At 52.4% G+C, this 136,874-nt stretch overlaps 9 protein-coding genes across 28 annotated transcripts in view; 3 read left to right on the top strand and 6 right to left on the bottom strand.

Moving 5' to 3' along the window:
• The window catches only part of NTN5 (netrin 5), a 9,870-nt gene extending 9,160 nt beyond the window's left edge, over positions 1-710 (bottom strand). The window contains exon 1 of the mRNA XM_033223911.1: positions 2-710. Coding sequence (XP_033079802.1) covers positions 2-632 — 631 coding nt within the window. The 5' untranslated portion in view covers positions 633-710. The remainder of the gene's footprint in view (position 1) is intronic.
• The window catches only part of LOC117091518 (galactoside 2-alpha-L-fucosyltransferase 2-like), a 21,080-nt gene extending 9,040 nt beyond the window's left edge, over positions 1-12,040 (top strand). Inside the window, 3 exon segments of the mRNA XM_033223908.1 lie at positions 2,793-2,904; positions 10,451-11,044; positions 11,047-12,040. Coding sequence (XP_033079799.1) covers positions 2,793-2,904; positions 10,451-11,044; positions 11,047-11,474 — 1,134 coding nt within the window. The 3' untranslated portion in view covers positions 11,475-12,040.
• Positions 12,041-26,867: 14,827 nt separating this feature from the next.
• LOC117091519 (galactoside 2-alpha-L-fucosyltransferase 2) lies at positions 26,868-36,553 on the top strand. Of its 2 annotated transcripts, none has more exons than XM_033223910.1 (2): positions 26,868-27,284; positions 35,283-36,553. In XM_033223910.1, the coding sequence occupies exon 2, from the start codon at positions 35,285-35,287 to the stop codon at positions 36,314-36,316; it is 1,032 nt and encodes a 343-aa protein (XP_033079801.1). In that variant the 5' UTR covers positions 26,868-27,284; positions 35,283-35,284; the 3' UTR covers positions 36,317-36,553. The 2 variants fall into 2 exon arrangements, with proteins under 2 accessions (XP_033079801.1, XP_033079800.1); XM_033223909.1 differs by having other exon boundaries at positions 26,868-27,274.
• Positions 36,554-38,522: 1,969 nt separating this feature from the next.
• Positions 38,523-51,805, bottom strand: MAMSTR (MEF2 activating motif and SAP domain containing transcriptional regulator). 7 transcript variants are annotated; one of them, XM_033223915.1, is made up of 10 exons: positions 50,973-51,805; positions 50,269-50,347; positions 47,987-48,025; positions 46,906-47,201; positions 46,545-46,729; positions 46,089-46,191; positions 45,652-45,846; positions 45,144-45,329; positions 45,000-45,054; positions 38,523-38,635 (listed from the first exon to the last, which is right to left on the bottom strand). In XM_033223915.1, exons 2-10 carry the CDS (start codon positions 50,324-50,326, stop codon positions 38,529-38,531), a joined length of 1,224 nt encoding a protein of 407 aa, XP_033079806.1. In that variant the 5' UTR covers positions 50,327-50,347; positions 50,973-51,805; the 3' UTR covers positions 38,523-38,528. The 7 variants fall into 7 exon arrangements, with proteins under 7 accessions (XP_033079806.1, XP_033079808.1, XP_033079804.1 ...); XM_033223917.1 differs by lacking the exon at positions 38,523-38,635 and adding an exon at positions 44,020-44,697; XM_033223913.1 differs by lacking the exon at positions 38,523-38,635 and adding an exon at positions 44,020-44,833 and having other exon boundaries at positions 50,973-51,550.
• Positions 51,806-51,880: 75 nt separating this feature from the next.
• RASIP1 (Ras interacting protein 1) lies at positions 51,881-73,801 on the bottom strand. The gene is made up of 12 exons (XM_033223912.1): positions 73,608-73,801; positions 73,234-73,374; positions 72,013-72,698; positions 68,266-68,621; positions 61,503-62,156; positions 59,662-59,699; positions 59,276-59,427; positions 59,054-59,157; positions 56,990-57,233; positions 56,610-56,782; positions 53,449-53,596; positions 51,881-52,293 (listed from the first exon to the last, which is right to left on the bottom strand). The coding sequence occupies exons 2-12, from the start codon at positions 73,368-73,370 to the stop codon at positions 52,094-52,096; spliced, it is 2,892 nt and encodes a 963-aa protein (XP_033079803.1). The 5' UTR covers positions 73,371-73,374; positions 73,608-73,801; the 3' UTR covers positions 51,881-52,093.
• Positions 73,802-73,924: 123 nt separating this feature from the next.
• On the bottom strand, positions 73,925-80,018 carry IZUMO1 (izumo sperm-egg fusion 1). Of its 5 annotated transcripts, none has more exons than XM_033223921.1 (10): positions 79,817-80,018; positions 78,714-79,021; positions 78,297-78,371; positions 77,543-77,629; positions 77,271-77,291; positions 76,523-76,603; positions 75,295-75,395; positions 74,875-75,028; positions 74,387-74,564; positions 73,975-74,115 (listed from the first exon to the last, which is right to left on the bottom strand). In XM_033223921.1, exons 2-10 carry the CDS (start codon positions 78,946-78,948, stop codon positions 73,995-73,997), a joined length of 1,053 nt encoding a protein of 350 aa, XP_033079812.1. In that variant the 5' UTR covers positions 78,949-79,021; positions 79,817-80,018; the 3' UTR covers positions 73,975-73,994. The 5 variants fall into 5 exon arrangements, with proteins under 5 accessions (XP_033079813.1, XP_033079815.1, XP_033079812.1 ...); XM_033223920.1 differs by having other exon boundaries at positions 79,716-80,018; XM_033223923.1 differs by having other exon boundaries at positions 74,005-74,115; positions 74,350-74,564; positions 79,716-80,018.
• A 3,187-nt stretch (positions 80,019-83,205) lies between these two features.
• Positions 83,206-87,929, bottom strand: FUT1 (fucosyltransferase 1 (H blood group)). 3 transcript variants are annotated; one of them, XM_033223926.1, is made up of 4 exons: positions 87,254-87,929; positions 86,821-87,051; positions 86,419-86,654; positions 83,206-84,957 (listed from the first exon to the last, which is right to left on the bottom strand). In XM_033223926.1, exon 4 carries the CDS (start codon positions 84,953-84,955, stop codon positions 83,840-83,842), a length of 1,116 nt encoding a protein of 371 aa, XP_033079817.1. In that variant the 5' UTR covers positions 84,956-84,957; positions 86,419-86,654; positions 86,821-87,051; positions 87,254-87,929; the 3' UTR covers positions 83,206-83,839. The 3 variants fall into 3 exon arrangements, with proteins under 3 accessions (XP_033079817.1, XP_033079819.1, XP_033079818.1); XM_033223928.1 differs by lacking the exon at positions 86,419-86,654; XM_033223927.1 differs by lacking the exons at positions 86,821-87,051; positions 87,254-87,929 and having other exon boundaries at positions 86,419-86,810.
• Positions 87,930-91,300: 3,371 nt separating this feature from the next.
• FGF21 (fibroblast growth factor 21) lies at positions 91,301-93,641 on the top strand. The gene is made up of 3 exons (XM_033229280.1): positions 91,301-91,708; positions 92,246-92,349; positions 93,238-93,641. The coding sequence occupies exons 1-3, from the start codon at positions 91,474-91,476 to the stop codon at positions 93,526-93,528; spliced, it is 630 nt and encodes a 209-aa protein (XP_033085171.1). The 5' UTR covers positions 91,301-91,473; the 3' UTR covers positions 93,529-93,641.
• A 36,954-nt stretch (positions 93,642-130,595) lies between these two features.
• Positions 130,596-136,874, bottom strand: part of BCAT2 (branched chain amino acid transaminase 2) — a 16,884-nt gene continuing 10,605 nt past the window's right edge. For 4 of the 7 annotated variants that reach the window (XM_033223934.1, XM_033223931.1, XM_033223930.1 and 1 more), the window contains 8 exons: positions 136,389-136,499; positions 136,183-136,302; positions 135,878-136,041; positions 133,432-133,574; positions 133,178-133,263; positions 132,813-132,953; positions 132,664-132,738; positions 130,596-130,748 (listed from right to left, as the gene is read on the bottom strand). In XM_033223934.1, coding sequence (XP_033079825.1) covers positions 130,611-130,748; positions 132,664-132,738; positions 132,813-132,953; positions 133,178-133,263; positions 133,432-133,574; positions 135,878-136,041; positions 136,183-136,302; positions 136,389-136,499 — 978 coding nt within the window. In that variant the 3' untranslated portion in view covers positions 130,596-130,610. Of the gene's footprint in view, positions 130,749-131,074; positions 131,488-132,663; positions 132,739-132,812; positions 132,954-133,177; positions 133,264-133,431; positions 133,575-135,877; positions 136,042-136,182; positions 136,303-136,388; positions 136,500-136,874 lie in introns of those variants that run through there. The other 3 variants (XM_033223935.1, XM_033223933.1, XM_033223932.1) reach the window with 1 other exon arrangement.

Genomic DNA, 136,874 nt, shown 5'->3' on the forward strand with positions numbered 1-136,874 from the left:
CGTAGGCAAGGGTGGGGGTGCCGGGGCGTAGCAGGCCGCCAGGGCCAGTCTCGATGGGACGGCCGGCAGCTCTCGCACCCCAGGCCAGTGGTATGGTGGCGGCAGTGGCAGCGGGGGGGCCGGGCACGGGCAGCACAGCGGGCAGCATGGCCATGGCACTGGCAGCGGCCTCTCAGCCCAGCTGCCGCCAGCCCGGCCTGGACCCCGAACTCCACGCGGAGGTGGCTGGCCACCACAGTGGCCTTAGGATCTGGTGTGGAGTGGAAGGTCACCCTTTCAGGGCCCCCCAAGGCCCCAGGCCAGGCTGGTCTGTGCCACAGCAGCCTCCAAGGACCCCCTGAGGCCCAGGCAGCAGACAGGATGAGGGCTGGGGGTCCTGGGGTGCAGAAGCGCAGGCTGACAGATGTCAGGAGGAAGGAGCCACCCAGGGCCAAGGTCAGGCTGCCATTGCAGGTTTCCCCGGGGCCAAGGTGGTTTCCTGGGGACAGGGCACAGGCCTGAGGGCAGGAGGCCACCACGGCAGCCAGCTGTGTCACTGGTGGGAGGCAGAATTGGGGGCGGCCCTGTGGATCGTAGCATGGGTCCGCAGTGGCCTGGCCCAGGAGGAGCAGGATGGCAAAGGTCACGGGCATGGTCACAGCAGAGCCAGCACCTGGAGGGAAGAGAGGTGGCTGGGCTGGGGACCTCAGCCGCAGCCTCTACCCCTCCTGGAGGCGTCCTGTGGAACCAGAGCATTCCACCCCCAACCCATCCAGGCCCAGTCCCCTGCTGCATGGAAGCGAGGAAAATAGTTCCATCTGGGGAGAATTACTGTTTACATAACCCAAAGGGGAAAGAACGCAGACAAAATCGAGAATTTTGCCTGAACTAATCCGTAGCTTAACACCCCAGAGTTATCCGTCAGTGTCGAGGGGCAGGGGGCCCTGGGGAGCGGTGAGCGGCTGGAGCAGAGGGGCTGGCCAAGGCCAGCAGACGTGGAAACCTAGAGAGGGCCACAGAGAAAGCAGAGCTGGGCAGGAGAGGAGGCTTAGGGACAGATGAAGACTCAGTCACAAAGAAATAGAGGACAGGACAGAGGCAGAGAGAGGATAGCCAGCCCGGGGGAGGGGCTCAGCACAGAAGTTGCTGCAAAGACAAAGGAACAGACAGGAGGCCGAGAGGCCGAGACAGAGGCCGGGCACCCAGAGGCCACAGGGAGCCGGGAGACTGAGGCTCAGACAGCCTGGGGGCTGGGATAGGCAGGCAGGTGGTCTCAGAGACACCCAGCCCAGCAGGCCCTGGGGAGGGGAGGGAAGGGGACAGGCTAGGGTTGCCTGGCGGGGGATCAGAAGTGAGAGACCCAGGCCCAGGCTTGCGGGGATCAGAGCCATGGCCTTTCCCACATGGGGCCCTAACCTTGTTTTCCACACCCTGGGCACGGAAGGGGATTATCACCAAACAACCCAGCCTCTCTGCCACCCACCCACCCCCAGTGCCCCACCCTTAACCCTTTCCCACCCGAGTGCAAAGCCCAGAGAGCTGAGCTGAGGAAAGGGATGCTGGGAGCTGGAACCTGGGTGGCTCTGGGGCTTGGGAGCGGGACAGTGGGATCCCCATGGGATCAGGGGAAGCAGACACCTGGGTTCCCTTCAGAACTCAGGGTTGTGGGGACCGGAAGTTAGAGTTCTGGGACTTTCTGCTCACCTCAGCCCCCGCCCTCTGTCCTGGGCCTCAGGGCCTGGAGACCAGAGTCTCTGCCTTCTCCACCCATCCAGAGTTCCCCAGAGCAGATGGGGGAACAGATATTGGGGGTGGTGGGTAATGAGGAAGAGAGAGGCAGGAAAGCAGGAGCTGGGACAGGGTGGGGTGCCAGAAGCCAGGGAGTCCGTGGGGGCAGAAGCCCAGACCCCAGGAATGGCAGGAGCCGGGAAGGACTGGACTCTGAAATGCCCCCACTTTCCCCTTCCAGGGCCAGCAGCCTCTCATGAGGAGCTCACTGTGAACTGGGGGCCTCGGAGCCTTTCCAGGCCCTTGGCTCTGAATCTGCACCCAGGCATGCCCTTGGGCTGGGCATCCCTAGGGCACCCTGGGGGTAGGGGTAGGCCACACCTGCCCCAGCCTGGCCTCACAGCCCATGTCCCCACTGCTGTTGGCCACATGCAGACGCTGCCTCCCCTGACCCCAGATGACAGGCCTCACCGTCTGCCCTCCCAAGGAGCCTGGCGCCATTTTGCACCCACTCGGGTGACGGCCGCCCGCCTGGCCCTCAGCGGCATCCTGTTAAGGACCAGCCCCCCATGTCCCCTTTCTCTCTTGCTGGATAGTTCAGGGGGTGGCACTCTCTGGCCCTTAGCACCTTGAGGAACCAGGATGTGAGTTCCCTAGTGTTCCTGGGGGATCCAGAAACCAGTCGTGGCCCACAGAGAGCCCATACCCCCCTTTAAGAAACAGAGTCCAGCCTTGCTCCCAGCAGATCCATAGGAGGCCTGCCTGGGCGGCGTGGGGTCCATCTGAGACCCAGGCTTCCTTTCCCTGGCTCTTGGCATGCACCCCCTACCCGAGCCCTGAGGCCCCCACATTGGCCAAACCTGCACTCAAGAAGACAGCGTCCCGCAGCCAGTTCCCCACAGGCTCTTCCTCCAAGCTGTGGCGCGGTGGGCTCTCAGGAGGGAGTGGCGTGGCTGTTCTCAGGCCCCAGGCTAGTGGGGTTTCTGGGCTGGGCGGGGGCTCAGAGCAGAGCCCGCAGAATCTAACACCGCCACCCCCCTCCCGCCCCAATCCCCTCACCAACCGCAGCCACGCTATCCCCACAGGGACCCCTGCCAGCCAGGCCACCCGCAACGGTGTGGGACGTGAGCGCCGTTGCCCCTGGCGGTCCAGCAGCAGGACAGCCCCGAGCAGCCTGGCCTAGGAGGCTCACCGCAGGTAGGACGGGAGGCCGCCAGTCGGGGTTCCCGCTCCATCCCACTCCACCCCTGCCCACTGGCTCAGCCCCGCCTTGTGGTGGCCAATCGGGCAGGGGCTGACCTTTGGGAGATAGTCGCTGTTGGGAACTTTGCTCAGCCCCTGCCTCTGGCTGTGTGACCACAAGGCAGCCCCTCCTCCTCCCCCTCTGGAACCTTCGGTCAGCTGTGGGTTCACTGAGCCTTAAGGTCGGTCATTTTCAAGCCGTAAAAATCTGTGCTCTTGGAAGGTTCAGACCGGCCCCCGGAATTCAAAAGACCTCAGTCACTTTCTAAGGTGGCAGGAAGGTGACAAAGGAGCTGAGAACACCTGGGCCCGTGTTTCTCCTGCGGCAGAGGGAGAAGGCGGGGACTCCCGGGTGCTCAAAAGCACCTCCCCAGTGCCGGTGTCCTGTGAGGCCTCAGTGCTTTCATCGTAACATTTTCATGCAAATGTTGGTGTCTATTGTATTCCATCTCCCAATGGGTTGACTAGAAAAATAATGTTTTCAGGCCGGGCGCGGTGGCTCAAGCCTGTAATCCCAGCATTTTGGGAGGCCGAGACGGGCGGATCACGAGGTCAGGAGATGGAGACCATCCTGGCTAACACGGTGAAACCCCGTCTCTACTAAAAAATACAAAAAAATTAGCCGGGCGAGGTGGCGGGCGCCTGTAGTCCGAGCTACTTGGGAGGCTGAGGCAGGAGAAGGGCATAAACCCGGGAGGTGGAGCTTGCAGTGAGCTGAGATCCGGCCACTGTACTCGAGTCTGGGCAACAGAGCCAGACTCCGTCTCAAAAAAAAAAAAAAAAAAAGATAATGTTTTCTGTCACATCCCGCTGAGGAAAGCAAGGGCCTCGTGGGGTTGGGGCACGGCACCTGCTGCCCTGGGTGGCCCCAGCGTTTATCGTGCTGTAGTGTGGGCCCAATCCTGATAGGCTTGGGACCCACTGCCCCAGGCCTGCCCCAGGGGGTGCGAGGGCACAGCCAAGGCAACCCTTGATTCTGGACCCTTAGGTACCACGTTGGAGGGGGTCAGATTCGGCAGGAGCGGGATGGGGACATCGAATTTGAAAGAAGGGAGTCGGCCAGGTGCGGTGGCTCAAGCCTATAATCCCAGCACTTTGGGAGGCCGAGATGGGTGGATCACGAGGTCAGGAGATCGAGACCATCCTGGTCTACACGGTGAAACCCCGTCTCTACTAAAAAATACAAAAAACTAGCCGGGCGAGATGGCGGGCGCCTGTAGTCCCAGCTACTCGGGAGGCTGAGGCAGGAGAATGGCTTAAACCCGGGAGGTGGAGCTTGCAGTGAGCCGAGATCGCGCCACTGCACTCCAGCCCGGGTGACAGAGCGAGACTCCGTCTCAAAAAAAAAAAAAAAAAAAAAAAAAGAAAGAAGAAGGGAGTCACTCCGAAAGGTGGGAGGGGCATTAGCTGCAGGAGGACTGAATGGGGCTGAGACGCCCCCGTATCAGAGGGGGCGTGTCAGAACTGGGGGCCCAGGCTGTGCGAGTCAGAGTGGAACTTCAGGATTCAGGTGTGGGTCTTTCCACTGACCCTGCCTGAGCTCTCCCTGTATGGGACTTTGCCCGGGGTGTGCGCTCGGAACACAGACCCCGGCATCGTCAGGCTCAGCGTCCGGAGAGGGAGGGGGAGACCCCAGCAGTGCAGGTCCTTCCCTGCTCTAGATTGTTGGAAGGTGCCAAGTGCCTTGGAGCAAAGCAAGTGGGAAAGTGGCCACAGGGGCCCGGGGGCTGCAGATGTAAGTGGGGTGACATGGAGGGCGTTTCTGCTGAGGCCACGGCCAGCACAGAACCCAGCTTTGCTGCCACAGAAAACTCAGGAAGAAGGTTCAGGTCTTGCTGCGTCTTCCTCCCCACCTGGGCGAAGTCTCTTTAAGCTCCGGCTCCTGGAGGGACGCTTTTGTTCCTTGCAGCCTGAGCTGCCTGAGTTGATCTGTGCCCCTGCGGGTACCTGGGGACAGGCGGGGAAGAAGAGACAGAGTTGCCAGAGCCAAGCAAATAGTGCCCCAAGCTGGGAAGGAGACTGTGTTTTTGTCGGGGAGAGTTCTTTAAGGGCTGGAGACCTTCACCCTCAGCTTCCACAGAAGGCCGGGCCTGCCCAAGGCACAGCTCTGAGGTGGGTTCAACCCAGAGAGACCCCTAGTGCTGGGCTCGCACAGACCTCCAACCCCTGCCTCGGTGACCCAGACATAACAGAGGCCCCACGAGGCAGGGCAGGTCTGCCCGCAGGAGTTACTGGGCAGAGTGTGGCTGGGTAGGGCCTGCCCTCCCTGGACGTGTTCAAAAAGGCCAGGATGGTAACCCCAGCCACACTGCCTGGGTTCAAATCCACCTCTGTCCTAGCTGTGTGACCGAGAACAAGCTCCTTAACCTCTCTGTGCCTTAGTTTCCTCATCTGTTAAATGAGGATGAAAGAATGGACCTTCCTCATGGTGGGCACAGGGCGTCGTGCAGACTAAATGAGCTGACATGCCTACAGGTTCTTAGCTCTCTGGGACAGTCATGTTCCAGAACCTTCTGCATCTGGCCCCGTTGTCGGACGTGTAGTCTGTATGTGACATGGCACCCATGGCAGGTCTGGGCTGCATCACATTGTCAAACATGTTGTTTTAGGCAGCAAAGCACATGGGTGTTCACAGTAAGAGAAGTAAAGTCTGCAAATAGCCACATGACCCTCCTCCAAGCCAGGGTTGTCCCAGATGAGTTCAGGACAGGTTGGCGTTTGCCCCTCACCCTGAGGAAAATGGCTGACAAGGAATCGTGGGCCAGGACAGCGAGCCCCGAGATGGGCCTGGCCTGCCAGCACCCTCGCAGCCTCGGCCTTGGCCGGTGCTTTTCTGTGGCTTTCTGGTTGTCTAGGCTGAGAACAGCCACAAGAGGGAGCACCTGAGACTCCAGGAAAAGCCAGGGCAGCCGCGGTACCCAACTGCTTGATCTGCAGGGCCTGAGGCAAAATGCAGACACAAGATCCCTTGTTTAGATTTGATGAAGGACTTTAAGATGGCGACACCAGATCATTAAAGCAAGTGTGGGGCCTGTCTCAACGCAACTGCACGAATCACACAACATAAAGATGGACCCCGTGGGGGAGCACCCTTGTCTTGAGCTGGTTTCCCTTGGCCAGTAGCCCAGGCTCCGTCCCAGCCCTGCACCCCCCTGACCCCAGCCCTAGCCTTGGGACCTGCCCCTTCTCTGTGGGGCAGGACCCTGAGTTGAATGGGTGGCAAGATCATGTTTGGGACACAGTTTTCCCCAGCTCAGTGAAAAAGGGCTCAGGCAGATTTAATTCACTTTTTGGAAACTAAAGCAGTGGCAGAGGCATTTATCTTAGGCCTTAGGCCAGCTGGCCTTGTTGGGGACCCACACAAGGCTTTCAAGGAGGGCCCAGAGTGTTCAGGCTTCTCAAAAGGGTCAGAGGAACTAAGTGAGGAGCCCTGGAATAGAGGAGGATGAGAGCTGAGGAGGGTGAGAGCTGAGGAGGCCTGCAGGACCCCAATGTTTAAGGGGACAGATGGAGGGAGAGATGGGGAGCCGGAAGGGGTGAGGCAGAAGCCAGAAGTTTTAGGGGTGAGCCCATGCCAACCAGGGCTTCAGCAGGACTGAGGTGGGAGGGGTGAGGGGATGACTGCTGAGTTGTAGCCATTGGAGTGACCACAGGGGAACCACAGGACATTGGTCAGAGATGTGGACAAGGGGAAAAGAGAAGCCGATCAGGACATGGTAGAGGCTGGGAGCAGAGGACCTTCTGGGAGCCCTGGGGAGAGCTGGAGGAGACTCGGAAAGAGCAGCCCCCGGAGAAGGGACCATCCATCCCATTGCGACGACCAGGACCAAGGGCCCCATGGTGAGATGGCCCTGCACACCCACCACAACCAAACATGATGACGAGCAAGGCCGGGAAATGGGGCCTTCCCGTGCTGCTGGTGGAAACAGAAACTGGGGCAGCCACCTGGCAGCTCCCGAAACGATTCAATGTAGAGTTCACCCTGTGACCCAGCACGCAGGTTCATGGCGGCACTATTCACAACAGCTGAAAACTGGAAACAACTCCAGTGCCTGTCACCTGATGAGTGAATAAATTGTGGTCAACCCCAACAATGGGACTTTCAGCTTTGAAAGGAGTGAGGCAGTTATCTGGGCGTGGTGGCTGTACCTGTTAGTCCCAGCTACTCGGGAGGTTGACACAGGAGAATCACTTGAACGCAGGAGGTGGAAGTTATAGTGAGCCGAGATCGCACCACTGCACTCCAGCCTGAGCAACAGAGTGAGACACTGTCTCAAAAAAAAAAAAAAAAGAAAAGAAAAAGAAAAGATGTGAGGCTGTGACACGTGCTACAGCGTGGATGGACCTTGAAAACACGGTGCCGCCGGGCTCGGTGGCTCAAGCCTGTAATCCCAGCACTTTGGGAGGCCGAGACGGGCGGATCACGAGGTCAGGAGATCGAGACCATCCTGGCTAACAGGGTGAAACCCCGTCTCTACTAAAAATACAAAAAACTAGCCGGGCGAGGTGGCGGGCGCCTGTAGTCCCAGCTACTCCGGAGGCTGAGGCAGGAGAATGGCGTAAAACCCGGGAGGCGGAGCTTGCAGTGAGCTGAGATCCGGCCACTGCACTCCAGCCCGGGTGAAAGAGCAAGACTCCGTCTCAAAAAAAAAAAAAAAAAAGAAAACACGGTGCCAAGTGAGGAAGCCAGCCTCAGAAGACCATGGAGTGTGTGATTACAGTCACATGAAAAATAGAGAATGGGCAAATTCATAGAGACAGGAGATTAGTTGGTGGGGGGACAAGGGGCAAGGGAAGATTGTGGGGAGATGGCTAAAGGGTGTGGGGTTTTTTTTGTGGGAGCTTATGCAAATACTCAAAATTTTGCTGGTTGCATAGCTCTGTAAATATACTAAAAGCCATTAAATCGCACACTTGAAGTGGGTGAATGGTATGATATATGAATTATACTTTAAGTGGATGAATGGTATGATATATGAATTATATCTCAAAGTGGTTGCCCAAAAAAGAGCTGGCCAGGCGTGGTGGCTCACGCCTGTAATCTCAGCACTTTGGGAGGCTGAGGTGAGTAGATCACCTGAGGTCAAGTGTTCAAGACCAGCCTGGCCAACATGGTGAAACTTTGTCTCTACTAAAAGTACAAAAATTAGCTGGGCATGGTGGTGGGTGCCTGTAGTCCCAGCTACTTGGGAGGCTGATGCAGGAGAATCACTTGAACCCAGGAGGCAGAGGTTGCAATGAGCCGAGATTGCGCCATTGCAGTCCAGCCTGGGCAACAGAGCAAAAACTCCATCACAAAAAAAATAAAATAAAGTAAAATAAATAAATAAATAATCATAGCCCTACATACAAAAGCTAAAACTGGCCCATGTCTATAATCCCAGCACTTTGGGAGGCCAAGGCAGGAGGAGTGCTTGAGCCCAGGAGTTCAAGACCAGCCTGGGAAACATAGTGAGACCCCATCTCTACAAAAAATGAGAGCTGGGCATGGTGGCACATGCCTGTGGTCCCAGCTACTGGGGAGGCTGAGGTGGAAGGATCCCTTGAGCCCAGCTGTGATCAGACCACTGGCACTCCATCCTAGGTGACAGAGTGAGAACCTGTCTCAAAAAACAAAAGCTGAGCTCTCCAGCTTGACATGATAGCGCAGAGAGAACATTCTCAAGGCAAGAAGTAAAAGCTGTTAGTACCTTAAGTCCTGGGCCAGAAACAGACACAATTTCACTTGCACCATATTAAACTGGTCAAAGCAGTCATGAGCCTGCCCAGATTCAAGGGAAAGGGAGTCCAGGAGTCTGTGGTCGGCTTGAACCTACCACATCCACTAATAGTATCAGGAGACACTTAGCACTTACCAGTGCAGGAGTGTGGCAGCCCCATTCATGGAGGAGAGGAGGAGTTAAATAACACCTCCAGGTCACCAGCCTGCCGAAGGCAGAGCTTGTCCATTAACTTGGGCCCACCTGTGCTCTTTCCCTCGGCACGGGCACCAAAGATTCTTACCTGTTTTGTCCTCTGCTGGCTTCCTGGCCCCGAGCACCGTGCCTGGCATGTAATAGATACTCTGCAAGTATTGGTTTTATTTATGTTATTTTTTTGAGACAGCCTCGCTCTGTCACCCAGGCTGGAGTGCAGTGGCACAATCTCGGCTCACTACAATCTCCACCTCCTGGGTTCAAGTGATTCTCCTGCCTCAGCCTCCTGAGTAGCTGGGATTACAGGCACCCACCACCATGCCCGGCTAATTTTTGTATTTTTAGTAGAGATGGAGTTTTGCCATGTTGGCCAGGCTGGTCTCAAACTCCTGACCTCAGGTGATCCGTCTGCCTCGGCCTCCCAAAGTGCTGGGATTACAGGTGTGAGCCACTGCACCTGCCTGGCCACTGCAGACATTGATTTTCCAACATGTACAGGGCATTTCCTGCATGCGAGGCACTGCTTTACAAAATCATCACATTTAATCTTCATGCAACCCCATGAGGTAGTTCTGTGAGGTAGAACCATAGAAATGGCCATGAGTAGTCCGGGCACGATGGCTCACGCCTGTAATCCCACCACTTTGGGAGGCCGAGGTGGATGGATCACAAGGTCAAGAGTCCGAGACCAGCCTGGCCACCATGGTGAAACCCTGTCACTACTAAAAATACAAAAATTAGCCAGGCGTGGCGGTGCGTACATATAATCCCAGCTACTCGGGAGGCTGAGGCAGGAGAATCGCTTGAACCTGGGAGGTGGAGGTTGCAGTGAGCCGAGATCACACCACTGCACTTCAGCCTGGGTGACAGAGCAAGACTCCATCGCCAGAAAAAAAAAAAAGTGAAAGAAAAAGAAATGGCCGTGAGTGTAGGTAAAATCAGGTTGAATATTGGCACTTTCCAATGGTTCCGTATACTCATACGCATTTAATAGGTGAGGAAACAGACTCAGAGAGACTCAGTAACTTCTTCTTGTTATTGAGACAGGGTCTTGCTCTGTTGCCTAGGCTGGAGTGCAGGGGCACAATCACAGTTGACTGCAGCCTCAACCTCCTGGGCTCAAGCAAGCCTCCCATCTCAGCCTCCCAAGTAGCTGGGACCACAAGTGCATGCCATCACGCTTGATTAATTTAAAACACTTTTTTTTTTTTTTTTTGGTAAAGATAGGTTCTTACTTTTTTTGGCCAAGCTGGTCTTGAACTCGGGCTCAAGTGATCCTCCCATCGCAGCCTCCCAAAGTGCCAGGATTACAAGAACAAGCCACTGTGCTCAGCGAGGTGCAGTAACTTGACTTTGTAAGGTGCTGGTAAGTTGTAAGGTGCTGGTAAGCCTGGGAATTCCAGCTGGAACTCAGTCTCAGGTGGAAAGACCCCAGGGTCTGTGCTCTGAGGCCTCCCATGCACTGTGGCACTCAGAACAGAGGCTTGGATGGATTGAGTGAATGAATGACTTCGGCAGGGGGTGGGTGAAGAGGCTGCTGTCCCCCCAGCCCTCCCTCCTGACCATGTCCTCTCTCCTCCCCGCAGCCATCAAGGGATTCTGGGCCACCTGCCCTTCCTTCTCCACCTTCTACTTCCTCTTTGCCATTTTTGTGGTGTCCACCATCTTTCACTGCCACCAGCGCCTGGCTCTGGTGCCCGCGCCCTGGGAATACTCAGCCCATGTGGTCCTGGCCCCGAGACACCTCCCCCAAGAGGGGCTGTTCACTATCAACTCCAAGGGTCGCTTGGGGAACCAGATGGGTGAGTACGCCACGCTGTACGCCCTGGCCAAGATGAACGGGCGGCCTGCCTTCATCCCAGTCCAGATGCACAGCACCCTGGCCCCCATCTTCAAAATCACCCTTCCGGTGCCGCACAGTGCCACGGCCAGTAGGATCCCCTGGCAGAACTACCACCTGAACGACTGGATGGAGGAGGAGTACCGCCACATCCCTGGGCGCTATGTCCGCCTCACAGGCTACCCCTGCTCCTGGACCTTCTACCACCACCTCCGCCACGAGATCCTCCAGGAGTTCACCCTGCACGACCACGTGCGTGAGGAGGCCCAGAAGTTCCTGTGGGGCCTGCAGGCCAAGCGGGCAGGGCAGGCGACCTTCGTGGGGGTCCATGTGCACCGGGGAACTATGTCCATGTCATGCCACGTGTATGGAAGGGGGTGCTGGCCGACCGGGGCTACCTGCAGCGGGCTCTGGACTGGTTCCAGGCCCGCTCCCGCTTCCCGGTCTTTGTGGTCACCAGCGATGAGATGGCCTGGTGCCGGGACAGCATCAACAACTCCCTTGGGGACGTGGTGTTCGCTGGCAATGGCCTCCAGGGCTCACCTGCCAAGGACTTCGCGCTGCTCACACAGTGCAACCACACCATCATCACTGTGGGCACCTTCGGGGTCTGGGCCGCCTACCTCGCAGGTGGGGACACCGTCTACCTGGCCAACTTCACCCTGCCCAACTCCCCCTTCAACATGGTCTTTAGGCCGCAAGCAGTCTTCCTGCCAGAGTGGGTGGGCCTTGCGGCTGACCTTGGACAGGCTGGACAGAATGGCCTCTAGCTAGCCCTGCATGTGCCTAGCCCTCATCCTCTGACCCAAGGGGCAGTGAGTGGGGCGTGCTGGGCATGGACTCACGGTCCCTCACACAATTTGGATCCAGGCTTATCTACTTCATAGCTGAGTGAGTTTGGACAATTGACTCAAACTCTGTGCCTTAGTATGTCAACCACAAAATGCACAAACCTCAGAACTAAACACTGGTAGCAGCAGCTGGTGGGAGCTAAGCAAATTTGCTTAGAGCCAGTGCCTTGTGACCGCGTGGGAGGCGTCGGCTGCTAACATGTATGCAGCATGCCGAACATTAGCATCGCTTTACAATGGAAATGCAGTTTTGCCCTCTCCTTCCTGGCAGCACTGGTAGCACAGAGCCAAGATATTTTGCACTCACGTCCCGAGATGAAGCCATCCCTGCCCTAAAGGACAGGGGAACTCGATTTTCTGGGCAACTAGGAATTTTGGCTTTGGAATTAGTGGGCCTTATCACGAAAGAATGTGGGGGAAGGGCTGGGCGTGGTGGCTCACGCCTATAATCCCAGCACTTTGGGAGGCCGAGGCTGCTGGATCACTTGAGGTCAGGAGTTCGAGACCAGCCTGGCCAACATGGTGAAACCCCGTCTCTACTAAAAATACAAAAATTAGCCAGGCGTGGTGACACATGCCTGTAACCCCAGCTACTCGAGAGGCTGAGGCAGGAGAATTGCTTGAACCTGGGAGGTGGAGGTTGCAGTGAGCTGAGATCGTGCCATGGCACTCCAGCCTGGGCAACAAGAGAGAAACTCTGTCTCAAAAACAAAAAAGAAAAAGAAAACCCCTGAAGCTGGTGATGAGCAGCTTCCCAACAAGATCTCGGGAGTTGGGTGAATGGGTACAAGGATGTGCACTAAGAGGCAAAATACCAGTTTAACTGGGACATGATCTCCTGGGGACATTCAGTGGGTAAGGGAAGAGCGCCTCAAGTGACACAGTGAGACTCTGTCTCAAAGGAAAAAAAAAAAAACAAAAACGCAGGAGGAGGGCTGAGTGCGATGGCTCTTTCTCCCAGGCTGGAGTGCAGGGCGCCATCTCAGTTCACTGCAACCTCCGCCTCCTGGGTTCAAGCAATCCTCCCACCTCAGCCTCCCACGTGGGATTATCGGCACCTGCCGCCACATCCAGCTAATTTTTGTATTTTTAGTAGAGATGGGGTTTTGCCGTTTTGGCCAGGCTGGTCTGACCTCAAGTGATCCTTCCACCGCTGCCTCCCAAACTTCTGGGATTACAGGTGTGAGCCACTGTGCCCAGCCAACAGCTTTCACATTATAAAAGTCCAAGCAGAAGCTGGCAAGCTGCCAACAAGAATTTGCACTAATTCATTAATAAATATTTACTGAGTTTCTTCCTGTGTTTGCAAATTCCAAAGCAGAAGTTGGACAGACACCTAAAAGCCCTCTCTGTCCCTCACCCAAAGGGGACAAAAGGAAGCCGAGCAGAACAGGAGCCACTTAAGTCCCCTAAAGGAGGGGATTGCATACCCTGGCACCTCAGATAGCATCCAGTGGACGGCATGTGTTTCTTATGGGTTGATTTGTGACAAGTCCCTGGCCACGTTTCCTTGTTTTATTTTTTTGAGACGGAGACTCTATCACCCAGGCTAGAGAGCAGTGACACAATCTCAGCCCACTGCAACCTCCGCCTCTCGGGTTCAAGTGATTCTCCTGCCTCAGGCTCCTGAGTAGCTGGGATTACAGGCACCCACCACCACTCCCTACTAATTTTTGTATTTTTAGTAGAGACGGGGGTCTCACCACGTTGGCCAGGCTGGTCTTGAACTCCTGACCTTAGGTTATCTGCCCACCTCAGCCTCCCAAAGTGTTGGGATTACAGGTGTGAGTCACTGCACCCAGCCTCCCTTGGCCAGGTTCATATATTAAAGTCCTAGCCCCAAGCAGGACTTCACTCTGTCACCCAGGCTGGAGTGCAGTGGCGCGATCTCAGTTCACTGCAACCTCCGCCTCCCGGGTTCAAGTGATTATCCTGCCTCAGCCTCCTGAGTAGCTGAGATAACAGGAGCACACCACCATGCCTGGCTAATTTTTTGTATGTTTAGTAGAGACAGGGTTTCACCATATTGTCCAGGCTGCTCTGGAACTCCTGACCTCAAGTGATCCGCCCACCTCGGCCTCCCAAAGTGCGGGGATTATAGGCGTGAGCCACCACGCCCGGCCCTGGTCAGTCTTAAGGTCTGTGTTGATGTTAAACACTGGTCAGCTGTGCCTGAATTACAATGGCAGGAGGGTATAATGAGGCATGTCCAGCCACCCAGTCCCATCCTGGGCTGAACTAGTGTTTTAGGTTTACTTTAGAATGCCCTTGGTCTAGAGGGAGGGTCTATTCAGTTACTTGGGGGACAGAGAATTTTATTTGTGGTTGACAGTAATATAATTGCAGGTGTAATTGGTTAAGTCCAGGTTATACTGGAGTAGGGTGTGTTGTGTCCCTAATCCTTTATGATAGGTGACCACACAGATATGCAAGAAAGGAAAGCCATATGATGACGAAGGCAGAGATTAACTCTGGGCCTCCAGAACTAAGGGAGAATGGGCTGGGTGCGATGACTCACGCCTACAATCCCAGCACTGGGAGGCCGAGGCAGGTAGGTCACCTGAGGTAAGAAGTTTGAGGCCAGCCTGCCCAACACAGCAAAACCCCATCTCTACTAAAAACACAAAAATTGGCCAGGTAGGGTGGCTCACGCCTGTAATCCCAGTATTCTGGGAGGCCAAGATGGGCAGATCACGAGGTCAGGAGATTGAGACCATCCTGGCTAACAGGGTGAAACCCCATCTCTACTGAAAATACAAAAAATTAGCCAGGCATGGTGGCGGGCACCTGTAGTCCCAGCTACTCGGGAGGCTGAGGCAGAAGAATGGTGTGAACCTGGGAGGTGGAGCTTGCAGTGAGCCGAGATGGCGCCACTGCACTCCAGCCTGGGCAACAGAGCAAGACTCTGTCTCAAAAAAAAAAAAATCACAAAAATTATGGCCGGGCGCGGTGGCTCAAGCCTGTAATCCCAGCACTTTGGGAGGCCGAGACGGGCGGATCACGAGGTCAGGAGATCAAGACCATCCTGGCTAACACGGTGAAACCCCATCTCTACTAAAAAATACAAAAAAACTAGCTGGGCGAGGTGGCGGGCGCCTGTAGTCCCAGCTACTCAGGAGGCTGAGGCAGGAGAATGGCGTAAACCCGGGAGACGGAGCTTGCAGTGAGCTGAGATCCGGCCACTGCACTCCAGCCTGGGTGACAGAGCGAGACTCCGTCTCAAAAAAATAAATAAATAAAAATAAATAAATAAAAAATTAGCTGGGCATGATGGTGTATGCCTGTAATCGCAGCTGCTTGGGAGGCTGAGGTGGGAGAATTGCTTGAGCAGGAGGCGGAGGCTGCAGTGAGCCAAGATCACTCCAACCTGGGAGACAGAGCGAGACCCTGTCTCAAAAAAAAAAAAAAAGAAACTAAAGGAGCATGATTTTCTTTTGATTTGAGGGACACAGTTGTGTATTACCTTCTTAGAGCAACCCAGGAAACACATACAGTATCTAATGCATATTAATTGAATGGATTGCACAAACACGGAGCAAAAAGAGAACCCCATGGCTCAGCAGGAAAGCAGCTTAGAGACTAAAGGGTTCAGTGTCCTTGGCACAGGGCCAGTGGTCCTGGCGATTATTTCATGGACATTGTCCCAGTAAGTAAAATTCTGGAAATACTTTGATTCATTCAACAATATGGTCATGGGTCACTTAGCAATAGGGATGTGTTCTGAGAAATGTGTTATTAGGCAATTTTATGTTGTATGAACACCATAGAGTATATTTACACAAACCTAGATGGGATGTGTGTGTGTGTGTATATATTAATTGTATATATTTTTATATGGAAAAGCAAATCTCCCAGCACCATTACTGAGTATCAGTCATCTCCCGTACTTCATCTGCAATGCCGATACCGAGTGCCAGAGATGAGGTTTCTATATATGCACTATTATAATATTTATGTGTTTATTTTTGAGACAGTCTCGCTGTGTCACCCAGGTTGGAGTGCAGTGGTGCAAACACAACTCACTGCTACCTCTGCCTTCCGGACTCAAGTGATCCTCCCGCCTCAGCCTCCCAAGTAGCTGGGACCACAGGCACTCACCACCACACTTGGCTAATTTTTGTATTTTTTTGTGGAGACAGGGTCTCACTATGTTGCCCAGGCTGGTCTTGAACTCCTGGGTTTAAGGGATCCTCTTGCCTCAGCCTCCCAAAGTGCTGGGTTACAGGTGTGAGTCACTCCACCCAGCCTATTTATTTATTTTTGAGACAGAGTCTTGCTCTGTCACCCAAGCTTGAGTGCAATGGCTCGATCTCAGCTCACTGCAACCTCTGCCTCCCGGCCTCAAGAGATTCTTGTGCCTCAGCCATCTGAGTAGCTGGGATTTACAGGCGTGCTCCACCATGCCTGGCTAATTTTTGTGTTTTTAGTAGAGATGGGGTTCGCCATGTTTCCCAGGCTAGCCTCAAATTCCTGGCCTCAAGGGATCCGCCCTCCTCGGCCTCCCAAAGCGCTGGGATGACAGGCATGAGCCATCGGGCCCAGCCAAATTTTAAAGGAAACAGGATATCAATTTATATCTCAAAGCAGAAAGAAAGAATGTAAGTTCTTTTTTTGTTTTTGAGACTGGTTCTCCCTCTGTTGCCCAGTCTGATCTCAAACACCTGACCTCAAGAGATCCTCCCACCTCCAGCCCTCAAAGTGTTGCGATTATAGGCGTGCTGGCCTACTTTCTAGTTTGCTTTTGTTTTTTTGAGACGGAGTTTAGCTCTTGTCACCCAGGCTGCAGTGCAATGGCGTGATCTCGGCTCACCACAACCTCCGTCTCCGGGGTTCAAGTGATTCTCCTGCCTCAGCCTCCTGAGTAGCTAGGATTACAGTCGCCCGCCACCACACCTGGCTGATTTTGCATTTTTAGTAGAGATGGGGCGGTGGGGGGGGCGGGGGGTGTTTCTCTGTGTTGATCAGGCTGGTCTGGAACTCCAGACCTCAGGTGATCCGCCCGCCTCTGTCGGGGAGACCCCACCCTCTCCCAAAGTGCTGAAGATTACAGGCGTGAGCCACCGTGCCAGGTCCTACTTTCTGATTTTTAACTGGATTACTGAGTCCATTTACAGAAAAAGCCGAGAAAGCATGTGGAGTTTCTAGGACTGGCCTAAGCCTCACCTATATAAAAAGCAGGCACAGCTGGAAGGCGGAGCTCCTGGATCCCGGAAATCAAGGATCCCATTCCTAGGCTGAATCCCTGATCCCTTAGACCAGTGGCAAAGCCCAAGAGGGAAATGCCCCGGGGACAGTCTGTCCAAAGCTCCCACACTCAGCCTGGGCTGCAAGGCACACTTTACTGTCAGTTCTGCTTGGCTCAGTCAGAAATCTGAGTCTTTTCTTATCTAATACATGAAGAAATAAGGAGGATAGAATTTGCCCCCAGTGGTAATAACCATTAATTCCAACCTTGTCAATTATCTTCAAAATTTTAGCTATCGCCAGTAACTACTTAGTTATCCCATGACAAAAAGTCAAGTGTTTTCTTTCTTTAGAAAGTAACCCTTGTGGGCCCGGCGAGGTGCGGTCTGTAATCCCAGCACTTTGGGAGGCCGAGGCAGGTGGATCACCTGAGGTTGGGAGTTCGAGACCAGCCTGACCAACATGGAGAAACCCTGCCTCTACTAAAAATACAAAATTAGCCAGGCATGGTGGCGCATGCCTGTAATCCTAACTACTCGGTGGGCTGAGGTAGGAGAATCGCTTGAACCCAGGAGGCGGAGGTTGTGGTGAGCCGAGATCGCGGCATTGCACTCCAGCCTGGGCAACAAGAGCAAGACTCCCTCTCAAAAAAAAAAAGAGAAGAAAGTAACTCTTGGACCTTCAAAAGCCAAAGAGATCAGGGAGTTTAGTGCAAAAGAGAGCAGAGGATTAGACCCCACCCTTGACTCTTGGGGCTCCATGAGGAAGACCGAAGACCCCAAAAAGGAGGTCTGTGGTGCTTTGGCTGGACTCAGGGGATCTCAGAATCACTAAAAGTCTCTTTTAAGTCTCTTCATGTGCTATTGAAGGAGACAAAAGGAAGAAAGAGTAGAGGTAGATGGGGAAACAAGTCTTTTTTTTCTTTTTTTGAGATAAGATCTTGCTCTGTCCCTCAGGCTGGAGTGCAGTGGCACCATCGTGACTCACTGCAGCCTCTATCTCCTGGGCTCAAGTGATCTTCCCACCTTGGCCTCCAAAGTAGCTGGGACCACAGGCATACACCACCACGCCTGGCTATTTTCCAAATTTTTAGAAGGCTTGGTGTGGTGGCTCACGCCTGTAATCCCAGCACTTTGGGAGACCTGGACAGGAGGATCACATGAGGTCAGGAGTTCGAGACCAGCTTGACCAACTTGGTGAAACTCTGTCTCTACTAAAAATACAAAAATTTGCCAAGCGTGGTGGCACATGCCTGTAATCCCAGCTACTTGGGAGGCCGAGGCAGGAGAATCGCTAGAACCTGGTTAGCAGAGGTTGCGGTGAGCCAAGATCGTGCCATTGTATTCCAGCCTGGGCAACAAGAGTGAAACTCTGTCTTGGAATAAAAATAAATTAATTAATTAATAAATTAATAATAAAAAATAAAATTTTGGCAGAGATGGCTCTTGCTGTGTTGTTCAGGGTGCTCCTGAACTCCTGGTCTCAAGCAATCCTTCAGCCCCAGCCTCCTAAAGTGCTGGGATTACAGGCATGAGCCACCGTGCCCAGCCCACCAATTTATTTTATAAGCAAACTGGTTCACATACGTTTTTTCCCATTAATCCAATTTTGGAAAGGGAAAAAGACGAAGACTTTTACCACCTTTACTGGACTGGGTCACACAGGCAGAGACCCAAGGTGCTGACTTTTGGTAAGAAATCTTACCTTTTTCTGCTGGCTATTATTTGTCCCAGAAAACCATCTGTAGGCTCCGAAACAGAGTGATTTGATTTGCATCCTGCTCACTGTGCCAGAACTGCAGGGAAGTTAAAATGTTTCCCCTGGAGGTTAAAACATTTGCATCTATATAAATCAAACTAATAATAGCCAGATAGCAGGAGAAAGGAGTACACATTTTATTATGTGCATGTGAGACTCACAGAAAGTACACTAACGCAGAGAAAGGGCCAGATGGCTGAAGTTGGTTTTTGAGACGGAGTTTCGCTCTTGTTGCCCAGGCTGGCGTGCAATGGCACGATCTTGGCTCACTGCAACCTCTGCCTCCCAGGTTCAAGCGATTCTCCCGCCTCAGCCTCCTGAATAGCTGAGATTACAGGCATGCGCCACCATGCCCGGCTAATTTTGTATTTTTTAGTAGAGACGGGATTTCTCCATGTTGGTCAGGCTGGTTTCGAACTCCTGACCTCAAGTGATCTGCCCGCCTCAACCTCCCAAACTGCTGGGATTACAGGTGTGAACCATTGCTCCTGGCTGAGCCACCATGCCTGGCGAAATTTTTGTATCGCTTTGAGGTTAAGGAAGAATCAGGGCTTGGAGACTGGCGAGAGAGGTTATGCAAGAGAGAAAAAAGGCCTGGCTAAGGAGGGCAGTCTTTTAATGCAGATGAAACCCTCACGAGTAGGGGCTCTCAGAAAGAATAAATTTAAGTTTCTTTTCTTTTCTTTTTGTTGGAGATGGAGTTTCCCTCTTGTTGCCCAAGCTGAAGTACAGTGGCATGATTTCAGCTCACTACAGCCACCCCTCCTGAGTTCAAGCAATTCTCCTGCCTCACCCTCCCAAGTAGCTGGGATTACAGGTGCATGCCACCAAGCCCTGTTAATTTTTTGTATTTTTAGTAGAGACAGAGTTTCACCATATTAGCCAGGCTGGTCTCGAACTCCTGACCTCAGATGATCCTCCCGCCTCGGCCTCCCAAAGTGCCGGGATTACAGGCATGAACCACTGCGTCAGGCCTTTTAAAAAATTGTTTTGAGACAGAGTCTTGCTCTGTCACCCAGGCTGGAGTACAGTGGTGTGATCTCAGCTCACTGCAACCTCTGCCTCCTGGGCTCAAGTGATTCTCATTCCTCAGCCTCCTGAATAGATGGGATTACAGATGTGCACCACTATGCCTGGCTAATTTTTGCATTTTTTGTAGAGATGGGGTTTCACCATGTTGCCCAGGCTGCTCTCAAACTCCAGTCCTCAAATAATTCACTGCCTTGGCCTCCCAAAGTGCTGGGATTATAGGTGTGAGCCACCTCACCCCACCCATCCAGAAAAAGTAAGTTTCTTTTTCTTTTTCTTTTCTTTTTTTTTTTTTTTTGAGATGAGTCTCGCTCTGTCGCCCAGGCTGGAGTGCAGTGGCGCGATCTCGGCTCACTGCAAGCTCCACCTCCTGGGTTCACGCCTTTCTCCTGCCTCAGCCTCCCGAGTAGCTGGGACTACAGGTGTCCGCTACCACGCCTGGCTGATTTTTTGTATTTTTAGTAGAGACAGGGTTTCACTGTGTTAGCCAGGATGGTCTCGATCTCCTGACCTCGTGATCCGCCCACCTCTGCCTCTCAAAGTGCTGAGATTACAGGCGTGAGCCACTGTGCCCAGCACCAGAAAAACTAAGTTTCTCTCAGAGCCCCAAAGGTGTCAGACTCTCAGTCTGTCTCTCTCTTTCAAGCCAGTCCTTCCTACATCCAGACAAGTGTGGATGTACCACAGAAAGCCTGGCTGTTTATTTCACCAATGCAGAATTGCTCCATGATGCAGATCTCACCACAAGATCTTATTCAGCTATTCTGTTGTTTGCAGCTCCTCTGAATAGCTCTCTTGAAATATATCAAAGAGGCAGGATGCAGTGACTCTTGCCTGTAATCCTAGCACTCTGAGAGGCCAACACGGGTGGATCATGAGGTCAAGGGATCGAGATCATCCTGGCCAAAATGGTGAAACCCCGTCTCTACTAAAAATACAAAAATTAGTTGGGTGTGGTGGCACATGCCTGTAATCCCAGCTACTTGGGAGGCTGAGGCAGGAGAATCACTTGAACCCGGGAGGTGAAGGTTGCAGTGAGCCAAGATCGCACCACTGCACTCCAGCCTGGTGACAGAGTGTGACTCCATCTCACAAAAAAAAAAAAAAAAAAAAAAAAAAAAAGGCGGGGCGTGGTGACTCACACCTGTAATCCCAGCACTTTGGGAGGCCGAGGTAGGTGGATCACGAGGTCAGGAGGTCGAGACCATCCTGGCTAACACAGTGAAACTCCGTCTCTACTAAAAATAGGAAAAATTTGGCTGGGCGCGGTGGCTCAAGCTTGTAATCCCAGCACTTTGGGAGGCCGAGATGGGCCGATCACGAGGTTAGGAGTTTGAGACCATCCTGGCTAACATGGTGAAACCCCGTCTCTACTAAAAAACACACACAAAAAAAAAGGTCGCTGGGCGAGGTGGCTGGCGCCTGTAGTCTCAGCTACTCGGGAGGCTGAGGCAGGAGAATGGCATAAACCCGGGAGGCAGAGCTTGCAGTGAGCTGAGATCCGGCCACTGCACTCCAGCCCGGGCGACATAGCAAGACTCCGTCTCAAAAATATATATATACATATATATATATATATGTGTCAAAGTGTTATTTTGGGGTGAAATGTTTTGGCTTCCTCTAGGATCAAGGTTGTTGATATTTTATGGCCATAAATAACATCGTCAGGATTACTGCCCTTGGGCCAGGCACAGTAGTTCACACCTGTAATCCCAGCACTTTGGGAGGCTGAGGCGGGTGGATTACCTCAGGTCAGGAGTTCAAGACCAGCCTGGCCAACATGGCGAAATCCTGTCTCTACTAAAAAATACAAAAATTAGCCGGCTTGGTGGTGCACGCCTGTAATCCCAGCACTTTGGGAGGCGGAGGCGGGTGAATTACCTGAGGTCAGGAGATGGAGACCAGCCTGACTAACATGGTGAAACCCCATCTCTACTAAAGATACAAAAAATTAGCTGGGCGTGGTGGAGGGTGCCTGTAATCCCAGCTACTTGGGAGGCTGACGCAGGAGAATCCGGGAGGTGGAGGTTGCAGTGAGCTGAGATTGCGCCACTGCACTCCAGCCTGGACCGCAGAGCGAGATTGTGTCTCACAAAAACAAACAAAAACCTGCCTCTGTGTCACCTTCCCACCTTCTGCTTGTGACCTTGAGCCTCTCGTTTGCCTTCTGAGCCATGGTGTCTTAGGAGAGCAAAGTCAAGTCAAAGCAAGATGCAGAAATTGTGGCTTAGGGAAGTGCAGGACGGCATGAAAAGAAAAGAAAATTTCAGGACTTTCCAAATGCATTTTACCAAGGGAAAAAGTTAAGCTCTGGAAGCTGTTTATCAGTGTTCAGTGTTTATCTATCAGTGTTTATCTTTTTCACTTTCCTTTTTTTTTGAGACGGAGTCTCACACTGTCGCCCGGGCTGGAGTGCAATTGCATGATCTTGGCTCACTGCAAGCTCCGCCTCCCGGGTTCACGTGATTCTCCTGCGTCAGCCGAGTAGCTGGGACTGCAGGCACACACCATCACACCCGGCTAATTTTTTTTTTTTGGCACAGGGTCTGACTGTCACCCAGGCTGAAGTGCAGTGACACGATCACAGCTCACTGTAGCCCTGAGCTCCTAAACTCAAGTGATCCTCCAGCCTCAGCCTCCTAAGTAGCTGGGACCACAGGTGTGCAGCATTATGCTTGGCTGATTTTTTTTTGTAGTAGAGATGAGGTCTCACTAGGTTGCCCAGGCTAGACTTGCACTCTTTTTTTTTTTTTTTTTTGAGACGGAGTCTCGCTCTGTTGCCCGGGCTGGAGTGCAGTGGCCGGATCTTGGCTCACTGCAAGCTCCGCCTCCTGGGTTCACGCCATTCTCCTGCCTCAGCCTCCCCAGTAGCTGGGACTACAGGCGCCCGCCACCTCGCCCGGCTAGTTTTTTTTTTGTATTTTTTAGTAGAGACGGGGTTTCACCGTGTTAGCCAGGATGGTCTTGATTTCCTGACCTCGTGATCCGCCCGTCTCGGCCTCCCAAAGTGCTGGGATTACAGGCTTGAGCCACCGCGCCCGGCCTGGACTTGCACTCTTGAGCTCAAGTGTTCCTTCCATCTCAGCTTCCCAAAGCGGTGGGATTATAGGCATGAGGTGAGGCACCATGCCCAGCCACAGCGATTTTTTCTCTGGTGTATGACTGTTGCTTCCTGACCTTTGTATTGAGATGTTACACATTAATCAGATACTCTATTCTGCATTCAAACCTAGATTAAATGACATTGGAGGCCAACCCTTGTGATTATTACCTCTTTACAGTAGAATATTAAGAAATCCCCAGCCGGGCGCGGTGGCTCAAACCTGTAATCCCAGCACTTTGGGAGGCCGAGACGGGCGGATCACGAGGTCAGGAGATCGAGACCATCCTGGCTAACACGGTGAAACCCCATCTCTACTAAAAATACAAAAAAAAAACTAGCCGGGCGAGGTGGCGGGCGCCTGTAGTCCCAGCTACTCGGGAGGCTGAGGCAGGAGAATGGCGTAAACCCGGGAGGCGGAGCTTGCAGTGAGCTGAGATCCGGCCACTGCACTCCAGTCCGGGCGACAGAGTGAGACTCCACCTCAAAAAAAAAAAAAAAAAAAAGAAATCCCTTAGTAGTAGTCAGTAGTGAGCAATCTTTTTTTTTTTTTTTTAGACAGAGGCTCACTCTGTCACCCAGGCTAGAGTACAGTGGCGTGATCTCAGCTCACTGCAAGCTCCAACTCGTGAGTTCATGCCATTCTCCTGCCTCAGCCTCCCGAGTAGCTGGGACTGCAGGCGCCCACCACCACGCCCAGCTAATTTAAAAATTAAAAAAAAAAAATTTTAGTAGAGATGGGCTTTCACCGTGTTAGCCAGAATGGTCTCGATCTCCTGACCTCGTGATCCGCCCGCCTCAGCCTCCCAAAATACTGGGATTACAGGCGTATGTAATTCCTGTTCCTGTGTCCCTGGACAGCCACCCTCACATATTTGTGTTTGAATAAATTTTTTTATTTTTGTCTTGAGACAGAGTCTCATTGTGTCATCCAGGCTGGAGTGCAGTGGCATGATCTCGGCTCACTGCAACCTCCATCTCCCAGGTTCAAGTGATTCTCGTGCCTCAGCTTCCCGAGTAGCTGGGATTACAGGTGTGTACCACCACACCCAGGTAATTTTTGGAGACTGGGTTACAGCATGTTAGCCAGGCTGGTCTCAAACTTCTGGTCTCAACAGTCCGCCTGCCTCAGCTTCCCAAAGTGCTGGGATTACAGGCGTGAACCACTGTGCCCAGATTTATTTTTTAATTTTTCAGAAGCAGGGTCTTTCTCTGTCACTCGGGCTGGAGTGCAGTGTCAGGATTATAGCTGACTCTGGACCTCCTGGGCTTCTGTTGCCTCAGCCTCCCAAGCCGCTGGGACTACAGGCATGTGCCACCACGTCTGGCTAATTTTCTTTATTTTTTGTAGAGAGACAAGGTCTTGCTATGTTGCCAAGGCTGGTACTTAACTTCTGGCTTCAAGCTATGCTCCTGCCTCAGCCTCCTGAGTAGCTGGGATTACAGGTGCACGCCCCCATGCCTGGCCACCACGGCCAATTTCAAGCTACCAATATGAGATCATTGAACATGCAGTTGGAAGGAAATGCACAGTATTACATTGTTCTATAGTAAGTCTATTACACGGACATAATAAATGTAAATAGACCAGGCAAGTTGGTTCACACCTGTAATCCCAGCACTTTGGGAGGCTGAGGTAGGAGGATCACTGAGCTCAGGAGTTCAAGGCCAGCCTGGGTAACATAGTGAGACCTCATCTCTACCAAAAAAATACAAAATTAGGCCAGGCGCGGTGGCTCAAGCCTGTAATCCCAGCACTTTGGGAGGCCGAGACGGGCGGATCACGAGGTCAGGAGATCGAGACCATCCTGGCTAACACGGTGAAACCCCGTCTCTACTAAAAATACAAAAAATTAGCTGGGCGAGGTGGTGGGCGCCTGTAGTCCCAGCTACTCAGGAGGCTGAGGCAGGAGAATGGCGTAAACCCGGGAGGCGGAGCTTGCAGTGAGCCGAGATCCGGCCACTGCACTCCAGCCTGGGCGACAGAGTGAGACTCCGTCTCAAAAAAAAAAAAAAAAATACAAAATTAGCTGAGTGCAGTGGCGGGCATCTGTAGTCCCAGCTATTTAGGAAGCCAAGGCAGGAGAATCACTTGATCCCAGGAGGCGGAGGTTGCAGTGAGCGTATACATTGGCACACAAATTAGCAGATACTACCATGCAGTGTGTTTTTTTCTCCAGAGAACTGGCTGGTAAGTGTTTACCATAGTAAGAAGCCTTACTATAGAACAATGTAGTACTGTGCACTTCTTTCCACTTCCATGTTCAATGATCTCATATTGGTAGCTTGAAATTGGCCGTGGTGGCCAGGCATGGGGGCGTGCACCTGTAATGGAAAGCTGAAATGGAAAACAGAGGGTTTAGGGCAGCAGTCCTGAATTCTGGAGTGCTGTCCCCCTGGGGGAGTTTTGGGAATCTGTGGGGGTTGTTTTTAGTTGTCAAAGTGGAGGTCCTAGGATGCTACCAAAGCGTTTAGGCGGCTGGGGTCAGCGACAGTAAAAGTTATGCAATGAAGGTTTGTCCTGCATTCTCAGGACTTTGTTTTATTTTTGAGACAGAGTCTTTCTCTGTCACCCAGGCTGGAGTGCAGTGGCACCATCTAGGCTCACTGCAACCTCTGCCTCCCAGGTTCAAGGATTCTCCTCCCTTAGCCTCCTGAGTAGCTGGGATTACAGGCATGCATGACCATGCCCAGCTAATTTTGTATTTTCAGTAGAGATGGAGTTTCACTAAAAAAAAAAACAAAAAAATGTTGGCTAGGCTGGTCTCAAACTCCTGACCTCAGGTGATCCTCCTGCCTCGGCCTCCCGAAGTGTTGGGATTACAGGCGTGAGCCACCGCGCCCAGCTCATTCCCATGACTTTGGAACATCTGTGGGACATTCATGGAGGTGGAAAGTCTGTTTCTAAGCCTCTGAGCCCCAAATCTGTTTTGTGTATTTTATGACAGCTCACCTCCTCACTCCCCCGCTCCACCCTGTTTCTTTTTTCCTTGTTACTGAGTCACAGGGAAACAGGTCATTTGTCCTGTAGACGGGCTCACATTCTGGACTGGGCTGATTGCTGCCTCATGCTGTCGTTTCACTGGCAACTTTATCCTCCTGTTTTCTGCAAACCGGTGGTTCGAGTGGGAAGCTTGATGTGAATTTTTTTTTTTTTAAAGGGAGCTCCTTTAAATTTTAAACCTTTAAACTTTTAACTGGTAGTTAACCTCCTGCTGCTTAGCAGCTGGAGCTGGAGCTGAAGCTGGAGAGTGGCTGCTGGTTTTCCTTTCCTCCTATTAGGACTGCTGGGAGCTCTGGTGGTGCCTGCCTCTTCTCTCAGTAAAATTCCTCATCCATCTTTTTTTTTTGAGACAGAGTTTTGCTCTTTGTTTCCCAGGCTAGAGTGCAATGGTGTGATCTCAGCTTACTGCAACCTCTGCCTCCCAAGTTCAAGCGATTCTCCTGCCTCAGCCTCCCAAGTAGCTGACATTACAGGTGCACACCACCACACCCTGCTAATTTTTGCATTTTTAGTAGAGACGGGGTTTCACCATGTTGGCCAGACTGGTCTCGAACTCCTGACCTCAGTTGATCCGCCCGCCTCGGCCTCCCAAAGTGCTGGGATTACAGGCGTGAGTCACCACACTGGGCCCATTTCTATTTAAAAAATTTTTTAAATAGGCAGGGTGTGGTGGCTTATGCCTGTAATCCCAGCACTTTGGGAAGCTGAGGCAGGAGAATTGCTTGAACTTGTGAGGCAGCAGTTGCAGTGAGCTGAGATCACGCCATTGCACTCCAGCCTGGGCAACAAGAGCAAAACTCTCTCAAAAAGTAATACTAATAATTAATAAATATGGGACTCTGAGGGGACTCAGAGTCAGCGAGAGCCTGGCCTACCTGGACTCTGTCCCCCACCTCCATGCTGCCTTCCTGGAGGCCTTCCTGGCCGCCTGGAGGAGGGAAGCAGAGTGGGGACCCCTTTCTGTTCGGGGCATCCTACCACAGTTCCCCAAGGAAGACCCCCAGGGGACCCAGATGGGGGATGCGACCTTGACCTGCCTCTCTCCCCTACTCTTTTTTTTTTTTTTTTGAGACGGAGTCTCGCTCTGTCGCCCAGGGTGAAGTGCAGTGGCCAGATCTCAGCTCACTGCAAGCTCTGCCTCCCGGGTTCACACCATTCTTCTGGCTCAGCATCCCGAGTAGCTGGGACTACAGGCGCCTGCCACCTCGCCCGGCTAGTTTTTTGTATTTTTTTTTTTAGTAGACACAGGGTTTCACCGTGTTAGTCGGGATGGTCTCGATCTCCTGACCTCGCGATCCGCCTGTCTCGGCCTCCCAAAGTGCTAGGATTACAGGCTTGAGCCACTGTGCCCGGCCTCTCCCCCACTCTTATGGCCAGACTTGGGGTGCCTTGTGCAGGTGGAGCAGCTAAGGGCAGATAACAAGATGGACTGCCTGGCAGGCACTGAGGAAGGAGGAGGGACTGTGGGCTTACCTCCCTCCCGCAGCCCAGCCACACCTGCTCTGGAAAGCCTTGTAAATCCTGGGTGGGGTTTGCCAGTCACGGATGCTGGCAGGGTTTCTTTGGCCCTGAGTAAAGAGACCCAGAGGGAGCACTGAGCTGCCTGCCAAGCCACCCTGTCTCGGATTCCTTCAAAAGGACCAGGTGAGAGAAGGTGAGGGGGCTCCTCTCCCACCCTACAACACGCATACCTGTGCACACACGCCCTGGTGGAGAGCAGGGGATTTGGGAAGTGGACCCGCCGTGCCCTCGTGGGTCTCTGGTGCCCTCTGGGATGCACCCCCAACTCAGGACCTCCAGGAGAGGAGGGTCCCTCCCTCGGCAGCCAGGACCCCCTCCCCAGCCAGCCGCCCTCCTTAGCTCCCTCCCCACTTCCTTCCAGGTGGATCTGTTTCTAGAGCTCCAACCGCCACCATCTCCCTCCCCTACTCCACCCTGGGCCACCAGGTCCTTCCTTGCCTCCCTCCCCTCAGCAGTTTCTAGGAACCACCCTGGCAGTAAAGGTGCAGATGGCTCGCACACAGCCGGTGGCGACCCGACTTTCCTGTCTCCACCGTGGGGCATGCTCCCTCAGACCCGGGGGCTCCTCAGAGGCGTCACAGAACCCAAGCACCCAGTCTTACCTCCGAGCACTGCCCTGGCCCAGGGAGGCGGCTCCGTCCCTCCTGCACTCCCTAATCCTGCTCTGAATCACCACTTCTGTGCTGGGCAGAGAATAAAGGTGCGGTTTCCAAGGGATGGCCTTCTCCCTCCCAGAGTGGGAGTGATAATGTCGGGAATCTGGGAATCCTGGGGAGGTGCGGAAAGACAGCGGGCTCTAGCGGCGGGGTGCGACTGAGCAGGACGTGCTGAGCTGCCCGGGGCAGGGGGCGGTTAGGGGGAGAGAAAGGCTTTCAGAGCTGGGGGACGGGACGGGGCCCCGGGTGAGCGGAGAGCTGGGTTATTTCACAGGAACAACTGGTGACAAAGCCGGAGGGGTGTGCGGGGCCAGGCCAGAGGCTGGGATTCTGTCTTAAGGGGTATGGGGAGCCCTGCAGGTGCTCTGAGCTGGGGAGGGGCCGGGCCAGTGCTGGGTAAAGGGTACAGAGGGGAGAGGAGGAAGCCCAGCTGGAGTAGAAAGACGTGGATGGGGCTGGGCGTGGTGGCTGACGCACTCTGGGAGGCCAAGGCCAGGCGGACCGATCACCTGAGGTTGGGAGTCCACCAGCCTGACCAGTATGATAAAACCCTGTCTCTACTTAAAAAATACAAAAATTAGCCAGGTGTGGTGGCATGCGCCTGTAATCCCAGCTATTCGGGAGGCCGAGACAGGAGAATCGCTTGAACTCGGGAGGCGGAGATTGCAGTGAGCCGAGATCACCTGCCATTGTACTCCAACCTGGGCAACAACAGGGAAACTCCGTTTCAAAAAAAAAAAAAAAAAAAAAAAAAGACGTGGACGGGACAGAGAGAATCAAAAGAAGTGATCCAGGCTGGGCATGGTGGCTCACGCCTGTAATCCTGGCACTTTGGGAGGCTGAGACAGGCGGATCACTTGAGGTCAGGAGTTGGAGACCAGACTGACCAACATGGTGAAACCCCGTCTCTACTAAAAATACAAAAATTAGCTGGGCCTGATGGCACATGCCTGTAATCCCAGCTACTAGGGAGACTGAGGCACGAGAATTGCTTGAACCGGGGAAGCAGAGGTTGTTGTAAGCCAAGATCGCGCCACTGCACTCTAGCCTGGGCGACAGAGTGAGACTCCATCTCACAAAAAAAAAAAAAAAAAAAAAAGGAAGTGACCTGCAGATATTAGTGACCTCATTCCTCTGAGGGAATTGGAGGCCGGGCCTCTGCTTTGAAATTGGGGCCCCTTTCTGTTCTGGCATCCTAACCGCCATCTCCCAAGGGAAGACCCCCCCAGGGTGCCCGGATGGAGGAAGGGGCTTTGACCTCCCTCTCTCCTCTGCCCCTAGGGCCCCGCCTGAGGTGTGTGATGCCTCAGGGCAGATAATAAGATGGACTTCCTGACCTCAGAGGACTGGGGAATACCCAAGCTCCTCTATCAGAAACCGCACAGCCCTGGATCACAATCCAGCTGTTGGTATGTCTCAAGATTTCTGAGCCTCAGTTTCTTTTGCTGTGAAATGGACATAGTATCACCTACTTGCAAGGTTGTTGGGTTTTTTGTTGTTGTTGCTTTGGGGTTTTTTGGAAACAGGAGCTTGCTCTGTTGCCCAGACTGCAGTGTAGTGGCAGGATCTTGGCTTACTGCAGCCTCGACCTCCCCGATCTCAGGTGATCCTCTCCCCTTCTCAGCCTCCTGAGTAGCCGGTACTACAGATGCATGCCAGCACTCTCATCGAATTTTTGGTTTTAGTTTTTTGTAGAGACAGGGTTTCACCACGTTGTGCAGGCTGGTCTTGAACTCCTGAGCTTAAGTGATTTGCCCGCCTTGGCCTCCCAAAGGACTGGGATTACACATGTGAGCTACCACGCCTGGACAGGGCTGTTGTTAAAACTCAGTAAAGGCTGGGCGTAGTGGCTCACACCTGTAATCCCAACACTTTGGGAGGCCAAGGCGGGTGGATCACCTGAGGTCGGGAGTTCCAGACCAGCCTGACCAACATGGAGAAACCCCGTCTCTACTAAAAATACAAAATTAGCCAGGCATGGTGGTGCTTGCCTGTAATCCCAGCTACTCAGGAGGCTGAGGCAGGAGAATCACTTGAACCCAGGGAAGGAGATGTTGTGGTGAGCCGAGATCACACCATTGCACTCCAGCCTGGGGAACAAGAGCAAAACTCCATCTCAAAAAAAAAAAAAAGAAAAAAAAAATCTCAGTAAGATAGACCAGGTGTGGTGGCTCATGCCTGTAATCCCAGCACTTTGGGAGGCTGAGGAAGGACGACGGAGGACTTCTTTTTTTTTTTTTTTTTTGAGACGGAGTCTCACTCTGTCGCCCAGGCTGGAGTGCAGTGGCCGGATCTCAGCTCACTGCAAGCTCCACCTCCTGGGTTTACGCCATTCTCCTGCCTCAGCCTCCCGAGTAGCTGGGACTACAGGCGTCCGCCACCTTGCCCGGCTAGCTTTTTTGTATTTTTTAGTAGAGACGGGGTTTCACCGTGTTAGCCAGGATGGTCTCGATCTCCTGACCTCGTGATCCGCCCATCTCGGCCTCCCAAAGTGCTGGGATTACAGGCTTGAGCCACCGCGCCCGGCCAGACGGAGGACTTCTTAAGGCCAGGAGTTTGAGATCAGTGTGGGCCACATAGCAAGACCCCCCCGCCCCACCCACCATCCCTACAAAAAAAGCAACTCAAAAAATATGCCTTCAGGCAGAGTGGGAGTGGTGCTTGGTTCAAGGCTGACATAAGTGTGAGTTTGAGGCACCAGTTCTGCTCTGAATACCAGGGATAGCCCATGTCATACAGCATTTCCCTTTGTGCCCACACAGCCCTAAGGGAGGTGTGGTTTTGCTGTTGTTGTTTCTTTTTGAGATGGAGTTTCGCTCTTGTCGCCAAGGCTGGAGTGCAATGGCACAATCTCGGCTCACTGCAACCTCCACCTCCCAGGTTCAAGCGATCCTCCTTCCTCAGCCTCCCAAGTAGCTGGAATTACAGCCATGAGCCACCACGCCTGGCTAATTTTTTATATTTAGTAGAAACAGGGTTTCACCATATTAGTCAGGCTGGTCTCGAACTCCTGACCTCAGGTGATCCACCTGCCTCAGCCACCCAAAGTGCTGGGATTACAGGCAAGAGCCACTGTACCTGACTTTTTTTTTTTTTTTTTGAGACAGAGTCTCACTGTGTCACTCAGGCTGGAGTGCAGTGGTGCGATCTCAGCTCACTGCAACCTCCGAGGAGGTGTTGTTTTTATCCCTCCCCGCAACCCGCTGTTGATGGACAGACAAGGACAATGAAACACCTGCCTTGGCCTCCCAAGGTGTTGGGATGATAGGCTTTTTACCAGAGAGGTAAAAGCCCTGGGTTAAAGTCACACAGCGCATAAGAGGTGCCTGACCACGCCGTGCAGGGCATCTCGCCAAACCTCAAAAATTCACAATCTCACAGCGCAGCTTGCTCTGTGAGGCCTCCCTACCTCTTCCTTCTCTCCCTGCAGGCTCCCTCCCTCCCTCCCTCCCTCCCTTCCTTCCTTTGGTGAGAAAAAGTAGCATCTTTTCCTCACCTATCACAAAGTTTGCAGCTGGACACCTACAGTAAAAGGTTAACAAGACACAAGCATAACAAGTGTATTTAAGGCAAGTGTTACATGACATGGGAGCCTTCAGAAATGAAGGCCTAGGGCTGGGCGCGGTGGCTCAAGCCTGTAATCCCAGCACTTTGGGAGGCCGAGACGGGCGGATCACGAGGTCAGGAGATCGAGACCATCCTGGCTAACACGGTGAAACCCCGTCTCTACTAAAAAAAAAAATACAAAAAACTAGCCGGGCGAGGTGGCGGGCGCCTGTAGTCCCAGCTACTCAGGAGGCTGAGGCAGGAGAATGGCGTAAACCCAGGAGGCAGAGCTTGCAGTGAGCTGAGATCCGGCCACTACAGTCCAGCCTGGGCGGCAGAGCGAGACTCCGTCTCAAAAAAAAAAAAAAAAAACAGAAATGAAGGACTACAGAAACAGGGAAATCTGGGTGGGTTTTTTGTCTTGTTTTGTTTTGTTTTGTTTTGTTTTTAGATGGAGTTTCACTCTCTCGCCCAGGCTGGAGTGCAGTGGCGTGATCTTGGCTCACTGACTGCAATCTCTGCCTTCCATGATCAAGCGATTCTCCCGCCTCAACCTCCCCAGTAGCTGGGATTACAGGTGTGCGCCACCACGCCCAGCTAATTTCTCTATTTTTAGTAGAGACAGGGTTTCGCTATGTTGACCAGACTGGTCTCGAACTGCTAACCTCAGGTGATCCACCCACGTCGGCTTCCGAAAGTTCTGGGATTACAGGCCTGAGTCACTGTGCCCGGCTACCCTCCTGTTCTATGATCTATGATTTAAATGCTAAATTTGACCACTATCAATACACCCAATATGAAAAGTGGGAAACCCGGGTTCTTCACCCAGAGCCTATAATGAACAGCGTTCTTTGCTTTGTGGGTGACAATAGCAAACACTTAACTCCCTGTGTATATGTGCCAGACACTGTTTTAATACTCAGAGAGGTGATGTCACTTGCCCAAAATCACACAGCTCATGAGTGTGGGAGTCTGAAATTGGCCAGAGCTTGTGCACCTAGCCACTGGTGGTGATATGTCTTTGAGTCATCAAGTCCAGCATTCTGTGTTGGACTTAGTGAAAGGATATTCTTTTGTAGTGATGAGGAAGGAGCTTTATCTAGAATTTGTGTGATCGGCCGCAGTGGCTCACGCCTGTAATCCCAGCACTTTGGGAGACTGGGGCGAGTGGATCACTTGAGATCAGGAGTTCGAGACCAGCCTGACCAACATGGTGAAACCCCGTCTTGACTAAAAATACAAAAATTAGCGGGGCGTGGCTGTGCGCGCCTGTAATCCCAGCTATTCAGGAGGCTGAGGCAAAAGAATCACTTGAACCCAGGAGGCGGAGGTTGCAGTGAGCCGAGATGGTATCACTGCACTCCAGCCTGGGTGACAGAGTGAGACTCCACCAAAAAAAAAGAAAAAGAAAAAGAAAGAAAGAAGAGAAGTGAACGGGTTCGAAGACCATAATCATACGTATCACACAAGACTGGAAGTGGCCCAGCTCCAGGGTCAGTTAATTTGGCAGCTCCACAAAGTCATCAGTCACCTGAGCTCCATCCATCTTCCTATGCTGTGCTACCATTTCTTAGCTGGATCATCTCATGGTCCCAAAAGGACTGCTACACATCCAGCCTTCACATACAGATAATTCCTTTGAGAAACAGCAGAAAGAGGCTCGTTCTTATCTTGGTCCCTTTTGAAGAATGAATGAAACTTTCCTAAGCCTTCCAGCAACTTCTCCCAACTCCGATTGGTAGGAATCATCACATACCCATGTGGCCCAATAGGAGGCAAAAGAAATGAGACTTCTGGGATTAGTTTAACCTCAGATTCTGCAGCTGGGAAGTTGATCAGCCACCTTTGAAGGACATGCAGCTTGCAGAAAATTACGTGTTACCAAGGAGAAAAAGGGAAATGGCTTTAGGGTAGGTAACAGGGATGCCCTGAGGGGTTGTGTAGGTTGTTCACTGCACAAAGGCCCCTGGTCAAGAAGGCAAGTGGGGTTTAAACAGACCCACAGTCTACTCATCCAACCAGGTATCCTTGGCGTTGTGTCCACCCAGACATCCAGAGAGCCCTCCCCTCCCCTCCCCTCCCTTCCCCTCTCCTCTCCTCTCTTCTCCCTTTCTTTTCTTTTTGAGATGGAGTCTTGCTCTGTCCCCCAGTCTGGAGTGCAGTGGCATGATCTTGGCTCACTGCAACCTCCGCCTCCCGGGTTCAAGCGATTCTCCTGCCTCAGGCTCCTCAGTAGCTGGGATTACTGGCGTCTGCCACCATGCCCAGCTAATTTTTGTATTTTTAGTAGAGACGGGGCCCTATCATGTTGGCCACGTTGGTCTCCAGCTCCTGACCTCAGGTGATCTGCCCACCTTGGCCTCCCAAAGTGCTGGGATTACAGGTGTGAGCCACTGCGCCCGGCCACAACTCATCTTTTAGAGCCAGCCTACACTTGTCATACACTATGTCATGGCCAATGAATGGAAAATCCACAGTGGAGCTGGGTGTTCCTCTCAAGTTCAACTGACTGTGGCCAAGAGGGCAGGCAGGCCAGGTGGACAATTTCCCTCCAAAGTGGATACAGGCAGGACATGCAAAGATGAATATATCTGGCACTGGAGTCTGGCAAGTAGGAAAATAAAAACAAAAGATGAACATCTCTGGCCGGGCGCGGTGGCTCACGCCTGTAATCCCAGCACTTTGGGAGGCTGAGGCAGGTGGATCACGAGGTCAGGAGTTCGAGACTAGCCTGATGAACATGGTGAAACCCTGTCTCTACTAAAAATACAAAAGTTAGCCAGGCATGGTGGCACACGCCTGTAATCCCAGCTACTCAGGAAGCTGAGGCAGGAGAATAGCTTGAACCCAGGAGACAGAGGTTGCAGTGAGCAGAGATCGTGCATTGCACTCCAGCCTGGGTGACAGAGTGAGACTCCATTTCAGAAAAAAAAGAAAAAAATGAACATCTCTACAAACTGGATCACCAGTAAATAATAGCTACATATACTTGTACTCACAATATGTAGACATCCACATATGTACACTCAGTCGATAAACACCCACATTTAAACATTTAAACATACAGTGTGGAGCAGGTGCAGTGGCTCACACCTATAATCCCAGCACTTTGGGAGGCCAAGGTGGGAAGATCACTCAGGCCCAGGAGTTTGAGACCAGCCTGACCAACATACTGAGACCAGCCTGACCAACATACTGAGATCTTATCTCTACAAAAGAAAATTTGTTTTTAGTTAGCTGGGTGTGGTGATGTGCACCTGTAGTCCCAAGTACTCAGGAGGCTAAGGCAAGAGGATTGCTTGAGCCTATGAGGTCAAGACTACAGTGAGCCACATTCTCACCACTGCACTCCAGCCCAGGTGACAGAGCAAGATCCTGTCTCAAAAAATAAATGATAAATGAATAAATAAAACCAAACAAAAATGCATACAAGGTATAGATACACAAAGTATATATACATACTCCTATATATACACATTCACATATACTCACATGCTGTGTTCACAGCTACCTAGATGACGTATATACACACACACATATACCCTTATATGTATGCAATGTATCTACACCCATACACTACCATGTACACGTCCATTTGTACACAGCTGTATATGTACACACACAATTTTGCACATACCTGTATATGTATACAATGTATAGATCCCCAGATCCACATTACACACAATGTGTACACATCCATCTGTGTATACACACCCACCAGTGAACACAACGTAGACACATCTGTATAAACACACTTGAGATACATGCCTATGCACATAGGCAAGTACGTGCCAAGTATTTACACACCCGAAATAAAAGCACACTCACATGCATCCATGCAATGCCTGCGCACGACCGCATGGCCACATTCACCAGCGCCCCGGGCCTCCATCTCTCAGCTAACATGTCCTGTTTTCCTCCCCTGACAGCCATGCTGGTCATTCAGATGCCTTTCTCCTTTTCCACGGCCCACTTCATCCTCTTTGTCTTTACGGTTTCCACTATATTTCACATTCAGCAGCGGCTAGCGAAGATTCAAGCCGTGTGGGAGTTACCGGTGCAGATACCAGGACTGGCCTCAACATCAAAGGCACCGCAACCCAGCCAGCTCAGGGGGATGTGGACGATCAATGCTATAGGCCGCCTGGGGAACCAGATGGGTGAATACGCCACGCTGTACGCCCTGGCCAAGATGAACGGGCGGCCCGCCTTCATCCCGGCCCAGATGCACAGCACCCTGGCCCCCATCTTCAAAATCACCCTTCCGGTGCTGCACAGTGCCACGGCCAGCAGGATCCCCTGGCAGAACTACCACCTGAACGACTGGATGGAGGAGAAGTACCGCCACATCCCTGGGGAGTATGTCCGCCTCACGGGCTACCCCTGCTCCTGGACCTTCTACCACCACCTCCGCCACGAGATCCTCCAGGAGTTCACCCTGCACGACCACGTGCGCGAGGAGGCCCAGAAGTTCCTGCGGGGCCTGCAGGTGAACGGGAGCCGACCGAGTACCTTTGTAGGGGTCCATGTTCGCCGAGGGGACTATGTCCATGTCATGCCAAAAGTGTGGAAGGGGGTGGTGGCCGACCGACAATACCTACAGCAGGCCCTGGACATGTTCCGAGCTCGCTACAGCTCCCCTATCTTTGTGGTCACCAGTAATGGCATGGCCTGGTGTCGGGAGAACATTGACACCTCCCATGGTGATGTGGTGTTTGCTGGCGATGGCAATGAGGGCTCACCTGCCAAAGATTTTGCACTACTCACACAGTGTAACCACACCATCATGACCATCGGGACGTTCGGGATCTGGGCCGCCTACCTCGCGGGCGGAGATACCATCTACCTGGCCAATTACACCCTCCCCAACTCCCCTTTCCTCAAAGTCTTTAAACCAGAGGCAGCCTTCCTGCCAGAGTGGACGGGGATCACCGCAGACCTGTCCCCCTTACTCAAGCACTAATGCTGGCCAGTCCTTCGATACCCTTTCTCCTTCTCTGGCTCCCTCAAGGTGAGTGCCAGGGCATGAGAAGTACATGGTTCCATGAGGAGGACCCTTCTGTCTTCTGTGAAGATGCTTTGGGCTGCAAGTAACAGAAATCTCAATGAACAGTGGCCTGGCGTGGTGGCTCACACCTGTAATCCCAGCACTTTGGGAGGCTGAGGCGGGTGGGTCACTTGAGGTCAGGAGTTCAAGACCATCCTGGCCAACCTGGTGAAACCCTGTCTCAACTAAAAATACAAAAATTAGCCAGGCGTGGTGGTGCACACCTGTAATCCCAGCTACTCGGGAGGCTGAGGCAAGAGAATCACCTGAACCCAGGAGGTGGAAATTGCAGTGAGCCGAGATGGCGCCACTGCACTCCAGCCTGGGTGACAGAGCAAGATTCTATCAAAAAAAAAAGAAAGAAAGAAAGAAAGAAAAAATAAAGGAAAGGAGAAAGGAAAGGAAGGAAAAGAGAAAAGAAAAAGAAATGAACGGGTTCAAAGACCATAATCATATGTATCACACAAGACCGGAAGTGGTCCAGCTCCAGGGTCAGTTAATTTTGGCAGCTCATCATTACACAGTCATCAAAGGAATAATTTGTATTTAATCACCAGTGTGAACACAGTCATAGAGTGGAGTATTTCCAGCTACCAGGGAGGCTGAGGTGGGAGGACTGCTTGATGCCAGGGGTGTTCGGAACAATAGTGCACGGGAACAAAAGTCCAATAGTGATTGCATTTGCGAATAGCCACTGCACTGCGGCCTGGACAACCTAGTGAGACCCCGACTCTTAAATAAACAAACACAATTATGACTTTGGATGGGAGAAAAGGTTCTCTGAGAGTTTATTACATGAGTATCACATGAACTCCAAAGTACATCTCAGGCCAGTTATGGTGGCTGTAATCTCAGCACTTTGGGAGGGTAAGGCGGGCAGATCACCTGAGGTCAGGAGTTTGAGACTAGCCTGGGCAACACAGTGAAATTCTGTCTCTACTTAACATACAAAACATTAGCCAGGGGTGGTGGTGCACACCTGTAGTCCCAGCTACTTGGAAGGCTTAAGCAGGAGAATCATTTGAACCTGGGAGGCGGAGGTTGCAGTGAGCCGAGATTACACCGTTGCACTCCAGCCTGGGCAACAGAGTGAGACTCCATCTAAAAAAAAAAAAAAAAAAAAAAAAAATCTTAGGAGTAGGTGGAATCCTGTTACAAGTCTGAATCAAAAAGGCAACTTTAGCTGAGCGCAGTGGCTCACACCTGTAATCCCAGCACTCTGGGAGGCTGAGGCAGATGGATCACTTGAGGTTAGGAGTTCGAAACCAGCCTGGCCAACATAGTGAAACCCTGTCTCTACTAAAAATACAAAATTAGCCAGGCGTGGTGGTGCATGCCTGTAATCCCAGCTACTAGGGAGGCTGAGACAGGAGAATCGCTTGAACCTGGGAGATGGAGGTTGCAGTGAGCTGAGATCACACCATTGTATTGCAGCCTGGGCAACAAGTGCCAAACTTGGTCTAAAAAAAAAAAAAAAAGAAAAAGGCAACTTTTACAATGATTTTTTTTTTTTTTTTTTTTTTTGAGACGGAGTCTCGCTCTGTCGCCCAGGCTGGAGTGCAGTGGCCGGATCTCAGCTCACTGCAAGCTCTGCCTCCCGGGTTCACGCCATTCTCCTGCCTCAGCCTCCCGAGCAGCTGGGACTACAGGCACCCGCCACCTCCCCCGGCTAGTTTTTGTATTTTTTAGTAGAGACGGGGTTTCACCGTGTTAGCCAGGATGGTCTCGATCTCCTGACCTCGTGATCCGCCCGTCTCGGCCTCCCAAAGTGCTGGGATTACAGGCTTGAGCCACCGCGCCCGGCCTACAATGATTTTATAGATCCCAATATTATAGTATTTTCTCCAGATTACCCACAAATGTGTACTGTGCACCTATCATGTATCAGAAAGCAGTCTAGGAGACACGACCCCTGCTCCCAAGACAGCATTAACAAGTCACTTCAAAATATAATTGGTACAGGCCAGGTGTAGTGGCTCACGCCTGTAATCCCAGCACTTTGTGAGGCCGAGGCAGGTGGATCATGAGGTCAAGAGATCAAGACTATCCTGGCCAACATGGTGAAACCCCGTCTCTACTAAAAATACAAAAATTAGCCAGGCATGGTGGCACGCACCTATAGTCCCAGCTACTTGGGAGGCTGAGGCGGGAGTATTGCTTGAATCCAGGAGGCGGAGGTTGCAGTAAGCCGAGATTGCGCCACTGCACTCCAGCCTGCCAACAGTGAGACTCTGTCTAAAAAAAAAAAAAAAAAAAGAAAATTGAAAAGATACAATTAGATCCCGAGGCAAGCAGGTGCTATGACTCACACATGTAATCCCAGCACTTTGGGAGGCCGAGGCAGGTGGATCACTTCAGGTCAGGAGTTCGAGATCAGCCTGGCCGACATGGTGAAATTCTGTCTCTACTAAAAATACAAAAATTAGCCAGGAGTGGTGACGTGTACCTGTAATCCCAGCTACTTGGGAGGCTGAGGCAGGAGAATTGCTTGAACCCAGGAGTTGAAGGTTGCCGTGAGCTGAGATCTCACCACTGCACTTCAGCCAGGGCAACAGAGTGAAACTCAAAAGAGAGACAGAGAGGAGAGAAGAGAGAAAGAAAAGAGAGAAGGAAGGAAGGAAGGAGGAGGGAGGGAGGGAGGGAAGGAGGGAGGGAAGGAAGGAAGGAAGGGGAGAAAGAGAAAGAAAAGAAAAGAAAGAAAGGAAGAAGGAAAGAAAGGAAAGAAAGAGAAAGAAGGAAAGGAAAGAAAAAGAAGGAAGGAAGGAAGGAAGGAAGGAAGGAAGGAAAGAAAAAGAAAGAAAGAAAGAAAAGAAAGGAAAGAAAAGAAAGAAAAGAAAGAGCCGGGCGCGGTGGCTCAAGCCTGTAATCCCAGCACTTTGGAGGCCGAGACGGCGGATCACGAGGTCAGGAGATCGAGACCATCCTGGCTAACATGGTGAAACCCCGTCTCTACTAAAAAAAAAAAAAATACAAAAAACTAGCCGGGCGACATGGCGGCGCCTGTAGTCCCAGCTGCTTGGGAGGCTGAGGCAGGAGAATGGCGTAAACCCAGGAGGCGGAGCTTGCAGTGAGCTGAGACCCGGCCACTGCACTCCAGCCTGGGTGGCAGAGCGAGACTCCGTCTCAAAAAAAAAAAAAAAAAAAAAAAAAAAAAAAAAAAAAAAGAAAAGAAAAGAAAGGGGGAGAAAGGAAGGAGTCCGGGCGCGGTGGCTCACGCCCGTAATCCCAGGACTTTGGCAGGCCGAAACCAGTGGATCACCTGAGGTTGGGAGTTCAAGACTAGCCTGACCAACATGGAGAAACCCCATCTCTACTAAAAATACAAAATTAGCCAGGCGTGGTGTCAGGCGCCTGTAATCCCAGCTACTCCAGAGGCTGAGGCAGGAGAATCGCTTGAACCCGGGAGGTGGAGGTTGCAGTGAGCCGAGATCGCACCATTGCACTCCAGCCTGGGCAACAAGAGCCATACTCCATCTCAAATTTAAAAAAAAAAAAAAAAAAAAAAATGGAAGGGGAAGGAAGGAAGGAAAAAGAAAGGAAGGAGGAGGAGAAATTTTTTTTCATTCTACACAATGAATATGACTATACTCTTCTGGGGAGGGAATATGTTTATAAGATACATTAGTAATTTTGGTATTTTGATGTTAGTGGTCTTTTTCAGGCCTCACGATGTAAATATCCACCTTCTGTTGAGATCGGGGGAGAGCAGGAAGGTGCTCCTTGGAGTTCCCCATCTGATCCCCCTCGGTCCAGCCCTGGTTTTCCTGAGGCAGGAAGGAGGGATGAAGTCTTTGGTGAAGGGTTGGATGCCGGGCGGTCGGCAGTGCAGGAGGCAAGACTTTCCATTAGGCTTGAGGTTCAGACACGCACCCCACCAAGCCCGCTTCTTGGCCCCGACTCCTTGGGGCAGTGCAGAGACCAAGTGCACCCTCAGCTCAACACTGCCCCCTCTGGACGCAGGCGAGATGGGGAAAGTGCAATGGAGGCAGGCGGGGTGCCTGGCAGAAGCTGAAAGAGTGCCTGAGACACAGAGAGATGAGCGCGGAGACTGAAAAGGATGACGGATGCATCAGAGACAAAGGGCAGGAGGGAGTTGGAGACAGAGACAGGGAAGAGAGAACAGTCAGAGGGCAAATCAGACAGAGAACATAAGAGATATGAAGACAGAACCGGGACAGAGTGACCTGAGTCAGGCAGATATGGGGACAGATTAATATGGAGAGCGATACAGTCAGGAAAGTCTCTGGGCCAGGTGTGGTGGCTCACACCTGTAATCCCTGTACTTTGGGAGGCTGAGGTGGGAGGATCACTTGGGGTCAGGAGTTCAAGACCAGCCTGAGCAACATAGTGAAACCCTGTCCTCTATAAAAGATGCAAAAATGGCTGGGCATGGTGGCGCACGCCTGTAATTCCAGCACTTTGGGAGGCCGAGGCTGGGGGATCACCTGAGATCAGGAATTCGAGACCAGCCTCACTAACATAGTGAAACCCTGTTTCCACTAAATACAAAAAATTAGCCTGGTGTGGTGGTATGTGCCTGTCATCCCAGCTACTCGGGAGGCTGAGGCAGGAGAATAGCTGGAACCTGGGAGGTGGAGGTTGCAGTGAGCCAGGATCGTGCCACTGCTCTCCAGCCTGGGCAACAAGAGTGAAGTTCCGTCTCTAAATAAATAAATAAATACATTAGCTGAGCATGGTGGTGTGTGCCTATAGTCCCAGAAACTCCAGAGACTGAAGTGGGAGGATCACTTGAGCCCAGGAGGTAGAGGCCATGATTGTGCCACTGCACTCGAGCCTTGATGAAAGAGCAACACTTTGTTTCATAGACGGGGTCTCGCTATGTTGCCCAGGTTGTTCTGGGAATTTCTGGCGTCAAGCGATCCTCCTGCCTTGGCCTCCTAAAGTGCTGGGATTACAGGTGTGAGCCATAGTTCCCAGCCTAAATCTGATTTTTTTTTTTCCTTGTGGACTAAGTTATGACATACTAAATGTGATTTAAATCCCCATTCCAGCAACCCCAAATGCTAGAGATAGGTAACTACTCACCTTTCCTATGTAAACCAGCCAATCCAGAGCCCACATCCCATCCACACCTTTATGAGCACAGGCTCCCTGAGCCACCATCCACCTGTGCTAATTACCCCCGGGTCAGGTACCAAAAACTCAGGACAACCTTTATGCTCCAGAGCTTGCTGAAATTCAAACTAGGTAATCTCAAACCTGCTTACCTTGCCTCTTCTTGTTTGTTTTTTGGTTTTGTTTTGTTTAGATGGAGTCTCACTGTGTTGCCCAGGCTGGAGTGCAGGCATGATCTCATCTCACTGCAACCTCTGCCTCCCAGGTTCAAGTGATTCTCCTGCCTCAACCTCCCGAGTAGCTGGAACTACAGGTGTGCACCACCACGCTCGGCTAATTTGTGTGTGTGTGTGTGTGTGTTTTTAGTAGATATGGGGTTTCACCATGTTGGCCAGGCTGGTCTCAAACTTCTGATCTCAGGGTGATCCACCCGCCTCGGCCTCCCAAAGTGCTAGGATTACAGGTGTGAATCACCGCACCCAGCCTTTTTTTTTTTTTTTCTGAAAGACAGGGTCTTGATCTGTTGCCCAGGCTGGAGTGCAGTGGTGCAGTCATAGCTCACTGCAACCTCAAACTCCCAGGCTCAAGTGATCCTCCTGCCTCAGCCTCCAGAGTAGCTGGGACTACAGGTATGAACCACGGTGCCTGGCCCTGAAACCTATTTATTATTATTATATATATTTTTTTCTTTTTTTGAGATGAAGTCTCACTCTGTCACCCAGGCTGGAGTGCAGTGGCGCAATCTCGGCTCACTACAAGCTCTGCCTCCCGGGTTCACACCATTCTCCTGCCTCAGCCTCCTGAGTAGCTGGGATTAAAGGCGCACACTGCCATGCCTTGTTAATTTTTATATTTTTACTAGAGACTGGATTTCACCATATTGGTCAGGCTAGTCTCGAACTCCTGACCTCGTGATCCACACAACTCGGCCTCCCAAAGTGCTGGCATTACAGTAATCAGCCACCACGCCCGACCAAAACCTACATTTTAAAACATTTTGCTGTGAATAACTTACCCTATGACATTCTTCACAGGACTGCCCTTGGGCTAGAGGATCCTGGGAGTTTATTCCTCCCTCCCTCCGTGACCCATGGCTCATGACTGACTAGGGGTGGTGTAGTGGCAAGTCTCCAAATATAGCCCCTAGTGAGCACGTCCCTGATATTCAGATGTGTATAGTGCCCTCCCATATTTAACCTCGGGTTGCCTGACTTGCATTAATTATAAAATACAATGGAAGATAAATTGTGCCAGTTTCAAGCCTAATCTTTAAGAGACTGGTAGCTTGTGCTCCCCCCTCTTGGAGTACTCATTCTTGGGACCCCTGAGCTATCATGCAAGAAATCTAGTTACTCTGGTGGAGAGGCCACAGAGGGACAGTGCTGACACTGCATGGAGAATGAGAGAAGTCCAGATGTCCCCACAACCTAGCTGGGCCCAGCCCCATGCTATCCCCACCATGGTGCCACACACATCTAATGTACCATCTTGTATGTGCTGGCCCAGGTGGGCCCTGAGATGACTGCAACTCTAGCCAGCATAACATGGAACTGAAGAACTGCCCTGCTGAGCCCAGTCAACCCATGCATTTGTGAGCAATCATGTATAGTTATTGTTTTACAACTCTAAGTTTTGGGGTGGTGTGGGTTTTTGTTGTTTGTTTTTTGTTTGTTTTGAGATGGAGTATCACTCTGTTGCCCAGGCTGGAGTGAAGTGGCATGATCTCAGCTCACTGCAACCTCCACCTCCTTATTTCAAGCAATTCTCCTGCCTCAGCCTCTCAAGTAGCTGGGAATACAGGCTCCCACCACCATATCTGGCTAGTTTTTTTGTATTTTTAGTAGAGATGGGTTTCACCATGTTGGCCAGGCTGGTCTTGAATTCCTGGCCTCAAGTGATCTGCCTGCCTCAGCTTCCCAAAGTGCTGGGGTTACAGTCATTTGCCACTGAGGCTGGTTTGGGGGTGGTTTGTTGTTTGGCTATAATAAGCTCAAACAGGGAGATACAAAGGCCCAGTTCCATGTGTCCCAAGATGGGAAAGACTCCACAACTTAATTTGTGCTCTGGAGCTCCCTGCAGGATTAGGCTGAGGTTGGCACTTCACCTGAAGTCACCTCTTGCTCCTCTTCCCCTTTGCTGTCCTGTTTTCCCCACTCTTCTACTGGCTGCTCCTGGGAACATTTTTTTCTTTTTTTCTCTCTCTCTCTCTTTTTTTTTTTTCCTTTTTTTTTAAGATGGAGTTTCGCTCCTGTTGCCCAGGCTGGAGTGCAATGGAATGATCTTGGCTTACCGCAACCTCCGCCTCCCGGGTTCAAGAGATTCTCCTGCCTCAACCTCCAAGTAGCCGGGATTCCAGGCATGTGCCACCATGCCCAGCTAATTTTTTTTTTTTTTTTTTTTTTTTTTGTATTTTTGGTAGAGACAGGGTTTCACCATGTTGACCAGGCTGGTCTGGAACTCCTGACCTCAGGTCATCCACCTGCCTCGGCCTTCCAAAGTAATGGGATTGCAGGCATGAGCCACCGTGCCCGGCAGAACACTTCTTTAATAAATCACTGGCATTTATATCTTGTCTCAGACTCTGCTTCCAAGAGAAGCTGATCTTAGACCTGATGCTTCTAATTTTTTCATCTCCAACCACAACCCTGGGAGGTCAGGGTCTGGCTCCCCTATTCTCCCTCTCCACTCTTTCTTGCTCCTCTCCTGCATTCAAAAGGCATAACCACCTTCCAGGCTCCCCAAACAACAGGCAGCCATCTACTGGGGTCGGGAGCATGTAAAAACATCCATGAGGTCTCTGAAGGAAGCAGCAAGCAGCTTGTTTGCTGTGGCCAGCAGCAAAAGAAGCCCCCCAACCGTACCACCCCGGAGGGGGATCATAAGGAGGCCAGGTAGGCAAAGTTCAGGCAGTTGCATTGCATGTCAGCAGCACTTCAGGAGGCAGGTGGGGTTGGAGGTTGTCTCCCGTCCTGTGTCTGCGGTAGGAGGGGCTCTGCTGGTAGTTCCCTCTCCTCCCCCAAAGAGCTTCTCTCCACCCCCACCAGTTCTCTGTCTCTGTAAATCCCAGAATCCATCACCACGGATCCTCCAGCAGGTCCCACAGCCGGCTGCTGCTGGAGTCAGATAAGTCAGCAGAGAAGATGCTGGGGGGTGGGGGACCAGAACCCAGAGGAGGACCCCCGCTCAGGGCCTCCAGCCAGTCCAGGGAGTCCGTGGGGTCCCTGGGAGAAGGGGAGGAGGAGTTCGTGGGAGATGGGAGTGAAGAGGAGAAAACAGATGAGAGGCCTTCAGAGTCCGGGGAAGGGGACAGCACGTCGAAGGAGCCAGGGAAGTCCAGGGGAATGGGGGGCAGGGGGTCTGCGGGATAAAGAATGGTACGTGAGCTGGGAAAGTCAGGGGTCCGGGCGCCAGCCCCCCAAACCCCATTTCCAGGAGTCCAGCTCCCCAGCTCATGCCTCTCTTGGACGCAGGAGTCTGGAACCTCAGCCCCTACCTCCCCTAAACCTAAGAATTCGGATCCTACCATCAGGCTCCACCTGATCCTCCAGGATGTCATCGATGCCCCGGTTCGGAAGCAACTGCGGATGGAGAAATTTGGCGAGAACTCAGGACTCCGACCTGGACCTGACTAGAGAACCCTAGCCGGATTCAACCCACACCGTCTTACCTGCGCCCTCCGGATCGCTTCCTGCAGCTCCTCCTCCAGAGTCAGAGCCGCTGAGCCCGGCGCTGAGGAAGGGTTCAGGGCTGGAGCTGCAGCAGGAGCCGAAGTGGGAGTTGGAGCCGGAGCCGTCCCCGGGGTAGCCGCGGCACGTGGAAGAGGTGGCCTGTGAGATGCTGCGCTGGGCTTGACCTAGAACAGCCAAGATGGGTAGCTCCCATAAGCCACGCCCACCGGGCGCAACCCCACCCACTCGCAACGTGTGGCCCCACTCCTTGATCCTGTCGCGACCCCTTGCTCATCAACCCCTCCTTTGCTCTCGCCCCCTATTCTTTCATTGGCTCCTCTTCCCTAAAGATCCGCCCTCCGTTGCTCTGAACTACGCCCCCTCACCTTCAAGGCTTCCCACCCCTGGTCCACGCCCCCATACTTCATTGGCTAGTTTTTTCGACTCCCCGCCCCTCCCACTTTCCTTTCTCTTCATTGGTCCACACGCGCATAGCCCCGCCCTCACCGAGCCCTGACGCCGGGCGGCTGCCAGGGCCTTGGGCCTGAGGCGCGGCCAGGGAGCACCCGCGGGACTGTCCTCGCGCCGCGGCTTCGGCCGCTCGCGGGGCGGGGCGCCGCCGCGCATGCGCTCCAGGAGCATGGATTTGGTCCCCGACACTGGGAGGCCCCGCAGGCGCAGCTGCTGCCGGAGCTCTGAGACCTGGGGAGTGGGGGGTGGGAAGAGGCAGTGCTGGGCGGGCTCCGGGGCGCAGGCGGGAGCCGGACAGGATATTTGGAAGCCGAGAAAGGAGACACTGGGGGTTCGGACTCCTGGGACCCTAAAACACGATGGGACTGGGTACCCGATGTCCTGGATTTCCAGAGGGTAGAGGCTGCGGGGTTGGAATTCTGGGACCCCACCGAAGGAGAGAGCCAGCCTGGAAAGTTACCCCCCAAACTTACCGTCAGCTCCTCCAGTTTAAGGGTCTGAAGTTCCAACTTGTGTGGAGGGGGCGAGGGGCTAGGGACTCCTGGTGGGCAGGGAGTGAGGACAGAGGGCTTCATCCTGCTGATAATCGTGAGGGGTGAACAAAGGTTAGAGGGGTAGAGGGGGAAAAGGCGTTCTGGGGTCCTCAAAAACGGGGGGCTGGGGAAGATGCAGAAAAGTGAGGGCCCAGAATTCTGGGTCTCCGAGGGCGCAAACATGGGGCTAGATTTCTGTGCATGGGGGAGGAGGAACTAGGGGTTCAGACTCGGGTTGGAAGGGCAAAGGGAGGGGCTGGGATCCTGGACTCTTAAACCCTGGGGGAGGAGGGGGTTGGGGGCCCGAATCTCCTAATCGTGGACTCGAGATTTGAGAGAGGAGGATGCTGGGACCTGAATTTCTGGGTCCCGGGAGAACAGAAAGGGGCGTCATACCTAGGATGTGGCTGCTGCGAGTCTGTCCCTTCCCACAGAGGTGGCCCGGGAGGACCCAGGGCGGACCCCTCAGCTTGGGGGTCTGCCCTGGATCCCTGTCTCGGCTCTGGGGGCATGTACTGGTGGTATGTCAAGTTCCCCCTGGGCTTGGACTCCCTCCAGCGTTGGGAGATCTTGGGAGACTCCTGAAAGAGTAGATATGATGTGCTAGGCTTCAGCGCGGCTCCCACCTTCCTGCCCAGAGGCTACATGCAAAGTAGAGTCAGCTCGGTGCCACCAAAGAGGAGCAAAAATGGCAGCAGCAGCAAGGGAGACAAAGGCTGGGCTCTCATAGGGAACTCTCCCTCCGGTCGAGACTCACCTTCTTTGGGGACCTCCAAGGAGGACAATATTCTGGCTCGGGGAGCAGGACCCCAGGGCTGAAGAGGAAAGGGGCCGTGCCCGAGGGCAAGGCCGGGGCCAGAGGAGGACCTGAGGCTGAGATCCACGGGTCTGGATCCGAGACTGGAGAGACGGTGAAGGACCCTGAGAGGCCTGCAGGCAGCAAGCCAGGCCGGGAGGAGCAAGGCTGTGTGGAAAGCGGGGCCCCGGGGTGCAGGAGGGCAGGCCAGGGAGCAAGACTTGAGTGCTGGGAGCTGGGCGCCTGAACTCCTGGATCTGAGGGCGGAGGTGTCGGGGGCCGGTTGTTACATTCTCAAGTAAAGCAGGAATTTTCTATCACAAAGGGGTGTGGTAGCTGAGGATCACAGATGTCTGAGGTTTTGCTAGGACAGGGGTGGGGCCTGCACTCCTGGTTCTTGGGGAGAGGGAGAGGCTGAAAGCTACATGCAGGCCAACTGCGGTGGCTCATGCCTGTAATCCCAGCACTTTGGGAGACTGAGGCGGATGGATCACTTGAGGTCAGGAGTTCGAGACCCACCTGGCCAACACGGTGAAACCCCGCCTCTACAAAAAATACAAAAATTAGCCGGGTGTGGTGGCGCCTGCCTGTAATCCCAGCTACTCAGGAGGCTGAGGCAGGAGAATCGCTTCAACCTGGGAGGTAGAGATTGCAGTGGGCTTAGATTGAGCCATGACACTCCAGTCTGGCGACAGAGCAAGACTCCATCTCAAAAACAAAAACAAAAACAAAAACTACATCCAGAGCTTCTCATGTATACCAAATGTGGAGACCGGGATGCGCATCTTCTCCAAAGAAGCAGGATCCAAACTCATGCATCTCATTGGGGTGGAGAAGCAGGAAGCAGAGCTCCCAGGGGTGGGGTGGCCCAGAGACCTGGACTCCTGGATCCTTGGGAAAGGACAGGCTGGGATTTTGGTCTGTCCCGGAGGATGGGGACTGAGCTGCAGGAACCAATGAAGGCTATCTGGCAGCTGTATTCCAGGATATCCCAATCGGCGGGGGAGGTCACCATCCCCTCCCTTTTGGGGCCCACACTTACTCTGCTCCTGATTCCGTCTGTGGATCCGAAGCTGGAGGACTGTGGAGGGAGGAGGGAGGTGGGAGGAGGAAGGCGGGAAGGGAGTGTCCAGAAGCCTGGCCTGGCAGGCGGGTGGGAGCTGCAGTTGTTGGCGGGACACGCGTGCCCAGCCCCCTTACACAGCCTGTGCAGGCGGGTGGGCGGGCAGCAGGCTCCCTTCCTCGGGCCTCCCGCCTGCTCTCTGCCAGCGCAGCGCTGCGGGCCAGCGCCATTCTGGGGCTACGAGCCAGCCAGCGTGCAGGCAGGAGGCAGCCCTGCCCCTGGCTCCACCTGCCCCCTCCATGAGCACGCGTGTGCCCACCCCACCCCGTGCGCAATCGCCATCTTGGCAGCCTGGCCCCTTTGCACCTCGCCTCCCTTTATCCATGCGCTCCTGCTACTTTCTGTGCTATCTGGGGGCCTTCCTACAGTTAACACTCTCCGCATATCCACATTTTAAGTATGCATCTCTTTGTGCTCTAGTTTTGCACACATGCCATTTTTGTGCACTTGCATGTTTTTGCACACTCTTCATCCTTGACCCACTGTGCCTCAGCATCTATGTTAACACTCTTTTTTCCTTTTTTTAAATTTGTTTTATTTTTTTAGAGACAAAGTGTCGCTCAGTATCCCAGGCTGGAGTGCAGGGGTGCGATCACAGCTCACTGCAGCCTTGAACTCCCAGGCTCAACCCAGCCTCCCACCTCAGTCTCCTGAGTACCTGGGGCTACAGGCATGCACCACTACACCTAGCTAAATTTTTTTGTTTTGTTTTTATTTTTTGTAGAGACAGGTCTTGCTGTGTTGCCCAGATGAATGTTAACTATCTTTTTCTTTTTTTTTTTTTTTTTTTTTGAGACAGAGTCTCGCTCTGTCACCCAGGCTTGAGGGCAATGTCATGATCTCGGCTTACTGCAACTTCTGCCTCCCAGGTTCAAGCGATTCTCCTGCCTTAGCCTCCCAAGTAGCTGGGATTACAGGTGCCCACCATCACACCCGGCTAATTTTTTTTTTTTTTTTTTTTTGAGACAGAGTATTGCTCTGTCACCCAGGCTGGAGTGCAGTGGTGTGATCTAGACTCACTGCAACCTCCACCTCCCGAGTTCAAGCAGTTCTCCTGCCTCAGCCTCCCCAGTAGCTGGGACTACAGGCACATGCCGCCATGCCCGGCTAATTTTTTGTATTCTAGTAGAGATGGGGTTTCACCGTGTTGCCCAGGCTGGTTTTGAACTCCTGAGCTCAGGCAATCTGCCCACCTCAGCCTCCCAAAGTGCTAGGACTACAAGCGTGAGCCACCTCGTTTGGCGTCAATTTTTTGTATTTTTAGTAGAGACAGGGTTTCGCCATGTTGGCCAGGCTGGTCTTGAACTCCTGACCTCAGGTGATCCACCTGCCTCGGCCTCCCAAAGTGCTGGGATTACAGGCATGAGCCACCACACCTGGCCAGGATGAATGTTAACTATCTTATGTGCACACTCAGGGTTTGCTCAGTTTGGGAGCAAGGATCTCTCTTTGCACATTTCTGCTCTTCTCTGGATATATGCGCCTTTTTGTACACTCCTTGCTCTTTGGTTTCTGGTGTCTTTATACCCATCCAATCACACAGACATGCTCATGTGCACACTGAAGCACCCTTTGCCTTCTCAGGAACTGATCTATAGTTTGAAACACTTGCACACTTTTTTTTTTTTTTTTTTTTTGAGATGGAGTTTTGCTCTTGCTTTCCAGGCTGGAGTGAAATGGCACCATCTCGGCTCACCACAACCTCCACCTCCCAGGTTCAAACTATTCTCCTGCCTCAGCCTTCTAAGTAGCTGGGATTACAGGCATGCGCCACCATGCCCGGCTATACTTGCAGACTTTTTGCCTGCCCTGGGACCTAAAACAAGACCTTTGACACTCACAGCTTGACAGCTCATTGTCCCCTCACCCAAACTCCCACATTGGTCCCCTGAAGTCCCTCCTCTGCTCTTCTGCGTCTGCATGTGCACCATTGTAAGCCCTTGTTTCTTTGCAGTGCTCGAACACTCTGCATGCCTACCCCTGGCCTCCAATCCCCATTGCTCCCCCTGTGAGGGTGGTACTAGCCATTTGCACACTTGATCCACCACAGCTGGACCCCTGTGCTGGGGCCTACTTTATGCAAAGTGACCTTTTGCACAAAAAACGCAGGCCTCATGGGTCCTACCACCCCTCCCTTCCCACCCCAGAGTACAGCATTCTCAGGATCCCATCCCCCACACATGAAGACAGCCCTCTCTCACCAGATCGGAACTTGGAGCGAATGATTTGGGAACGCTGGGAGGAAGCCGCCAGGGTCATTGCCAAGGCCGGGATGGGGACCTGGACGGAGAGGGGGCAGGGCAGGGGCCGCATAGTGGGCTGGCTCAGAGTGGAGGTCAGAAGGCTGCCACTGTGAGTGAATTCAGCAGGGAAAGGGCCCGAGGGAGGTGGGAACAGGAGCAGCCTTGGGCCATAACTTCTGGATCCCAGGGGCTGTAGAGGAGGGGGCTGCAGACCCGGACACCTTGCTCCCAGGTAGGAGGAAGCTGGGAACCCAGACCCTGGTCTGAAAGGCAGGGACTGAGGGCCTCAACTCCGGTATCCTGGGAGGGGAGGGACCTGGGATCTGGGAATCCTAGGTCCTGAGAAGGAAGGGATTGTGGGTTGGGACCCCTGCATCAAGGAAAGGGAGGAAGCAGTGGGGCCTGGACTCTGGAATCTTGAAGGAGAAGGAGGTTAAGGGCTGGAACTCAATACTCTAAGGAGATGAGAATCCAAGATCCTGGGTGGAGAGGGGAACCCGGCCCTGACAGGTTTCTGAGGAACAGAAGGGTCCCTGTGACCTGTATCTGAGACGGAGTGAGTGGGGTGTCAGCCACCACGGTCTCTGGGGAAGGGACTGGGACCAGAGAGGGGACAGGACCGTTGAGGAGTGCGCCCCCCGTCCACCCCAGGGGCTTCTCACCAGGTGGGCTCGGCGAAGCTGCGCTCTGGGGCGGGTTGAGTCTAGAGGCCGAGGCTGGACACCGCAGGCTCCGCCCCACCAGCCTGGGACCGCCTCCAACCCACCTTCCTGGGGTGTGCCAGGAGCCCCGCTGGGGACCCTGAGAAGGGGTGGGAGCACCCGCTGGGAGGGCCTGAGCGGGCCTGGGGGGATGCTGGAGGGTAGGAGGGGGGACGCCAGGGTTCCCTGGCTCGCTCCCCCTGCGCGTCCTGGGGCTGTGGGGTGGGGTGGAGCGGTGGCAGGCGGACTGACAGAAGCAGGTGCCCGGAGAGGGGCGCCGGGTGAGCAGCAGCGGCAGGTGGTCGTGTCCCGGCCCTGCCGGCAGGTGCCACCTGTCGCCTACTTTTTCCCTGACGCAGCAACTGGAGTCAAGTTCAGGGGAGTGAAAAGTTCAAACTGGGGTCCCAGATTCCTGGATCCAAGAAAGGAGAGGGATGGGGACCTCGACTCCTGGGTTTGAAGAAAAAGAGGCAGGGGCCTCTGGGGTGCTGGGAACGGGGACAGAGGTGTTGGGATTCGGCGGTGTGCCCGGCAGGCAAAGGTCCACAGGGGGCTGGGGACTCAGATTCCTGGGTCTGAGGGAGGAGGGGGCTGGAGTATGGATTTGCGGGTGGGGGGTCGAAGGGAGACATCGCTGGTTCCCACTGGCAGGACTGAGGGCCTTATAATCGGCAGAGCAAGCTTAGGGCCGTGTTCTGAGGGGTGTGGGAGGCTCCTGTGCTCTTGGATTGGATTACATGCAAAAGGGCGAGCCAAGGCCGTGGCTATAAATACCTACTCAGACTCGGCAGGGACCCAGACAAGGGCCCTGCAAACTTGTTCTGCAGAAAACCATCATTAGCGCCCCCAAGTCTTAACAATTGAGGCGCTGCCGATACCACAGATACCTTTATTTGTCCTTGGCATTCACATCCTAAGCCCATGCTCCCACCGTCCCATCCGCTACTTCCCGAAAACTCAATCTCCCAACATTCCACGCGGGATAAGAACTACAACTCCCATAAAGCTCTGCGCTCAGGCGGGCTCCTGTCAGTGGAAGCCTGCGACATTTCAAGGTGCGCGCTCTCGTTTGGTATTGGTTCTCATGGAGACGCGGCCACGGGAGGCCCATGGCGATAATTGGCAGGCAGCTCCTGCTGCTCAAGATCCCAGAGGAGGCGGCGTAGCCTGCGGAGTTCACGGTGCAAGGCGTCGTTAGTCACTGGACCAGTGAGGCGCAAGCGCGAGCTCCCCAGGGGCAGAATGAGGGGCGGGTGCGAGGAGAAGCTTTCGAAGATGTCACCTGTGAGACCGAAGTAGGCGGGGTTAGAGTCTGAAAGTGGGAGTGAGGTAGTTGCATCGGGGAGAGGCTGCGTCACACCCAAAGGAAGAAAAAAACTTCAAACCCCAGCAACTCCTGGAGAGGGGTCCGTTCACACGCTACTCTAGGAGCCCCTGGGCATGATGGAAGTTGTAATTCAGAGGATGGAAAGCCACCGTTGCCTGGGAAACGGCTTCCCAAATCCCTGAGAAGGGGCTGGAAACTTGCCTTACAGATTCCTAAAGGTGGAGGAGTCAAGTTCAGGGGAGCAAAAGTCCCGAGACCAGGACTCCTGGGGTGGTGGGTGGGTGGCTGGTGGAGGGAATGGACTAGGGATGCGAACCACTGAGAATAAAGGGAGCTGGGGGCTTGAACTCCTGTATCTTGAGGGGGGAAGGGGCTGGGTCCTGCACTTATGTCCTGGTGGAGAGGGACAGGGGTCCAGAATCGGTTTAGAAGGAGACTGGGGATCTGGACTCCAAGATCCTGAGAAAAGAAGAAAGGTGCGGTGGTTCACGCCTGTAATCCCAGTACTTTGGGAGGCCGAGGCGGGGGGATCACGAGGTCAGGCGTTCGAGACCAGCCTGGCCAATATGGTGAAACCCCGTCTCTACTAAAGATACAAAAAATTGGCCGAGCGCAGTGGCTCAAGCCTGTAATCCCAGCACTTTGGGAGGCCGAGACGGGCGGATCACGAGGTCAGAAGATCGAGACCATGCTGGCTAACATGGTGAAACCCCGTCTCTACTAAAAAATACAAAAAAAAAAAAACTAGCGGGCGCCTGTAGTCCGGGCTACTCGGGAGGCTGAGGCAGAAGAATGGCGTAAACCCGGGAGGCGGAGCTTGCAGTGAGCTGAGATCCGGCCACTGCACTCCAGCCCGGGCGACAGAGCGAGACTCCGTCTCAAAAAAAAAAAAAAAAAAATACAAAAAATTAGCCAGGCGTGGTGGCGCGCGCCTGTAATCCCAGCTACTCAGGAGGCTGAGGCAGGAGAATCGCTTGAACCTGAGAGGCAGAGGTTGCAGTGAGCCGAGATTGCGCACTGCACTCCAGCCTGAGTGACAGGGTGAGACTCCATCTCAGAAGAAGAAGAAGAAAGCTGACAGCCCCAATGCTGTATCCCATTGCTCCTCACCTGTGTCCACAGCCTCCCGCTCTGCAGGGGGAGGGTCCCACGCGGCTGGCGGCCCGAGGCCAGGGCCCAGCTGGTAGTGGCTGAGCAGATGGTGCAGCTGGGCGGGGGTCAAGGTGGGGTGGTCCATTCTTAGGCTGCTCCATGAAGCCTGGTGGGAAGATCAGGTGAGAGGTTGATGGTCATTACAGGGCAGCTGAGAAGTGAAATGGAAGGGCTTCCATAACGGGAGTGGGTGTGGCGGGAAGATAATGGCATCTCTGCAGTGTCTTCTGGGCACTGTTAAGTCTGTTTATCACCAAAGTGATGGTGGGGAAGGGTGTGCTCCCAGCAATTTTTTAAAATGTGATTTGCCTCAGGATAAATGAGGATACAGGAAATGAGTGGGGTGGAAATAAATAAGATCGGCCATTTGTTTATATTATTGAATCTGGCGATGGTACTTGGGGATTTCTTTTTTTTTTTTTTTTTTTGTCCTTAAAGAGACAGGGTCTCACTCTGTCACCCAGGCTGTAGTGCAATGGTGCGATCATGGCTTGCTGCAGCCTTAAACTCCTGGGCTCAAGTGATCCTTGGCCCCAGCCTCCAGAGCAGCTGGGACTACAAGCACATGCCACCACACCTCGTTAATTTTTTGTAGAGACAGGATCTCACTATGCTGCCCAGGCTGGTCTCAAGCTTCCCAAAGTGCTAGGATTACAGGCATGAGCCACTGCGCCTAGCTGGGATTCATTATTCATATTCTGCGCCTAGCTGGGATTCAGAATATTCATTATTCTGTGAATTCTGGGATTCATCACTCATACAAAAAGTGGTGGCCACTCTTTGTATCTGTTTGACAATGTCTGCACCTGATGTAGCTGACATCAGAACCATCAATGACTCCACCTAGACTGCCTGAGTTCAAAAATCCCAGTGGGGGCCGGGCGCGGTGGCTCAAGCCTGTAATCTCAGCACTTTGGGAGGCCGAGACAGGCGGATCACGAGGTCAGGAGATCGAGACCATCCTGGCTAACACGGTGAAACCCCGTCTCTACTAAAAACACACACAAAAAAAACTAGCCGGGCGAGGTGGCGGGCGCCTGTAGTCCCAGCTACTGGGGAGGCTGAGGCAGGAGAATGGCATAAACCCGGGAGGCGGAGCTTGCAGTGAGCTGAGATCCAGCCACTGCACTCCAGCCTGGGCGACAGAGCGAGACTCCGTCTCAAAAAAAAAAAAAAAAAAAAAAAAAATCCCAGTGGGTCACTTATTACCTTCTGGCAGGTCACCATCCCCTAGTCTCCTCATCCATAAATTTGGAGAACAGGAACTATCTAATAGAGTTGGTATGAGGATGCAATATGGCAAAATTGTAAAGTACTTGGAATGCTGCCTGGGGTTTATTAAATGCATAGTAAACTTCCTTATTGTTTTGAGGCAGGGTCTTGCTTTGTCACCTATGCTGGAGTGTAGTGGCATGATTGTGGCTCACTGCAGCCTCAACCACCTGGACTCAAGCAGTCCTTCCACCTCTGCTTCTGGCGTGGCTGGGACCACAGATGTGTGCCACCACATCTGGCTAATTTTTAAAATTTTTGGTAGAGATGGTGTCTCCCCTGTGTTGCCTGCAGGTCTCAAACTCCTGGGCTCAAGTGGTCCTCCCACCTTGGCCTCCCAAAGTGCTGGCATTACAGGCATGAGCCACTATACCCAGCCCATTATAAACATTTGATATAAATAAATAAATGTCTATGGGGAACAGTTTTGTAAGATATTTAAAAAGAAAGGAAAATAAAAATAATTGACATTGGCCAGGCATGGTGGCTTATGCTTGTAATCCCAGCACTTTGGGAGGCCAAGGCAGGTGAATCCCCTGAGGTCAGGAGTTCAAGACCAGTCTGCCCAACAAGGTGAAACCCTGTCTCTACTAAAATTACAAAAATTAGCCGGGTGTGGTGGCGTGTGCCTGTTATCCCAGCTACTCAGGAGGCTGTGGTTGGAGAATCGCTTGAACCCAGGAGGCGGAGGTTGGAGTAAGCCGAGATCACGCCATTGCACTCCAGCCTGGGTGACAGAGTGAGACTCTGTCTCAAAATAAATAAATAAATAAATAAGGAAAAATAAATGAAATCAAGTGACCTGTCCTACCTGATTCTGTTTCCTCATCTGAAAAATAGTCAGTCACCTACTTCGATGGGGCTTTGTCAGCATTAAACTCAAGTGCTAAACAGTGTGCCTGGCAGGTAGTTCATGTTCAATGAATGTTTTGACCAACATGTTCCTTGGTCTCATACCAGACTTTCTGACTCAGCATGTCTGAGTGAGGGACCCTGGAAACTTTTTTTTTTTTTTTTTTTTTTTCCTGGAGACAAGATCTTGCTCTGTTGCCCAGGCTAGAGTGCAATGGTGCAGTCTTGGCTCACTGCAGCTTCTGCCTCACAGGTTCCAGCGATTCTCCTGCTTCAGCCTCCAGAGTAACTTGGATTACAGGCATGTGCCACCATGCCTGGCTAATTTTTGTATTTTTAGTAGAGACAGGGTTTCGCCATGTTGGCCAGGCTGGTCTCAAACTCCTGGCCTCAAGTGATCTACCTGCCTAGGCTTCCCAAAGTGTTGGGATTATAGGCATGAGCCACCACGCCAGGCCTGTAAACTATTTTTTTTTTTTTTTTTGAGACAGAGTCTTGCTCTGTTGCCCAGGCTGGAGTGCAGTGGCGCAATCTCGGCTCATTACAAGCTCCGCCTCCCGGGTTCACGCTATTCTGCTGCCTCAGCCTCCCAAGGAGCTGGGACTATAGGAGCCCGCCACTACGCCTGGCTAATTTTTTGTATTTTTTTTAGTAGATACCGGGTTTCACTGTGTTAGCCAGGATGGTCTCGATCTCCTGACCTCGTGATCCGCCTGCCTCAGACTCTCAAAGTGCTGGGATTACAGGCGTGAGCCACCGTGCCTGGCCCAGGCCTGGAAGCCATTTTTAATAAGTTCCACCAGGATTCAGACACAGCCGAGTTTGGTCATTGTTGGTGTTGGCTTCCTTCTACCTGCCAATGTGTTACCCACAGTGTCTGAGCTGGGGATGGCATGGGGTTCAAGGAGAGCTCCAACGGTGAGCTGAATACAGAAGGTGGCTGAGGGGGGTTGAGGAGTCAGAGGTCAGGTCAGGTACAGCTGACCAGCAGTCACCTTGAGCAGGGAAGTGCGGGGCACACAGAGCAGGTTCACAGCCATGGAGAGTTTCCGGAAGAACTCAGTGGCAATGTCGCCCAGCCCAGCTCCCTGTAGCCAGTCTAAGACAAGGTCCAGGTTGGTTCGGATTTGAACAGCTCGGGACCACTGATAGAAAGGCCGGCCTTGACCTGTGGGCATTAAAGGTATGAGAGGAAATTGGTTAGCTGGACTCTGTCCTCCTGCCTCCCAGACTGTTCCTATCCTTCAGCCTGGGATCTGGAGCTTGTTCTCCAGGGTACCCAAAGGTAAGACTTGAGCCCGTGGTGTGTCTAATTTGACCTGAGTCTCAGTGGCTCCCGTCTTTGCCTCCCTGACAGCTCCCAGCCAACCTTCACCTCGTTCCATCAGCGAGTTGAGAAGGGATGCGTTGGAGAAGAAGAACAAGTAGCCAAAAGTCTGAGACACGAGGTCAGGGTGCAGCTCGCACTGGCTGGTCAGCTCCAAGGCAGCCTGGAACACGCCCAGGGTAGGTCTCAACCCTGGAGGCATGGCCTCCAGCTCCGCGCCAGGCCCCGGCAGCTCTGCCCCAGCTGTGAAAGGGTTACTATCCAGGAGAGCAGGCAGTGTTGAATACAGAGTCTGAGGAAAGAGAGAAGGGTAAACAAGTGATTAGACTACAACTCCCAGGAAGCTTCAGGGTAATAGAGCATGAAGATAATGGGGAGCTCCACCAAAGTCTTCTGGGAGTTGTAGTCCATTCTACAGTCAACACCCAAAGGGTCTCCATGAGCAAATCCCTACTTGGTGGAAGGGTATATAAGTTTCTTGAGTATTTTACAATCACCTCTTGTGCATTGTGGGACTTGTAGTTCTCAGCAGAGACAGCTCAAGGAGGACAAAGGATACTGGACAAAGAGTTCCCTTTCAGTCAAAGAATTATTCATCCCAAATTCCCCAAAGAAAGAAAAAGAATGGAGAGTCAGGAAGTGGGAGTGGGATGGCAGTTTGCCAGTGGAAAGTGAGATCAGGCCAAGGACAGGAAATGAGGTCAGAAACAGAAGAAATAAAAGCACACTAGGCAGGAATGTACAGGAAGTGAGGGAGGAAAGGGCTTCACAATCTAGGCTGCTAGAGGAACTCAGAGACTGATAGTCATCTGTCCCAAAAGATCCTCTCTCATTCTTGCAGATAGGGCATCAGGCACATCATAAGCCAGACACCCTAAGAATGCCAAGAAGCGGTATTAAGGTCAAGGGTAGTGGTGGGGAAACTGGGGCAGAAAGCAGGCCCTTCCAGGAAGGGCACTCAAAGACAAAGATCTGTGGTTCTGAAAGGGAAGTGAATTCAGAACTGTAGGAAGTGAGATCAGCAAGTGAAGGAAGTGGGGCCTGATGAAAGAGGATCTTCAGTTTAAATCAGTTCCTGGCACTATTTGATCTCTAGCTATCTATCAATCATTTATCTATTTATTATATATAAAACTTAACAGTGACTGAAGAGTAGACTTAGAAAGTGGGAGATTCAGAAGGTGGTAATGGTGATGTTACCAAGTAGTGAGGTCAGCCTGTCAAAAGTGGTGATTACTACTTTTTATTTTTTTATTTTGTTTTATTTTGTTTTTTTTTTTTTTGAGATGGAGTCTCGCTCTGTCGCCCAGGCTGGAGTGCAGTGGTGCAATCTCGGCTCGCTGCAACCTCCGCCTCCTGGGTTCAAGCAATTCTCCTGCCTCAGTCTCCTGAGTAGCTGGGATTACAGGCATCACCCAGCTAATTTTTGTATTTTTAGTAGAAACGGGGTTTCACCATGTTGGTCAGTCTGGTCTCAAACTTCTGACCTCGTGATCTGCCCGCCTTGGCCTCCCAAAGTGCTGGGATTACACGCGTGAGCCACTGCACCTAGCTTTATTTTATTTTTTTTGAGACAGAGTCTTGCTCCATCTGCCAGGCTGGAGTGCAGTGGCGTGAAGTAATCTTGGCTCACTGCAACATCCGCCTCCCAGGTTCAAGTGATGGTTGTGCCTCAGCCTCTCCAATAGCTGGAATTACAGGCGCAGGCCACCACACGTGGCTAATTTTGTATTTTTAGTAGAGATGGAGTTTCACCATGTTGGCCAGGCTGGTCTCAAACTCCTGACCTCAAGTGATCCACACACCTCGACCTCCCAAAGTGCCGGGATTACAGATGTGAACCACCATGTTTGCCCAGGTGATGATTACAAAGGAAAAGAAGCCAGAAAGGCAGGAAGTGATGTAAGCTCAAACAAGTGGTGTCAGAACAGCAAAGTCCTTGGGTGAGATGGGATGTCATGTCAAAGAAGCAGAAAATCTTGGTCAAATAGTGACATCAGAGCCACACAGTGTAGTTCAAACAAGAAGTGATGTTACCACAAACAAGAAGTGGTGTTACGTGAAACAGGAAGTGATACTATGTCAAACAGGAAGTAAGAGGCAAGGGCCAACCTTGGTGAGGTAGTAGACAGACTGCTGGAAGGTACACATGATGACCTCATCCAGGAGGGCCATGGCCTCATCACATAATTCCAAGTCATTGCAGAGCTGTGGGTCTGAGGACAGGCTTGGGGTTAAGAGGGAGAACCAGAAGTTGGCAGCCAGGAGCCCAGGTTCCCAGGTGCAGGGCATGATGGGAGACTTGGACAAGTCTGAGCCTGGGTCAGAGCTCACCCTCTTGGTCAGCCTCCTTCTCCATTTCCAGCACCTTCTCCTGCACAAAGCTAAGCAACTCCGTGGTGTTGGCCATCCACAGCATGAGTGGCCGCAGCTCCACAGACACAGCTTCAGGAGTCAGGGGCACCTCGGGGACCCCCTCAGGGTGGCTTGAAAAAGAGGAAGGAATTTGTGATCCCTGCCCAACCCTCATATTTTACAAACCCCAAGATATCTAAGTCTACGTGGGAGACCAAGACCAACCCCCATTGCACAGCTGGAAAAGTTGAGTGCCAGGGAGAAGCAGAAACTTGGACTGAGACATGCATGGGGTGAACACAGAACTGGATGCAAAACCCAACCCCTGCATCCCTCCAGACCACTCTGCTCAGAATTTCTCTTACTTTTCTGGCTGACGGTCTCCAATTTCCTTAATCTTTTCCTGTGGAACAGTAAGATCAGAATCAAGGTGAGGGGGATCCACTGAGGAGCTTATGAGTTAATACTCTGTTTTTTCTAGAAGCACAATTCTCATAGAGACTGATCCTACTTTTCTTAGAGATGGAGTCTCACTATGTTGCCCCGGATGGTCTCCAACTCCTGAGCTCAAATGATCCTCCTACCTTGGCCTTCTAAAGCAGTAGGATTATAGTGTGAGCCACTGCAACCGGCCTTTACTCCTCATACGGATTCTTTTTTTCTTTTTTTGAGATGGAGTTTCCCTGTTGTTGCCCAGGCTGGGGTGCAATGGCTTAATTTCGGCTCACTGCAACCTCTGCCTCCTAGGTTCAAGCGATTCTCCTGCCTCAGCCTCCTAAGTTGCTGGGATTACAGGCATGTGCCACCATGCCTGGCTAATTTTTTGTATTTTTTTTTTTTTTGAGACGGAGTCTCGCTCTGTCGCCCAGGCTGGAGTGCAGTGGCCAGATCTCAGCTCACTGCAAGCTCCGCCTCCCGGGTTCACGCCATTCTCCTGCCTCAGCCTCCCGTGTAACTGAGACTACAGGCGCCCGCCACCACGCCCGGCTAGTTTTTTGTATTTTTTAGTAAAGACGGGGTTTCACCGTGTTAGCCAGGATGGTCTCGATCTCCTGACCTCGTGATCCGCCCGTCTCGGCCTCCCAAAGTGCTGGGATTACAAGCTTGAGCCACCGCGTCCGGCCAATTTTTTGCATTTTTAATAGAGACAGGGTTTCACCATGTTAACCAGGATGGTCTCGATCTCCCAACTTCAGGTGATCTGCCCGCCTGGGCCTCCCAATAGTGCTGGGATTACAGGCATGAGCCACCACGCCCAGCTCTTCAGACAAATTCTAATCCCACAAGCTTTAGAATGGTCTCTCCTTACTTTTTAAAACACACACACTCTATGATTATGAGTAGTGTAGCTCCTTCAGGTCCTCTTCTCCAATTTTTACCCTCAAGAAACTCCTTAAACCTCTCTGGTTAGGCCCTAGCTCAATAGGATGGAACGTTCCCCAACTCTGAATGGTTTCTTTCTGGAACTTCCATCTGTAGGTCCAGTGGCTTTGTGCTTCCTCGCCTCCAAGAATGAACTTGCTCACTACTATCCAAACTCCAAGCCCAATGGGCTGCAGTGAATTCTCATTCTGACCTCTCCCAACTTCTCATCCAGTGGGATCTCTCCCCCACCATCTCCCATAATGGTTTCTTCCTAAGGTGAGTTCAGTGCTTAGGTGAGTTCTCCTAACGTGAGTGTGGGCTTCCCCTTCAGTGCAGTGGATCTACAACTCCCAGCGTTCTATGGGGGGGCCGCTTACTATTTAATAACCCCAAAACGCTGGGGGCAGTAGCTCACACCTGTAATCCCAGCGCTTTGGGAGGCCGAGGCGGGTGAACCACGAGGTCAGGAGTTCCAGACAAGCCTGGCCAACATGGTGAAACCCCGGCTCTTCCAAAAATACAAAAAATTAGCCGGGTGTGATGGCAGGCACCTGTAATCCCAGCTACTTGGGAGGCTGAGGCAGGAGAATCATTTGAACCCAGGAGGCGGAGGTTGCAGTGAGCCAAGACCGCCACTGCACTCCAGCCTGGGCAACTGAGCGAGACTCCGTCTCAAAAACAAAAAACAAAAACAAAAACAAAACCCAAATCCTTCCCGAGGCATCATGGGAACAGTGGTTTCACCCAGCCCAGCTATGAAAAGGGTTGAAGGTGGGGAGGGGAGGCTGGAGAAGGGACTTGGGGCGCTGGCGGGGCTGGATGGGGATTGGGGGGCGCTCACCCAGACGGCCTCCTTGATGAGCCGGGCCAGGCGACCCAGCAGTCGCGGCAGGTGGCCCAGCTCCAGTTCACGGGCGGAATGCTGCACGCACAGCGCCAGCAGCGTGGCGGGCCCGAGGGGCGGCAGGTCCCCCGCACCAGTGGCTGCGGCGCGCACGATCTCGCCCAGCAGCGCCTCCTCCTCGCGCGGCCGGAAGCGCAGGACTGGCTCACGGCCGTCCAGGTAGGCGGCCAGTGCCTCACCACGCTCCTGCAGGCCACGGCCGCACAGGCGACAGGAGAAGGCCCAGCCAGGGCCCGGCGGCGGGGCCCCGGGGCGCGCAGGCAGCCACGGCGGCCTCGCCGGCCCCGAGCCCCCAGTGCGGGGGTCCTTGTACATGAACAAGAAGTGCTCGCCCAGCCCCAGGAGGTCGCCCGGGTGCAGCTCGGCCTCCCGCAGCAGGAGGCACCCGTTGTGCGTGACTGGGGCGCCCCGGGACGGGCGCACCATGGCCGGGTGCTCAGGGCCCGCGCGCACTGTGCAGTGACGGGGCAGGATGTCCGGGGCGTTGAGGAAGGTGTCCACATAGGGAGGCGGGGACCCGCCGCGGCCCGACGAGTTCCCACCTCGACCAAACACGTGCTGCTCTCGCGTCATCACATACACCACAAAGTCCTGGAGGGAAAACGAGGATGCACTATGGACATCACTTCCATACAGATCTTCAGATCTGTTTTCTACAACAACTCTCCTATTCCCACCAACTTTTTTTTCTTCTCTCTTTTTTTTTTTTTAAGATGGAGTCTCGCTCTGTCCTCCAGGCTGGAGTGCAGTGGCACGATCTCAGCTTACTGCAACCTCTGCCTCCTGAGTTCAAGCAATTCTCCTGCCTCAGTCTCTTGAGTAGCTGGGATTACAGGCACCCGACACCACACCCGGCTAATTTTTGTATTTTTAGTAGAGAAAGGGTTTCACCATGTTGGCCAGGCTGGTCTGGAACTCCTGATCTCAGGTGATCCAGCTACCTCAGCCTTCCAAAGTGCTGGGATTACAGGCGTGAGCCACCGCGCCCGGCCCCCCACCGACTTTGAATGAACACTCCAAGGAGATTAGGGATCTCAAAGGACTGTCTAAGCACCCCCACCGCCACTGAGTGGACTCTTCTAGACACTTTGTGTGGTGGATAGTCCCATAACATCCATCCCAAAGACCGGCTATGTACAAGGAGACTGCTCCTTTTTTTTTTTTGAGACAGAGTCTCACTCTGTCACCCAGGCTGGAGTGCAGTGGCCTGATCTCCACTCACTGCAAGCTCCGCCGCCTCCCGGGTTCACGCCATTCTCCTGCCTCAGCCTCCCGAGTAGCTGGGACTACAGGCGCCCGCCACCTCGCCCGGCTAATTTTTTTGTATTTTTAGTTGAGACGGGGTTTCACCGTGTTCACCAGGATGGTCTCCATCTCCTGACCTCATGATCCGCCCACCTCGGCCTCCCAAAGTGCTGGAATTACAGGCGTGAGCCACGGCGCCCGGACTTTTTTTTTTTTTTTTTTTTGAGATGGAGTCTTGCTCTGTCGCCAGGCTAGAGTGCCGTAGCACGATCTCAGCTCACTCCAACCTCCGCCTCCCGGGTTCAAGCGATTCTCCTGCCTCAGCCTCCCAAGTAGTTGAGACTACAGGCACGCGCCACCACACCCAGCTGATTTTTGTATTTTTAGTAGGGACAGGGTTTCACCATGTTGGCTAGGATGGTCTTGATCTCTTGACCTTGTGATCCGCCCGCCTGGGCCTCCTAAAGTGCTGCGACTACTGGTGTGAGCCACTGCGCCTGGCCAGAGACCCATTTCTTAACGTGGGCTCTCCCATTTCTTTCCCTCAAGCATTAGATGCTTCCAAGGAGATCCCCATTTCTAAAATGAACTGTCCAACTACACTCACCCTCAAAGAATGGACCTTTCCAAGGAAATCTCCTTTTCCCCCTCCCTGGTCCCACCTGTCCATTATTTCACCCCCACCCCACCATGATAAAGGCTTCCAGATATATTTCCCCTTCCAATAATAGTTTCTCTCAATATTCCTAAAGCAATGAATGGGTACTTGTAAAGAGATTCCCTTGGACCAGGCATAGTGGCTGACGCCTGTAATCCCAGTACTTTGAGAGGCCGAGGCAGGTGAATCACCTGAGGTCAAGAGTTCAAGACCAGACATGATGAAACCCGTCTCTACTAAAAATACAAAAATTAGCCAGGCATGGTGGTGCATGACCGTAGTCCCAGCTACTTGGGAGGCTGAGGCACAAGAATCGCTTGAACCCAGGAGGTGGAGGTTGCAATGAGCCAAGATCATGCTACTGCACTCTAGCCTGGGCAACAGAGTGAGACTCAAAAAAAAGAGGCTGGACGCAGTGGAGGCCAAGGCAAGCGGATCACCTGAGGTAGGGAGTTTGAGACCAGCCTGACCAACATGGAGAAACCCTGTCTCTACTAAAAATATAAAATTAGCCAGGCGAGGTGGCTCATGCCTATACTCCCAGCTACTCGGGAGGCTGAGGCAGGAGAATCACTTGAACCTGGAAGATGGAGGTTGCAGTGAGCCGAGATCGTGCCATTGCACTCTAGCCTGGGCAAAAAGAATGAAATTCTGTCGAGAGAGAGAGAGAGAGATTCTCTTGGAACAAAAGTTTCCTCCAATTTCTTCTCCCCCTGAGTACACATGTCTAAGGAGATCCCCTTTCTACAGTGGACTTACTCATTTCCCACACCATGATGATCTCACTTCCAAAGAGACATACTCCTACAATGGACTCACCTATTACTCCCAGTCCCCTCATGGAGGATTTCAAAAAGAGAGTCCTCCTTCCATCAGTGGATGTTCTCAATATTCCAATCCCCAAAAAGGGCATCTCCAAAAAGATTTCCATATAGTGGGCTCTTCTGGTAACTCCACGTATAAATAAATGTCTTCACAGACAACCTCTTCTTACCAGAGTGTTCCATCTCATTTACCAAATGAAGACAGGCATTCCAGAAGACCTCGTCCTAAAAAATGGACTCTCATCTCCCTTCCATAAATATAGAACCACTCAATTTGACTGCCTTCCATTCACCAATCATGTCTGAGACAACAGGCATCGTGATATACATAGATCCCCCTTGTACGCTAAATTCTACCATTACCCCTACCCCATGAATGGATGTTTCCAAAAGACTTCTACCTCCTAAAGATTTGCTCATCTATCCTTGTAGAAAAATGGGCCTTTCCAGTCTTACCACCTTCTGAAGGTGGAATCTCCTGTTCCTCATTCCTGTCTGAAGGAATGGGAGACCCAAAATAATAAGCCCACTTTTCTACAGTGGGCTCTCCTGCTCCCTAGCCCAGGAAGGGCTGCTTTCTCAGCACCTACAATGAACTCTCACATCACAGCCACTCCATGAATGGACAAACCCAGATGAATTCCTACAAGAGATTCACCTGGTATTCCTGCCTCCAAGGAGTGAACAATTCCAATGAGACCTTTTTTTTTTTTCTTTTCTTTTTTTGAGACAGGGTCTCTCACTCTGTCATCCAGGCTGGAGTGTAGTGCCATTATCTTGGTTCACTGCATCCTTCACCTCCTGGGCTCAAGTGATCCTCCTACCTCAGCCTCTCAAGTAGCTAGAATTACAGGCATACACCACCACGCCTGGCTAATTTTTGTTTTTCTTTTTTTTTTTTGAGATGGAGTCTCACTCTGTCGCCCAGGCTGGAGTACAGTGGAGCAATCTCAGCTCACTGCAAGCTCCGCCTCCCAGGTTCACGCCGTTCTTCTGCCTCAGCCTCCTGAGTAGCTGGGACTACAGGCGCCCGCCACCTCGCCCGGCTAATTTTTGTATTTTTAGTAGAGATGGGGTTTCACCGTGTTAGCCAGAATGGTCTTGATCTCCTGACCTCATGATCCGCCCACCTCAGCCTCTGGCTAGATTTTTGTATTTTTTTAGTAGAGACGGGGTTTCACCGTGTTAGCCAGGATGGTCTCGATCTCCTGACCTCGTGATCCGCCCGCCTCGGCCTCCCAAAGTGCTGGGATTACAGGCTTGAGCCACCGTGCCCGGCCCTGTTTTTTGTTTTTTATACAGACGAGGTCTCACTATGTTTCCCAGGCTTACTTTGAACTGCCACCTGGAAGAATATGTCCTTCCAATTTGACCACCTTCCCAAAAGAGACCCTTGTGTTCTCCAGCCTTGTCCAGAGGAATATCTGTTACAGTATATACAATCCTTTTACTACAGTGAGCTCTCTCCTTGCCCCCACAAGGAAGAATGAATTTTTCCATGCAATCTCTTTCCTGAAGAGAGTCTTACCTCTCACCCATACACACAGTCAAGCTGCCTAACCCAATTGGATCTTTCTGTGACCGTAAAAATGGAACTGTCGAATAAGCTATACCACCTTCTTTTTCTTTCTCATTTTTTATAGAGACAAGGTTTTGCCATTGGTCCCAGCTATACTTGTTTAGCTTGGCTGTACCATTATTAACCATCGGTTGGTCACACCATAAGGATAATTCCCCCATCACTGCACATAAATGAATATTTATGTGAAATGAATATATATAAATAACACATTACTCACTCTCCCTGCTGGAGTTCAGTGGTGTGATAACAGCTTACTGCAGCCTAGACCTCCCTGGGCTCAGGGGATCCTCCTGCCTCTCAGCCTCCTGAGTAGCTGAGACTACAGATAGGTGCCACTACACCTGGGTAATTTTTTGTCCTTTTTTGTAGAGATGAGATTTTACTGTTGCTCAGGCTGGTCCGAAACTTCTGGGCTCAAGTGATCCTCCTGCTTCAGCTTCCCAAAGTGCTGGGATTACAGGAGTGAGCCACTGTGCCCAGACAACACATTACATTTCTATTAATGCAGTAACTTCCCACTGATCCTCAACCACCAATCCTTTCTTCCTCTTTTGTACCAATCAAGTTCTATTGGTACCCAGCTATGTAAAATAGATAGAAGGATCAATACCACCTGCCTTCATCCATAGTGGTCAAATTGTTCCAATGTAAAGCATCACCTTCTAAAAATGGGTCAGTGCTGGCTGGGCACGGTGGCTCACACCTGTAATCCCAGCACTTTGGGAAGCCGAGGCAGGTGGATCACTTGAGGTCAGGGGTTCAGAGACCAGCCCGACCAACATGGCGACACCCTGTCTCTACTAAAAATGCAAAATTTAGCTGGGTATCATGGCAGGTGCCTATAATCCCACCTACTCAGGAGGCCGAGGCAGGAGAATTGCTTGAACCTGGGAGGCGGAGGTTGTAGTGAGCCAAGATCATGCCACTGCAGTTCGGACTGGGTGACAGAGAATCCATCTCAAAAAAAAAAAAAAAAAAGGCGGGGAGGGTCAGTGCACTCCTACCAAGAAAACAGGCTTATCCAGAACATGATCCCAGGCACCAAATGACTTCCCTGCCCTAGAAGGTGGACTCCCCTGTTACTCCCTCTCAAGAAACAGATTCAAGAAATAGATATTTCCAAGGGGATCTTCTTTCTTTTAAAAACTTTTTTTATTTTAAAAAAATTTGGCCGGGCGCGGTGGCTCAAGCCTGTAATCCCAGCACTTTGGGAGGCCGAGACGGGCGGATCACGAGGTCAGGAGATCGAGACCATCCTGGCTAACACGGTGAAACCCCGTCTCTACTAAAAAATACAAAAAAAACGAGCTGGGCGCAGTGGCGGGCGCCTGTAGTCCCAGCTACTCGGGAGGCTGAGGCAGGAGAATGGCGTGAACCCGGGAGGCGGAGCTTGCAGTGAGCTGAGATCTGGCCACTGCACTCCAGCCTGGGCGACAGAGCGAGACTCCGTCTCAAAATAAATAAATAAATAAAAATAAAAATAAAAAAATTTATTCAAAAAAATTTATTTTGGAGACAGGGCCTTTGTGTGTAGCCCAGGCTGGTGATGGTACAGTGGTGCCATCATAGCTCACTGAAGCCTTGACTTCCTGAGCTCAAGAGATCCTCCTGCCTCAGCCTCCCGAGTAGCTGGGACCACAAGTGCATACCATCATGCCTGGCTTTTTTTTTTTTTTTTTTTTTTTTTTGAGACAGAGTCTTGCTCTGTCACCCTGGCTGGGGTGCAGTGGCACAATCTCAGCTCACCGCAACCTCTGCCTCTCGGGTTCAAACGATTCTCCTGCCTTGTCCTCCTGAGTAGCTGGGATTACAGGCACATGCCACCACACCCAGCTAATTTTGTAATTTTAGTAAAGATGGGATTTCTCCATGTTGGTCAGGCTGGTCTCGAACTCCTGACCTCAGGTGATCCACCCACCAAGGCCTCCCAAAGTGCTGGGATTACAGGCGTGAGCCACTGCGGGGGACCTAATTTTTGGTAGAGACAGGATCTCACTATGTTGTCCAGGTTGGTCTCAAACTTCTGGCCTCAAGCAATTCTTTCACCTTGGCCTCCCAAAGTGCTGGGATTATGGGAGTGAACCGCACACCCAGCGGGGGATCTTCTTTCTACAATGGAATCTCCTTAATGAAGACAGTGCTTTCCTCCAACTTTGAATAAAGTGAACTCTTTCCTATTTCTTACTCCAATGGACTCTTTCTCAGTCATCCACTCTCCATCTCCTGTAAATCTCACCTGTGAATCTCTACTCCGGAACCTTGAGGGACCACGCCCCACTAGAGTACCTGAGGCTAGCGCCCCTGGGCATTCTAGGAGTTGTAGTTTTGTTGCTCACCCACCAACAGGTGGGGTATAGGGCTCTGGGCGTGCGGGGCTGGGGTGGCGCTTACCTGGGCGTCCTGGTAGCCCTGGAGCAGCAGGAAGTAGGGGCGGTTGCTGGGGGCCTGGATGAGGCATTGAGTCAACTGATCGAAGTCCCCGGGGTCTGCAGGTCCGATTTGAGCGTCGGCTGCCCCTGGGGCCATGCTAAGTGCTTGCTGTCTCCGCTCCTGCTGCCGCCGCCGCCGCCCCTGAAGGCTAAGCTCCGACACGCTGCGCCGCAAGGACAAGTTTTCCGAGCGCTCCTTGCCTCCAGACCCAGCTGGGGCCCCTGATCCCGTCACCTGGCCAGGACTGGCCAGCGCCGCCCCGCCCGACGCCGCCCGGGAGCGGTTCTTCTGTGGGCGCCACGAAGGGGCACCCGTGCCTGCGGAAAGATGGAGAACAGTGAGGCTGAGCCTGGAAAGACAGGGATAGACACAGAGTTGCAGATTATGAGACAAATAACTGATTACAGAGAGGTGACGCTGCTTCCCACATTTAGGATTTAGGCTTTTGGGTATTCTGTTCCCTGTGCCTGGAACACCTTTCTCTCCTGATTAATACCCATCTTGCAGTTTTCAGCTCAGGAATTTCATTCATTCTTTTCCATTGAATCATTTGTTCTTTTTTTTTTTTTTTTTTTTTTCTATATGGAGTCTCGCTCTGTCACCCAGGCTGGAGTGCAGTGGCACGATCTCGGCTGGATGCAACCTCTGCCTCCCAGGTTCAAGCAATTCTCCTGCCTCAGCCTCCCAAGTAGCTGGGATTACAGGCACACATCACAACACCCGGTTAATTTTTATATTTTTAGTATAGATGGGATTTCACCATGTTGGCCAGGCTGGTCTCAAACTGGCTAGTCTTGAACTCCTGACCTTGTGATCTGCCCGTCTCGGCCTCCCAAAGTGCTGGGATTACAGGCATGAGCCACAGCGCCCGGCCCATTTGTTCTTTTAACAAGTATTTATTGAGTACCTACTACATGCTTAGGACTGTCAAGTCTCTGGGTAACAGAAAAGACCTTGCCCTCCAGGAGATTGAAACCACCTCTTCCTAAAGACCCATCCCTGACAGTCCAAGTTGAAGCAGGTGACTGCACCACCGGGTACTCTGGGCTTTTTCTGGACCCAGCAAGAACCCTGGCACACAGTAGGTACCGAATGGAAATGAGCTGAATGAATGGACTAATGTGTTTCCCACTAGGCTTGTGAGATATGGGAGGGTGGAAATCTCATCTGTTAATGTCTCCACTGTATTCCCCAGTGCCGTGAAAACTGTGTGGCCAGGCCAGGCGCGGTGACTCATGCTTGTAATCCCAGCACTTTGGGAGGCTGAGGTGGGTGGATCACTTGAGGTCAGGAGTTCAAGACCAGCCTGGCCAATATGACAAAACCCTATCTCTACTCAAAATACAAAAAATTAGCCAGGTGTGGTAGTGGGCGCCTGTCATCCCAGCTATTCAGGAGGCTGAGGCAGGAGAATCGCTTGAACCGGGAGGTGGAGGTCGCAGTGAGCCATGATAGTGCCACTGCACTCCAACCTGGGCAACACAGCAAGACTCCATCTCAAAAAAAAAAAAAAAAGGAAAATGTGTGGCCTACCCAGGTGCTCAATGGATATTTTGTCCGTGGGGGAGTGGAGACAATGATTATTATCATTCTTTATTAAGCACCTACTCTGTACCAAGCCCTGTGCTAGGCCCTTTATATACATTGAATATATTATCCCATTGAATCCTCACCTAGGATTTTACTGAGATTAACTGTCACAGAATGGGTTGGAATCCAAACCCCAGTTCCAAGCCCATCAGTTTAATTGCGATAACATTCTATCTCCCAAAGGGAGGCTCAGATACAGAAAAGCGTTTAGAAGTCTCCCTGAGCAGACTCATGCTCTCAGTGCGCCAGGACCCACCCCTGCCAGGCGCGGTCCAGCACCAGCTATTTCACCATTGACTCTACCTTCAGTTCCAGGCCTGGCCTTCTCTGAAGTCAAGGCCTTCGTTCGCCTCTACAATGACCTCTTCCTCCAGCCCCTTCCTTTCCCATCTGATCCCACTTGGCAGTCAACCTAGCCTAAGGCCGTCTTATCCAAGTCCTGCCCCTCAGAGGCTCCGCCCATCTTAGCCCCAGCAGGCCTGATCTAGGAACCTGCATTCACTCACGCAGGTGTCGCCCCTTCTATGCTCCACCCACATAGGCCCTGCTCAATAACCACCTCAACCTACTTGGCAGAGCTGCCTCCTACCACAGAGACCCATGCGCACTACATGCCACCACTCCTCGCGCGACCCAACACTTTGTGCGCCAGGGCACGCTTTTCCACAAGCCCCGCCCCACCACAGGCCCCGCCCATCTGCTCTGCATCGCTCCCGAGAACATTGTTCGGGCTTACTCCTCCGGCTGCTAGGTCTCTCCAACTCCTTTTTCTTTTTCTGGAGGGCAGGTTTTTTTTTGTTTGTTTTCCGTTTTTGTTTTTTTTTTTGTTTTTTTTTGAGATGGAGTCTCGCTCTGTCGCCCAGGCTGGAGTGCAGTGGCCGGATCTCAGCTCACTGCAAGCTCCGCCTCCCGGGTTTAGCCATTCTCCTGCCTCAGCCTCCCGAGTAGCTGGGACTGCAGGCGCCCGCTACCTCGCCCGGCTAGTTTTTTGTATTTTTAATAGAGACGGGGTTTCACCGTGTTTGCCAGGATGATCTCGATCTCCTGACCTCGTGATCCGCCCGTCTCGGCCTCCCAAAGTGCTGGGATTACAGGCTTGAGCCACCGCGCCCGGCCTACAGTTTTTTTGTTTTTTTGAGGAAGTCTTGCTCTGTCCCCCAGGCTGGAGTACAGTGGTGCGATCTCGGCTCATTGCAGCCTCTGCCTCCCGGATTCAAATGATTCTCATGTCTCAGCCTCCCGAGTAGGTGGGATTACAGGCATGCGCCACCACGCTTGGCTAATTTTTGTATTTTTAGAAGAGACAAGGTTTCCCCATGTTGGCCGGGCTGGTCTCGAACTCCCGACCTCTGGTGATCCCGCCCGCCTCAGCCTCGCAAAGTGCTAGGATTATAGGCGTGAGCCACCACGCCCGGCCAGGACTAGTTCTTTAATTCAAAAAGACCTTTGTCAATATTCAGTATCAAAACAGTTGCGCTATTGATTTAACTTTCTCCCAATTGGCCCCAAGAAACCACATCAAAGAATACATTTTAAGCCACTAAGCTGCAGGATGTACACCTAACAGACCTCGCAGAAACCCTACCAGAAAGTGGGGACTGGGTAGAGAAAGAAACTTTCAAAGGTCAGCAAATTGTTAGCGTCCTCTAACCTACCACACAGGGCGAATCCCTCAGGTCCCTGCGGACTCCTGCCCATTGCACAAACGCTCCTCAGGATCTACTACTGCGCAGACCCCGCTACACACCCCACCTCCTCCAAGGCAGTCTGAAATACCTGCAGAAGGCCCTAACCCCAATTCAGAACCACTTCAGGCCACTTCTAGCCACCAACAGCAACCAGCCCCCGCCCCGCCTAAGCCCCAACCTCGGCCCCCGTAGAACTCCTGCTCAATCAACAAGCCCCACCCAACTCTCAGGCCCGCCCATCTGGCCACCCCCGGCCCTGCTCTAGCTCTGCCTTCCACCTGTTCGAGTCCTACACGCATGGTCCAGTCTCCTCCCGCGGGCCCCGCCCCCAGCCAGCCCGCGGGTCCCACAAGCCCCGCCCAGGCCCCGCCCCACGGACCCCGCCTCTCTGGCCCCGAGTGCCCACCCCAGAGCCCCGCCCGCAGCTCACCTTCGCCGTCTGCAGCCCCGAAGGCCTCCTGCTCCAGGCGCCGAGCCTCCTCGCGGCCGCGCAGCTCGAAGCGCCGCGCCCAGCCGGGCCGCGCCCGCCACAGCTCCTGCACCAGCAGCGGGCGCTCTGAGTCGCCCAGCACGCGCAGGTGCTCGGCCCGCCACTCGCCGCTTCCCACGCCCGCCGCAGCGGGCCGGCCCAGTGCGTCGCACAGAGCGAAGGCGTCCACGCAGCTGCTCTCGCCGGGGCCGCCACCGGGGCTGCCGGCCAGGCCGTAGCGCTCTAGAGCCTCGGCCACGAGCTCGCGCGCAGTGGAGCGCGCCGTGGCCAGCACGCTCTTGTAGTTGGCGCCCGATGCCAGTCCGGCGCCGAAGATCTTGAGGACCCCCGGGGGCGGCGTGGCGCGTGTGGCCAGCGGGGGCTCGGGGGCCACGCCAGCCGCCAGCTCCGGCAGCTTCTTCTCGCTGGCCCAGCGCTGCGCACCCCCCGGGGTCCCAGGGCCTCCCGCGCCGCCGGACCCCGAGGTCCCGGTCCCCGAGCCCCGGAAGAGCTGGGAGATGCGCTTGGCGCGACTACCGGAGGCTCCCCCGGCCGCCTTGACAGCGCCCACTCGCCGCAGCTCCACGTGCGGCGGGGGCGGAGGTAGCGGCTCGCTGCTACGGCTCCCCGTGTCCGACGAAGAAGACCTGGGAGTCCGCCAGGGAACAGAGCCGCGGGAGAGAGACCCAGAACAACACGCCAAGACGGGGGTGGAGGACAGATTAGGAGGGAAGTGAGCAGAGACCCAGAGAGAGGACAGGGATCCAGGGTGGATGGACGGGGCGGGGGTGAGGGTTGGCACAGAGACGCGAGGCAAAGAGAGATAAAATAAATAAATAAATAAATAAATAAATAAATAAATAAATAAATAAATAAAGGCAAGTCCCACAGAAGGAAATTTCAAGAGGTGAGCAGACAGGGGAGGAAGGAAAGTGAATCAATCCCCCTGCTCTTTCTGTCCTCATCCCCGTGCTAATCTGGCCTCACTCCACCTCCTGGCCTAGCTCTTACTCCCACAGCGCCCTGGTATCGCTGCGCCCCACCGTCTTGCCCTGCCCACAAGCTCGCTTGCCCAATTCAGGATGAGGACCGGAGCCAACCCTTTGCAGGGACTCGGCCGTGAACAGGGACAGATGGGAGGCAGGTGTGCAGGGGCAGGAGTCCTGCAGAGATGGCACTCACTTGACAGAGGCTGCGCTGGGCCAGCGCCGCCCCAGCTTCGCCAGCTGCTTCCTGGGGGAATTGATCCACAGGCCCACGGGGAGATGAAGCTTCCCGAAGCGGGGGCTTCCGCCCTCCTTCCGTTCACCAGATAGCATGGCCCTAAGGGAAGGCGAGGAAGGCCTCAACTCCTAAGGCACTCTTGTGCGGATGGGGTGGAGGGAACCTGGACTCCGAGTCAGAGGGAGGAGGGGGCTGGGGCTCAGACTTGCGAGCCCAGAGGGAGGAGAGGGATGGTACCCTGGATTCCCGGGTCCTGGGATGGAAGATGGCTGGGGGACTGAGTCTTGGGTCCCAGGGAGGAGGGTTTGGGCTGCTGGGTCCCTGGCTCTTACCCTGCTTCGGGTCCGGCACACCCGGAGGCCCTGGCTCCACTGGCCTGGGTCAGTTCCACTGCTCTTGCCTCTGCCACGGCTCCCAGCACTGGGTGGGGGACAGGAAAAGGCAAGAGGAAACCCGGCAGGAAGAGCGGGGAGGGGGCGTCCTGTGAGGAGACCAGGCCTGGGGGAGGAGATCTGGGGAGCGTTGGCCCTGCCCCATTCCTTGATTCTGGAATTACGTCGCAGCCAGATGGCCCCCTCCACAACCCAAGGGTCCCGGTTTCCCGCCCTTCTTCCCTCAGGCCGGAGCCCATCCCCAGACCTCTGCTCTCGGGGAAACAAAGGCTAGAATTAGCCCCGTCCAGGGAAGTGAGTCAGATGCTTAGACAACAAGATAAATCTTTATTGGTGCCTCGAATCTGTGGCTTTTTCTTTTGGGACCTGGGGTTGCTTCGCCACTCCACTGCCAAGGCCAAACAGTGAGGACTTGATGAAATCGATCACCCTCCTTCGACGAAATATCCTAGGGGTGGGAGTGGGGTGCAGATCATGGAACCGGGTTGGGTAGTAATTGTGTGGGGGACACCCCTCCCAACCGCCCCCTTTGTGACTTTATTCTAGCAATTATCTAAGCCTCGCCCTTCGAAGTCCTCCTGTGCAAGCCCCCGCACTCCACCCCCAGGAAAGTCCTGCTTTCAGTCGTCAGTAGCCCCCAGACCAGCTTCTGCGTTGGGTTCCTGGAAGCCCCGCCCCTTACTCCAAGCCTAGCCAGCCTTCTTCAACGGGTTGCTCACGCAAAGATAATGCCGGTTATCAGTGCTAGGGAGCCCCAGATCAGCAGCCCCAGAAGGCGGCCTTTCAGCATTTTCTCGGGCTTCAGAGGCTGGAGAGTATTGGACGACTCCGTGGTCGCCTCCCCCGAGGTTACGATATTTGGGGACGGTTTTTCCTCCTCGATCCTTTTGGGCAACACTGTTTGAGAAAGTGTAAAGAGCAGTCCTGGCAGGGCGTGGAGCTCCTGCCCTGGCAAAGGCAAGCCCTTCCCAGTAGCCTGCCATCCCAGAGATAATCACGCCTTCAACAGTGTAAAGCCTGAACGCACCCAAGGGAACGCCTGTCCTCGGGGTCAGAGGCCACGCCCCCGGCGGGAAGCCACACCCCTTGCCCCGAAACCACACCCAACAGGAAGTCACGCCCCCATCGCCGAGGCCACGCCCCCGCCGCGGACGCCAGCTTTCCTGGGCCCTGAATCCTACACTTCTCTCAACCCCACAGCACTGACCTGTGACGCGAAAATTGATGACCGTGGCTGGACTGGAATTCACAGAGCCCAGCTCGCAGCGGTAGCTGCCTGCATCCTCTGGACCCACCATGGACTTGGTCAGGGTGGGCTCTTTCCCCTTGGACACCAAGGTCTCCGTATTGTTCCCCCAAACCTAGACCCAAGCTCAAGGGGTCACTGAGGCCTGAGGAATTCAGGGGTTGGGGGAGTACCGGGTTGAGAAGATCACAGGACCTCAGTGTGGGAGGTGGGTGTCCAGGGTGTCACTGGTCAGGGCACGGGGTCCCCAGAGGTCAGTAGAGACCACACCTGATAGACCACCCGCCTGGGTTATGAGAATCGTGGGTGCAGGCCCACAGATCCAGTACACAAGTATTGTAGTGTAGGGAGTTCAAGGGTTACAGAAGTTGAGGCCCTCACCCTGTAAAAGCTGTAATCAGTGAGGCCTTCAGAAGCCTGATGCCAGTTTAACTCACAGTCCAGGATCATATCTTCCATTTGAGGAACCTCCACATTGCGCTCTAGGGGTGAAGGAAGACCATGGGACACCCTTTCACGATTCTGTTTGTTTGGTTTTTTGTTTTTGAGATGGGATCTCGCTCTGTCGCCCAGGTTGGAGTACAGTGGCCTGATCTCGGCTCACTGCAACCTCCACTTCCCGGGTTCAAGTGATTCTCCTGCCTGAGCCTCCTGAGTATCTGGGACTACAGGCGCACACCACCACGCCCGGCTAATTTTTGTATTTTTAGTAGAGACGGGGTTTCACCATATTGGCTAGGCTGGTCTCGAACTCCTAACCTCAGGCAATCTGTCTGCCTCAGCCTCCCAAAGTGCTGGGATTACAGGCGTGAGCCACTGCGCCCGGCCTCCTTCACAGTTCTTTACCCTCCCCTAATCCTCTTACATTTTTTGTAACCCCATCTTTTCTTTCTCACTCGCTCTCTCTCTTTTTTTTTTTTTTTAGACGAAGTCTCATTCTGTCACCCAGGCTAAAGTGCAGTGGCGCCATCTTGGCTCACTGCAACCTTCACCTCCCAAGTTCAAGCAATTCTCTGCCTCAGCCTCCTGAGTAGCTGGGATTACAGGTGCCCGCCACCATGTCTGACTACTTTTTTTGTATTTTTAGTACAAAAACGATGGTTTCACCATCTTGGCCAGGCTGGTCTTGAACCTCTGACCTCGTGATTCACCTGCCTCAGCCTCCCAAAGTGCTGGGATTACAGGCGTGAGCCAGCTCGCCCGGACTCTTTTTTTTTTGACAAGGTCTCACTCTTTTGCCCAGGCTGGAGTGCAGTGGTATGATCGTAGCTCACTGCAGTCTCCAACTCCTGGGTCCAGGCAATCCTCCTGCCTCAGCCTTCCAAGTATCTGGGACTACAGGAACACACCTGGCTGATTTTTAAATTTTTTTGTAGAGATGGGGTCTCGCTATGTTGCCCAGGCTGATCTCAAACTCCTGGCTTCCCGATCCTCCCGTCTCAGCCTCTCAAAGTGCCGGGATTATAGGTGTGAGCCACTGTACCCGGCCTAAACCCTGCCTTTTCTTGTCTACTGCCCCCACACCCCCATCTAAGCTCTCTCTAGTCTGTCTCTCCTATCGCCTCACCCCACCTGCACCAATTCCTCCTGCTGGGTACAGTTCTCTCACCCCCACAATCGTAGGACTTTCGACAAGCATGAACCTCCTTTTTGCAGTTCTTGCACCAGATCAGAGTTTGCAACATCACACCTGGAGGGGCAGAGTCAAGGATTGTATTTGCCCACTAAGGGGCATGGCTAAAAGAAGAGGTCAGGGCCAAGGGCTGGGGCCAGGTCATCTACGACATTCCTAGATGGTCAGAGGAAGGGACAGGACCAGGACGCAGGTGGGTAGGAAGTGGACTCCAACAAGGCTCAGTAAAGAGTGTAAGTAAAGGTCGGGCGTGGTGGCTTACTCCTGTAATCCCAGCACTTTGGGAGGCCGAAGTGGGCAGATCACAAGGTCAGGAGTTCAAGACCAGCCTGACCAACATGGTGAAACGCTGTCTCTACTAAAAATACAAAAATTAGCTGGGTGTGGTGGGCAGCACCTGTAATCCCAGCTACTTAGGGGGGCTGAGGCAGGAGAATCGTTTGAACCTGGGAGGCGGAAGTTGCAGTGAGCCGTGATCGTGCCACTGCACTCCAGCCTGGGCAACAGGGTGAGACTGTCTTAAAAAAAAAAAAAAAAAGGGTGTAAGTAGAATATGACCTGCTCCCCAAGAAATCCAAGGTGGAAAAAGAATACTGGAGACCCAGGAACCTCTCCAAGGCAGAGAATGACAAAACCACCAGGATCCAAAAAGGCGAGTGGGGAAGCTGACTATTCAGAGGGCAGGATGAGGAATAGAGCGTTAACTTCTGTAATCCAGACTCACCACATTTGTTGGGACAATAAGCTGTGTCAAAAGAGAAAAAGAGAGAAAGAGATGACAGAGTCAGATTTCTAAATGAAAGATGATGGAAGAGGGGGTTTGGGGAAGAGCTGGGCTTTGGGCTCTTGGGTTTGAGGGAGAAAAGACTTGGGTCTGAAGGAGGAGGCAGTTGGAGAAGCTGAGGAACTGGGCTTGGAGAAGTAAGGGGCTGGAGACAGGGACTCTTGGATAGTGGAAAGAGGAGCTGGGGGACACGGACTCCCATTTTCTCTCACCCTCTTTTTGGAATCGAGCAACATAGGTGGCAAAGGTTTCCTTTTGCAAGTGCAACATCCAAAATAGCTCCTTCACGAAGAGATCACCTGGGAAGACACAGGAACCCCCAGTCCCACGTGTGAGGTGCTGCAGTTTGCTTCCGCCTGCAGAGTCTGGCAGTCTACTTCCTGGCCTTCTCAGGAAAGGGCACTAAAATTGGCCGTCTAACATAATGCCAGCCGCTGGGCTAAGCAATGCATATTTTGGGGGATGGGGGAGGGTCTTACTCTGCCACCCAGGCTGGAGTGCAGTGGTGCAATCATGGCTCACTGCAGCCTCAACCTCCTGGACTCAAGCAATCCTCCCGCCTCAACCCTCCAGGTAGCTAGGACTACAGGCATACACCACCGTGCCCAGGTTATATATATAGTATTTTTTGTAGAGACAAGGTTTCACCATGTTGGCCAGGCTGGTCTTGAACTATGGAGCTCAAGCAATCTGTCTGCCTCAGCCTCCCAAAGTGCCGGGATTATAGGCATGAGCTACCGTGCCCGGCCAGCAATACACATTGAAACTGAACAACTGAGGGAGCATTTTAGAGCCAAGGGAGCTTCAAAGTCCTTTGCTCAAGGCCATACAGCTAGGAAGTGGCAGAGCGGGCATTTGAACCTAGGCAGTCTGGCCCCACAGCCTAGTATCTGACCAAGAGACCAGGCAGCACTAATGCTGGCTTCCCTGAGAGATTCTGGACCCCTACTCCCTTGGTGCATTTACCTTTTACATCACTGTCTGTGATGCGTTTCAGATCCTTCAGCAAACTCCAGGACCCCTTTTGCAGTGTGGCCTCGTCTGTCAGGGGAGATACAACGCCAGATTCCAGCCTTACTGTCTCATTGGCTCGCCTAATCTTAGAAACTACAACACCCATGAGGCCACTGGGCAAGGATAGGCCTGGTTAAGGATTCAGTCGCCCGTTGCCTTCTGGGAGTTGTAGTTTTATTACATAAAATCGCCGGATAAGGATAGGGAAAACAGTATTTACCAGCCCCGGGAAACCTCAGAATCTGCATCTCAGCCTTCTCCATTCCCGAATCCCGGAGACCTTGCTGTCAGCCTCTTCCTCCCCCTGGTCTTATCTCCCTCCTTCCCTTTCCCAGGATCCAGGGGTCCGTGGTCCCCCCCTGCCCTCACCAACGACCCCCATATAGGTATCCTCATTAAGCGACAGTTCCTGGAAATCCTTCACGGCTTTCTCTACCCTTTCCATCATGGCTTTGTGATGCTTCGCATCCAAGTGGCCAGGCAGATAATCTTTCTCCAGGGACTTTAGCGCCAGCACGACAGACGGGTCACATATAACACACTCCTCGGCAGGAAGCAAGCAACCGGCCAGCGCCGCACACAGGAGGGTAAAATGCGGCCCCATTGCAGCCGGCGCGCACAGTTCCCGAAGACCGTTAGGAAGGGTGCTCTCACCCCAAACCCAGAGCAGGAGAACGCTAAACGGAGAAAAGCCAAAATCCATCTTAAGAAATCCCACTGGGTTCCCTATCCATGGGGTCCCCAAACCGCGAAAAGAGGATCTTCAGGAAATCTCCAGATAAAGAGGACCTATGTCCTTCATCAAATGCCTCCGAAGTGTGAAACTGAGCCCCAACCCAGGGGACCCCAAATTTAGGGTTCTCACTGCATCCCAATTGAGAGATCAGAAAAACTGTTAAACAGGAAGCATTCATAAGTCTCCAAACTCAGGACCTGGAATCTCCCAACCCCATGCGCCCCTTCCCAAAAATCCCAAACTATGGAATTTTCCAAGTCCCCAGATTGACGTGATCCTGAATTCCAACCCTTAAGTGCAACACTGAGGCACTCCCCCGCCAGCCCCCAAAAACCTGTTGAACCTCAAGCTGAAGATTCAAAGCCCAAACCAATAAATCATCTAACACAGACCCAACCACGGTACTGTCAAACTCGGAAGTCCTTCAAAACCAAAACACATTCCGAATTCCTAAACCTGGGGACCGTACTAAGACTTAAGCAAGACTTCATGCGGTCCTCCAGACCCGGGGGGCCCTTGTTCACCCTTCCCCAAAACTAACGGGCTCCCAATTTGCAGGGCGCACCCTTCTGCTTAGAAAAAGGAGCCCCGGTGCGTCCCGAACAGTGATGCACCCTAAACAGCCGCTCCCTGACCTTGATTTCTGACTTGTGGCTTCCAACACTAGGGTTGGTTGAGGAGCCCGGTCCAGGTTCTGAGGGCTTTTAAAGAAGAACCCGGGGTCATGACCACCTACGCTAATTTTCCCAGGGCTAAAATCAAGGATTTTGTTGGGGACGAAGGTAAGGTTGGTTGCGTGAAATCGAGAGCTTTTCGATGGGGATCTGAGTCACGGAGGATCCCCTCTCCACAGGGAAGTCCTGCAACCACCCGCTGCGAGCTTCTCACATTGGGGCCCGAATTCCCTTATCGATATTCCTTGGGTGTTCCTTGGCCCCACCCAGAAACCCAACTCTGTCTGATTGGACTGCAACAAAGGGAGGCCCCGCCTATCGCTCTATGACGTCACAGAGGCTGTAGCCTTTTTGGACTAGAACTTTCCCGGCATCTACCGAAGAGGAAGGCTCCTGACTGCTCTGGCTTCCAGAGTCAAGGACCGGACTCTAGCGTTCAGCTTTCTCCCCTCTCCTTGCCCCAGGACCCAGGCTTTGGGCTAGATCCGGCCCCCCAAGCCGCTGCCGCCCCTACCGCGGTCCTTAGACACGGCTGTCGAGCTACGAAGTGGACGTTTTAGCCATAAGACTACGATTCCCAAAATGTCCTGGGGCCTCTTTCTCGGTAGCTGATTAGCGCTGCCAACCCCATAGCTTTCCGGGAAATGTAGTTCAATGATAATCCGTTCGCTCCCTCCTCCGCCTCTTTACCCCACGCGGAGGTCCCAGCGGGAGGAGAGGACTGGGGGCCAATACTGAGGGTCCAGAAGAGAGCAACTGGGGGCTCAGACGTTTGGGTCCTGGAAAGTCTGTCTCTCCTATGTGACTGAAACAGGGAACCAGAAAAACAGGGACCACAACTCTCACAACTCCAGCAACAAGGAGCTGTCAGATCTAAGTAGGGACAGTACTCCCAATCACGAGTAATAAAAATCCTCAGGGCCGGGCGCGGTGGCTCATGCCTGTAATCCCAGCACTTTGAGAGGCCGAGGTGGGCGGATTGCCTGCGGTCAGGAGTTCGAGACCAGCCTGGCTAACATGGTGAAACCCCGTCTCTACTAAAAATACAAAAATTAGCTGGACATGGTGGCACACATCTGTAGTCCCAGCTACTCGGGAGGCTGAGGTAGGAGAATCACTTGAACCCGAGAGGTGGAGGTTGCAGTGAGCCGAGATCACACCACAGCACTCCAGCTTGGGTGACTCGGTCTCAAAAAAAAGTCTTCAGAAACACCCACCTTTTCCTCCACTCTCTTACACACACACAAACACACCACACACACACACACACACACACACACACACGGCAGCTCTGACTCCAAAAAAGCTGCAGAGACAGAGGTTGGTGCTGTAGAGTTTTAATTCATACCTCCTGCTCTCTTACCTGTGGCAGCTGAGTTGGGAACAGTGCTATAACTGTAACAATTGTACTGTAAGTGTAACTCCCTGATAAGCCTGGAGGCATGGGATCCTGGATGAGTAGCTAGGGGATGTGATCACAGTTGACTAAGTCTAAGATTTCTTCTGGCCGGGCGCAGTGGCTCAAGCCTGTAATCCCAGCACTTTGGGAGGCCAAGACGGGCGGATCACCAGGTCAGGAGATCAAGACCATCCTGGCTAACACGGTGAAACCCCGTCTCTACTAAAAAATACAAAAAAAAAAAAAACTAGCCGGGCGAGGTGGCGGGTGCCTGTAGTCCCAGCTACTCGGGAGGCTGAGGCAGGAGAATGGCATAAACCCGGGAGGCGGAGCTTGCGGTGAGCTGACATCTGGCCACTGCACTCCAGCCTGGGCGACAGAGCGAGACTCCGTCTCAAAAAAAAAAAAAAAAAAAAAGATTTCTTCTTTCACCTGCCAAAAAAAAAGCAAGGGACTCCTGAGATCGCGACAATCCTGTCCACCTTGGCCAGACCTCATGCTCCCGCCTGGATTTGAGGCTGGGTCCAGTGTCTGCATGCCTTTAGATCCTTTTATCTCAGACCTGCCCAAAGCATGTAGTGGTTCTGGGAGTTCATGGGCAGACAATGGTTAGCAATGAGCACAGTGCCTGCCAGTTTGTCACAAGCACAGAGGGTGTGTTTATGCCTCCACACTTCCAGAAAACAGATCCCAGACCCCCAGCGGCCCACCTGCAGAGAAAGACCATCTTCCTTCATTGTGAGAGGAAATCTGAACTCAGACCCAATATATGGAGCTCTGGCAGTTAATGAGCTTAAAAAAAAGTGTCCCTGGATCCCTGGAAAGTTCTGCTCCAGAAGCTGCACCATTTTAGCAGTGATCCCTCACCCCACTTTCACATTTTAGCCTGTCTGCTCAAAACAAACAAACAAAAAGTCTTTGAGGGGCTGGAGGGCTGGCTGGACAGTCCTGCTCTGCTCACCAACTACCCCAGCTTCTCCAGAGACTGTGAACAGAGCAAGACGCTGGCCAACTAGAGATGGTTTGTTTTCCATCTCGATTTTTCCAGCAATGCTGGGGCATTCATTAGATGCTACAATTAGGTTGTACATTCATTAGATTCTTCACTTGGCCAGGTGTGCTGGTTCATGTCTGTAATCCCAGCATTCTGGGAGGCCAAGGTGGGAGAATTGCTTGAGCCCAGGAGTTCAAGAACAGCCTGGGCAATATCACAAGACCTTGTCTCTACAAAAATTAAAAAAAATTATCCGGGCTGGGCATGGTGGCTCACACCTGTAATGCCAGCACTGTGGGAGTCCGAGGCGGGCGGACCACGAGGTCAGGAGATTGAGACCATCCTGGCTAACACAGTGAAACCCCATCTCTACTAAAAATACAAATAAAAATTAGCAGGCCGTGCGCGGTGGCTCAAGCCTGTAATCCCAGCACTGTGGGAGGCCGAGACGGGCGGATCACGAGGTCAGGAGATCGAGACCATCCTGGCTAACACAGTGAAACCCCGTCTCTACTAAAAAAATACAAAAAACTAGCCGGGCGTAGTGGCGGGCGCCTGTAGTCCCAGCTACTCGGGAGGCTGAGGCAGGAGAATGGCGTAAACCCGGGAGGCGGAGCTTGCAGTGAGCTGAGATCCGGCCACTGCACTCCAGCCTGGGCGACAGAGCCAGACTCCGTCTCAAAAAAAAAAAAAAAAAAAATTAGCTGGGTGTGGTGGCAGTCGCCTGTAGTCCCAGCTACTCCAGAGGCGGAGGCAGAATGGCATGAACTTGGGAGGCGGAGCTTTCAGTGAGCTGAGATGGCGCCACTGCACTCTGGCCTGGGCTACAGAGTGAGACTCCGTCTCAAAAAATATATATAAATAAATAAATTAAAAATTAAAAAAAATTATCCGAGCCGGGCACTGTGGCTCACGCCAGTAATCCCAGCACTTTGGGAGGCCGAGGCAGGTGGATCATAAGGTCAAGAGATCGAGACCATCCTGGCCAACATAAAAATACAAAAATTAGCTGGGCATGATGGCGTGTGCCTGTAGTCCCAGCTACTCAGGAGGCTGAGGCAGGAGATTGGCTTGAACCCAGAAGGCGGAGGTTGCAGTGAGCCAAGATCACGCCACTGCATTCCAACCTGGGCAACAGGGCGAGACCCTGTCTCCAAAAACAAAAACTAAAAAGATTCTTCACCTTAGTTATCTGGATTTCCAGAACCCCATCCTGTCTCTAAGGGCCCTGCAGGGATCTTCACAGGCATCAAATCTGGCCCTCTCTAGAAGACGTCTCCCTCTAGAATCACTCCAGAAACACAGAAGGGGACTTGGTGAATGCTTGCTCTGGACCAATCATATTTTCCTTCAGTCTTTGGAGGACCCAAGGGAGAAGTAACCCCTCTTCTAGAATAGACCAGAGGGAGAGTTCCCTATTCCTGGGGGCAGCCATCTGGAAGTACTGTAGATACGGGCTGGGAAGAGCAGGTGGGCACTGTGGCTTCTAGAACTGCCTGCCAGCCATCAGGAAAAGATGTTTTGCTAGTTCTAGAATGTTCGGACAGTTCCAGAAAGGTCCCCCTTCTCTCCAACTCTCCCAACTAGAATCGCTCTGGAAACGGACACCCATTTGCTACGGGAACACCACAGACTTCTCCAGAAGATGCCAAGCCTCTAGAGCCATGTACTGCTGGCTCTAGAAAGATCAGGCTATTTCAGAAAGTCTCCCTGGCTCTCAAGGCTCCAGAGTGGAGACAAGTCTGCATTAATGCCCACCCACTCGGGCAGGAAGGCAGCCTCTGGCTTAAAGATCTTCAGGAACTCAGAGTCTGGCAGGGTGAAGTTGGCCAGGTAGACAGTGTCTCCACCAGCCAGGTAGGCAGCCCAGAAGCCGAAGGTGCCAATGGTCATAATGGTGTGGTTGCACTGTGTGAGCAGGGCAAAGTCTTTCCACGGTGTAGCCTCCTGTCCATCGCCAGCGAACGTCACATCGCCGTGGGAGGTGTCCATGTTTTCTTTACACCACTCCATGCCGTTGCTGGTAACCACAAAAACGGGGGCTTCGTGCCGTGCCCGGAACCAGTCCATGGCCTGCCGGAGGTAGGCGCTGTCGCCCACCACACCCTTCCAGCGCTGAGGCATAACCTGCAGATAGTCCCCACGGCGCACGTGGACGCCCACAAAGGTGCGCGGGCGGTCCCCCGTGTGGCCCAGGCGGAGCTGAGCCAGCGCACTCTGCGCCTCTTCCCGAAGGTGGTCGTGCAGGGTGAACTCCCTGCGGATCTGTTCCCGGAGATGGTGGAAGAAAGTCCAAGAGCAGGGGAAGCCAGAGAGCTTCAGGAAAGGATCCCTCAAGTCCGCATACTCCTCCGACATCCAGTCGTGAAGCTGCAGCTCCCGCCACGGCGTGCGGCTGTCCACTTCTGGGGCCAGCACGGGCAGGGTGATGCGGAAGACCGGCGCCAGGGCGGCATGCATGGCAGGCAGGATGAAGGCCCGGCGGCCATTGAGCTGGGCCAGAGCCAGCAGCGTGGCATACTGTCCCATCTGATTACCAAACCGACCATCGGGATAGATAGTCCAGGTGCCGGAGAGGGAGGCAGAGTTCTGGGGACAGGAAGAGGAGGTGTTGGGGCCCATCGGGGTACCCGGCAGGCAGAAGATGGCCACCGGGGGTGTCACCAGGCGGCGGTCTGGACACAGGATCGACAGGCCTAGGCCATGTGGAAAGCTGTCTTGGTGGATATGGAGGAAGAAGGAGAGTGCAGAGAGGACACAGACTAGCAGGAAGGCCAGGCAGAGCTGACGCCGGCTCGGGGGCCACATGGCTGCAGAGGAGGAAAGGTGAATTAGCAAATACACAGAGACTGAGGAGGGGAGGCTGCGGAGGGATGTGGGGGAAGGGAGGTGCCTGGGGTGCAGCACTCCTTAGTCCCAGGGAAAGAGGAAGTCAAAGGTTTAGACTCCTGGGGCTGAGGTAGGGAGCGCCGGAGTCCTAGGTTTGAGGGATGAGAGCCTTGGAATTTCGGGGCATGGGGATTGGAAAACAAGTGGTTTTCAAGATAGCCAGGATTTGGCTGGGCGCTGTGGCCCACACCTCTAATTCCAGCATATTGAGAGGCCGAGATGGGAGGATCCCTTGAGCCTAGGAGTTCAAGATCAGCCTGGGCAACAGAGCAAGACTCCGCTTTTACAAAAAAATTTTAAAATTAGCTTGGCATGGGCCAGGAGGGGTGGCTCACACCTGTAATTCCGGCACTTTGGGAGGCCAAGGCGGGCGGATCACCTGAGGTCCGGAGTGGGAGACCAGCCTGACCAACATGGAGAAACCCTGTCTCTACTTAAAATACAAAAGTAGCCGAGACGGGCGGATCACGAGGTCAGGAGATCGAGACCATCCTGGCTAACACGGTGAAACCCCATCTCTACTAAAAATACAAAAACTAGCCGGGCGAAGTGGCGGGCGCCTGTAGTCCCAGCTACTCGGGAGGCTGAGGCAGGAGAATGGTGTAAACCCAGGAGGCGGAGCTTGCAGTGAGCTGAGATCCGGCCACTGCACTCCAGTCCGGGCGACAGAGCGAGACTCCGCCTCAAAAAAAAAAAAAAAAAAAAAAAAAAAGTAGCCAGGCGTGGTGGCGCATGCCTGTAATCCCAGCTACTAGGGAGGCTGAGGCAGGAGAATCGCTTGAACCCGGGAGGCGGGGGTTGTGGTGAGCCGAGATCGTGCCATTACACTCAAGTCTGGGCAACAAGAGTGAAATTCCGTCCCCCCCCCCAAAAAAAAATTAGTTTGGCATGGCGGCACGTGTCTGTGGTTTCAGCTACACCGGATGCTAAGGCCTCCCCCGGAGCTCACAATGAGCGCGATAGCACCACTGACTGCACTCCAGCTTGGGCGACAGAGAGGGACCCTCTCTTAAAAAAAAAAAAAAGCAAAACAGACAGCCATGGTCCAGGTTCCTGCACCTTTCCTGCAGGAATCTCGAGTCTCCCCTCCTGTAAGGTCCGCTGATACTGGACTCTTCCATCAGCCTGTTTCTCAGGAGTGCCTGTCTGTGAGGGGCAAAATCCACCACAGAGGTGGTGATGGGAAGCGATAGTCCAAGTAAAACAAGAGAGGCTGGAGGGTCAGGAGCGGAAGAAGCATCTTGGTTCCTGGAGGAGTAATGGCTGGGGAGGTGGCCGGAGAGTCCTAGGGCCTTAGGAAGACCTGGAGAAGAGGTTGGCGTGCACCGCCTGGCTCTGAAGGAGTTGTTGCTGGGTCCCAGGCACCGGCAGTCCCCACTTACCCGAGCTGCTTGCAGGTGGCAGATCCACAGTCCGCTTTGCGTGGCCGGAGCGCGCCCTCTACAAAGGCAGGCCACATCCGGCCGCCCCTGGAACGCCAGGCGTCCGGCTCTTCGGCCTCGCAGCCCTCCCCTCCGCGCAGCCTGTCCGGACTGGCAGGGAGGGCTTGGGGAGGGGAGGAAGGAGGGGGCGCGGCCGGGAGTTTCGCAGCGTCCGCCTTCCCGGGCTGGGCAGATGGCTGGAAGGTGGAGGCCCGCCCCTCACTTGGCGCCGAGCCCCAGCGCCCGGGGCTAGGGCGATGGCCCCTGGACCCACCGCTCCCCAGATCGGGGATGTGGGGGACCACGCCCTGCCCCTCCGCCCCGGCATTGACCTGCGTGAAGGCTTCACCCGGGGCAGCCTACCTGGCTTGCGAGCAGCCGCGGCATCATTGCGTGGACCCGGAGACGGAGCTCCCAGTTGCAATGCTCGAGCCGGGAGGTCCAATCCGCCGCCCTCTCCCTTCTGATGCCAGGGCTTAGAGTCGGCCCCCGGCACCTGGGTGCGTCAAGCCTGGCCACGCCCCAGCGGCTTGGCAGGGCCCCGGCACCTGGTCCCGGCGAGTGGAGCGATAGTCCGCCCCCGGCTGCATCCTCCTGGGGAATGGAGAACCTGTTTGCCAGGCTGCCGCGGGAGCGCGCGAGGGCCTCCAGCCTGCAGGTGCCCCCCGCGCCCACCAGGGTCTCCGATCTCCCACCCACCCAACCCGCCGTCCACACTCAAATTCCAGAATCCCAGCTCCTAGTCACTCCTTTTAGGGAATTCTAGGGTCCCGTGCTAAACTGCTGCTTTCCAGACCTGCATTGCACCGAGGCAACCATTCCAATGCTGGAGACCGGAGTGGAACAGGATCTGTTTCCCATGCCGTCAGCGGGGGCCGTGGTTGCGGGCGCCAGAAACAAAGGCCTCTGCCCGCTTGTCACCTAAATAAAGCATTTTCTCTGGTCCAAGGCCCACCTCCAGCATCGCCAACCCCAAGCAGGGCGGCTGATGTAGGGTCCAGCCCTACGGGGCTTTGAGGGTATTCTTCCCCTGTGCGGAGACGAGAGATTGTAAGAAATAAAGACACAAGACAAAGAGATAGAAAACAGCTGGGCCCGGGGGACTGCTACCACCAAGACGCGGAGAGCGGTAGTGGCCCTGAATGGCTGGGCGCGCTGATATTTGTTGCATACAAGACAAGGGGGCAGAGTAAGGAGGGTGAGTCCTCCAGGTGATTGATAAGGTCAAGCAAGTCACGTGATCACGGGACAGGGGCTCTTACCTTTTAGGTAGCTGAAGCAGAGAGGGAAGGCAGCATCAGCGTTAGGGAAGGCAGCATCAGCGTTTTCTTCTATGCACTTATAAGAAAGATGAAAGACTTTAAGACATTCATTATTTCTTTTTTTTTTTTTTTTTTGAGACGGAGTCTGGCTCTGTCGCCCAGGCTGGAGTGCAGTGGCCGGATCTCAGCTCACTGCAAGCTCCACCTCCTGGGTTTCCGCCATTCTGCCTCAGCCTCCCAGTAGCTGGGACTACAGGCGCCCGCCACCTCACCCGGCTAGGTTTTGTTTTTGTATTTTTTAGTAGAGAAGGGGTTTCACCGTGTTAGCCAGGATGGTCTCGATCTCCTGACCTCGTGATCCGCCCGTCTCGGCCTCCCAAAGTGCTGGGATTACAGGCTTGAGCCACCGCGCCCGGCCCTAAGACTTTCATTATTTCTTCTACTGCTATCTACTACGAACTTCAAAGAGGAAGCAGGAGTACAGGAGGAACATGAAAGTGGACAAGGAGCACCACCACTGAAGCACAGCACCACCACTGAAGCACAGCACCACCGGCAGATGTTTAAACCTCTGGATGACTGCGGGCAGGCCCGGATAATATCCAGCCTTCCACAAGGAGATGGTGGAGCAAAGTGTTCCCTGACTCCTCCAAGGAAAGGAGATTGCCTTTCACGGTCTGTTAAGTAACGGGGGTCCTTCCCAGACACTGGCCTTACCGCTTGATCAAGGAGCCCTCAAGCAGCCCTTATGCGGGTGTGACAGAAGGCTCACTTCTTGCCTTCTAGGTCACTTCTCACAATGTCCCTTCAGCACCTGACCCTATGCCCACCGTTACTTCTTGGTTATATTAATAATACAACAAAGAGTAATGGTAAAAGCTAATGATTAATAATGTTTACACTAATGATTGATAATGTCATGATCATCTCTATATCTAATTTGTATAATGACTATTCTTATTCTTTTTTTTTTTTTTTTTTTTGAGACGGAGTCTAGCTCTATCGCCCAGGCTGGAGTGCAGTGGCTGGATCTCAGCTCACTGCAAGCTCCGCCTCCGGGGTTCATGCCATTCTCCTGCCTCAGCCTCCCAGGTAGCTGGGACTACAGGCGCCGCCACCTCGCCCGGCTAGTTTTTTGTAGTTTTTAGTAGAGACGGGGTTTCACCGTGTTAGCCAGGATGGTCTCGATCTCCTGACCTCGCGATCCGCCCGTCTTGGCCTCCCAAAGTGCTAGGATTACAGGCTTGAGCCACCGCGCCCGGCCGACTATTCTTATTCTAACTATTTTCTTTATTATATGGAAACAGTTTGTGCCTTCAGTCTCTTGCCTTGGCACCTGGGTAATCCTCCACCCACAGACTGACCCTCACATTCAAGATACATCAATGTCAAGGACTCAGCAGTTTGACTGGATTCCCAGAAGTTTAACCATCATCTAGGATCCAGGCTCAGGACTCCCAGCACCCAGACCCTTCCAGTCACACCCAGCAGTCCAGACTCCCAGCCCCTCCTCCCTCAGACCCAGGAGCCCAGGTTCCCCAGCCCATCCTCCTTCAGACCCAGGAGTCCAGGCCCCAGTCCCTCTTTCCTCAGACCCAGGAGTCCAGACCCCCAGCCCCTCCTCCCTCAGACCCAGGAGTCCAGACCTCCAGCCCCTCCTCCCTCAGACCCAGGAGTCCAGACACCCAGCCCCTCCTCCCTCAGACCCAGGAGTCTAGACCCACAGGCCCTCCTCCCTCAAACCCAGGGGTCCAGGCCCCCAGCCCCTCCTCCCTCAGACCCAGGAGTCCAGACCCACAGGCCCTCCTCCCTCAGACCCAGGAGCCCAGGCCCCAGTCCCTCTTTCCTCAGACCCAGGAGTCCAGACCCCCAGCCCCTCCTCCCTCAGACCCAGGAGTCCAGGTTTTCTAGGCCCTCCTCCCTCAGATCCATGAGTCCAGACCCCCAGCCTCTCCCCTCTCAGACCCAGGAGTCCAGATCCCCAACCCCTCCTCCCTCAGACCCAGGAGTCCTGGCTCTAGTCCCTTTCCTCAGACCCAGGAGTCCAGACCCCCAGCCCTTCCTCCTTCAGATCCAGGAGTCCAGGCCCCCAGCCTCTCCTCCCTCAGACCCAGGAGTCCAGGCCCCCAGCCTCTCCTCCCTCAGACCCAGGAGTCCAGGCCCCCAGCCCTTCCTCCTTCAGATCCAGGAGTCCAGGCCCCCAGCCCTCCTCCCTCAGACCCAGGAGTCCAGACCCCCAGCCCTCCTCCCTCAGACCCAGGAGCCCAGACCCCTAGCCCCTCCTCCCTCACACCCACAAGTCCAGACCCTCAGCCCAGGAGGCCAGGTTCCCCAGCCCCTCCTCCCTCAGACCCAGGAGTCCAGGCCCCCAGTCCTTCCTACCTCAGACCCACAAGTCCAAGTTTTCCAGGCGCTCCTCCCTCAGACCCAGGAGTCCAGAACCCCAGCCCTCCTCCCTCAGACGTAGAAGTCCTAATCTTAGGCCGGGCGCGGTGGCTCAAGCCTGTAATCCCAGCACTTTGGGAGGCCGAGACGGGCGGATCACGAGGTCAGGAGATCGAGACCATCCTGGCTAATACGGTGAAACCCCGTCTCTACTAAAAAATACAAAAAACTAGCCGGGCGACGAGGCGGGCGCCTGTAGTCCCAGCTACTCGGGAGGCTGAGACAGGAGAATGGCATGAACCCGGGAGGCGCAGCTTGCAGTGAGCTGAGAGCCGGCCACTGCACTTCAGCCTGGGCGGCAGAGCAAGACTCCGTCTCAAAAAAAAAAAAAAAAAAAAGAAATCCTAATCTTGCACCCTTAGGGGCTCCAGGAAATTAGCCAACCTGTCTTCCCTCTGGGTGCCCACTCCAGAGTGTGGCTTGGCTGCCAACTCCAGTCAGGGACTCTCAGCCACCCCTCCCCCCGGGTTATTTTAGGAGCACCTGCCTGGGCCTGAAATGGCTTCTCCGGTGAAAGAAACACCAAGATTGCATCAGGGAGGAGAAGGCTGGGATGTCCAGAGTCTGAGCATCTGAGCAGGGACAGATGTGGTTGAGGTTGGCCCACGGCCAGGTGACAGGCTTCCATGGCAGGACACTTGTGTCTCCGCTGCGGTGGCTTCTTTCACATAGCAATTGCCGCCTTGCTGAGGATCAAGGAACCTCAGTGTCAGATCACGCCCTCCCCCCAAACTTAGAAATTCAGATGGGGCGCAGAAATTTCTCTTTTTCTGCGTGATCTGCATAAATGTTCCAAGAGGTGGTTTTTCCAGGAGCCCAGCACCCCTCCTCCCTCCAACTCAGGGACTTGAGACCCCAGATCCTTCTCTCTGAAACTCAGGAATCTGGGCCCCCAGCCCCTTTCACCTGGGTCCCAGCTAACCCGATCCTCCTCTCCCTGGTCCCCTAGACCCAGGAGTCCGGCCCCCCATTGAAAGGACCCCCAGGTTACATCATCCATTCAGACTGCCCTTGCCACGATGGAATTCTGTGGCTCCTGCCAAGTGGGTCAAATGCCATGGGTCAGGCGCAGGGAGGGTGATTGGGCGGGACTGTCTGGGTATAAATTCTGGAGCTTCTGCATCTATCCCAAAACACAGGAGTGCTCTGCCTGCTGAGGATCCAGCCGAAAGAGGACCCAGGCACTCAGGCCACCTGAGCAGCGATCTGTGAATCTGCTCACCTGGACAGCCGGAATCTGGCACCGATTCTAAACCACTAGCTTCTCCAAGCTCACACCCCGGAGATCACCTGAGAACCTGAGCCATTGATGGACTCAGACGAGACCGGGTTCGAGCACTCAGGACTGTGGGTTCCTGTGCTGGCTGGTCTTCTGCTGGGAGCCTGCCAGGCACACCCCATCCCTGACTCCAGTCCTCTCCTGCAATTCGGGGGCCAAGTCCGGCAACGGTACCTCTACACAGATGATGCCCAGCAGACAGAAGCCCACCTGGAGATCAGGGAGGATGGGACGGTGGGGGGCGCTGCTCACCAGAGCCCCGAAAGTGAGTATGGGCCAGAACCTGGGTCTGAGGGGGGAGGGGCTGGGGTCCTGGACTCCTGGGTCTGAGGGAGGAGGGGCTGGGGTCCTGGACTCCTGAGTCTGAGGGAGGAGGGGCTGGGGTCTGGGTGTGAGGGAGGAGGGGCTGGGGGTCTGGGTGTGAGGGAGTAGGGGCTGGGGGTCTGGAATCTTGAGTCTGAGGGAGGAGGGGCTGGGGACCTGGACTCCTGGGTCTGAGGGAGAAGGGGGCTGGGGGTCTGGAATCTTGGGTCTGAGAAATGAGGGGCTGGAGGCCTGGACTCCTGGATCTGAGGGAGGAGGGGGCTTCAGCCTGGACTCCTCCTGGATCTGTGGGAGGAGGGGACTGGAGGTCTGAACTCCTGGGTCTGCGGGAGGAAGGGGCTTCGGCCTGGACTCCTCCTGGATCTGAGGGAGGAGGGGGGCTGTGGGCTTGGACTCCCGGGGCTGGGACAGAGCTGGGTGGTGGGACAGAGCCGGGTGGGAGGGATCCTCTAAGCACCTTATCGCTTTGTCCCCTTAGGTCTCCTGCAGCTGAAAGCCTTGAAGCCAGGAGTTATTCAAATCTTGGGAGTCAAGACCTCCAGGTTCCTGTGCCAGAAGCCCGATGGGGCCCTGTACGGATCGGTGAGTTTCCCGGCCCCTCCTCACCACCCACCTTGCTCCTCCTATCTGTCGTCCTCATAGTCTGGGGTCTTGCTCATCCCCCTCCCTGGAGACACACTTGATTCTATTCGCTCTGCACACCCCCAACTGCAACCTTTGGAGGTTGAAGTTGTTGACATCAATGTTTGCAAGATGAGGAAACTGAGGCCCAGGCCGAGGCACCACTGACCTCAATCATGTGATGTGTGGATGCTGGAGTGGCCTGAGACTCGGGTTATTGGGAGTCTCGTGACTCAGTAACCCCTGCACCTGCCCACATGGCCCCTGTGTGCACGGCTCATGCTAGGCACAGGGACACTCAGGGAAGCCATGGCCAGTAAAGTGACCAGGACCTTGAGTGCTAGGGAGACCCCTCGCCTGGCCTTAGAGAACATTGACAGCTCCTCCGAGGGCTGGAACGTTCTCTGTGAAGTCTGAACTGGAAGGGCCTGGGGCAAAAATGAAAACTGCCTTCGCTGTTTTCTTTCCTAGAGGAGAGACTGGCGCCTGAACCCCTGGGTCTGAGGGAGGAGGGGCTGGGGTCTGGACTCCTGGGTCTGAGGGAGGAGGCGCTGGGCGCCTGAACCCCTGGGTCTGAGGGAGGAGGGGCTGGGGGCCTGAACCCCTGGGTCTGAGGGAGGAGGGGCTGGGCGCCTGAACCCCTGGGTCTGAGGGAGGAGGGGCTGGGGGCCTCGACTCCTGGGTCTGAGGGAGGAGGCGCTGGGGGCCTGGACTCCTGGGTCTGAGGGAGGAGGTGCTAGGGGCCTGGACTCCTGGGTCTGAGGGAGGCAGGGCTAGGGCCTGGATCCTGGGTCCTACAGCAGGAAAACATAGAGGGACCCTGTCTCTGATCCTGTTTTTGTCCCCTAGCTCCACTTTGACCCTGAGGCCTGCAGCTTCCGGGAGCTGCTTCTTGAGAACGGATACAACGTTTACCAGTCCGAGGCCCACGGCCGCCCACTGCACCTGCCGGGAAACAAGTCCCCACACAGGGACCCTGCGTCCGGAGGACCAACTCGCTTCCTGCCACTACCAGGCCTGCCCCCCGCACCCCCAGAGCCGCCAGGAATCCTTGCCCCCCAGCCCCCCGATGTGGGCTCCTCGGACCCTCTGAGCATGGTGGGACCATCCCAGGGCCGAAGCCCCAGCTACGCTTCCTGAAGCCAGAGGCTGTTTACTATGACTTCTCCTCTTTATTTATTAGGTTATTTATCTTATTTATTTTTTTATTTTTCTTACTTGAGATAATAAAGAGTTTGAGAGGAGGATGAGAATGGGCGTGTGTGAGCGTCTGAGGGAAGACATGGGATCTATTTCGCCTCCCTTGCCTCATACAATCCCCTTTACACTTCCCCGCACGTGGTCCTAGGGTCCTGGCTTCCCACTGGGCCTCTTCTTCTCCTCTCTTCTCTTCTCTTTTTTTTTGAGATGGAGTCTCGCTCTGTCACCCAGGCTGGAGTGCAGTGGCGTGATCTTGGCTCACTGCAAACTCCGCCTCCCAGGTTCAAGCGATTCTCCTGCGTCAGCCTCCTGAGTAGCTGGAGTTACAGTCGTGTGCCACCACGCCCAGCTAATTTTGTAATTTTAGTAGAGATGGGGTTTCACCATGTTGGCCAGGATGGTCTCCATCTCTTGACCTAGTGACCTGCCTACCTTGGTCTCCCAAAGTGCTGGGATTACAGGCTTGAGCCACTGTGCCCAGCCGAACCTCACTTTTCTACTCTGCTAAAGTGTCCCCAGGGACTCCAGACTATCCCTGCTCTTTGAAAGGGCAAGACTGGCTGGGAATTACTGGCTCACGCCTGTAATTCCAGCACTTCGGGAGGCTGAGGCAGGTGGATCACTTGAGGTCAGGAATTCAAGACTAGCCTGGCCAACATGGTGAAAACCCATCTCTACCCAAAATACAAAAATTAACCAGGTGTGGTGGTGGATGCCTGTAATCCCAGCTACTCGGGAGGCTGAGGCAAGAGAATCGCTTGAACCCGGGAGGCAGAGGTTGCAGTGAGCTGAGATCGAGCCATTGCACTCCAGCCTGGGCGACACAGCAAGACTCAAAAAGTCTCAAAATAAATAAATAAATAAAATAAGGCCAGGCACCATGGCTCACGCCTGTAATCCCAGCACTTTGGGAGGCTGAGGCAGGTAGATCGCCTGAGGTCAGGAGTTTGAGACCAGCCTGGCCAACATGGTGAAATCTCGTCTCTACTAAAAGTACAAAAATTAGCCGGATGTGGTGGTGGACATCTGTAGTCCCAGCTACTAAGGGGGCTGAGGCAGAAGAATCACTTGAACCCGGGAGGTGGAGGTTGCAGTGAGCAGAGATCAGAGCAGTAGAATGAGACTCCCCCTCAAAAAAATAATTAATTAATTTCAAAAATAAAATAAAAAATAGCTGGGCGCGGTGACTCACGCCTGTAATCCCAGCACTTTGGGAGGCCAAGGTGGGTGGATCACGAGGTGAGGAGATCAAGACCATACTGGCTAACATGGTGAAACCCCGTCTCTACTAAAAACAGAAAAACAAAATTAGCCAGGCGCGGTGGCGGGCACCTGTAGTCCCAGCTACTCAGGAGGCTGAGGTGGGAGAATGGCGTGAATGCAAGAGGTGGAGCTTGCAGTGAGCTGAGATCATGCCACTGCACTCCAGCCTGGGCGACAGAGTGAGACTCCGTCTCAAAAAAATAAAATAAAATAAAATAAAACAAAAAAAAATAAAAATAAAATGAAAGGGCAGGACTTCTTTCTACAACCCCTCGACTTGTGTGAGCATTGTGTAACTATTTCTCAGAGCTACCTCAATAACAGCGGAGCTTTTATAAGGTGACACAGCACACTCACATCCTCATGGGAGATGTAGTTTTCTGGCATCATTTAGCAGCAGGAATGAGATCTGTTGGGCCTCAAATCTGGGACAAGAACTCTTGGGTCCTGGGGTAGGTTTGGTGCTCATGTGACACCCAAGTTCTGGGGAATCAGTGGGCTGGACATCCAGATACCTGGGTCACAGGAGAACCAGGGATTACAGACTTAGGCATCCTGGTCTGAGAAAAAAGGGGCTAGAGGGTGGCAGTTTGGAGTCTCAGGAAGAGGAGCTGAAACCTGGAATCCTTCCATCCGGGTCCTTACGAACTTTTTAATATTTATTTATTTATTTATCTTTTTTTTTTTTTTTTTCTGTGATGGAGTCTCGCTCTGTCACCAGGCCCAAGTACAGTGGCGCAATCTCGGCTCACTGCAACCTTCATCTCTGGGGTTCAAGTGATTCGCCTGCCTCAGCCTCCTGAGTAGCTGGGACTACAGACAAGCGCCACCACGCCTGGCTAATTTTTGTATCTTTTGTAGGCACGGGGTTTCACCATGTTGGCCAGGATGATCTCGATCTCTTGACCTCGTGATCCGCCTGCCTCGGCCTCCCAAAGAGCTAGGATTAGAGGTGTCAGCCACTGCGCCCGGCCAGTTTGTTTGTTTGATTGATTGGTTGATTGTCTGTTTTGAGAGAGAGTTTCACTCTTGTTGCTCAGGCTGGAGTGCAATAGCACAATCTTGGCTCACTGCAACCTCCGTCTCCTGGGTACAAGTGATTGTCCTGCCTCAGCCTCCTGAGTACCTGGGATTACGGGCATGAGCCACCATGCCTGGCTAATTTTGTAATTTTAGTAGAGATGGAGTTTCTCCACGTTGGTCAGGCTGGTCTCGAACTCCCAGCCTCAGGCGATCCACCCACCTCGGCCTCCCAAAGTGCTGGGATTATAGGTGTGAGCCTCCATGTCTGGCTGTTTTTTGAGAGACAGTCTCGCTCTGTCACCCAGGCTGGAGTGCAGTGGCACAATCTCGGTTCACTGCCACCTCTACCTCCTGGGCTCAAGCGATTCTCCTGCCTCAGTCTCCGGAGTAGCTGGGGTTACAGGTACCACCATTACGCCCAGCTAATTTTTTGTGTTTTTCGTAGAGAAGAGGTTTCACCATGTTGGTGAGGCTGGTCTCAAACTCTTGACCTCAAGTGATCTGCCCACCTTGGCCTCTCAAAGTGCTGGGATTACAGGCGTGAGCCACTGCACCCGGCATTTTTATTTAATTAATTAATTAGTTTATTTATTTATTTATTTTTGAGACGAGTCTCTCTCTGCCGCCCAGCTGGAGTGCAGTGGCATGATCTCAGCTCACTGCAACCTCCACCTCCTGGGTTCAAGCGATTCTCCTGTCTCAGCCTCCCGAGTAGCAGGGATTACAGGTGTGTGCCACTCCGTCTGGCCCGGACTTCAGCTGGGACTCCTTCCATCGGGGTCCTTATGTAATGAGTGTCATAGATTCCAGTCCTGGCAAGCAAAGTTGCCTGGTCTCGCTCCCCTCATACCACCGAGATTTCCATATTGTTCTTCAAGCCACTTCCTGGTAGGAAGGAAGCTGGCCTGGGCCAGCCCCCGCTGCCGCAGCCCTGCGGGAATTGTCATCCTGGACCGTTCATTTTAAGTCCAAAGTTCAAGAGAGAGAAATATGACAGTCAAAAGGGCCTAACTGAAGGTGGCCGAGGGCCGCTGGAGGGATTCAATGCCCCGAAGAAATGAAAGTCACCATTTGTAGAAAGTGCAGTTTTCGACTCTGATCGCACAAGCCTGGCTCAGTCAAGGGAAAGAAACAGAATTCGAGATTTCATAAAGCTCCGAGCAGTGGTTTAGGCCCTGGGGGTGACTCAGGTGAGATGTGGGCTCCTTGTCAGAAGAGACCACCTACTGTTGTCAAGGAAAGGAGAAGCGGCCAGTGTGGAAAGGAGGAGGGAGCGCTGGGCACCATCTGACCCGGTTCCCACCCACCCACCATGCCAGGCCGGAGACCTGGAGACGCAGACCCAGAGGGAAGGGAAGAGCCAGACACCCAGAGAGAAGGTGGGACAGGGACCTGATGGGGAGTCAGAGACCCAGAGACAGGGAGACAGAGACCCAGAGAGAGAGGGAGAGTCCCAGAGAGAAACGACAGAGACCCAGAGAGAGGGGGACAGAGGCCCCGGGAAAAAGGAAGACAGAGACCCAGAGAGAGGGAGACAGAGACCCAGAGAGAGAGTAGGACAGAGACTCAGAGAGGAACAGAGACCCACAGACAGAGGGGGACAGAGATCCAGAGAGAGGAAAGGCAGGCAGGGAAACTGAGAAATGTGTTCAAATGCAGACACTTCACTGTCTCTGAGGACCTTGAACTCCCAATCCTGTTGTACGCCCTTCCTCTTTCCTCATCTGGTCAGTCTAGGGTCCCCTGCCTGCAAAGCCTGTCCTAGGTTGCTGTCGTGCAGCAGACCACCGATCCTCCGCAGGGTCCAGCTCACCAGCTCTTGATGCTTCTAGACCTGCATCTAGACTCAGCTACTGGCAGATTGCACGGGATGAGCTTCAGGGTGTGGGCGGTGAGGGGCTACCATGTGCACCCGGAGAACTGCAAGACCTTCCCCACTGATACTGACAGAACCCACACTGAGAAGCTGGTCTGGGATGGGATCTCTGGGCAACGGTGGGGCAGGATGGAAGCAAGTGAACGTTGAATTGGGATGAATTTACTGACAGAGATTCCACACTCAAGCATTGGCTATACGGGCTGGGAGTGACTCTAATTCGCTCTTTGATTGACTGAAATCTGGATCCCAAATCCTTTGTAAAAGTTGGCCAGGTGCAGTGGCTCACCCTTATAATCCCAGCACTTTGGGAGGCTGAGGCAGGAGGATTACTTAAGGCCAGGAGTTTGAGACCAGCCTGGGTAACATAACGAGACACCATCTCTACAGAAATTAAAATTTCGGGCCGGGCACTGTGGCTCACGCCTGTAATCCCAGCACTTTGTAAGGCCAAGGCGGGCGGATCACAGGGTCAGGAGATGGACACCATCCTGGTCAACATGGTGAAACCCCATCTCTACCAAAAATACAAAAATTAGCTGGGTGCGGTAGTGCATGCCTGTAATCCCAGCTACTCAGGAGGCTGAGGCACGAGAATCGCTTGAACCCAGGAGGCAAAGGTTGCAGTGAGCCAAGATCGTGCCGCTGCACTCCAGCCTGGCGACAGAGTGAGACTCCATCTACTAAAAAAAAAAAAAAAAAAAAAAAAGCGCCAGGCACAGTGGCTCACGCCTGTAATCTCATCACTTTCAGAGGCCGAGACAGGCGGATCACGAGGTCAGGAGATCGAGACCATCCCGGCTAACACGGTGAAACCCCGTCTCTACTAAAAATACAAAAAAAATTAGCTGGGCATGGTGGCAGGTGCCTGTAGTCCCAGCTACTTGGGAGGCTGAGGCAGAAGAATGGCGTGAACCCGGGAGGCAGAGCTTGCAGTGAGCTGAAATCACGCCACTTCACTGCAGCCTGGGAGACAGTGAGACTCTGTCTCAAAAAAAAAAAAAAAAAAAAAAAATTCAACTACCCTGGAGGCTGAGGTGGGATGATCACCTGAGCCTGGGAGATTGTTGGTGGCTGTGTCACAGCACTCCAGCCTGTGCCACACAGTGAGATCTGGTCGCTAAAAAATAAAAAATTAGACCAGACATGGTGGCTCACACCTGTAATCCCAGCACTTTGGGAGGCTGAGTGGGGAGGATTGCTTGAGACCAGGAGTTTGAGACCAGCCTGGGTAACATAGCGAGATTCCCATCTCTACAAAAAATACAAAAATTAGCCAGGTATAATCCTAGCTACTCGGGAGGCTGAAGTGGGAGGCTCACTTGAGCCCAGGAGGTCAAGGCTGCAGTGAGGTATTATCACACCACTGCACTCCGGAACAAGTAGGCTACAGAGAAAGACTCCATCTCAAAAAAAAATTTTTTTTTCTCTGTTGTGTCTATTTCCTCTTGTGCTCTTTCTAATTTAGCCTTCACTTATGATTTTTTTCTTTTTTTTTGAGACAGAGTCTCACTCTACTGCCCACACTGGAGTGCGGTGGCATGATCTTGGTTCACTGCAACCACTGCCTCCCAGGATCAAGCAGTTCTCCTGCCTCAGCCTCCCAGGTGGCTGGGACTACAGGCGCACACCCAGCTAATTTTTCTATTTTTAGTAGTGAGGGGGTTTTGCCATATTGACCAGGTTGGTCTTCAACTCCTGACCTCAGGTGATCCGCCCACCTCAGCCTCCCAAAGTGCTGGGATTACAGGCGTGAGCCACTGCGCCTGGCCCTGGCTAGTTTTTTTAACTTTTACTTTTGTAAAGATGGGGTGTCATTATGTTGGCCAGGCTGGTCTTGAACTCCTGGACTCAAGCCATCCTCCCACCTCGGCCTCCCACAGTGCTGGGATTATAGGTGTGAGCTACTGCGCCTGACTCTTTGTCTTAATTTCCCTCTTCCTATAAGGACTCCAGTCATATAGGATTTAGCACACACCCCAACCCAGTATGAGCTCACCTTAACTTGATTCCATCTACAAAGACCCTATTTCCCAGTAAGATCACATTCAGAGGTTCCGGGTAGACATGAAGCCTCCAGGACACTATTTTCCCTCAGTGCACAGCTCTACATAAAGTTGGTCACACTCCTCTTCTTGTTGCCCAGGCTGGAGTGCAATGGCGCAATTTCCATTCACTGCAACCTCTGCCTCTGGGGTTCAAACGATTCCCCTGCCTCAGCCTCCCAAGTAGCTGGGTGAGGAACTTCAAAATGACATGACTGGCCGGGCGCGGTGGCTCACGTCTGTAATCCCAGCACTTTGGGAGGCCAAGGCAGGTAGATCACGAGGTCAGGAGTTTGAGACCATCCTGGCTAATATGGTGAAACCCTGTCTCTACTAAAAATAGAAAAACAAAATTAGCCGGGCATGGTGGTGGGCACCTGTAGTCCCAGCTACTCGGAAGGCTGAGGCAGGAGAATGGCGTGAACCCGGGAGGTGGAGCTTGCAGTAAGCTGAGATTGCGCCACTGCACTCCAGCCTGGGCGACAGAGCGAGACTCCGTCTCAAAAAAAAAAAGAAAGAAAGAAAAAGAAAAGAAAAAAAATCTCTCCGGCCATGGTAGTGGGCACCTGAGGTCCCAGCTACTCAGGAGGCTGAGGCATGAGAATCGCTTGAACCCGGGAGGTGGAGGTTGCGGGTGAGCCAAGATCTTGCCACTGCACTCCAGCCTGGGTGACAGAGTGAGCCCCTGTCTCTCTCTATATATATAATAAATAGGCTGACTCTTTGCTGTTTCCCCACAGTACTGTATTCAATATATAACCACTCAGCACAGCCACCTCTCCAACATTCAGGAGCAAACTCTATCCCTTGGTTCTTGCCCCCACCGTTATCAGAACCTTCCCTCTGCTTTACTCTCTGAGCACCTGCCAAGATCAGTTTGGGTTTTGTTTCTCTGTTAGTTTTCACCAGTGTGGAGCTTTGTCCTTCCAAGAGGGAGGATCTACTGAGTGAGCATTTCCCAGACGCCTGGAGAGCCAGGCTATTTAGCATCTTTCAGCTTCTCCACCGCACCCTGTCCTCAGCTACTCACTGGAGCCCCTAGAGATTTGACCACTGTTCTTGTTCTCTTTTCTTTTTTTTGGGGGGGGGTGCGGTGGGTGGGTGGACATAGTCACTGAAGCGCAGTGGCACGATTTCGGCTTACTGCAACCTCTGCCTCCCTGGTTCAAGCAATTCTCCTGCCTCAGCCTCTTAAGTAGCTGGGATTACAGGTGCCCCACCTGGTTAGTTTTTGGGGGTTTTTGTCTTGCTTTTTTTTTTGTGTGTGAGAGACAGAATCTCCTTATCTTGCCCAGGCTGGAGTGCAGTGGGCTCACAGGAACTTGCGCCTCCCAGGTTCAAGAGATTCTCATGCTTCAGCCTCCCAAGTAGCTGGGACTCCAGGTTTGCACCACCATGCCTGGCTAATTTTTGCATTTTTAGTAGAGACAGGGTTTTGCCATGTTGGCCAGGCTGCTCTCGAACTCCTGACCTCAGGTGATCTGCCTGCCTTGGCCTCCCAAAGTGCTGGGATTACGGGCGTGAGCCACCGCCCCCAGCCTCACATTCCTCTTCTTTTTTTTTTTTGAGACGGAGTCTTGCTCTGTCACCCAGGCTGGAGTGCAGTGGCCGGATCTCAGCTCACTGCAAGCTCCGCCTCCCGGGTTTACGCCATTCTCCTGCCTCAGCCTCCCGAGTAGCTGGGACTACAGGCGCCCGCCACCTCGCCCTGCTAGTTTTTTGTGTTTTTTTTAGTAGAGACGGGGTTTCACCGTGTTAGCCAGGATGGTCTCGATCTCCTGACCTCGTGATCCGCCCACCTGAGCCTCCCAAAGTGCTGGGATTACAGGCTTGAGCCACCGCGCCCGGCCACACTCCTTTTCTTTATCTCGCATTTAAGCGAGCCGTACCCAGCCGGGCGCGGTGGTGCACACCTGGGGTCCCAGCTACTCGGGAGGTTGAGGCACAGGAATCTCTCTTTTTTCTTTTTTCTTTTTTTTGAGACGGAGGCTGGCTCTGTCACCCAGGCTGGAGTGCAGTGGCGCGATCTAGGTTCACTACAAGCTCCGCCTCCCGCGTTCAAGCCATTCTCTTGCCTCAGCCTCGGGAGTAACTGGGACTACAGGCGCCCGCCACTCACACCCGGCTAATTTTTTTTGTATTTTTAGTAGAGACGGGGTTTCACCATATTAGCCAGGATGGTCTCGATCTCTGACTTCGTGATTCGCCCGCCTCAGCCTCCCAAAGTGCTGAGGCACAGGAATCCCTTGAACCCAGGAGGCAGAGGCTGCAGTGAGCTGACATCACGCCACTGCACTCCAACCTGGGCGACAGAGAAAGACTCCGTGTCAAAACAAAACAAAACAAAAAAACTATCCGGGCATGGTGGTGCGCACCTGTAATCCCAGTTACTCGGGAGGTTGAGGCAGGAGAATCGCTTGAACCCAGGAGGTGGAGGTTGCAGTGAGCCAAGATTACACCACTGCACTCCAGCCTGGGTGACAGAGTGAGCCCCTGTCTCAAAAAATTAAAAATATAAATAATAAATAAATAAATAAGTTGATTCTTTGCTGTTTCCCCACAGTACTGTATTCAATATATAACCACTCAGCACAGCCACCTCTCCAATATTCAGGAGCAAACTCTGTCTCCTTGGTTCTTGCCCCCACGGTTATCAGAACCTTCCCTCTGCTTTACTCTCTGAGCACCTGCCAAGATCAGTTTGGGTTTAGTTTCTCTGTTAGTTTTCACCAGTGTGGAGCTTTGTCCTTCCAAGAGGGAAGTTCTACTGAGTGAGCATTTCCCAGACCCCTGGGGAGCCAGGCTATTTAGCATCTTTCAGCTTCTCCACCGCACCCTGTCCTCAGCTACTCACTGGAGCCCCTAGAGATTTGACCACTGTTCTTGTTCTCTTTTCTTTTCTTTTTGGGGTGGGGGAGGGGGACAGGGCCACTGTCGCCCAGGCTGGAGTGCAGTGGCACAATCTCGGCTCTGTGCAACCTCTGCCTCCCAGGTTCAAGCAATTCTCCTGCCTCAGCCTCCTAAGTGGCTGGGATTATAGGTGCCCCCACCTGGCTAATTTTTTGTAGTTTTTTTTTGTTTTTGTTTGCTTTTTTTTTTTTTTGAGAGAGAGAGAGAATCTCGCTGTGTTGCCCGGGCTGGAGTGCAGTGGGCTCACTGGAACCTCCGCCTCCCGGGTTCAAGAGATTCTCTCGTGCTTCAGCCTCCCAACTAGCTGGGACTTCAGGTTTGTGCTACCATGCCCGGCTAATTTTTGTATTTTTAGTAGAGACAGGGTTTTGCCATGTTGGCCAGGCTGCTCTCGAACTCCTGACCTCAAGTGATCTGCCCACCTCGGCCACCCAAAGTGTTGGATTACAAGCGTGAGCCATTGCACCTGGCCGAAAACCAATCTGTATCATAACCCCATGGCACCTGAATCATTTCTAAGTGTACAGTTGTGTTGAGTATATTCACATTCTTGCACAACAAATCTCCAGAATTTTTTCATCTCACAAAATTGAAACTGTCTACCACAATTAAGCCCCAATTCCCCAATTTTCCTGCCCTCAGCTGCTGGCCACTTTTTCCAGCCCCATTTGTTGAAAACATGGTGGAGAGCTCCGTCAATGACTGAGAAGCTTTTGACCATGGACAGGAAAATTCACCACAATTTGTTTTTTTGTTAATGATCAATGAATTTTCAAACAATTATCTTTCCTCTAAACATTCACAGACTACTTCTACAACTAAAAATAACAACCCACAAATTTCACAATTCTAGATTTCCCCTAAATATTTGAACAGTGATTGCACATCTAATCAGTGAACTTTTCACAAATCTGATATTGTGGTTTCCCTTAAATGCCATGAATAGGAGAAAAACAGTAACGCACTCTCAGTCATGCTTTTCACAAGTCTGATATACCAGATTCTTACAAATGCTTTAAATATTTTCGAGAAGGCTGGGCAAGGTGACTTCCGCCTGTAATCTCAACCCTTTGAGAGGTCAAGGTGGGAGGATCACCTGAGCCCAGGAGTTCTAAACCAGGCTGAGCAACACAGCAAAAGCCCATCTCTACTAAAAAAAAAAAAAAAAATTTAGCCAAGTGTAGAGATGTCCACCTGTAGTCCCAGCTAGTCAGGAAGCTGAGGTGGGAGGATCACTTGAGCTGGGGAGGTCAAGGCTACAGGGAGCTGTGATCACACCACTGCACTCCAATCTAGGTGATAGAGAGAGACTGTCTCAAAAATAAATAAACATGGCTGGTGTAGTGGTTCATGCCTGTAATCCCAGCACTTTGGGAGGCCGAGGTGGGCAGATCATCTGAAGTCATGGTGAAACCCCGTCCCTACTAAAAATACAAAATTTAGCCAGAAGTAGCCGAGTGTGGTGGCGCATGCCTGTAATCCCAGCTAATTGAGTGGCTGAGGCAGGAGAATCACTTGAACCCAGGAGGCGGAGGTTGCCGTGAGCCGAGATCATGCCATTGCACTCCAGCCTGGGCATAAGAGCGAGAATCTGTCTCAAAAAAACAAAACAAAACAAACAAACAAAAACCTCCCAGGGAGCTCCCTTTTCCTTTCACCAAGTGGAAACACAGCAAGAAGGTGCCAGCAATGAACCAGGAAACTGGCCCACACCAGACACAGAATCTGCTGGTGCCTTGATGTTGGACTCTGCACCCTCCAGAACTATGAGAGATACATATTTGTTCCTTAAGCTACACAGTCCGGGGTGTTTTTATCACAACTGAATGCCCTCTTCCAAGTCAATTCTCACCAAGCCGACATTCCAGGGCAAAGCCCGTGTTATCTCAGACTTTGTCATAACCACATGAATTGGATTTTTTATTTATTTATTTATTTATTTATGAGATGCAGTTTCGCTCTTATTGCCCAGGCTGGAGTGCAATGGCAAGATCTTGGCTCACTGCAACCTCCGCCTCCTAGGTTCAAGCGATTCTCCAGCCTCAGGCTCCCGAGTAGCTGGGATTACAGCCACCCGCCACCACACCCAGCTAATTTTTTTGTATTTTTAGTAGAGACGGGGTTTCACCATGTTGGCCTGGCTGGTCTCAAACTCCTGACCGCAGGTGATCCGTCAGCCTCGGTGTCCCAAAGTGTTGGGATTTCAGGTGTGAGCCACCGTGCCCAGTCAACTCCGAGTGTCTTATTTTTATAATACAGCCTGAAAAACTTGTTCTAAGTCATAGTATTGTAATAGGTTGGGACATGAGATGATTTCACGGCTATTTGTTCCGGGACCTTCTCCGGGAAACGTGTGGGGCATTTCCTCTTTGTTACACACTTTGTTACACACTCAGGGTGAGACCATTTTTCCTCCACTTGTTTGGGTGAAGCTTCTCTGCCACAAAGCTCTGTGACCCCCCTGGCAACTGGCACCAGCAGCACGGAGGCCCTGGCAAGGCGCTGGCTGGCAGGAGGAGGGGTGTAGGGATTTCTCGCCAGCCCCTAGTTCCACACTGCATCTTTTTTTTTTTTTTTCTTTGAGACGGAGTCTCGCTCTGTCGCCCAGGCTGGAGTGCAGTGGTCGATCTCAGCTCACTGCAAGCTCCGCCTCCCGGGTTTACGTCATTCTCCTGCCTCAGCCTCCAGAGTAGCTGGGACCACAGGCGCCCGCCACCTCGCCCGGCTAGTTTTTTGTATTTTTTAGTAGAGACGGGGTTTCACCGTGTTAGCCAGGATGGTCTCGATCTCCTTACCTCGTGATCCGCCCGTCTCGGCCTCCCAAAGTGCTGGGATTACAGGCTTGAGCCACCGCGCCCGGCCTCCACACTGCATCTTACCTGGAGCCCGGGACAGCAATGGTTCCAGCTTCCTGTTGCTTTCTGCACTTCCGGAAGTAGACTTCCAGGCCCCGCAGACAGAGGTCCCAGCCTCCATGAGGCGATGCCCTCTTGGAGGTCGGAGACCTGCTACCTGCAGCCCCTTCCCTAGAGGTCTATTTAGCTTGCATAGGTCGCCATTTTTTCATAATAAAACTTAAAAAAAAAAAAAAAAGACCAATTAAAACCTGTCAAACAGGTGGCAGGTGATCAGAATTAGAATGCTTTGAAATCTTTTGTTATTCTGGAATATGACAGAGTGATTATATTTAGATTTTGTCACCTTAAGGATGCATATTAAAATTTCAAGAGTGGGCCAGACGCTGTGGCACACCCCTGTGATCCAAGCACTTTCGGAGCCCGAGGCAGGATGATCAATCCCGTGAGCCCAGGAGTTTGAGACCAGCCTGGGTAACATGGTGAAACACCGTCTCTAAAAAAAATACAAAAATTTGCCCGGCGTGGTGGTACACACCTACAGTCCCAGCTACTCGGGAGGCTGAAGTGGGTGGGTGGCCTGAATCCAGGAGTTCGAGGCTGCAGTGAGCTATGATTGTACCACTGCACTCCAGCTTAGGTGACAGAGCAATACCCTGTCTTTAAAAATAAATAAATAAATTTTCTTAACTTGGAAACAGTCACAAACATTTAAAAATGTGGAAGTACAGTACAAGCGATTCTTATTTTTCAGAACCATTTGAACCATTTGAAAGTCACATGTCCCCTTGAAACCTCTTGAAACCCATTAACACATACTCCAGTGTGTATTTTCTGTAAACAAGGACATTCTCCTACATAATCACAGCACGGCCGTCAAAATCAGGAAAGTAGCCTTGACCCATGACTACTCTGGAATCGCCAGACCTCCTTCATGTTTGCCACATGTCCCAGTGATGCTTTTTATGACAGAAGAATGCAGTTCAGAGCCGGGCGTGGTGGCTCACACCTGTAATCCCAACACTTTGGGAGGCCAAGGCGGGCAGATCACCTGAGGTCCGGAGTTTGAGACCAGTCTGGCCAACATGGCAAAACCCTGTCTCGACTAAAAATGCAAAAATTACCCAGGTGTGGTAGTGGATGCCTGTAACCCCAGCTACTCGGAAGGCTAAGGCAGGAGAATCGCTTGAACCCTGGAGGAGGAGGTTGCAGTGAGCCGAGATTGTGCCACTGCACTCCAACCCCGGGTGACAACAGCGAAACTCTATCTCAAAAAATAAAAAGAAAAGAAAAAATAGCTGGGCGTGGTGGTGGACACCTGTAATCCCAGCTACTCAGGAGGCTGAGGCAGGACAGTCTCTTGAACCTGGGAGGTGGAGGTTGTAGTGAGCCAAGATTGCACCACACTCCAACCTGGGCAACAAAGTGAGACTCTGCTCTCCGCCCCCGCCAAAAATAAAAAGAATGCAGTTCAGGGTCATTCACCGCTTCTGAGGGCAGTCTCTTTGAAAGTCATGAAGGGCAGTTCCTCAGTCTTCCCTGGTGTTCACGACCTTGGCATTTGGAACGTTGCAGGCCAGTTATCGAGTCGTCTCTCCCTCTGTGTGGATTTATTTGATGTTTCCTCGTGATCGGATTCTTTGGCAGCACGACGACTGACATCGTGCCGTGTGTTTCTCACTGAAAGTCAGGTCACTCGCAGCGTCCACCTCTCCAGTTTCTGATGACATTTGCTTCAGTCACATGATGCAGGTGGCATCAGCCGGACTTGTCCTTTGCCAAGCAGTGAGAGCTTTGAAACTATACTAATATCACATTCCTCAGGAAATCTTCAGGATTTTTTGTTTTCTTGTGAACCACCATGCCTGGCCCAAGTTATTATTTTTTTAATTGATTTATTTTTTTAGAGACAGGGTCTTGCTCTATTGCCCAGGCTGGAATGCAGTGGTACAATCATAGCTCACTGCAGCCTCAACCTCACTAGGCTCGGTGATCCTCCCACCTCAGCCTCCTGAGTAGCTGGGAACAGAATGCCATCACTGCAGGATGCCACGCCTGGCCCTTCCAATTGTTAATGGATTTACTTATGTCTGTGTGGACTCATGGTTTCCTATTTTTTTCCATGAGTTATAATCAGTTATATCATTCTCTATTTTTGGTGTTCAGACTTACTTATTTTGATGCTCTTTTTGTTTACTTTTTTTTTTTTTTTTTTCCTTTCAAGGCAGAGTCTCCATCTGTCTCCCAGGCTAGAGTACAGGGGCACGATCTTGGTTCACTGCAACCTCCGCCTCCTGGGTTCAAGCGATTCTCTTGCCTCAGCCTCCTGAGTAGCTGGGACTATAGGCATGCACCACCACATCCGGCTAATTTTTTTTTTATTTTTAGTAGAGACGAGGTTTCACCATGTTGGTCAGGCTGGTCTCAAACTCTTGACCTCATGATCTGCCTGCCTCAGCCTCCCAAAGTGCTGGGATTATAGGTGTGAGCCGCCGCACCCAGCTCTTTATTTACTTTTTGGGTTACTCTATATTTTGTCCTCTATTTTTCCAGTGGGAGCCCCCTCAAACTGGTGGCTATGTGCTTTGTTTGTTTTTGAGACAAGATCTCGCTCTGTCACCCAGATTGGATTGCAGTGGTGCGATTCGGCTCGCTACTACCTCGGCCTCCCAGGCTCAAGCCTTCATCCCATTTCAGCCCCCAAGGAGCTGGGATTACCAGACGTGCACCACCATGCCTGGCTAATTGTTATATTTTTAGTAGAGACGGGGTTTCACCATGTTCCCTAGGCTGGTCTTGGACTCCTGGCCTTAACTCATCTGCCCGCCTCAGCCTCGCAAAGTGCTGGGATTGCAGATGTGAGCTGCCGCGCCCAGCCTGTTTGTTTGTTTTAATCCGCTCTCAAGGGATTGGAAGCTCTGCGTTTTTGACATGCCTCCATTAGTCACAGTTGAGTCGTTCCTGATTCCTGGTACAGCAAAATGTTCTAAGCTCGTTTTTTTTCTTTCTCTAAAGCAGCTCTAGAATCAGCCGTTTCTCCAAGGAGCCCTGGTTCCTTTCAGAATGGGAAGCCAAGATCCAAACACTAACAGGGCTCGTTGCTGTTGTTTTTGAATTTTGGTTGCTAATGGGTCCTCTCAGTGGACAGAGTTCATATATATACACACACATATATACATATATACACACATATACATATATACACACATACATATATACACACACACATATATACACATATATACATATATACACATATACACATATATACACATGCACATATACACACATACACATATACACACATATACATATATACACACATATACACATCTATACACATTTTCATATATACACACATATACATATAACATATATACACATATACATATATACACACATATGCATATATACACACATATACATATATACACATATATACACACGTACATTACATATACACATACATATACACACATATACATATATACACACATATACACATCTATACACATTTTCATATATACACACATATACATATATACATATATACACATATACATATATACACACATATACATATATACACATATATACACACATATATGTATAAACACATACATACACACATTATACCTATATACACATATACACACATATATGCATATGCACATATATACACACATATACGTATATACACATATACATATATTTACATATATACTATATACACGCACACACACCACACACACATATGTGCAGCTGGGCATAGTGCCTCACACCTGTAATCTCAGCACTTTGGGAGGCTGAGGCAGGAGGACTGAGCCCAAGAGTTCAAGACCAGCCTAGGCAACATAGCGAGGCCCAGTCTCTACTAATAACTAAAAAATTAGCTGGGCTTGGTGGTGCACACCTGTGGTCCCAGCTACTCAAAAGGCTGAGGCTAGAGGATTGCTTGAGCCCATGAGGCAGAGTCTGCAGTGAGGCATGATCATGCTACTACATTCCAGCCTGAGTGATGGAGACACTCCGTCTCAACAAACAAATATATACATGTATGTGTGTAGTATGCTGTATATATCACATTGTACATAAATTACATTATATACTACAGATATCACATTGTATATTATATAAACCCCATGTAATATATCTGTTATATCTATTGTGTGTATGTTATTTATATATATCTACACAGGAGGTACGTATACATATACACGCATACATTAGGTATATTTCCATATCTATTTGTATATTTCCATATCTATTTCTGCATATTGAGAATGACACATCCAATTCAAATCCAATATCTGACCAGGCGTGGTAGCTCATGCCTGTAATACCAACATTTTGGAAGGCCAAGGTGGATCATTTGAGGTCAGGAGTTTGAGGCCAACCTGGCCAACATGGTGAAACCCCGTCTCCACTAAAAATACAAAAATTAGCCAGGCGTACTGCTGGAGGCCTGTAATCCCAGCTACTCAGGTGGCTGAGGCAGGAGAATCGCTTGAACCCAGGAGGTGGAGGTTTCAGTGAGCCAAGACTGTGCCACTTCACTCCAGACTGGACAACAGAGTGAGACTCTCTCAAATAAATAAATAAATAAATAAAGACAAATTCAATACCTGTAGTTTTCTCCCTTTCCATATTTATATCCACCTTTTCTGACAGTGAGAAATATGACTTCATTTTTCTTAATTTCCTTATGAGTCAATTCTCCTGTACGTTACACCTCCACAGCTGTCCCCTCCTTCCACCTCCCCTGTGCCCTCTGCACCCAGTTTGGGCCGACTCCCCCAGCTACAGTACCCCCATCCTATTAGCTTAGGGGACTTATGTTTCCTACTTGGGTGCCCCCACCATGCTGAGCTGCTCACATGAGTAAATGCCTCCTTCACCCCAATAAGGCTCTTGCACCCCACTTTCGGGCCACTGTGCCGTCAACACCCCAAGCTGGCCTTGCCTGCCCCACCTCAAACCTTAGAATTTTATTGTTCAGGAAAAGTTTAGGGAAGAGGAAGAATGCTGATTTCTATTTCATGTATTTGACCATATCAATGTTTTCTTTTCTGGCCTCTGAAGTTTGAGTCACAATGACACCCATGTTATAGAATAACTTTCCATTGCTTACTTCTCACTCGTTATGGTTTCTTATTTCATACTGAAGACTTTGATCCATCTGGAGTTTATTCAGTGGGTTATTTTTTATTTTTTTATTCCTTCCTTCACTTGGATTGAATGGGTTTTCTGTATTTCTGCTTTTTCGTATTTACTTTTTTTATCAAAGTTATATATGTACACAGTAAAGTCACACAGTGCTACGTGTTCAGTTTAACCTTCCCTGTGCTGTCCCATTAGTAATTGATCTCTGAATTAGTTATAGCAATGTGAACCACTGGGATGGACCCATGCTAAAATATCAGTGGTTTGAACAATTTTTTTTTTTTTTTTTTTGAGATGGAGTCTCACACTTTCGCCTGGGCTGGAGTATAGTGGTGCGATCTTGGCTCACTGCAACTTCTGCCTCCTGGGTTCAAACGATTCTCCTGCCTCCGTCTCCAGAGTAGCTGGGATTACAGGCACCCGCCACTATGCCCAGCTAATTTTTTGTATTTTTAGTAGAGACAGGGTTTCACCATGTTGACCAGGCTGGTCTGGAACTCCTTATCTCGTGATTTGCCAGCCTCGGCCTCCCAAAGTGCTGGGATTAAAGCTGTGAGCCACCGCTCCTGGACTAATTTTTTTTTTTTTTTAACAGAGAGATGGGGTCTCACTATACTGCCCAGTAGTCTCAAACTCTGGGCTCCAGCAACCCTCTTGCCTCGGCCTCCCAAAGTGCTGGGATTACAGGTGTGAGCCACTGCACCTGGCCCTACAATTAATTTTTGATTCTATTCACGTAAAGCCTAATTAGTAGAAAGGCAGAGGGTCAAGGACCCAGGCTGATAGCAGCTCTGCCATTTTCACATGTGGCTTCCAAAGTCTCTCTGGGTATGGGAGGCAGGCTCCCAGGTGAACCACAATGATCCTCACCTCTTGGTATCTATGCCATGTGCAGTCCTCTCCCACATTGCACTAGGGTTGGCCTTTGTGATGGATATCACAGGATAGAAGTGGTGGGATGGGCCAGGCACATTGGCTCACACGTGTAATCCCAGCACTTTAGGAGGCTGAGACAGGAAGATCACTTGAGCCCAAGAGGTCAAGACCAGCCTGAGACCCCCGTCTCTACAAAAAATTTAAAAATTAGGCCGGGCACAGTGGCTCATGCCTGTAATCCCAGCACTTTGGGAGGCAGAGGTGGGCAGATCACCTGAGGTCGGGAGTTTGAGACCAGCCTGACCAACATGGAGAAACTCTGTTTCTACTAAAAAAAAATAAACAAAATTAGCCGGGCGTAGTGGCACATGCCTGTAATCCCAGCTACTTGGGAGGCTGAGGCAGGAGAATCGCTTGAACCCGGGAGGCAGAGGTTGTGGTGAGTTGAGATCGCACCATTGCACTCCAGCCTGGGCAACAAGGGCAAAACTCTGTTTCAAAAAATAAAGAAATTTTAAAAATTAGCTGGGTGTGGCGGAGTGTGCCTGCGGTCCCAACTACTTGGCAGGCTGAGGCAGGAGTATTACTTGAGCCTAGGAAGTTGAGGCTACAGTGAGCCATCATCCCACCACTGCACTCCAGCCTTGATGACAGAGGGAGACCCTGTCTCAAGAAAAAAAAAAAAGGAATGGTGGGATATGACTTCTGAGACTAGGTTACAAAGACTGTGGCTTCCATCTTGGTCTCACTCACTCTCTCTTTCATCACTTGCTCTGGGAGAAGCTAGTGGCCAAGCCACGAGGGATACCCAAGCAGCCCATGCAGACATCAACAGCCAGCAAGGAACTAAGGCCTCTAGCCAACAGCCCTGTGAGTGAGCTCAGAAGAGGGTTCTATAGACCAGGCTCAGTGGCTCACACCTGTAATCCCAGCATTTGCAGAGGCCGAAGCAAGTGGATAACCTGAAGCCAGATGTTCGAGAACCAGCCTGGCCAATATGGTGAAATCCTGTCTCTACTTAAAAATACAAAAAATTAGCTGGGTGTGGTGGCACGTGCCTGTAATCCTGTAATCCTAGCTACCTGGGAGGCTGAGGCAGGAGAATCACTTGAATCTGGGAGGCAAAGGTTTCAGTGAGTGGAGACTGCACCACTGCACTCCAGCCTGGGCAACAGAGTGAGACTCCATCTCAAAAAAAAAGAAAAAAAAAGAGGGTTCTCCAATCTCTGTCGAGCCTTCGCATGACTGCAGCCCTGGCTGACAAGCTTGACTGAAACCCGAACCGGGAACACCCAGCCAAGATGCTTTGGATTCCTGACCCTCAGAAACTATGTGAGAAGGCCGGGAGCCATGGCTGACACCTGTAATCCCAGCGCTTTGGGAGGCCACGGCAGGCAGATCACTTGAGGTCAGGAGTTCAGGTTCATCTCTACTAAAAATAAAAAATTAGCCAGGCGTGGTGGTGGGTGCCTGTAATCCCAGCTACTCCGGAGGCTGAGGCAGGAGAATTGCTTGAACTGGAGGGGTGGAGTTGCAGTAAGGTGAGATTGCGCCACTGCACTGCAGCCTGGGTGACAGAGTAAGACTCCGTCTCAATAAAAAAAAGAGAAGAAGAAGAAGAAAAACAAACAAACTATGTGATACAGCAAATGTTTGTTAAGTAAGCTGTGAGGAATTAACTTGGGGTTAATTTGTTAGCAATAGATGGCTACTACACTGCTATCTGCATCCAACGGGCAGGTGGAGAAGAGAGAGAGAGGGCATATTAGAAGTGCCCTAATGGGGAGGCCGAGATGGGTGGATCACAAGGTCAGGAGATCAGGACTATCCTGGCTAACACAGTGAAACCCTGTCTCTACTAAAAATACAAAAAATTAGCCGGAGGCGGTGGCGGGCGCCTGTAGTCACAGCTACACGGGAGCCTGAGGCAGGAGAATGGCGTGAACCCAGGAGGTGGAGCTTGCAGTGAGCTGAGATGCTGAGATTGTGCCACAGAACTCCAGCCTGGGCGACAGAGCGAGACTCCATCTCAAAAAACAAAAAACAAACAAACAAACAGAACAAAAAGAAATGCACTAATGGGTGTGGCTGGAAGTGAGGCAGGGCTCTTCTGCCTGTATTCTCATTGGCCAGATCCACTCACATAACCCCAATGACTTGCAAGGGATGCTGGGAGATGTAGTCTCCCCAGGGGTACTGTCACAGGATAACAAATATATATTTGGTCTCTGCCCCCAGTTTCTGGAACTGAGCTCTGAAACCCCTTATAATTTTGCAAATGTTAGGGATGCCAGGAGCATCTTTTGTTCTAATATTTGATCTTTGACCCCAGCTCCCGACAAAGAGCTCCTAAATCCCTTGGAATTTCCTGAGTAATGAGAGCATCATTTTTTCTTTTTCTTTTCTTCTTTCTTTTTCTCTTTTTTTTTTTTTTTCAGATGGCGTCTGGCTCTGTCGCCAGGCTGCAGTGCAGTGGCGTGATCTCCACACACTGCAACCTCTGCCTCCTGGGTTCAAGCAACTCTCCTGCCTCAGCCTCCCGAGTAGCTGGGATTACAGGCGCCCGCCACCACGTCCAGCTAATTTTTGTATTTTGAGTAGAGACAGGGATTTCACCATGTTGGCCAGGCTGGTCTTGAACTCCTGATCTCAGGTGATCCACCCCCTTGGCATCCCAAAGTGCTGGGATTACAGGTGTGAGCCGCCACGTCCAGCCGAGAGCACCTTTTTTTCTAATGAGGTGACTCTTGGTGAACTCCTAATGGGGGCTGATCACCAGCAAGATCCAGTCAGTATGAGAAGCGTGGAACCTGTGGCCCCATCCCACTCCACATCTTTCCAGAAGAAGAGGGAATTGGAGCTGGAATTACTAATCTATCCTACTTATGTGCTGAAGTCTCCATAAAAATCCCTAAAGTATGGGGGTGGGAGAGGTTCTGTGCAGGGTCTAGCCCTACAGGGCCTTGTGGGTCTTATCTTTGTGTGTGGAGACGAGAAAGAAAGACACAAGACTAAGAGAGAGTATGAAAGGCAGCTGGGCCCAGGCGGCCACTACCACCAGTGCTCAGAGTCCAGTAGTGGCCTCGAATGCCTGGACACGCTGCTATTTATTGTATACAAGGCAAGGGGGCAGGGTAAGGAGCGTGAGTCATCTCAAATGATTGATAAGGTCAAGCAAATCACGTTTCCATGTGACAGGGGGCCTTTCCCTTTGTGGTAGACGAAGCAGAGAGGGAGGACAGCATAAGTCAGCATTTTTTCTTTGCACTTATCAGAGAGATCAGACGTTAATATTTTCACTAATTCTGCTACTGCTATCTTCTAGGAACTTTTTTTTTTTTTTCTTTTTGAGACAGAGTCTCGCTCTGTGGCCTGGGCTGGAGTGCAGTGGCCGGATCTCAGCTCACTGCAAGCTCCGCCTCCCGGGTTCACGCCATTCTCCTGCCTCAGCTTCCCGAGTAGCTGGGACTACAGGCGCCCGCCACCTCGCCTGGCTAGTTTTTTTTGTTTTTTTTTTTGTTTTTTGTTTTTGTATTTTTTAGTAGAGACGGGGTTTCACTGTGTTAGCCAGGATGGTCTCGATCTCCTGACCTCGTGATCCGCCCGTCTCGGCCTCCCAAAGTGCTGGGATTACAGGCTTGAGCCACCGCGCCCGGCCATCTTCTAGGAACTTAAAAGAAGAACCAGGTGTACAGGTGGAACATGAAAGTGGACAAGGAGCGCGACCACTGAAGCACAGCACCACCGGGAGACGTTTAAGCCTCCGGATGACTGCGGGCGGCCTGGCTAATGTCAGGCCTCCCACAAGAGCTGGTGGAGCAGACTCTTCTCACTCCCCCAAGGAAGGGGAAACTCCCTTTCCCAGTCTGCTAAGTAACGGGGGCCTTCCCAGGCACTGGCGCCACCACTAGACCAAGGCGTCCTTAAGCGGCCCTTATCTGGGTGTGACAGAAGGCTCACACTCTTGTCTTCCGGTCACTTCTCACAATGTCCCTTCAGCTCCTAACTCTGTATCACCTGTTTTTTCCTCAGTTATAATAATAAAACAGAGATTAGTACTAAAACTAATTATTGATAATATCCATATATAATCATCTCTATATCCTACTGCTAGTATAACTTTTCTTATTCTAAGTATTTTCTTTATTCTATTGAAACAGTATGTGCCTTCAGTCTCTTGCCTCGGCACCTGGGTGACTTTCCACCCACAGTTCTGGGGGGAGAAGCATCCCAACTCCATGGAGATGCCCAACCTGGAAGCTCCTCCAACCCCATCCTGTGCTTCCGTGCTTGGGAAGCACTCGGATGTTGCCCTTTGCACCCCTTTATCTGGCAGGTTTTATTTTATTATATGATAAACTGATACATGTGTTTTCCTTAGTTCTCTGAGGCATTGTAGCAAATTTCTGAGACCAAGGAGGGAGTCATGGGAACCCCCAATTCTAGCCAGTCAGTCAGAAGCTCGGGTGAAACTACGGGGATGTGTGATTGGCGTCTCCCAAGGGGCAGCCTCATGGGACTGAACCTTTCACCTGTGGGATCTGATGGTATCTCCGGGCAGATAATGTCAGAAGTGGACTGAATTGTGGGACACCTAGCTTGGGTAGGAGAATTTGTCAGCGTGGGAAAAACCCCACACACCTGGTCACAGAAGTGGTGAGTGTGAGCCTGAGAAATCAGGTGGTTTTTTCTAGATCAGATCCATGGAAGGGGAACACAAATTTTTTTTTTTTTTTTTTTTTTTTTTTACTCTGTCAACAGGCTGGAGTGCAATGGTGGGATCTTAACTCACTGCAACTTCAGCCTCCCAGGCTCAAATGATTCTCCTGCTTCAGCCTCCTGAGTAGCTGGGACTACAGGCACACGCCACCATTCCCCGCTAATTTTTTTTTTTTTTTTGAGATGGAGTCTCACTCTGTCACCCAGGCTGGAGTGCAGTGGTGCAATTTCAGCTCACTGCAACCTCCGCCTCCTGGGTTCAAGTGATTCTCGTGCCTCAGCCTCCCAAGCAGCTGGGATTACAGGCACCCACCACCACACCTGGCTAACTATTGTATTTTTAGCAGAGATGGGGTTTCGCCATTTTGGCCAGGTTGGTCTTAAACTCCTGACCTCAGGTGTTCCTCCTGCCTCAGCTTCCCAAGATGCTGGGATTACAGGCATGAGCCACCACGCCCAGCCAAATGCCACATCTTTGAAGAGACATTTCCTAACCTATTAGCCCACTTCCTCCCCCCAATGCCAGCTCCCTGTCCACTAGAGTCCCACTGAAATGCGTAGGGCCAGGGTCAGGGTTGGGTTTATTGCTAAATGCATCTGATCTACCACCCACCTACAAGTCAACCCCAACCCTGCTTTCTGCAGGATTCACAGTGTGCTTCACATTACCTCTAGGACTATCTTCCAAGCTGCTGATCCCCAGGCTGCAAAATTTGAAGCCAGTACTTTTCATGTATTTATTTATTTTTGTTATTTTGTTGTTGTTGTTGAGACGAAATCTTGCTCTGTTGCCCAGGCTGGAGTGCAGTGGCACTATCTGGGCTCACTGCAAGCTCCGCCTCCCTGGTTCACGCCATTCTCCTGCCTCAGCCTCCCGAGTAGCTGGGACTACAGGCGCCCGCCATCTCGCCCAGCTAATTTTTTGTATTATTTAGTAGAGACGGGGTTTCACCGTGTTAGCCAGGATGGTCTCGATCTCCTGACCTCGTGATCTGCCCGCCTCTGCCTCCCTAAGTGGTGGGATTACTGGCGTGAGTCACCGCGCCCGGCCAGGGAGCCTTTAATGAGTTTAAATGCTGTTGCATTCTTTCCTTTGCTAAATTTGGTTTCTCGGGGAATACATTTCCTGGCCCCTGGGATTTGGGTGTGTATCCCGGTCTGTGACGCAGGCCAGGGGCTGGCACGTGACGCGAACCAGAGGCCACTTCCAGGAGCAGGTCAGCGAGGGGCTCTCTGGAGTTTTTGCCTAGCCACTAGTGACGTCATGGACTTTCAGTCATTCCTATTGGGTGCTCTTAGTGCTTTATCCTCCAATTCCGCAACCGGCGCTTGGAAAAGGCTCTGAACTGAGGCTTCTGGAAAAAAGAACCCGGGTTTCCACGTCATTTCAGAAATTCCCACCTCACCTTTTTTTTTTTTTTTTTCTGACAAGGCCTGACCCTGTCGCCGAGGATGGAGGGCAGGGGCGCGGTCTCTGCTCACTGCAACCTGGAACTCCTGGACTCAAGCGATCCTCCCACCTCAGCCTCCCGAGTTTCTGGGATTACAGGCAGTCGCTACCACGCCCAGTTAATTTTTAAATTTTTTGTAGAGATGGGGTTTCGTCATGTTGCCCAGGCTGGTCTCAAGCTTCTGAGCTCGAGCGATCTGCCCGCCTCGTTCTCCCAAAGGGCTGAGATTACAGGCGGGAGCCACCGCGCCTGGCCCCCAAATTGTTTTATTTGTATAAATTTAAACTGTACGCTGGGCACAGTGGCTCACGCCTGTAGTCCCAGCACTCTGGGAGGCCGAGGTGGGCAGATCACCTGAGGTCAGGAGTTCCAGACCAGCCTGGCCAACACAGTGAAACCCCATCTCTACTAAAAACACACACACACACACAAATTAGCCAGGGGTGGTGATGGGCGCCTGTAATCCCAGCTACTTGAGAGGTTGAGGCAGGAGAATTGCTTGAAGCCGGGACGCCAAGGTTGCGGTGAGCTGAGATCACGCCATTGCACTCCAGCCCAGGTGACAGTGCAAGACTCCCCATCTCAAAACAAAACAAAACAAATTTAAAAAGTACAACTGCACTTTTGTTCCTTGGAGATATTGCATACCAGTCTTCCCTAATATTCCGTACTGTATTTTTCTTATTGTAACTAAAGAAGATGTAAGTAAACTTTTTACCAGGCACTCCATAGATGTCCCCAAATCCCCTCCATTTACCTTGTGGGCAAAGACCATCCTCAAGCCTGATGACTCCTTAGGACCCAGGGAATTCAGAAAAGTGTTCTCCTTATGGTTACAGGGTATTACAGTGAAAAGATACAGATTAAAATCAGCCAAGGTTACTGGCAGTTACCACTTGTAAAATAATCATCAGCAGCAGCAGGCCGGGCAGGCGCAGTGGCTCTTGCCTGTAATCACAGCACTTTGGGAGTCCGAGGCAAGTGGATCACTTGAGGTCTGGAGTTCGAGACCAACCTGGTTAACATGGTGAAACCCCGTCTCTACTAAAAACTACAAAAAATTAGCCGGGCATGGTGGCATACGCTTGTAAACCCAGCTACTTGGGAGGCTGAGGCAGGAGAATCGCTTGAATCCAGGGAGGCGGAGGCTGCAGTGAGCTGAGATCACGCTACTGCACTCCAGCCTGGGTGACAGAGCGAGACTCTGTCTCAATAATAATAATAATAGGCCGGGCGCGGTGGCTCAAGCCTGTAATCCCAGCACTTTGGGAGGCCGAGACGGGTGGATCACGAGGTCAGGAGATCGAGACCATCCTGGCTAACACGGTGAAACCCCGTCTCTACTAAAAATACAAAAAACTAGCCGGGCGAGGTGGCGGGCGCCTGTAGTCCCAGCTACTCGGGAGGCTGAGACGGGAGAATGGCGTGAAGCCGGCAGGCGGAGCTTGCAGTGAGCTGAGATCCGGCCACTGCACTCCAGCCTGGGTGACAGAGTGAGACTCCGTCTCAAAATAATAATAATAATAATAATAATCAGCCAAGGGAAAAGGTGGATGGGGTAGAGTCCAGGAGACACCAGGCGGGAGCTTTCAGGTGTCCTCCCCAAGTGGAGCCCTAGACAGTGCTCAGTTCTCCCAGTAATGACATGTGACAACAGGCATGCAGTATTGCCAACCAGGGAATCTCTCCTGAGATCTTAGGATGAACTTTTTTTTTTTTTTTTTTTTGAGACAGAGTCTTGCTTTGTCACCCAGGCTAGAGTGCAGTGTTGTGATTTTGATTTTGGCTCACTGCAGACTTAACCTCCCAGGTTCAAGCTATTCTCATACCTCTCCAGCAGCTGGAATTACAGGGGTATGCCACCACATCTGGCTAATTTTTTTATTTTTATTTTTATTTATTTACTTATTTTATGTATTTATTTATGTATTTATTTATTTTTGAGACAAAGTCTTGCTCTGTCACCCAGGTTGGAGTGAAGCAGCGTGATCTCGCCTCATTGCAGCTTCTGCCTCCCGGGTTCAAGTGATTCTCCTGCTTCAGCCTCCCAAGTAGCTGGGATTATAGGTGCCTGCCACTACACCTGGCTAATTTTTGGTTTTGCTTTTTTTTTTTTTTTTTGAGACAGAATCTCATTCTATCATCCAGGCTGGAGTGCAGTGGTGCAATCTTGGCTCACTGCAAGCTCCGCCTCCCCGGTTCACACCAGTCTCCTGCCTCAGCCTCCCAAGTAGCTGGGACTGCAGGCGCCCACCACCACGCTCGGCTAATTTTTTTGTGTTTTTAGTAGAGACAGGGTTTCACCGTGTTAGCCAGGATGGTCTCGATCTCCTGACCTCGTGATGTGCTTGCCTCGGCCTCCAAAGTGTTTTTTGTTGTTTTTTTTTTTTTGAGACAGAGTCTCACTCTGTCACCTAGGCTGGAGAGCAGTGGCGAGGTCTGCCACCTCTGCCTCCCGAGTTTTAGCGATTCTCCTGCCTCAGCCTCCTGAGTAACTGGGATTACAGGCACCTGCCACCACGCCGGGCTAATTTCTGTATTTTTAGTAGAGATGGGATTTCACCATTTTGGCCAGGCTGTTCTTGAGCTCCTGACCTTGTGATCCACACATCTCGGGCTCCCAAAGTTCTGGGATTACAGGCATGAGCCACCATGCCCGGCCTAATTTTTGTATTTTTAGTAGAGATGGGTTTTTGCCATGTGGCCCAGGCTGGTCCCAAACTCCTGAGCTCAAGGAATCTGCCCGCCTCAGCCTCCCAAAGTGCTGGGATTATATTCGTGAGGCACCGTGCCCAGTCCAGGGGACAAAATTGTAAGCAAGTTTTGGTCATGTAGGTATGGCGGACTGCACGCATGACTGACCTCAGATACTCCAGCTGCCTCCTCCTGCGGGATGGGCTAGAACAGGGACTGGTAACCAGGGGTTAATGGATCAGGGCCTGACGCCTAACTCTTTTGAACTTACATGCAAAATAAGGGCATATAACATGAGCAGTGGTTCAGGATGTGGGCAATGAAGAGAGAGAGCCTGAGTTCCTCCACCTCTTACTACTGGAGTAACCAGGGGCAGGAGACTTCTGAATTTCAGTGTTCTTATCTGCACAAGTGGAGATAAGAGAAATACTGTAGGGCAGTGCCTTCTAGCGGGCTTAGAGGAAGCGTCTGGACACGGTAGCTATTACTTATTTGCTTAGTCTTTAGCATTTTGGACTTTTTTTTTTTTTTTTTTGAGATGGCGTCTTGCTCTGTCGCCCAGGCTGGAGTGCAGCGGTGGTATCTCAGTTCACTGCAACCTACTCCTCCCGGGTTCAAGTGATTCTCCGGCCTCAGCCTCCTGAGGAGCTGGGACTACAAGTGCCTGCCACCATGGCTGCCACCGTGCCTGCCTCTGTGCCTGCCTAATTTTTGTATTTTTAGTAAAGACGGGGTTTCACCATATTGACCAGGCTGGTCTCGAACTCCTGACCTTGTGATCCACCCATCTCGGCCTCCCAAAGTGCTGGGATTACAGGCATGAGCCACCGCGCCCAGCCCAGCATTCTGCACATTTTATAAGCCAGTGCTTCTTTTTCCGAGTGTGGTAAAATGCAAATAACATGTAATTTACCATTTTAAAGAGTAAAGAAATAGGCAATTAGTACATTCACAATGTTGTGTGGCCCACGTGATGAAGTGTTGAGAGATTTTCATCATCCCAAAGGGAAACTTCATGGCCACTAAGCAGTCGCTCCCTGTTCCTTCCTCTCCTGTCAGTCTCTAATTTGCACGCTGTCTCGATATACTTTTTTTTTTTTTGAGACGAAGTGTCACTGTTGTAGCCCAGGTTGGAGTGCAATGGCGGGATCTCGGCTTACTGCAACCTCCGCCTGCCGGATTCAAGCGATTCTCCTGCCTCAGCTTCCTGAGTAGCTGGGATTACAGGCATGCGTCACCATGCCTGGCTGATTTTTGTATTTTTGGTAGAAAAGGTTTCACCATGTCCAGGCTTGTCTGGAACTCCTGACCTCAGGTGATCCACCCGCCTTGGCCTCCCAAAGGGCTGGGATTACAGGTGTGAGCTACTGCGCCCAGCATATTTACCCATTCTGGAGATTTCATATAAATAGAATCATGCATATATAAATAGAATATGTAGCCTTTGTGATTGGCTTCTTTCACTTAGACTAATATTTCTAAGGCTCATTCAAGGCCTGACAGTGCTTCATCCTTTTTTTTTTTTTTTTGAGACGGAGTTTCACTCTTGTCGCCGAGGCTGGAGTTCAATGGTGCGATCTCGGCTCACCGCAACCTCCACCTCCCAGGTTCAAGCGATTCTCCTGCCTCAGCCTCCTGAGTAGCTGGGATTACAGTCATGCGCCACCTTGCCTAGCTAATTTTGTATTATTAGTAGAGACAGGGTTTCTCCATGTTGGCCGGGCTGGTCTCGAACTCCTGATCTCAGGTGATCCGCCCGCCTCGGCCTCCCAAAGTGCTGGGATTACAGGTGCAAGCCACTGTACCCAGCCACCGCACTTTATTTTACCATCTGCAGTGGACATTTGAGTTGGTTCCACATTTGGGCTATTATAAATAATACTGCTATGTACTTTCATATACAAAATTTTGTTTGAATACCTGTTTTTGTTTTTAATTATTTTGGGTATATACCTAGGAGTGGAATTGCTGGATCACATTGATAATTCTTCTTTTTTTTGTTTTTTTAGAGACAGGGTTTTGCTAAGTTGGCCAGGCTGGTCTCGAAATCCTAGCCTAAAGCAATCCTGCCACCTCGGTGTCCCAAAAGTGCTGGAATTACAGGCGTGAGCCACTACACGTAGCCAGATTTTTTTTTTTTTTTTTTTTTGAGACAGAGTCTCTCCCTGCCAGGCTAGAATGCAATGGTGCGATCTCAGCTCACTGCTACCTCCACCTCCCGGGTTCAAGTAATTCTCGTGCCTCAGCCTCCTAAGCAGCTGGAATTACAGGCGTCATCATGCCTGGCTAATTTTTGTATTTTTAGTAGAGATGGGGTTTCCCCATGTTGGCCAGGCTGGTCTGGAACTCCTGACCTCAGGTGATCCACCCACTTCAGTCTCCCAAAGTGCTGGGATTACAGTTGTGAGCCACCCTGCCCGGCCAGATGTTCAAATTTTGATATGGATTAAATTGAGTTACTACATCACGTTCAAAAGCATCATCTTTTTTTTTTTTTTTTTTTTTTTTGAGACAGGGTCTTACTGTGTTGCCCAGGCTGGAGTGTGGTGGCATGACCATGGCTCACTGCAGCCTCAACCTTGTGCTCAAGCAATCCTCCCACCTCAGCCTTCTGAGTAGTTGGAACTACAGGCAGGTGCCACCACACCCAGCTAAGTTTTTTTTTTTTTTTTTTTTTTGTAGAGACCAGGTCCTACTACATTGTTATATTGGTCTGTTTTCACACTGTTAAAACTAACTACCTGAGACTGGGTAATTTATAAAGAAAAGAGGTTTAATTGACTCACAGTTCCATGGGGCTGGGGAGTCCTCAGGAAACTTACAATCATAGTGGAAGGGGAAGGGGAAGCAAGACATGTCTTTTTTTTTTTTTTTTTTTTGAGACGGAGTCTCACTCTGTCACCCAGGCTGGAGTGCAGTGGCCGGATCTCAGCTCACTGCAAGCTCCGCCTCCCGGGTTTGCGCCATTCTCCTGCCTCAGCCTCCCGAGTAGCTGGGACTACAGGCGCCCGCCACCTCGCCCAGCTAGATTTTTGTATTTTTTTAGTAGAGACGGGGTTTCACCATGTTAGCCAGGATGGTCTCGATCTCCTGACCTCGTGATCTGCCCGTCTCGGCCTCCCAAAGTGCTGGGATTACAGGTTTGAGCCACCGCGCCCGGCCAAGACATGTCTTATATGGTGGCAGGAGGGAGAAAACACAAGAGGAGAGAACCACCACACAGTTTCAAACCATCAGATTTCGTGCGAACTCACTCATGATCACCAGAACAGCATGGGGGAAACCGGCCCCATAATCCAATCACCTCCCACCGTGTCCCTCCCTGGACGCCCTGAGATTATAATTCATGATGAGATTTCAGTGGGGACACAGCTAAACCGTATCAGTTGCCGAGGCTGATCTTAAACTCCTGGGCTCCAGCAATCGTCCTGCCTCAGCCTCCCAAAGCGCTGGGATTATAGGCGTGAGCTACTGTGCCCGGCCGCATTGTCATCTTAATACTATTGTCTTCCAGTCTGTAAACCTGGAATGTCTTTCCATTTATGTCTGTCACGAATTTCTTTCTTTTGTATATTGATTGTCAGTCTTTCACCATTGAGTATGATGTTTGCTGTGGGTTTTTCTTAAATGCCTAAGCCAGTGTTTCTTTTTTGTGTGTTTGTTTGGTTTAGTTTTCTTCTTTTTTGAGATGGAGTCCAACTCAGGCTGGAGTGCAGTGGTGTGATCTTGGCTCACTGCAAACTCTGCCTCCTGGGTTCAAACGATTCTCCCACCTCAGCCTCCCAAATAGCTGGGATTACAGACACCTGCCATCAGGCCTGGCTAATTTTTGTGTTTTTAGTGGAGGCAGGGTTTCCCCATGTTGGCCGGGCTGGACTCGAACTCCTGACCTCAAGTGATCTGTCTGCCTCGGTCTCCCAAAAAGTTGGGAGTACAGATGTGAGCCCCACGCCCTGCCTAAGCCAGTGTTTCTTATATTTCATTTTTATTTTTTTGAGATAGAGTCTCACTCTGTCGCCCAGGCTGGAGTGCAATGGCACGATCTCAGCTCACTGCAAACTCTGCCTCCCAGGTTCAAGTGATTCTCCTGCCTCAGCCTCCTGAGTGCCTGCGATTGCTGCCCACCACACCTGGCTCATTTTTGTACTTTTAGTAGAGACAGGGTTTCACCATGTTGGCCAGGCTGGTCTCCAACTCCTGACCTCAGGTGAGCCACCCGCCTCAGCCTCCCAAAGTGCTGGGATTACAGGCCTGAGCCCTGTGAACAGCCAGCCAGTGTTACATCACCTCGAGGGAGTCCTTCCAAACACTCACCCCTTGCGATGTTTGTAAACTTGTATAACGCCATAAAAATGGTTTTAACCACTCACACATTTGTTTGAAATGCTTGTTCCTCGGTGCCGTAAAGAAATAACGCTTGAACATAAATTTAATTTCCTCAGCAAGGCCATTTTTACTTTCTGCAGAAAGGGTACACTTGCCAGCAGTTTGGCCATGAGAGTACACCGAACAAAGGAGACAGGGTCAGTATAACCTGACGCGTCCACACTACTGCTGTGTCCGGTTTCCGTTGGCTGGAACGGGACCTCACATGCTGTATTTGTCCCGATTGGCTAGCAACTTGGAACTTTTTAAAAGAGGCAAAGGCAGAGGAGAGCAAAGGAAGGAGGAAGTAACTTGTGGAATGCTGAGAAAGGTTAGAACGCCTTCAAATAAGGAGGAGGAACAGGCTATGACCTCATGCTTGCTTGGACCAGTATAAGCATGCCAGGGCAAATATTTAGGCTAAATTGTGGGAGCTGAGAACACAAAGTACACTGATTTCTTTATTACAGCTAACAGATATTTAAGAATGTTAGCACAGGTCTTTGAATACATTTTGCTTCTAAGAGAAGTTACTATTTATTCCTAATTAGATGGGGAGGAAGGTCTCTTTGAAGAGGAACCTCTACTTTACACATTGCTAAATGATGAAATTGTATTTGGACACTCACTCTGTAAATTGCCTCTTTCCTTATTTCTCCTTTATTTTTATTTTATTTATTTATTTTGAGACAGAGTCTCACTCTGTCACCCAGGCTGGAGTGCAGTGGCTCAATCTTGGCTCATTGTAACCTCCGCCTCCCGGGTTCAAGGGATTCTCCTGCCAGGCTGGTTTCACTATGTTGGCCAGGCTGGTCTCAAACTCCTGACCGCAAGTGATCTTCCTGCCTCGGTCTCGGAACGTGCTGGGATTACAGGCGTGAGTCACTGAACCCGGCCCTCTCCTCTTTTGGCCTTTGGCTTTATACTCAACACTGACCACCAGATGGTGCTGCAGGCACATCACAGCATTGCCTGAAGCACAGCACGCTGTCGCTGGGTTTTTACTACAGTTGAGATTTATTCACCTGGATTTATTATTTTATTTTATTTTATTTTTTTCCAGTAGGAAAGGTATTTACCAGTTTTTTTGTTTTTTGTTTTTGTTTTTGTTTTTTTTTAGTGACAGAGCAAGACTGTCTTAAAACACACACACACACACACACAGTTTACAAAACAGTTTAACAGCCAGGCGCGGTGGCTCATGCCTGTAATCCCAACATTTTGGGAGACTGGGGCAGGAGGATGAGGTCAGGACTTCAAGACCAGCCTGGCCAACATGGTGAAACCCCGTCTCTACTAAAAATACAAAAATTAGCCAGGTGTGGTGCCTCACACCTGTGGTCCCAGCTACTCGGGAGTCTGAGGCAGGAGAATTGCTTGAACTTGGGAGGAGGAGGTTGCAGTGAGCTGCGATCATGCCATTGCACTCCAGCCTGGGCAACAAGAGTGAAACTCTGCCTCAAAAAACAAAAACCAAACAGTTTAAAAAACAAACAAAAGTTTTTAGGCCCCATTATGTCTCTGTTGATTCTCTGTGTCCTAATCTTGGCCACACACACACACACACACTTATTTATTTTTCTCGAGACAAGAGTATCATTCTGTTGCCCAGGCTGGTAGGCAGCGTTGTGATCTCGTCTCACTGCAGCCTCCGCCTCCCAGGTTAAAGCGATTCTCCTGCCTCAGTCTCCAGAGTAGCTGAGATTACAGATGCCCGACACCACACCTGGCTAATTTTTCTATTTTTAGTAGAGACGGGGGTCTCGCCATGTTCCCCAGGCTGGTCTCAAACTCCTGGCCTCAGGTGATCCACCCGCCTCGGCCTCCCAAAATGCTGGGATTACTGACATGAGCCATGGCACCCAGCCCTGTTTGTTATTTAAAAATGAAGACATCCGCCGGGCGCGGTGGCTCAAGCCTGTAATCCCAGCACTTTGGGAGGCCGAGACGGGCGGATCACGAGGTCAGGAGATCGAGACCATCCTGGCTAACCGGGTGAAACCCCGTCTCTACTAAAAGACACAAAAAACTAGCTGGGCGAGGTGGCGGGCGCCTGTAGTCCCAGCTACTTGGGAGGCTGAGACAGGAGAATGGCGTAAACCCGGGAGGCGGAGCTTGTAGTGAGCTGAGATCTGGCCACTGCACTCCAGCCTGGGCCACAGAGCAAGACTCCGTCTCAAAAAAAAAAAAAAAAAAAAGAAGACATCCTTAAGCATGAAAATGTCTTTAAATATTTTGAAAAAAGTTTTCTAAAGCCATGAAGGCCTATAGTACCCTAAGTCTTGTATAATTAAATATTTAATCTTTGCAGATATTAATTTTCCACAGAATTGGACTTTTTTTTTTTTTTGAGATAGGGTCTTCTTGCTCTGTTACCCAGGCTGGGGTGCAGTGGCATGAACACAGCTCACTGCAGCCTGGAACTCTTGGCCTAAACTGATCCTCCTATCTCAGCCTCCCAAATAGCTGGGACCACAGGCACATGCCACCACACACAGCTAATTTTTTTATTTTTTGTAGAGGAGGGGTCTCGCTACGTTGCCCAGTCTGGTCTTGAACTCCTAGGCTCAAGTAATCTTCCTGCCTTGGCCTCCCAGAGTGCTGGGATTATAGGCATAAGGCACCAACACAAAGTTATTTTCTTTTTCTTTTTCTTTTTTTGAGACGGAGTCTCGCTCTGTCACCCAAGCTGGAGTGCACTGGCCGGATCTCGGCTCACTGCAAGCTCCGCCTCCTGGGTTCACGCCATTCTCCTGCCTCAGCCTCCAGAGTAGCTGGGACTACAGGCGCCCGCCACCTCGCCCGGCTAGTTTTTTGTATTTTTTAGTAGAGATGGGGTTTCACCGTGTTAGCCAGGATGGTCTCGATCTCCTGACCTTGTGATCCGCCCGCCTCGGCCTCCCAAAGTGCTGGGATTACAGGCTTGAGCCACCGCGCCCGGCCTCTTTTTTTTTTTTTGAGACGGAGTATCACTCTGTCGCCCAGGCTGGAGTGCAGTGGCCGGATCTCAGCTCACTGCAAGCTCCGCCTCCCAGGTTCACTCCATTCTCCTGCCTCAGCCTCCTGAGTAGCTAGGACTACAGGCGCCTGCCACCCCGCCCGGCTAGTTTTTTGTATTTTTTTTTTTTTTTTTTTTTGAGACGGAGTCTTGCTCTTTCGCCCGGGCTGGAGTGCAGTGGCGGATCTCAGCTCACTGCAAGCTCCGCCTCCCGGGTTTTACGCCATTCTCCTGCCTCAGCCTCCGGAGTAGCTGGGACTACAGGCGCCCGCCACCTCGCCCGGCTAGTTTTTTGTATTTTTAATAGAGACGGGGTTTCACCGTGTTAGCCAGGATGGTCTCGATCTCCTGACCTCGTGATCCGCCCGTCTCGGCCTCCCAAAGTGCTGGGATTACAGGCTTGAGCCACCGCGCCCGGCCGAGTTTTTTGTATTTTTTAGTAGAGACGGGGTTTCACCGTGTTAGCCAGGATGGTCTCGATCTCCTGACCTCGTGATCCGCCCGTCTCGGCCTCCCAAAGTGCTGGGATTACAGGCTTCAGCCACCGCGCCTGGCCCACAAAGTTATTTTCTGAAGTGAGTTGCAGCACCAACACTCATGTCTACTTGCTGTGTGCCAGGCAGGGCTCATGGATAGCTGTTCTTGAACCGTTTGGTCCCAAGACCCCTTTACATTCTCAAAAACCATTGAGGTTGAGCACTGTGGCTCACGCCTGTAATTCCAGCACTTTGGGAGGCTGAGGCGGGCGGATCACCTGAGGTCAGGAGTTCCAGACCAGACTGGCCAACATGGTGAAACCCCATCTCTACTAAAAATACAAAAAAAAAAAAAAAAATTAGCCAGGCATAGTGGCAGGCACCTGTAATCCCAACTACTTGAAAGGCTGAGGCAAAAGAATCGCTCGATCCCAGGAGGCAGAAGTTGCAGTAAGCTGAGTCTGCACCACTGCACTCTGGCCTGGGTGACAGAGTGAGACTCCATCTCAATAATAATAATAATAATTAATGGCTGGGCACGGTGGCTCACGCCTGTAATCCCAGCACTTTGGGAGGCCGAGGCAGGCAGATCGCGAGGTCAAGTGATAGAGACTATCCTGGCCAACATAGTAAAACCCCCTCTCTACGAAAAATACAAAAAAAAATTAGCTGGGTGTGGTGGCACGTGCCTGTAGTCCCAGTTACTTGGGAGGCTGAGGCAGGACAACAGCTTGAACCGAGGAGGCAGAGGTTGCAGTGAGCCGAGATCATGCCACTGCACTCCAGGCTAGTGACAGAGCAAGACTCCGTCTTAATAATAATAATAATAATAATTGATTACATTGCACCTGCTCTAGAAAAGAAAAAAGAAAAAAAAAATCATTGATGACAGTCTCTTAGGCTGGGGGTGGTGGCTCATGCCTATAATCTCAACATTTTGGGAGACTAAGGCGGGAGGATCGTTTGAGACCAGCCTAGGCAACATAGTGGGAACCTGTCTCTACAAAAAATAAAAAATAATAAAATTAGGCCTGGTGTGGTGGCTCACGTCTGTAATCCCAGCACTTTGAGAGGCTAAGGTGGGCGGATCGCTTGAGCCCAGGAGTTTGAGAACAGCCTGGGCAATATATTGAGGCTCTGTCTCTACAGAAAAAATTAGCCAGACGTGGTGGCTCACGCCTGTAATCCCAGCACTTTGGGAGGCCGAGGTGGGTGGATCACAAGGTCAGGAGTTTGAGACCAGCCTGGTCAATATGGTGAAACCCTGTCTCTACCAAAAATACAAAAATTAGCCGGGCGTGGTGGTGGGAGCCTGTAGTCCCAGTTACTCAGGAGGCTGAGGCAGGAGAATCGCTCAAACCCGGGAGGCGGAGGATGCTGAGCCGAGATCATGCCACTGCACTCCAGCCTGGGCGACAGGGTGAGACACTGTCTCAAAAAAAAAAAAAAAAATTTTAAATTAGGCAGGCATAGTGGCACATGCCTGTGATTCCAGCTGCCTGGGAGGCTGAGGTGAGAGAATCGTTTGAGTCTGGGAGGTCGAGGCTGCAGTACACTGATTGCATCACTGTACTCCTGCCTATAGATATACATGTATATATATACACATAGAGGTGGTGCTTGTGAATTCTTTTATTATTTTTATTTTCTTTTTGAGACAGAGTCTTGCTCTGTCACCCAGGCTGGAATGCAGTAGCACAATCTCAGCTCATTACAACCTCTGCCCCCCAAGTTCAAGTGATTCTCCTGCCTCAGCCTCCCAAGTAGCTGGGATTACAGGCATGCACCATGATACCCGGCTAGTTTCTGTATTTTTATTTTATTTATGTATTTATTTAGAGACGGAGTTTTGCTTTTGTTGCCCAGGCTGGAGTGCAGTGGCACAATCTTGGCTCACTGCAACCCCTGCCTCCCAGATTCAAGCAATTCTCATGTCTCAGCCTCCCGAGTAGCTGGGATTACAGGCACCCACCACCACACCCGGCTAATTTTTGTATTTTTAGCAGAGATGGGATTTCGCCACATTGGCTAGGCTGGTAGCCTCGACCTCCCGGGCTCAAGCGATCCTCCCACCTCAGCCTCTGGAGTAGCTGGGACTATACTCACATGCCACCACACCTGGTTAATTTTTTGTATTTTCTGTACAGATGGGATCTCACTGCGTTGCCCAGGCTGGTCTCAAGCAATCCTCCTGTCTCAGCCTCCCAAAGTGCTGGAATTGCAGGCGTGAGTCAGTGCACCCAGTCTAAACTCTTCCACATTTAATCCCTCCATCAGGTGAGAGTATCGTGCTCCACTCCACAACCCACTAGGGTCCCATGACTGCCGTCCTGGCTGAGGACACTGGGCCAGGTCTGGGTGCAGAAAGAACCTTTGGGCCAGATAGCGGACTGCAGGCTGGAACCAGGGTGCCAGCAGAGGGCAAGAGTTGAGTTGAGGCCAGGACCTACGGGACAAAGAGGTAGGGGAACACAGAGCAGAGTCAGGGGGCAGGAGGAACAGGGATCAGGGCCTGGAGGGCTTTGAGAGGAAAGGCCGCAGCACCTAGGGGTCCGGTCCAGTGACTGGGTGATGGGAAAGTAGGGGAGGAGCTGCTTGGTGGGGGGGAGATAGTAAGTTCAGTGTGGGAGACATGAAGTGCTCCCCCAGGTTGGAGAAACCGTCAGAACACTGGGGGCTCGGATGACTGGGTCCTTCAGAATAAAATGGGCTGAGGAAGCAGGATTCCTGGGTTAAAGCCCCAGAGTCGCATCACGGAAGAAACCAGATAATGTGTGTTCTTTGGCATTTTATTCCAAACTGCAGCAAAGACAGAGAGAAAAAAAAAAAAAAACAATCAACGGCAACACTGGGGGTCTGGCCTGAGAATGGAGAGATCCGGAGTCGGGGCCAAGGTGTGTCCTTGACCTCACGACAAGGAGCAAGGGGCGAACCTGAACCCAAGACGAGGGGCTGGGGGCCAAGATGCCTGGGTCCGCCCTTATGGCTTTGGGGGTGTCGCAACCACATAGGGGGCGCCAGAGACCCAGACACCGCCCGCTGGCCTTTTATTTAGTATTGCACTTCAGGTGAGTCATTGGTAGGGAGGCAAGTGCTGGCGTGATGAGATGCTACGGGTCGGTGGATATGGAGCACAGCCTGCAGCATCACACCGGGAACATCCACTCGTGGGCTCTGATTCCGTACTGCGGAACAACGGAGGCAGCGCGTGAGGTGGAAGCTGCTCTACAACTCCCAGCAGGCCCTGGGGCGTTCCAGGCCAAGTGCCTACGGAGCTGTGCCCCAGTGGCTCACGGGAAATGTAGTCCACTTCCCAGAGGGCCACCAATGATAGCAACGGGGAATCAAGGCTAAGGCAGCACAGAGGCTTCCGGGAGATGTAGTTCTGAAGAGAGGAATTATGGCCAGGCCTCTAAGGCTCTTGGAAAAAGTCACTTTCAGCTCAGAAAGCCCAGATAGTCAGAGGATGTATAGTTCTAGGTCCTGATGCACAAAAGTTTACAGAAATGTAGCTCTAGGTCTGGGAAAGGAGCCCAGAGATTCTTGGGAAAGAGATCTTGGCCCAGAAGATGGCAATGCCCCAGAGGCTTGTGGGAGGAAACAGTCTGGTGCCAGAAAGGGGCGAAGGTCCCAAGGCTCATGGGAGGAAGCTTTCTTCAGCCAAAGGAATAGCCCAGGGCCCCAGGGAATCTTGGGAGGCCGACCTCTGAGATGGCCAGAGGACTGGCTAAGGTCTCAGAGATTTATGGAAAGGGCCTTTCTCCCACCAGGGCACCGAGGGGCCTCAGAGGCCCACAGGGAGGGGGTTTCTCTCACCAGGGCACCCAGGAGCCGCAGAGGATCACAGGAGGGGGTTTCCAAAGCTGAAGAAATGTCCAGGGCTCCAGGAGCTCACAGGGAAGGATGATTTAGCCCCAAAGGGTTTTCCAGGGCACAGAGCAGCATGGAAAGCCCACTCTCCAGGGTCTCAATAAGAAGGGCCATTGGGAGGCCGAGACGGGCGGATCACGAGGTCAGGAGATCGAGACCATCCTGGCTAACACGGTGAAACCCCGTCTCTACTAAAAACTACAAAAAACTAGCCGGGCGAGGTGGTGGCGCCTGTAGTCCCAGCTACTCAGGAGCCTGAGGCAGGAGAATGGCGTGAACCCAGGAGGCGGAGCTTGCAGTGAGCTGAGATCCGGCCACTGCACTCCAGCCTGGGTGACAAAGCGAGACTCCGTCTCAAAAAAAAAAAGAAAGAAGGGCCATTATCTGTTCCTGGTACTACTGAAGGGCCAGCCTTAATCCAGGGGCTCATGGGACACAAACTCCTCCAGGGAACAAGCTCCCAGCCCATTCCCCGGTTGCCTGCAGCTCACCTGGATCTCCTTCAGCTCCTTCTGGAAGCGGAGGATCAGCTCAGGCCCGTTTTCCATGGTGGGAATGTGGAGGTTCTGGGGCAGAAGGTGTGGTGAGGACCGAGCCCCGCCCTCCTTCCCTCCTACCCACAATAGCAGCCCCGCCTCACCTTGTCTTTGTACAGGATTCGGTGCACTGGGCAGACCTGGCAAGCGGTGCCCGAGCCAAAGACTTCCCGCACGCGGCCCTCCTCCAGGGCCCGCAGCAACTGCTTCATGGTGATCGTGCGCTCCGCCACCCGGAACTCACCCTGCAGGGCAGTTGGCAGAGACACACGTGTCCCCAGAGGGTTGCCCTGCTGCAGACCTCCACCTCTCCCTCCCTGAGGATACTGAGGAAGACACAGGCCCAAGGGGAGAGACAGACCCAGGAGAAGGGGCAGACATGCCAGTGTGCCCCAGTCCCCGCCACAGGCCTCTGATGCCCTGGCCCCTGGCACATGGCGCCCATTACCAGAAGATGCCATGTCCTCACCCAGGTCTGAGCCAGTTCCAGCAGACTCTGTCTGACCACTCCCGGAAGGATGACACCGTTCAGCGGGGGCGTCACCAGCTCCAGCACTAGGGCAGGTGTGAGGGGTGGAAGATGTTACCTGTCACCCCCTAGCACCCCCGTCTTAGAAGCCACCCTCTTTCCCCCATCCCAGAATCCCTGGGGCCTGTAACCTTCCAGGAATGATGGTGCCACCCACTCCCACCAGGGTTTGGCTGGGTCGCGGGACGGCTCACCCCCATCTTCGTGGGTCCAGTAGACAAAGATGTTCATGGTCCCCACCTCAGTGAGCTGGTGGTCGGGCCCATACAGCCAGAGGACCTGTTCACAGCCCTGCTTGCGTGCCTCCTGTTGCACTAACACGGTGGGCCCATAATTCCTGGTGGAGGGCAGACTGGTTGGGTGGGACAAGGGAGCCCCATCCTTCCCCAGCCCAGTCCCAGAGGAGGCTCATCCTGCTCTCTCCTGTCTCCCTGCTCACAGCTCTCCTGGGACTCCCCAGTTCCCCTGAGCAGAATCCCTGACATTTCATTTGGCATCAGGACCCTAAGTGGTTATGTCTCCTCTCTCCTGTCTCTTCCCAATTTTCCCTTTTTTTTTTTTTTGAGATGGAGTCTCGCTCTGTCACCCAGGCTGGAGTGCAGTGGCGCGATCTTGGCTCACTGCAGCCTCTGCCTCCCGGGTTCAAGCGATTCTCCGGCCTCAGCCTCTCTTGACCTCGTGATCTGCCCATCTCGGCCTCCCAAAGTGCTGGGATTACAGGTGTGAGCCATGGCGCCCGGCCCTCACCCGTTTCATAGTGACTAAATCCTCGGCTGTCATTCAAAACTTTTTTTTTTTTTTTTGAGACAGAATCTTGCTCTGTCGCCCAGACTGGGGCTCGAGTGCAGTGGTGCGATCTCAGCTCACTGCAACCTCCGCCTCTCGGGTCCAAGTGATTCTTGTGCCTCAGCCTCCTGAGTAACTGGGGCATGCAGCACTATGTCCAACTAATTTATATTTATATTTATATATGCCTACCTCAACCTCACAAAGTGCTGGGATTACAGGAGTGAGCCGCCGCACCCGGCCTTCATTTTTATATTTTTAGTAGAGACGGTGTTTCACCATGTTGGCCAGGCTGGTCTCAAACTCCTGACCTCAGGTGATCTGCCCACCTCGGCCCCGCAAAGTGCTGGGATTACAGGCGTGAGCCACTGTGCCTGGCTACAAAACCATTTCTGATGTCACCTCCTTGAGAGGTGTTTCCAGACCTCCAGGCTGGGTGCTGGACCTTCCCTGGACTCCCCCAGTGAACTGGGCTACCTGGATGACTTTCTGTGTTTCTCTCCCAGAGATAGCCTCTCCCCTCAGCTGCTAACAAGCCTCCCATGGCTCCCCAGTGCCCCGGGACAAGGCCCTAGCCTCCATCCGGTATTCCAGGCCTGCCTGAGTCTATGACTACTTGTTAAGCATTTTGCAAAACCCAGACTTACTTTTGTAACCTGAACTTCTTCTGTGATCCTATTCCTTCTGTCCCTGCACACATGGTCCCCAGGATTGGAAACGGTTTGCTGACTTTTGTACCCAGGAAACCCCCTCTTCCCTCCTCCTCAGACCCAGTTGAAGGGTTGCCTCCTCTGTGAAACCATTTTTTTTTTTTTTTTTTTTTTGAGATGGAGTCTCGCTCTGTCACCCAGGCTGGAATGCAGTGGCGCGATCTCGGCTCACTGCAAGCTCCGCCTCCCGGGTTCACGCCATTCTCCTGCCTTAGCCTCCCAAGTAGCTGGGACTACAGGCGCCCGCCACCTCGCCCAGGTAATTTTTTTTTTTTTTGCATTTTTAGTAGAGACAGGGTTTCACCGTGTTAGTCAGGATGGTCTCGATCTCCTGACCTCATGATTCACCCACCTCAGTCTCCCAAAGTGCTGGGATTACAGGCGTAAGCCACCGCCTCCGGCCTCTGTGAAGCCTTTCACAGTGCCCTGGGTCACCTCACCAGAGAACATGCAGCTCCGAATACTGGGGTTCCCACCAGCCTGGGAGCCCTGGGAGGGCAGGGCTGAGGGCTGACTCATATGTGTGCCCAGCTTCTGCCAGCACAGGGCCTGGCCCTCAGGAGACCTCACAGGATGTGGCTGATCTGAATGCACCCCCAGCTGGGGCCACGTTCCTGTCCCAACTCGCCAGTGCCCCACCCTCTGCCTCGGTTGCCCAGGAGACCCAGCTGTCTCCTTCCTGCCCTGCTGAGCTGAGGTCACCGGGAGACAGATTTATACAAGTCCACACGGGGGTGAGGGGCTTTGGAGGCTCAAACGACTGTGGGAGCTGGGTTTGGGGAGCACAGCCCAGTCCGGGGTATCAGGGGAGGCTTCCAGGGTGAGAGGCCAATGAGCTGAGTGTAAGCTTCATTCCTGGAGGCTTCCCGGGACCAGTCCTGGTTTCCCCGCTGACCTCCACCCAGTGCCTTCCCATCTGTGAGTCTTTTTGTCCATCTGGAAAATAATCCCTCCTCCTTCCTTCCATGGTTTGTTTTCAGGGACCAGGAAGGTCAGGGGAGCACAGCGCTTAGCACTGAGCCCCGCGCGGTGCTGATGTCACCTTCGCGTGACATCCAGAAGCATGGCCGAAAGCACGCACGCTGGTCCCTGTGTCTCCAGCGCCCAGTGCGCCAGTCGTTCTGGGGTTGGGGGTGCTACTTACCCGCCTAACTTGTAGTTGCCGACCCCTCCCACCCAGGCCCGGATGAAGGTTGGGTCGGCCAGGAGGGAGACCGGGGTCAGGGAGTCTCCAGGGAAGTAGGCGCCCACTGGGCAAAGAATGACGAACAGGAGCGCGCTCGTGGGCTGGGCGACACCCAGCGAGGGCTGCGAAGGGCAGAGGGGCAGCGTCAGGAGTCCAGGTCCCCAGTCCCTTCCCCTCCCTTGACCCAGGCCTCCAGGACCCCACCCCTGCCCTGCAGAATCCCACCGCGCAGCCCAGTTCCCCAGCCCTGGAGTTGGACCCACCTCGTTCCCAATGAGCACAGGCCGCACATAGAGGCTGGTGCCAGCGGCATCGGGGACCCAGGCCTTGTCCACCTCGATGAGCCGGCGGATGCACTCCAGCAACTCCAGCTTGTCGAAACTCTGGGCGGGATTCTGAATGAGTCAAGGGGCCCTTGCTGTCCCGGCCCCAGCCCTCCTCCCCATTCCGGCGGGCCAGGACCCCTCACCGGCAGGCACATGCGCAGGGCTGAGCGCAGCATCCGGTCCATGTTGAGCCAGGGGCGGAAGAGGCGCACCTGCTGGTCTTTGCCTTTGAACGCCTTCATGCCCTCAAACAGCTGCGGGGACACGTGGGCGGGAGGCTCGGAGACTTCTCCAGACAGTCATGAGAGACAGTGAGAGACACCAAGACAGAGAGAGACAGATACACAAAGACACAAGACAACTGAAAGCTGGAGGCCAAGAGGAGAGCGCCGGGGAGATTTAGCAGCTGGGTCACAGAAATGAGAAAAAAAGAGAGACAGATATAGACAGAGAGACAAACAGGTGGAGACACACGGAGACTCAAGAAAGCAAAGGACACGACTCGGCTCAGTGGCTCATGCCTGTAATCCCAGCACTTTGGGAGGCCGAGGCAAGAGGATCACTTGAGTGTAGGAGTTTGTGACCAGCCCAGGCCTTAGAGCAAGACCCCATCTCCACAAAAAGTATGA

Source organism: Trachypithecus francoisi, unplaced genomic scaffold (genome assembly GCF_009764315.1).
Source record: "Trachypithecus francoisi isolate TF-2019V2 unplaced genomic scaffold, Tfra_2.0 Lachesis_group12, whole genome shotgun sequence".
NCBI lineage: Eukaryota > Metazoa > Chordata > Mammalia > Primates > Cercopithecidae > Trachypithecus > Trachypithecus francoisi.

What these genes read in the sequence shown, in the direction of transcription:
- FUT1 (XM_033223928.1), bottom strand. Translation starts at nt 84,955, where the DNA reads ATGTGGCCCCCGAGCCGGCGTCAGCTCTGCCTGGCCTTCCTGCTAGTC.
- LOC117091519 (XM_033223910.1), top strand. Translation starts at nt 35,285, where the DNA reads ATGCTGGTCATTCAGATGCCTTTCTCCTTTTCCACGGCCCACTTCATC.
- IZUMO1 (XM_033223921.1), bottom strand. Translation starts at nt 78,948, where the DNA reads ATGGGGCCGCATTTTACCCTCCTGTGTGCGGCGCTGGCCGGTTGCTTG. An exon ending in TACCTATATGGGGGTCGTTG is followed by an intron (nt 78,372 to 78,713) that starts GTGAGGGCAGGG and finishes CTCCCCTGACAG; the next exon opens with ACGAGGCCACACTGCAAAAG. An exon ending in TGCTCGATTCCAAAAAGAGG is followed by an intron (nt 77,292 to 77,542) that starts GTGAGAGAAAAT and finishes CTTTTGACACAG; the next exon opens with CTTATTGTCCCAACAAATGT.
- FGF21 (XM_033229280.1), top strand. Translation starts at nt 91,474, where the DNA reads ATGGACTCAGACGAGACCGGGTTCGAGCACTCAGGACTGTGGGTTCCT. An exon ending in TGCTCACCAGAGCCCCGAAA is followed by an intron (nt 91,709 to 92,245) that starts GTGAGTATGGGC and finishes TTGTCCCCTTAG; the next exon opens with GTCTCCTGCAGCTGAAAGCC. An exon ending in ATGGGGCCCTGTACGGATCG is followed by an intron (nt 92,350 to 93,237) that starts GTGAGTTTCCCG and finishes TTTGTCCCCTAG; the next exon opens with CTCCACTTTGACCCTGAGGC.
- MAMSTR (XM_033223913.1), bottom strand. Translation starts at nt 50,326, where the DNA reads ATGACCCTGGCGGCTTCCTCCCAGCGTTCCCAAATCATTCGCTCCAAG. An exon ending in TTAAACTGGAGGAGCTGACG is followed by an intron (nt 45,847 to 46,088) that starts GTAAGTTTGGGG and finishes CCCACTCCCCAG; the next exon opens with GTCTCAGAGCTCCGGCAGCA. An exon ending in GGATCAGGTGGAGCCTGATG is followed by an intron (nt 44,834 to 44,999) that starts GTAGGATCCGAA and finishes TTTATCCCGCAG; the next exon opens with ACCCCCTGCCCCCCATTCCC.
- RASIP1 (XM_033223912.1), bottom strand. Translation starts at nt 73,370, where the DNA reads ATGCTATCTGGTGAACGGAAGGAGGGCGGAAGCCCCCGCTTCGGGAAG. An exon ending in CGGGGCTGCAGACGGCGAAG is followed by an intron (nt 68,622 to 72,012) that starts GTGAGCTGCGGG and finishes ATCTTTCCGCAG; the next exon opens with GCACGGGTGCCCCTTCGTGG. An exon ending in CAACTCGCTGATGGAACGAG is followed by an intron (nt 56,783 to 56,989) that starts GTGAAGGTTGGC and finishes TAATGCCCACAG; the next exon opens with GTCAAGGCCGGCCTTTCTAT.